The sequence below is a fragment of the Leptosomus discolor genome, chromosome 5 (genome assembly GCF_034619465.1).
Source record: "Leptosomus discolor isolate bLepDis1 chromosome 5, bLepDis1.hap2, whole genome shotgun sequence".
Lineage (NCBI taxonomy): Eukaryota > Metazoa > Chordata > Aves > Leptosomiformes > Leptosomidae > Leptosomus > Leptosomus discolor.
In genome coordinates this window covers 2,784,208-2,900,827 of record NC_141395.1, presented here as the reverse complement: position 1 = coordinate 2,900,827, position 116,620 = coordinate 2,784,208, and the positions used below count along the sequence as shown (strand labels likewise).

Below are 116,620 nucleotides of genomic sequence, written 5' to 3'. Positions count from 1 at the left end.
GACCCAGCGAGGGCCGTTGTGCTTCCCAGCACGTCCTGCCGTGGCTGCGTTACCTGGAGCCTTCTGTTCGGGGCAGCCTCTGGCTTGGCTTTAACAGGGGCCGTGCCAGAGAGACCCGCTACCCTGCTCTGGCCTACGTCGAAATAAAGCAGCCTGCAAGCTGTTTGCAGAGTGCTTGAACGCATTTAAGGGCAACATTTCTCTTCGTAGGCCAGTGGTAATGGGTGAGAGTAGCGTATGTATGAATATTTGGGTGGTTTTCTTTCCAAAGCTTTACTTAAATAGCCAGAAGGAGAACATGGAGCTGCCCTGCTGAGAGAATGCCATACCGACTTCATTTCTATTTGGCACAGTCAGCTGGCCAAGAGAAGAGCGTGAGTTCGAAGCAGGCTGCGGTTCTTACTCGTACGTTCTGTCCAGTACCGAGCTGCTGCGTCTCGTCCTGCGAGCGGGTACGGAGCCGCCTTGGAGGAGCGGCTTCAGAACGCGTTCAGAGGGCTCTGGTTCGCTGGAGGCCGTTGCATCTTGCGTCTTTGACTGCGCAGGGGAATACCAGCGTCCTGCTTGCAGCGCCTGGGAGGTTCTTGCTGGTCCCTACGTCGGCTTCGTTGGGTGCCGTCGTGCGGCAGCGACGGTCGGGACCCCGCGTGGCGTTCCCTAACGTGAGGAGAGGGGCTGTTTCGGAAGTGCCTTTCTGTTACGCAGCAGGAAAAGGGAGTTTCAAGGTCCCTGTTTTCTCAGTGACTTGCGTCTTTCTGAGTCCCCCGGTGTATCTCGAAATGCAATCTGTGTGCGCTTTGGATTTTTTTTTAATGGCATAATTTCAAAAAAATGAAGAGCACCCATGCAAGTTAATTTGCTATGAATTTAACCTCATTTAGTCACAGTCGATTTTGTCACCCAGTAACGATGGTTAAAAAAAAAAATAATAATTTGTAGCTGGAGTTGGACTAAAATCTGAAAACTAAAAGGGAATAACAGCGAAGTACCTGAGCTGCTTCCTGAACGTGGGCTGTGTCCACTCCGCAGTGCCTTTGTCTGCTCCTTTCTCTGAATATCAGCGTCCTCTTCCCATTCTTGCTCCGTGTGTAGCAGTGGCGGTGCCTGTACCAACTGCGAAAATCACATAGTGTGACCCAGCGCCCCTCGGCAGCCTGGGGGCAAGTGGGTGTGCAGGTGTGACAAGACAGGGTGGCCCAAAGTCTCCTGTGCAGAAAACCTGAGAGATGCCTTGAGCCCTGTCAGTGTGCTGGGATAGCTCTCCCCCTCTACCTGTCACACTGCCTTTTTTTTTTTTCTTTTCCAAAGTTACAGTTGTTTCTGTGACTAAGAATGGGACAACCTGTGTAGTCCAATCTGGTTTCAATCCGTTACACGCTGGTTTAACTTGAATGCCAATGTCATCACACAGGGAGGATAATGTAGAAAGATCAATTAGAGTGCAAGGGGCAAAGGAAGGAGGGAGGACGTTAATTAAGGGAGGACGTTAATTAAGGCTGTGCTACAGCAGGTAATGATCAAGTTTGTAACAGAGCAGATCTATCGGCCTAAATCCTGTTGTCTGACAGGAGGACACAACCGCTCCGTTGGGGTTGTGACGGGCACAATGAATAGACTCTGACCACGGCACCGTACCTGTCCTGTCCTGGCAAGATCTCACCTACCCAGGAATGTCTGTAAAAACAAACCAGTACTGTCCCGCTCAGCTGTTGGACTTCCCCAAGGGCAGCAGAAAAGTTAATGGAGCAGAAGATGATCAAGTTACCGAGGCCAACAGCGACACTTTCGGAACCTCAGTAGCAGTTCAGAGTGATTTTTGACGGAGATGCCGAGGCCCCGCTTCGGCCAGCGGCGAGGTAGCCCCGTGTGCCCCGGCTTCGCCCGCTGGGACGGGCTGGTGGCAGCTGGTGGGGAGCTGGTGGCAGCCTGGCGCTGCCGTTCCCACCGCCGCTGCTCGCGCTTCGCTGGCTCTTCCTGAATTACCGTTGTTTCATTGAACCCTTCCCCAGGGGATACAGCGATGCTTAAAATAACATCGTTCCCCATCTTCCCGGGGGTGAGCTGACTAGACGAGTCATCCTGGTTTTAAATCAACAGCCGCGTAACTGACACCAGAAGATGGCATCGTCTGCCCGCGATGGTGTTTAACTCTTTCTGCATCTGCATTGCCTAAAGGCGGCGGGTTTTGGGAATGGACGTGTTCTCCCTCGCGGTGAAATTCGGTGTGGAGGCTTTGTGTTCTGGGGTGGTGTATTTTTTTTAGTGGGTTCAGGCTTGTTTTCATTCGGTTGGTTGGGATTTTTAGGATTGTTTCTGGCTTCCTGTAAGGAAGATAATCCATTCCCCTTCCCCTCCCCCCCCCCCCAAGTTTCAGTCTCTTTGAGTTACTTATCAGGTAACGCAAATGAAAGGATTGTAACTTGGAAAAATATTTTGAGTATTGAATAATCAATTACAACTTTTTGCTGTTTTGTACAAAGTGGTAAAAATCGATTTATTTATTTTTAGCAAACCCATTTTTTATAGGTGGGTTAGCACGATAGATATGACTGTGCAGAATGTGAATAATTTATACGAAGTTTGAGATTTATGTGCGTACTTAACATACTTGCAGATCCTTTAAAGTCAGCATGTATCAGAGTGTTTTGCAGATCAGAAACAGCGGCTGCCCTTAAACCCCCTGCTAGCACAGCCCAGGCACTTTCTGGTGGAGTTATCTCCTGGCTGGCAGCGCTCTAGTTCCAGATCTGGCCCCTCTCTGGAAGGGTGGGAAAGGAAACCCTGTGGCCCCTGACCACCCGAGGAATCACTGCCGGTCTGACCAGAGGGGATGGTGCTCCTGGGATGACCGTCCTGGGGGACCGAGAGTGTTGATTATGCAGATCCTACATGTTTTTTCCTGTTCAATTTTTCCTTTGCCTGGACAAACGGTCTTGTAGTCCTGTCTCTCCTGAGCGATAAACCTGTCTCCTTGCCTTTGGTGACGCAGGGGAACGCAGATTAGACTGTTTCTGTGTCTCGGTTCCTCCTAGCTGCCTTCTCAGCCCTCTCTAGCCCATTTTGGTGCCTGTTCTTCAGACTTTGGCTTCCTTTATTTTGATTCCTGTGAAACACTTTTATGTTCTGGCTTTGTAAACGTTTTCCCTGATTCACTCCTGACAGTGTCTTCTGGTGTCTGTGGGACAGTAACTGCCCTTGACATTCAGAATCGCTTTTTGTCATGGGGATCCCAACCCTTTCGGTACCTCCTGCGAGAAATCCTTCGCCACCCCGTTACGCGTAGGGACGTCTCGGCACTGATGACACGAGCACATCATCAAATTTCATCTCAACGGCCGTTGCTGAGACACCAGGATCAATCTACATTAAAGCCACTTTCCCCGCTGCTAAGTTACGCCCCTGGCCAGTACCGGTGTCTGTTCACTGCACTGAACTGTTGAAGACAGCAGAAATTCAACCTGGTGGTTCTTTTTTTTCTCCTGAAGCTCCTTCCCAACTCCAACGCTCCTTGCTGGAGCCCAGAAGCAATGTTCTTTTGGCTCGGTGGATGAGAAATTGGTTTATCACTTTGGAAACACCCAGGTGTCTCTTCCCTTATTTCTGGGGGACCACCCCTCTCTCTCAGACTCCACGTTCTGCTGTTCAGAACCTCTACCGCATGCCCCCTTCTCGGTTTTCCTGAACAGCTTGGCCATGCTGGCGGCTCAGCTACAGCGAAAGGGCATCTCGTTGTTCTCTTACGGCTGTCCCCCCAGTCTTTGGGCCATCCCCCTGGTCTTTGAGGAGGAGATGTGTTGTTCCTTTTGGAGACCTCTGACCTCTGGGGCTGTTCAGTGAACTGTCCCGGCTGAGGCTGGCTCAGCTGGAGAATTTCTTCAGGAAAAACCAGAACTCTCTGTTCTGACCACACGTAATCTGCTGGGGTGATCTAAACCGCGGACTTGGTATCTGGCTGGAGAACTTGCTGGAGAAGTAGGAAAAGGAGATGACACCAAGGTCCGCTTTCTTTTACTTTTGTGGTACTGGTAGCAAGAAAATTCCCTTGCATTCTGGTGTGCTGTAGCTCAATAAACCCAAACGAATTATTGCTATAGTGGTGTTTCTTGTAAGTACACAGTCTGAAATGAAAGAAATTAATACTGATAGCTCTTAAGATAAGAGCAGCAGAGTGTGACTGCTTTTCTGTATCGTCACAGTTTATGTTTCACGTGAAGCAGTTGCCCCATAAACGGTAACTCCTACCTTCCCATCAGGCATCCAGAACAGCCTGGAAGCAGCTCACAAGCTCAAGGAGGTTCTGAAACCACTGTTCCTACTAGGCTGCTTAACCCAGTGATCTGGTAAGAAGTGGTAAAAGCAGCAGCTTTGTGACAGCACGGTATTGTCTGCGATACAGACACTGCGATATTGTCACAAAACTGCTAAGAAAAGGTGGCTCTTCGGTGCCTTCTCCCTGGCTGCAGGTTATACCTGCTCTCACGGGAAAAGAGAGGTTTGCCTGTCTTGCTCCAAAATGAGCTCTTGAGAATAGAGAAAAATAAAGATTAATTCCTCAAAACAGTTTTCTTTTATGACTAAGCCCCTGCTTGTTGTGACTAATGAATTTGCTATTCAGAAACAGAAGAGAAATGAAAGGGCTAGATAATTGGTAATCCATGGGAATAAATCATGTTATATAATACTGTCTTATCACATGCCGCACATTGCTAACTCTCCCTCCTGTAATTGCTTTTAAGAAGGGCGTGAGAGCCTTTATAATGAGCCCACCCTTCTCGTGTCCGCATCAGGTACTGAGGACAACCCCTGTGGCCAGGAGGCAGGGAAATCGCTGTAGAAAGGCTGAAGAGCTGACCGCTGTCCTCTTTACTTGTATGGCTACTTTAATGAAACTGCTACTCTGTTCCGTGGGGGAAACTGGTTTCAGAAGTTGAGTGGAGTTGCTGAAGTCCAGGGCTTGTCTGCAGAAACCATCGCCAGTTGTTGTGTTCATCCTTAAGCCGGCTCGCTCCTCACAGGGAGAAAATGATGGAGGAGGAGGAGGAGATTACACGTACCACACGTAGACTATTTCAAATAACGGATCCCGTGACGTGACCCAGCCTTGGCGGGGGGCGGGGGCAGGAGGGTAATTTTTAGCAGGTGAGGAAGAAATATTGTCAGAGGGAAGGAGGAAGAGAGCACCCTGATGTGCAGGCACAGGCTGCAGGCGCTGTTTTTCCCAGATGCTGATTCACCGACTGCATCGTGAACAAACTTCTTGTAAATTTAACAAGGTCAAAGCGTCACCCAGAGATGCTACTGCTTCTGCTTTTTTTTTTTTTTCTCACAGAAAATAGGGGCGATATAGCCAAGCGCTGGCCTGACATCCCAGGAATAAATACCCTTTAACCTGGTTAGCGATCGGGCTCGTGCCTCCAGCCCTCTCTCCGTGTTCCTGCCTTGTTTTCCCCCTCACAGAGCAGCAGCACCTGGAGGCCCGATCCGGGAGAGAGCAGCTGCCCCTAAAAACGGACAAAGCCGGGTGGTCACGAAACACCCGCTCCCTGGCGTGCGTTTTTGTTCGATGTGCCCCCGGCCTCACCTTAAGAGGGGAAACCCCCCCTCTCCCCTCCGTTAATGACTATAAATTAACAAGGGCGACGAGCTAACCCGGCCGGAGGGCGGCTGGGCGGCGGGAAAAGCCCTCCCGCCCTCACTCCCCTCCCTCCTTCCCTCCTTGGCGGCGCTGAGGGCGGCCGTTGGGGGCCGCCACCTGAGGCGCGGACTACGCCTCCCGGCAGGCCCCGGGAGCGCTGAGGGGACGAGGGTTCCCGCGCCGCCCGCCCCGCCGCCCCTCCCCGCGCAGCCGCGCCTGGGCGGGGGGCGAGCCGGGGTACGCGGCGGCTGTAGCGGCTGCCGGCGCTGAGCGCCTCCTCGCCCCGCCCCGCCCCGCCCCGCCCGGTCGGCGGCAGCCAGGGCGTCTGCGGCACCTGCCCGGCGGAGCGATCGCTCCCTGCGGCCGGCGCCCGCCAGCCCCGCCGAGATGGCGGATCCCGCCGAGTGCAGCATCAAAGTGATGTGCCGGTTCCGACCCCTCAACGAAGCGGAGATTCTGCGGGGGGACAAATTCATCCCCAAATTCAAGGGCGAGGAGACGGTGGTCATCGGGGTGAGTCTGCCGCATCCCTCCGCCGCCTGCGCCGTGCCGTGACGGGGCGGGCATCCCTTCCCCGCGGTCCCGCAGGAGCGCCCCCCCCGATGCACCCTCCCCCCCCCCCCCCCCCCCCCCCGCCCCGCCGCCGCCGGGCCCCGCGCCCATTGTTCCCGCTGCGGCGGGGCGGTGTTGTTCCCCCCGTCGTTCCCCCCCGCACCGTGGGAGAGGGGCCTGGGCTCCCCCCGGCCCGGGGAGAGGGGTGGGGGCGCGGGGGCGGCCGCGGCTGCCGGCGCTGATGTCATGCCGGTGACTGGGCATGCTCGCCGGCGCTCCGCGGGGGCGGCCGTCCGCGCCTCCGCCGCGCCCCTGCGGCAGCCGCCGGGGAGAAAGTTTGTCCCGGTGCGCGGAGGGGGCTGCGGTGGGATGGAGCCCCCTGCGCCGGGGCCGTGGGAGGACTCGGTGCCCGGCGCCGCGCAGCATCCCTCCCTCCATCCTTCCCTTCCTCCCTCCCTCCCTCCCTCCATCCTTCCCTCCCTCCCTCCCTCCATCCTTCCCTTCCTCCCTCCCTCCATCCTTCCCTCCCTCCCTCCCTCCCTCCCTCCCTCCCTCCCTCCCTCCATCCTTCCCTTCCTCCCTCCCTCCATCCTTCCCTTCCTCCCTCCCTCCATCCTTCCCTTCCTCCCTTCCTCCCTCCCTCCTTCCCTTCCTCCCTCCCTCCTTCCCTTCCTCCCTCCCTCCTTCCCTTCCTCCCTCCCTCCTTCCCTTCCTCCCTCCCTCCTTCCCTCCCTCCCTCCCTCCCTCCATCCTTCCCTCCCTCCCTCCCTCCCTCCATCCTTCCCTCCTCCCTCCCTCCCTCCATCCTTCCCTCCCTCCCTCCCTCCATCCTTCCCTCCCTCCCTCCATCCTTCCCTCCCTCCCTCCCTCCATCCTTCCCTTCCTCCCTCCCTCCATCCTTCCCTCCCTCCCTCCCTCCCTCCCTCCATCCTTCCCTCCCTCCCTCCCTCCTTTCCTTCCCTCCCTCCCTCCCTCCTTTCCTTCCTCCTCCTCCCTCCCTCCCTCCTTTCCTCCCTCCCTCCCTCCCTCCTTTCCTTCCTTCCTCCCTCCCTCCCTCCTTTCCTTCCTCCCTCCCTCCCTCCCTCCCTCCTTTCCTTCCTCCCTCCCTCCCTCCCTCCTTTCCTTCTTTCCTCCCTCCCTCCCTCCTTCCTTTCCTTCTTTCCTCCTCCCTCCCTCCCTCCTTTCCTTTCCTTCTTTCCTCCCTCCCTCCCTCCCTCCTTTCCTTTCCTTCTTTCCTCCCTCCCTCCCTCCCTCCTTTCCTTTCCCTTCTTTCCTCCCTCCCTCCCTCCCTCCTTTCCTTTCCTTCTTTCCTCCCTCCCTCCCTCCCTCCTTTCCTTTCCTTCTTTCCTCCCTCCCTCCCTCCCTCCTTTCCTTTCCTTCTTCCCTCCCTCCCTCCCTCCTTTCCTTTCCATTCCTTCTTCCCTCCCTCCCTCCCTCCCTCCCTCCCTCCCTCCTTTCCTTTCCATTCCTTCTTCCCTCCCTCCCCTCCCTCCCTCCTTTCCTTTCCATTCCTTCTTCCCTCCCTCCCTCCCTCCCTCCCTCCTTTCCTTTCCATTCCTTCTTCCCTCCCTCCCTCCCTCCCTCCCTCCTTTCCTTTCCATTCCTTCTTCCCTCCCTCCCTCCCTCCCTCCTTTCCTTTCCATTCCTTCTTCCCTCCCTCCCTCCCTCCCTCCCTCCCTCCCTCCCTCCCTCCCTCCCTCCCTCCTTTCCTTTCCATTCCTTCTTCCCTCCCTCCCTCCCTCCTTTCCTTTCCATTCCTTTTTCCCTCCCTCCCTCCCTCCCTCCCTCCATCCTTTCCATTCCTTCTTCCCTCTCTCCCTCCCTCCATCCTTTCCATTCCTTCTTCCCTTCCACCCCTTCCATCCCTCCTTCCACCCCTTCCATCCCTCCTTCCACCCCTTCCATCCCTCCTTCCACCCCTTCCATCCCTCCTTCCACCCCTTCCATCCCTCCTTCCACCCCCTCCCCTCGGGGGCCCTGGAGCCCTGTGAGGCGAGACAAAGCCAAAACGAAACGCCGGGCTGAGCCCCGGGGCGAAGGGTGGCCGCGGGCGGGCAGGCGGGCGGGTGGGTGGGTGAGCTGTGCCCGCCCCGCGGGGGTGCCGGTGCTGGCGGGTCCCTGCAGAACAGCTCGGGGACTGCAGGAGCGTCGTGGGTTAAAATGACCCACGCGCGAGGTGAAGTTTTCTTCTCGTTTACAAAAAGAAATGGTTTAACCATCAGGTCGCCACCCGCTTGCAGCGCCTCCTTGTCCAAACCCTGCGTTTACCTGGGGGGTGGGCTGGCTGCGATAGCAAAGGCTGTACAACGTGGGGGTCTCTGGGCCCTCCGTGGGGCGGGGATGTGGCTCCTTGGGCGAGCGTCGAACATGGCGCAGCGCGTTCGTCAGCCTCTTCGCTGGAGCTTTCCCCAGCGGGTGTTTCGGTTGGGGATGCCCTCAGGGGTCCGCTGGTGGGTGTGTGTAGGCAAGACCCTAGGGCGCTTGGGCTTGAGTTGGATTTTGGGGTTTCTGTCTAACCAGCCCCTGTCTTCGGTGCTTTGTTTTATATATTGTTGTGGTTAAACTGATAATATGATCCACGCTGGGCTACGATAAAGGGTTGTTAATATGAAGAAAGAGCAATTACTTGTATGATTTGTCAAGATTCTTACTAGAACTGTGAGGTTTTTTAGAAACTTTTTTTGTGAAAGTTGTAACACAGTTATGGGGGGGAAAAAAATGAGTCCATTCTGGAGAGGAATGGCTAACTTGTTTTTCTTAATTTGCTTTTGTTAAATGTTTTCTGTGTAGCCAAATTAATTTTCTTTATGTGAAGGTTAAAGCCGTAACACCCACAGCAGTCTGTTAACAATAGCATAATCAAATTGGTTATCAATCTCGGTCAGCAACGGAGGACTGTCTTTGGTCAGCAAACATTTGGAACCAAAGCGTAACTGTAGCGCAGCCATTTGGGTGTTTAAGAAGCAAATGTCAGCAAATTCCCTTCCCTCCTCTTAAATAAATAAACACTCAGACATGGTAAAAGTAGATGCAAATACATCTGCAGTAAATCCGTTAACAGTGCTATTGTTTCAAGAGATGGAGAGTTCAGAATCCTTTTTTCCCACCTAAGTGGATGTGCAGGTGTATCATCTGTCTGTAAAGGGCCTGTTTGGGAAAACAGTAGCTACGGTGCTTTGAAAAAGGTGTTTGTATCTTGTGGACAGGAGGTAACCCCGTTAGTAAAGGTGAAAAGGAAAAACAACAGGAACTGTCCGTTTCCTACCATGGAAATTTTTAAAAAAATCGTTAGAAACAAGAAAAGCGCATGTCTTTATTTCTGTAAATACATACAAATATTTCTTTTTCTGTGTATAATCAATTTGGCAGGATGATTTTTTGGGGTTCTTTGCCGTCTTGAAAATCTGGTCAGAAGCTTAGCGTACGCCTTGCCTTTCCTTTCCCTTCACAGGGCAAAATACAGGTCTTTTTTAGGTGCACATTTTGGCCCTCTTAACTAGTGCAGTATGTCCTCAAATACAGCTTCGTTTCAAAGAGAAGCCGTCGGGCTGGGGTTCCGTGGGGATATTGGTAGTTTTGTAAGTGTAAATGAACATGAAAATCTTTTCCATATCCTTTGTCCTCTTTCTTTGCAGTACCGGGCTCGTTGAGCTTTGGTGTAACTTGATCTACAGCGGATGCCGCTGCAGTGTGATAGTGGAAAGTGGTACTGGTTGTTAGGGTTTACTGGTTTAGTACTGGCCGCTTAGCTCCAACGCGTAATGCCTGGCAGGGGCAAGGAATCCCGGTTCTGTTGGAAGGCACTGCCAGAGTAACTTTCTTCCAGGAAAGTGGGATTTTAGTCTTCAAAGGCTCTAAGAAACATTATATAAAGCAAAACGAAACACTTTTTGTTTTGTTTTGTTTTACTACAGCATTTGAAAAACACTGCAATGCAGCTTTTATTTTTGTTCCATAAAATATTGGAAAGAAAGGGGTTCTGTTAAAATTTAAAAAAAACCCCACCCAAACCAAAACAACCACTCCCCATCCCCTGAGGAATTCTGTTGTCACATAAGAAAAAATAAAATATAAATGATTTAAAGGAAATGTCTGTTTTGTTTCTGACTAGCAAGTCTGAATAAATTTGCTTCTCCTTACCAACAAACAATGGTGGGGAAAATGCTTTATTTCTGAACTTCCCACTGTCCTCTCCCATTATGCTTCCCTAGGGCCCTGAGCAGATTTTCCAACAAAAATTGGAGATCGTGACTCGGTACTTGTTGAAAACGAACAGCCACGAAGGAATTTCAGCAACTTAGGGTTGAGTTTCCCTGGGATATCTTTCACGCCATGGCTAAAGCTGTATCTGCGATGCCTGTGGTGGTGTGGTTCAGAGCTCCTTGTCAGGGAAGTCCGAGGGCAATGTCCTCCTCCGTTCGAACCAGTTAAACCCCTCGGAGCTGGGATTTGACCCAGTGTCTTATATTCTGGTCTCTTCCATCCATCTCCACGCGCTTTGCACGCGCAACGCAGCGAAGTATGGAGGATTGAAATGTCTTACCTTAAATCTCCCTTTGGTTAAAGGGAGAAGACCCACTGTATCTTGATTCTACTTTAAAGCGTGAAATATAAAAGCCTTTCAGATGTATCTCATCTTTAAACACGGCAGGACAAGGCGATAGTGGTAAATCCATCGCTTGCTTTTGCGGTTAGCTACCCACCAGTCTCCACGGACTGCAGTTTCATTTTATGTTTCTGCCTCTCTGCAACCTCAAGGTGACTCCGATTGAGCGCGTTGGCTGACATACCTAAAAATGTATTTTTCGAGCTGGCTTGCTTACGGTCTTGTTGGAGAGCGTGGAGCTGTTTGCTGGGGTAAGCAACTGGGGCAGGCTTCTGGCGTGTGGTTTCTGCCCGTTTCTCCCGGTTCCTCAGAGCATCTGCAAAGGAAGGACGCAGAGAGGCTCGGCACGTGGTGGGACGCTCCCCGTGAGGTTACTTTTCTAGTTTAGGTTTATGGGAGAGAGCGCTTTCTGCCCTTTTTCCCCCCTCCCCTGCTGTAAAATATTTAGGAGTTTAGTTGTGGCGGAGGCAGTGTTTTCACCTCCTTTTTCTGATGGGTCTAGAGCGACCGCTTCCCTTTTAGTGCAAGGCTGATCTGCAGCTGATTTTTTTCAGATAAATACCTCCTCTTTAGAAAGGAGAACATCTAAAACGAACCTTTCTAGCCAGCTTGGAAATCTCATGTTAATATGAGCAGAAAGGGGATAAAAGACTCTTCATTCTGGTTGTCAGCTGCTTTTGGAGCTGCAGCGCGAGGGCATGTGTAAAGCCCAGCTTAGCAGGAGCTGCTGAGCACTGCAGTTCTCCGTGCTCGGTGTCAGGCGGGCAGCGCAGAGCCTTCCTCAGCCCCTCGCCGCCTGCGCCGGGGGGCTTTACCGTAACTCCGCCAGCTCCCTCGGCAAACTGCCCGGGAGACAACCGGCGGAGGGCTACAGGGACAGCCGGAGGGTCCCTGCAGGATTGGGCTTGACTCGCATGGGGGGAAAAGTCTGTTGTTTCATCCCTGAAATGTTCCACATAACTAACTATCCTGCCTAAAAAACAACAACAAAAAATCGTCCCCTGGTGCTCTGCTGCCGGGCCATGGTCACAGCTGTTTCGCAGTGTCATATTCCATGAAATAAAGGAAAACAAAAATTGATGGCTGATTCCTTTGCAGCGTGTGGGGTGGGACCTGAGCAGGGTTGTGGGGTTTTTTGATACTTTCTGCTCTAAGTACCATTTGGAATGTCTTGTGGGGAGATTCTCGCTTATTTCCATCCCTATAATATTTGGGGATGTTCTCCCTTTTATCTGATGGATGCCAGTGAAGTCAGCAGAGTTTGTACTGATGAGAAGACGACATGTTCTTAAGCCCCTCCTGTACAGAGACCTCTGTATGCTGTTAAGCACTTGTCACTGTGGTTAAGACAGACCTAAAAAAATCCCCTGGGATAGTAGATAAATGACTAGTTAAGAAAAAATAAAAGCTACCCTGTGCTGCATGGCTTTTTTCATGGGGTGTGGTGCATTGTGCTTCTAACAAAAGCAAAGCATCCCTCTCTACCTTAAAATGCCCAACAGTTCTGCTTGTGGGGGATTTGTTTGTGACGTTTTCTGTAAACACCTTTTAAAAAGCTCGTACCGGTTTGATGTAGGATGTGAAGTGAGACGGGACTGGTGCCTTGGTGTAAAACATGTCAGTGGATATGCAGCGTGCCGTTTTCCTAGCAGAACTCTTCATCGGGGAAGCGAATGCTTGCTTTGTCTCTCGGCATCTTTGAAGTGTTTTCCAGCTCTGCTCAACTCTTGTTTTCCAGTGAAGACTGAGCAAGTTTTGTGTGAAAGCTTTTGTGAAGGACTGTTGTGAGATGCAGGTAGCTGGCATAGTTAAGCGTGACATTTGTATGGAATCGATGGTACCTGAAGGCACCCAGAGCTGAAAAATATCTTTGTGGGAGCTGTTTCTTTCAAAAGTGTTGCTAATCCTCCTACACCCTAAGATTTTCCTGTACCCTGACATAAGCTGCCAACGTCTCTAACCTGCTGCATTTTCCTGTTTTGTGGATGAGAGGAACCACGATGTGCTCATTCCCCTGTGGCTCTGGGCTATGTTGCTTTCAGGTCAGACTATTTCCAGAGCAGCAGCAGCACAAGACTGACAGATCTGGCACTTGGGGTTTTTTTGGGGGGTGATTTCTCTCAGTAGCTTAAGCCAGTAGGTTTCTCGGGGAGAAGCAGAAGCCTGCAGATCATTGCTGTGCATTTGGGAAGGAACAAATACAAGATGGTTCCACTGGGTCTGGGTGGCTTTTCTGTGCCTTGCAGAAGAAACAGATAATTCACTGAAGAACTGGTGTGGTAGCCGTTCAGGGAGCTGCTCGTGTGCTCGATATTTAAAGAGGAGTTGTTTTCCTAAGGCACACTGCTGTGCTTCACACTTACTTTCAGGAGCTTGTGTAGAAGGTTAAAATCGTGGGACTGATGAGATGACTAGCACAGTAGGGTTTTTTTGGCTCTGTTTTTCGAGTGTGTTGGCTAAAGAATGAAACTGTTCTGGATCCAATTATCAACAGATACAATACATTTATTTCTTGACACAGCAATACTCCCATAAAGCACCGAAGCAAATGTAATCTACAGTATTACTTGCCCTCTGGTAGCGTAAGTCAGTGGGAAAAAATCTGTCTTGATAAAGGCTTGCAAAAAAGTCTCTGAGCTTCTCCAAACCCCAGACATTCTCCTCCTCCACCACCAGCCTTTGCATCTGTCCAGTCCCATAACCTGGGCTGGGTCCGTACAGGATGGGGAGGCAGTTTTCCCAAGGGAACGCTGCGGGTTTGCGTGGGGGTTTGGCTCATGCAGAGCTTTGGGACGTGGAGTGTCTCCACACGGGCAGGGTGTGCAGTAGTGCGGAGAGCGGCGAGCAGCTCGTACGAGCTCGCGTCTGCCCGGGCCCCGTGGTCGGCGATGCTCGGGGGTTCCCCCAGGCTGCACCACAGGGATCGGGATGAGCGGCAGCCTGTTCGCCTCCCGGGACTCTGTTGGCACCCAACCAGCTTTCTGAGATGCTCCTGAGACAGATACTTCCCTTCCAGTTAAGGTTCAAAGGAAAATCCTCAGCTTGTTGAATGCTGCTTGGCACGTTCTTGCTAGATTTAAGCATAGATGGGGGGGTTTCTGTTGGTTTCTTTTCTGAATCCTCTGCTGTTTCTCTTCTGGAAAGGATATTCTTTCAGGCTTGTCTGTAAGTGCTGAACTGGGGGAAAATTATTCAACACAGAGCAACGTGTGCTTCTTGGATGAAGTTGTATCTGTGTGTGCTTTTCTGTGTTCCAAAAATAGAGCGGGAAATAAGGTGTGAGAATAGCTTCTATTTATTGGTGGAGGTGTGCTAGAAAGATGGTTTACTCAAAATACAAAGCCTATTATTTTTTTCACCACAGCAGTTTCCCTTTTGTGTTTTCTCCGAGCATTGAAGGCTTTTTTTATCTTTTTCTAATCCCGTTTGGGTATCTTCCTCTAAAAATATCTTCACCCTGCATACCTATCCTGTCAGAAACACGGATTCCTACTTAAAGCGTCGAAACTTAAAATATAGATGATGTATTTCAACAAGGTAGATTATCAAACAACTGGAAAATGTAGTCTCGTGCCACTGTCAACGTTGTCTTTTTTCCCTCTGGTAGCTCCTGCAGGGTGCCTGTCGTTTAGACCTTTCAGCATCTGTACTGGCGTACCCCGTTCCAGCTCGTCGCAGTCTTTGTTTCCTTCCCCTGAGATGCAGTAGTTAGTCACTAGTGTTTGGATTCATTTTTGCAAATGGCTGTTCAGTCTGGTACAGTCAGATTTACTGGTATTTGGGGAAGTCTGGGAGTACTGTTTTTTTCTGCATCGTTGGAGATGATTTCTCTTGAAGCTTCCTGCCTTATACGAAGGCTTAACGTGCAGCGAGGAAGCTGTGAGGGAGTGGTGCGTTCGTGTAACTCCACATTCTGTTCCAGCACTTCAAACTGTGCCAGAAGAGTAAAAGCTGTTACAAAAGATAAAATGAAGGATGAGATGCCACTTGCAAGTCTTTAATATTAATATGGTTTTCTCTGTAGTAGTTTTTAGAGGATTGGGGCGGGGAGGGGATGTTTCCGTAAAAACAGATACTTAGGGGGAGAGATTATGTAATTTAGATTTTCTTGACAATTTTAAACCACGCTGCTGACACGCTTGCTATTATCTTTGGCGTCCTTCCTGTTGTCGTTAAAAGGACTCACCTTAGGATATATTTTCTTCCAGATTTTCTTGTTCTGAAATGCCTAATGTGTCTCCTGGCACTAACACGCATTTCTAACTCCAAGCAGCGTATCGGAGCAAGTTGCAGAGCAGCGGCACCCACGGATCTCACAGCTGTGTTTTCTTAGAGGTGGGCTCTTCCTTCTGCCGAGGACAGCGTTCAATACCTCGTGCCATCACGTGTCACTTCTCTTGTTTGAGGATTTCAGCGCGCATAACCTGAGCTGGGGTGTTTGTCAGCAGTGCCGCGCGTGTGGAGATTCTTGTGGACGCGCGTTGGAAAGGGGGCAGGGGCACAGAAGAAACAAGTGAATGGGGTGATCCGTTCTCTGCTTGGAAAAGAAACACAGAGAATCCAGTTTCCACCTGTTAGCTTCCACGGCCCGGGATGGTCTGGTTGCTGATGCGTTTCTTGTTCAGTTCGGGCTGGTTTCGTTGAATACGAAAGCGCATTTGGAATTTGACGTGAATGTTTTCATCAAAAGATCTCTTCTGCACAGCAGGATTTATCTGTGGTTTGTTTGTTTGTTTCTTTTTTTTTCTTAACATCGACAACAGTCCTGTGCGCAGGATGTTTTGTGTCTGTTTTTGCTGGATCCCTTTGAGCTTGACATGTTGTGTCTTAATGTAGCCCAGCAAGACCAAACACAATTACCTACCAACTACTTTCAGACCCTTTACTTTCCCTTTTTTGTTTGCCTTTGTGTTGCTGCAGCCTTTTAAAACTCAGAGGTCATGCCAAGGTAAGGCTCGTTCTGAAAAGATATTTACTACGTCACTCGGATGGCTGAAAAAATATCTGTCGGTGTGGGAACGAGTCTTGGTGCAGGGTCTGCTCTCGATGCTCTTGTTGAGAACTGGGATGCTGCAGGGCGAGGCAGCGGAGCTCTGCTTTGGGAGTGGGCTGGAAAATGAAGGGATGCCGGATCCAAGTCATCTGAGACAACAGCCTGGGTGTGCAACACGGGGTAATCTGGGCTTCAGCTGGCGCTGCTGCGGGTGTGGAGGCAGAAGAGCGATGTCGAGTTGCTCGGTGATTGTTTGACGCTTCTGACTTGGCTGCAGTGTTGCCAGTTGTTTGTGTTTCCAGCTCTGCTGGAAAGTGCACGCTGGGTGATGGTGCTTGTCCGTGTGATGGCCTTGTGCACTGGGAAAATACTCAGTTTTATTGGGTTTTTGAGTGTGAAAATATTGCGCACTTAACCAAAACCTACGCAACAGCAAAAAACCTCTTTACCTCAAAATATCCAAAATGAGATCCTTGAAAATCTTGAAGATGTGGGGTCACAGGCGTGGTATGTCTGATGGATTCCTCTTTTTATTTATCTGCTGGAAGGAGCCAAGCTGTTTCGATATATTTATGACTTCTTTGGATCTTGACTTTGTGTGGGAAGTCCTGGAAGTGCGTGTGGCTGATTGTTATCAGATTCTCATTCTAATACCGGTAATTAGTCCCGTGGCAGCTTCAGAAAATGCGTGTTTTCAGATTATAAGGGAGAGTCTAATTGAAACAAAGAATGTTGCATTTTTTTTTCCCTATGAGAAATGAGTATTCAGAGATCAGGACTTAAATATTTAATAACAGTCCTCTTGGATGTCTTTGCTAAAAGTGATTCATTTTTTCAGGGCTTCACTCTCTGCTAAAAGAAATCGTACTCTGCTACCTGGTTACGGTGATGGATGGGAGATGCTCTTGGTGTAAGAGACTGTCTTCCGGGTCAGGGAGCAGTAGGGTTCTTGAAAAACTGTGGTGGTTTTGAAGCTACTGTTAAACATTTCTGCTGTGTGAGGCAGGTGTGATACTGAAAAACACGTTTTCTCGTATGTCAGATGGCCCGAAGGCTTGCAGTAACTTTCGCTGTGCTCCTGAACAAAATATTCCTGAACTTACTTAGATATTGCTGCTGTGACACAGTCTTTTCTCTTTGATTGTCCTTGTGGCAGCCTGTGAGGTAATGAAGACTTCTTGTTTTGGGAGGCGAAAGTTGACTTTTAAAGTCACACTGGGAATCTACAGGGAAGTTGAGTCTCTGACACGCAAGTACCGTTCTGACTGCGAAATTATGCTTTCACTTAGCAAAGGATGTGCAGGAGACCGTTAATCTGAATTGGGGTAACTGGGTTAGTGAATATTTTTAGCAAAGCTGTTAACAGAAGTCGGATTTTTCTGCAGTTGTAATCTCTTTTCTTGACTGTACAGTTCTCCTGAATTGCTCGAATCTCTGTATTTAGGCCAACAGTGAGATGTGGATAATGCTGCAACTTCTCAAAGAGCTTTCAGATTTTATATTGTTCACTTAGTAATAATCTGTTCCAAAAATCTATTAAGGAAAGTCATCTGGCTTTTTTTTTTTTTTAAATGCCTTGCTCTGTAGTACAAATAACTGAGCAGCTGTTCTTGCAGCGCCAGAGCCTAGCGAGGGGAGCACCGAATGCAGCTGGGGGCTGTGTCCATCGGTGTCCACCTCTGTAGGTACGGTGGGGTGGCTCCCAACACGCCGTGATGGTTCACCAAGAGGTGCTTGTGGCTGGGTTGGCTGGAGCAGGTGCAGCAAACGTATACGTCTCGCCCTGTTCGCTGTGTACCTGACAGGATTTGCTGATGGCCCGGTCGATGCTGCGTCCCCGTTTGGAACACGATGCCTCCTCTGCCCCCGGGAAGCCCTGCTGCTCCTGGGTTTTACCGCTGATGCTCTTGGTAGCTGTTTCACTTGCGCTGCACACACGGCTGTCTGCATCCACACAGCTCGGGCTTCTCCAACTGCAGCAATCGATTCCTCTTTAACAGCCCAGCACTGATTTTGTCACCGTATAAATCATACAAAATGCCACTACTGAAGATTGACCTGTTAGTCTCAAACTGCTACTCCTGCATTGTAGCCATCCGCTACTTCTCTCCCCTTTTCTATTACCTTTTACTTTTTTCCTCTCACCTTTTATATTACCTTTTATTTTTTCCTCCCCTCATTTATATTATCTTTTTTTTCCTCTTCCCTTTAATATTGCATTTTAATTTTCCCCCTCTCCTTTTTTTTATATTACATTTTGTTTGTTTTTTCTTCTCTTAGAACCCATCTGTATGCTTTTTTATTTTCTTACCGCTTTCTGGGTCAACCATAAATACCCAGTGGAAAACTCTGCTGTCATTTGATAAACACGTTGGCTTGATTATTTTTCACTTTGTGGTATCTTTTACAATTTAACTTCAAAGCAAAGTAGTTCAATGATGCAAACAAATCTTAAAGCAAAGTTAATCTTGCTATACAGAAGCACATGTTTCTTTATACTTGAGAAAAATGTTTGCTTATGTTGGTAATGGAGGATTTATTCTGTCCATTGCTTGCTTTATGTGCAGCCCAGATTTTCTGAGTATTCTAGAATAACCTTAGCCATAAACTTCAAACAAAACTGTTGCCAGCATAAACAATTTATTTTAATCGTACCATATGTGGTTGTTGAGCTGTGTATGAAGCGCTCTGTAAGAGTTGCCTTCCCTCTTTCTGTGCAGGAGGAAGGTAGGACTCTGCTGCTGGGAGCTGAAGGAAAATGGAAGAACCTCAGGTGGCTTCATACCTGGTGTGTTGTATGAGCCAGTGCCAGAGCTGGGGAGAAGAATGAGAAATGGAAACCCCTGGTTGTCAGTCCCCGTCTCGGGAAACACCCAACTCACCCGCAGAACTGCTTCCCTTTGGGGGGAAAAAAAAAAGTGCCGGGCTGAGGCATTGCTATCTCCATCCTCTAATCAGGACGTTTGAAGGGCTGCTTGTTGGAGATGGCTACGAGTCTCTGTAAGCACAGCAAGGGCAGAACTGGCCGCCTCCCTCGGAGCGGTGAGAAGCGCTGCCTTCCGCAGCCGTCCGGGCTGGCTGTCCTTCTGGGAGGAGGACGGGAGCTGCCGCAGGGGGGACCAGCTCCGGGGGCTGCCTGCAGCGCTTTTTGGAGGCTGGCTGTGTGCAGAGCTAGTGGAGAGGCTTATGGACCTGGTTGTTTTCTAGAAGTAGACTGAACTATTGCCCTGGTTTTAAATGATTTGTTTTTTTTTTTTAAAGTCACTTCTGTCAGAATTGGTCAACAGTATATCACTTAATGTGGGACTTCTGTTTTTCTTAAAATTAAGTGAACTATCTCCATGTAATGTTTTATGAAAGGTGCATGTGCTATTTCAGCAGAGGCAGTGCTGTATGAATGTGTAATTTGGACTGAGTTGAGGACATTACTCTTCTGGCTGGATGCAACTCTTGACCTGTTAACCTTAGCAGGGCTTGCATTTGGCCTGGTTTGGGTCCAGACTTCATGCTGGAATGGAACAAACCTGGGTTTGACTTGTAAGTGACCGTAGGCTCATCAGCTCCTCGGTCCGCTGTTTATACATTGGAAAGCATAGAATGCAGTGAGTTGGAAGGGACCCCTAAAGGCCACCTAGCCCAACCCCCTACAGTAAGCAGGGACATCTCTAACCAGGTCAGGTTGCTCAGAGCCCCACCAAGCCTGACCTTGAATGTCTCCAGGGATGGGGCTTCCACTGTCTCTTCTGGGCAACCTGTTCCAGTGATCCACCACCCTCGTATTAAAGAACTTCTTCCTAATGTCCAACCTAAATCTACCCTTTTCTAGCTTAAAACCATTACCCCTCATCCAGTAGCTACAAATTCTTCTCCCCCTGCCTTCTTACAGGCCCCTTTCAGGTATGGGGAGGCCACTATAGGGTCCCTCTGGAGCCTTCTCCAGGTTGAACAACCCCAACTCTCCCAGCCTGTCTTCATAGGAGAGGTGCTCCAGCCTCTCTGATCATCTCTTATCTGTTACAAGAGGGTTTGGCGGTTTGAATTTCAGGGTTTTCTGGTTTTTGGTACTATGGTAGCTGCCAGTACACACTTCAGTTTCATTTGGGATTCTCTAAAACGCAAGAAGCCTGAAAGCTGGAGCAGCTGTGGTCTTGCCGGTGGACGTGGGAATTCAGGGCGATGATTCTGTCTTGAGGATCTGGAGTACGTTGCCGTGTGTCTGTCCTGCTTTTCTAAAGAGCCGCCGGTAACTGTATAAATGCATTTCTGCCGCCCGCAATGGCCGAACCGTGTGAACGCGGTGGTGGGTGTGCAGGGGCGAGGGCTGGAGCCCCGCTGCTGGAGCTCCTGCTGGGAGCCGTGTCGGGGCGACGGTGGCCGCGCTGTCCTGCTGGTACAGCTCTGATCCGACCCCGGGGGTTTTTTCAGGATCACCCGAGTGGAGCGTTGCTGATACAGACGCCTTGTTGCCCTGGACGCACGCAGTCGGCCGTGCTCGTTCGGTCTCTCTAGGTAAGCAGCCGCCAAGGGAAAGGGGGCAGCTCCTCTTTGCTGCCCCTGCACGCTTGGTGTTGCCTCTCCTCTTGGGGGGTACGGGGGAGAAGAGCCGGGTGGAGAGGAGACTCTGTTCATTTAGCACTTGTCTCCAAGGCTGAGCTCGTTTGTGTAACAAGAACTGCTTGCTTTTTAGTTTTGCTGCTTCTTGTTGTTAAAAATTGCCTTTTGGAGCGTCGTGGGTTTCAGAGACTTTGGGATCTAGGAAACGTAAATTGGATGAACATGAAGGATGGGGAAGGCAAGAGACCTCTGGCTTCGGGACTAAGCGTTGTTTTGTTTTGTTTTTTTTTTTTTTCTTTTGAAATAGTGCCAAATGATGAGCTTAAAGGTAAGCAGGGTGGCTGGAGGTCGAAGTCCGTCAGCAGAACAGCTTGTGACATGAAGAGCAGCTGCTTATGCCGCTGCAAAATAAAAGGTCTTAATGAGTGTTTGCACCCTCCTTATTTTCTGCTAGTTGCCAGTCCCGTGTCTTGCAGGTTTTGTTTGTTTCTGCTAGAGAGAAAGAGGACTAGGAATTGTGATTTACATACAAGACAGGTACTGTGTTTATGTGACTGCCATCTTGCTCGTGGCTCTTTCATCGTCTTCCTGGCCACAGCGGGCCGAGAAGCAGCACAAGGGCTTTCGCTCACGTGTGTAAGCGTTTAAGAGGGTCGCTTTTGGTGTCTCCTGAACGCTGGAAGGGAATGGAGTGTGGCAGGCCAGATCGTACCCTGCTTTGAAGATTTGGGAAATGCCGAAGGAACACATTAGCATTACTAAATCTGATAATAGAATTACTGTCAGATAATTCCAGCCAGCACTGCCTGTTTCTGGATAATTTAGCAGAAAGTGGGGCTGGTCTGCTGATCTCATTGCTATGCTGTAAGAAGAGTTGTGCTGTATATGTAAGCTGTAATGCATTTCTAGCTGCAGGGAGGGCACAGAAAGGGGTTATGAGCCAGAAAAATCTATTTTTGCGTTTAAAACCCTAAAAATTACCAAAGAAGGTCCAATTTCAAAAAGAAATTCTGCAGCTCTCTGTTCTTGCAAAGTTCACAGGAAGGTATTTTGTTTTGTTTGTTTTAACCAGCTCTATAACGCCGCTTTTATTCGTATTATTTGTGTAACAGTTTGGGCTGCATTTGGTGTAGTAACGCAATCAGAACCCCTTTGCCAGCTGTCCAGGAAAGCACAAATTTCTCAGTATGGGACACGTTGGCATAGACGTTCTCGCCACCAAATGCAAAGCCACTTGGAACCAGTTCCAGTTGAATTTTGAATGAGGTTTAAACAACTCTGAATGTCTTGGTCGTTGACTTAATTTATCAGTGATGGATTAGCTCATCAGAAATGCAAAAACCCAGGTTCATAAATACTCTGTTTTCCTCCTGATAACTGGCGCAAAAATGGAGGAGGCAGAAATTCTAGTTTGTAAGGTGTTGCGTTGTTTTTGTAAGGATGACTTTTTTTGTCCCTACCTGTCTTGATTACCTAATGTGATTTTTATGAGCTAGAGGTACAAATAAGAATGCCTGTAGTGGAATAGGATTGCTGAGAATTACCAAGCCAAGCACTGCAGTGTCCTGACCCTGCTCCCACATCTGTGTGGGTTTTACAACCAGCATTGGGGTCTCTGTTTAGCAGTTTCTTATTTAAGCTTTCCTGGCCCCGACTACCTCAGAGGCAGAATCCTTATTTTTTTAATATTATTAAAACTGATGATTTTTGTATAATTACCTGGCCACAAATGCTTTAGCTTGAGGAAGACTGCATGATTGGTGCTAAAATTGTGAGATTTGGACATATCAAGTAAAACTGAGTTCTGCTTTTTTTTTTCCCCTCCCCTCCAGATAATGAGATGAGCTATATAAGAAAATCGGTGCAAGAAGCCAAAAAGCAGAAGCTTGTTGGTTGTAAGGTTATGGATGGGAGTGGGCAGGTTCCCCTTCACACAGAAGGTACAGATGATGGGAACTGGTGCTCTTGCAGGCTAGAGCTGAGGCTCCAAGTGACCGGGCTTGTGCTTGGCCAGTGGTGGGTGGCTTTGTTCCTCCCAAAGGGGAGATGCCTCCTCTCTCCTCCACCCCCGCCTCTCTTAAATTGGGTGAAATGGCAGGGGGAGAAGAAACTGGGTAAATTGAGACAAGAATCAGAAGAAAAGGTAACAGAAATCAGTGGAAGGTGTTACCAGAGTGAAACGAGGTCAGCGCTTTTGCAGTGGGAATTGGACGCCGTGTGAAACGCTGCAGTTCCTGGGCGTTCCTTCCCAGAAGATCTCATCTTGCTCCGTCTTCTTATTAAATAAGCTTTTAAGACATGCCTTTCACGTGTGAAGCGCAGACCTGGCAGTCGTGGGTCTGCCCCAGGTGCTGCAGAGTCCGCGGCACCAGAACGGAGAGAAGCGGCGGGTGCGCGGAAGCTCATCAAAATGGCCGCACCTCGTGCGTGGGGTCTCTCTTCTGCGAACGCTGCTCTCCGTCCCTGTTTGAAGAGGTTTGTTGCCAGGAGCAACTTGTCTGCATTACTCGGTGACAGGGTAATTGCTCTGCCTGCCTCGACATCGGAGCTCCCGTGAAGGCTCTTCCATGCTCAGATTGTAGCTGTTACTATAGACCTTGAGATGCAGAGGCGAGTATTTCCAATAGACAACGCGAGTCAAGGCTACGGACCGTCAAGCTACGAAATAGAATGTCATGCCAGGGCAGCTGTGCACCAGATATCTCCCTAGATAAACCCAGATACAGCGCTGTTTGGCGCCCTTTCAGCTCTCCTTTCGCGTATCGCTTTTCACTGGAAGAGCTGGAGGGAAGCGCAGAAGTAGCGGGGCTGTCGTTCTCCTTCCTTGATTCTCTGGTGTGTTTTCAGTGCATGCGGTTTTAATTACATTGCGTGAAAGGAGGCTGGGGCAGGCTAGTGATAATGTTTCTGTTATATCGTAGGCTTTTAAAATCCTGCTACAACATCAGATCAGTAAACTATTCAAGCTGCCAGCGCTAGTGGCATTTAATGTCTCAGTTGGTAAATGAAGAAGCAAGTCTAAGTTGTTGTTACTGGTCACCCAGTGAACCAGGAATGCACTCAACCAGCAAGGTTTCCAAGGGGTGAGGGTTATTTCCTGATCTCTGGGAGTAGAGTTACTCCGTTAGGTTATGGACGCTGGTATCTTCCCCTCTCACCTGTCTTGGGTGCTGCTAATCTGGGTTTTGGAACACTCGAGATCTTTCAGTTCTCGAGGGCAGAGAAGAATAATCTACGTGTAGTGGTGTTGCTGTTGATCCTACAGTTTGCTATCAGTGATAGTGGGATGCGAACAATTCAACCCTGTTTGGTGCAGCACGTCCCCAGTGGAGAACCGTGTTCTCACCACGGTGTGCCTCCAGGCAGACGGCGTTTTGGCTCCGCACGGGTCGGCGCGAAGGGAGTTGGTTTGGGGAGCAGAGACCTGCCCGGACTCGCTGCGTCCGCTGGCTGTTGGGGCCTGGGCTCGCTGCTGCTGTGATTGCCAGGACAGCTTCGAGACCCTCCAGGAACTCCTCCCTCAGGAGGCGGTCACGCAATAAATGAGTGGCTCTGGATTAATCCCCGGGAGACTGAGTGAGTGTATAGCCCAGCTGCGAACGTGACAGTTGATGCTTGTGAACTGCTTTCTCTGCAGAACAAATACCGTACAATGCCGGCAGTGGGGTGCAAGCATCTCGCTCGCTTCTTTTTGCCTATATATATCCAGCCTGACAGGATGCTCCACGAGCGATGGTGTAGTTTGTTCTCTGATCCCCTTCAATCCTTGGTTTTGTGGAGCATGCTGAAAAGAAAGCTGCTCTACGGACCAGTGATGCCCTCCCATTTCGTTCTGACCTCTCCTGACCTGAGGTGGATTTGAATCTGACAGTGCTCAGTATCCCATTACTAATCTCCTGAGCCACCCAGTTGCCCCATAAATCTGTAAGTGATATGTTTAACAAAGTGGAGATTAACACAACACTGCCACGGCGGAATTAAGATGTAGTTGTGTCTTGAACCGGGGCTGGTTTGTGTTGTGCTTCTCTTCTGTAGGTGGAGCTGGAGGTCGACGTCTTACTTGGGGCTTCTACCTGACCCAAACTGCTTCGTATCACGTTTTGAGGTGTCCACCTAGCTTTTTTGTGTTTTGTTGGTACATTACAAGCAGTGACGATAAGCGAAGGTGCTGCTCCACGCATAACTTACTCCCATGAACCCCCACCCATGTGGTGGCCTTGTCTGACTCCTCTTCCATTGCTGCTCTAGGGAGCTGCCTGAGGATGGGTTTTACTACGTTATTTTCTGGCTATGAAATTCTTTTTTTTTTTTTTTTTAAATCATAGTGTTCTTTAAATAACAAAAAAATGATCATTTTGAAGTATTGCGTTTTTACAAAATAGACAATACATCGCTCTTTTTTCATTCTCAACTGCTGCTAAAATCACAAGACCTTTAGTTACAGGAATCTCAGGCTTCTCTAATTGTGGTCCTTTTCTTTCTCTTTTCTTCTACAAATAATGTTTTTTTTTGTCTTTTCTTTCTAAACAGTTAGTTTGCATGGTTTTATATACAAAAGAAATCATCAAATTGTCTTATCGTATTGATGTAAGGGCGTAGGGTGGGTTAGCTGAAATGCTGAAGCCTGGTAAAACTGGAGAAATTGTGGCTGATTTTGAGTCTGGTTTACTTTCATAGCTGGATGAGTGCTTTTTTGCTGGAAGGGTTTGGAAGGTGTCGGTTGAAGGTGGAAGTTATCAAGAGCAGGTTAAACAAGGACGCTGGGTGCTGCTTGTGGCTTGGAATATTGCATAGTAAATATCCTCACAGGATTCCTGTTGACTTAAGAACCTCTGATGTCTAGAGGAGCTTGATCTGGAATGTGAGTGACAGCGTTTTAAGGTTAATTGAATTAAGCTTGTCTGTGCTTTGCTGAAGGAAACTGAGTAGATTGTGAAGGTAGCTTCGAATGGGCCTGTAAAGATCTATTAAATTAGTTGGAGCACATTAAATTAAACCCGTAGTTATCTGTTACACATAATACAGCGGTGCCAGTTACCTGAAGGCCAGAGGGATGGTGCTGGGGATGATGTTCTGTTTCCCCATGGACTGTTGGAGTAGCCTAATTCCTCGCTCTGGTGGTTTTATACTATGATAAAGCAGAGAGGTCTGATGAACTTATAATCACCTATCTACTGAAAACTTATTTTTTTGAGAAAAGATATAAGAAACAATTTTGGGAAAGAAACCCAAGTGTGAAAAAGCTATCTTGATTTCTTAATGTGGGGTGAAAGACCCAGGAAAGGGGGAAACGATGCACATCTTAAGCTTGTGCTGCGCAGAGCACCAAATGAAATCCTGTTTCCCACGATCATTAACATCGCTTCATCTTTTCCGAGATTAAATTTAACTGCAGGAGGATAACATTGCTCTCCAAATACCCGCTTTTGTGCTGTTGCATAAGCAGTTAAGTAATCGAGACCCAAATCTGCAAGCTGCTGCGTGGCGGGCAGGGCGCTGGTGGGCTGGGAGGACGGAGCTAATCCTGGTGGCGTGAGGCTGCTCCGTGGAAGGAGTCCGAAAGGATGGGGGGGCTCGGCGCTGCCAGTACCGCAGCATCCCCACGTGGTGCTTGGTGCTGCCGGGCGTTCGGTCGCCAACCGGGCCATGCCCCCGTCTGCCCGCGAAGCGATGAGGATGCTGAGGAGCTGGAGGAGGCTGGATCCTGGGGCCTGTCCACCTCCCCGTCCCGTTCCTGAGCCACACGGTGTCGGGGAGCCCTGGAAGAGGAGGAGGAGCGCGTCGGTGGTCCTCAAGTAAGGAGAGGTCCTGTTTTCCGTGGTGCTGGTGGGTGCTCCCAGCCGGGCTGCAGCCTCCAGCAGTGATGGAGCTCCTGAGCCCCGGGTGAACCAGGGCGCTGCTTCTCCAGCTGTGCCGTGGGTTGAGGCTGGGCTGGCCACTAACACGTGACAGATGCTCTCTGTTAACCCCTCTCCCCTCCCAAAAGGGAAAAGGAGAGAGAAAAAGGGAGAGAGAGACTTTACAGTTTGGAAAAGAAAACTAAAACTGCTTTAATGGAGCAGTAACAATAAAAGAAAAGAAGCAGTAACAATAAAAGAAAAGATAAGAAGAATAAGGAAGTAATGAAATATATATGATATGTACAAATATATACAAATAGGTACAACACCAACACCGAACCCAACTCCCCCCACCCTGATGACGATAGATCTCCATCTCACTGCAGGGCTGGCACTGGGGCGGTCCCGGGCTGGACTGGGCAGCAGACAGGGACAGGATGCAGGAGCTGGGCTCAGCACTGGATTCAGGGATGCACGGGTCGGGATCGACGGCAGAAGGACAGACAGAGCCCTCCTCAGATGTCGGCCATCGAAGAAGAGAGAGACCCTTGTGATCTCTCAGCTTTACACTGAACATGACGTCAATGGGATGGAACACTCTGTGGATCAGGTTTGGGTCACCTGTCCGGTTCGTTCCTCCCTGCAGGGGCGGCCTTTTTCGTGCTTGTGACCCTTTTCACTCCTGCACCCCAACACGGGGTACAAGATTCAGCAGTGACCTTGGTCGCTGTAAGAACAAGTGAGGGCCTCTCTGCATCCCATCCCTTGGTATGAGCTATAACCATCAGGCCTTGTCACTGCTGGGAGCAGTCACTGTCTGGAAAAACATGCTGCTGTTTCAGAAAGTGCCGTTAGTTAGAGGAGACTTCACTGAAAAGTTAAAGCACTAAACCAGAATTAGTTCTGCTTTAGCCCAAACCAGGCCAAGCTGTCTGCCCCAGCCTTCCTCCTAGGTTCGAGGAGTCTGTCAGCCTGCGGTTTATCATCTGCTGGCCAAGCTGGGAGGCGGTTTGCACTGCTTTTTGGTTTTGTGACCGGCGTGGTGTACATGATGTCCCACCTGACAGGATGAGAAGTGCCAGTGAGAGCGTTTGCGGGGTCTGTGGTGGCTGGTGGCTGGAGACCTTGGGTCCATCTCATCCTCTGGACAGTGGTGACGAGCTTGCACCAGTACAAGTAAATAATAATGGAGAGCTGTGACTCTTGAGTACTGCTGTGTCAGAAGTATAAAGAAATGTTGCTGGAGAGTATTAATTAATAGTTGGCTTTGTATTGGGAGGGCTTTATACTTAAAATTCACATGAAGTTTCTTAAAGAGTATATTTTTCAGGTCGTGCATCTAAGTGGAATAAAAGCTTTAAAATAATTTCTAAGGTTTGGTTTCCTTAAATTGCAGATCTATACCAAAATAAAATAATGCTTTCTGAAAACAGGATTTGCTGCAAGGAGTTAAAGGTTCCTTCTGCCAGCAGTGAAAGCTAAAAGTGGATCACTGGCCACGAGCCAAATTCTGTCAGCTCCACAGAAATATTCATAAGGTAGATCAATAATTAAGCCAGCTATGCAAAGGTAATGTTGTGTTCGACTCAGATTGCTCTGCAGAGCCTGTTCATACATGACTGCTTGTTTTAATTTATTTTCTGACTGAGTTTTAGGAGTGTGACCAAGATTATAGCATTTCTTTTGGACAACATGGTTTGATTATGTAGTGTATGCGCGTTATTCCGAATAAATTTCCTTATTTTTTTTTAATCCCGAGTATTGTGAATTCTCATCCACTAGGTGACTTGCTACTCCCTCGATGTTTTTAAGGGGCAAGCTAATACAGAAAATGGATAGGATGGCAGTAGCATTTCCTTAGTCGGTATGACTGAATAAAGGGAAGGCATAATAACTAAATTTAACTGTTTTGCTAACTGTTGTGCATTTATTTTCTCCCTCTGTCTTTAATCGTGTGTTCGATTCTCACTACAGATAGATGGCTTCAGGAGAATGGGATAGATCCTGTTTATTTCTTGTGCATTATCAGCAAAATAGTAACAGCCTTGTAGTTGCAGAATGTCTATAACTTGTGGGGAAACGAAGTCCTTCTATCTAATGTTGTATCCAATTCCGGGGGAAATTTGCAGGGCCAGCTGTTTATCCCACTTGCAAATGGAGCAAGTTTGATGCAGCATTCAGTAAATGCGGCCTCTACATTTTCAAGGGGATTAAAGGCTTTAATTGCTACTCTTACAGGCTAGAGGGAAGAAATGTGTTTTATGCCACCTTCTAAGGGAGAAACTCGGTGCCACGTGAGGGATGTTCCTCGACTAAAAAACTGAATTGCTGCTGGTAATAGTTTGCTTTCTGCTCTTTGAAAAATTCTGTCTTCCAGGCCTGCAATTATATATCTTTTATTTATGAAACCTCTCCTACAAGAGTGCTTATGGTAGTGAAAACTAGCTGGGAAGTAATTTCCCATTAATTAAGCTCCTACGTGTCACATGATGAGTATACAGGTGACAGAATCCATTGTATATACTGGCAGCAGCATCTTGCATGGTGTGTTAAACCCACTCGTAGATCATTCATTCCAACTGCATCAATAAAACTCTTTGACTTCACTAGAGAGCCAGAATAATAACGACAGAGGTTCAGCAGAGTCATGGTTTGCCGAACGGTTCATCTGATAAGCTGAGCCGTGTGATTTGGCACTGTTTTGTTTCTGCAGGCACCAAAAGTTTTCCTGAGCTAATGGCTGATAATTGTAATGCGTGCCTTTTACAGGGGCGAAGGGGATGCCTTTATTTGACCAGGTTGTGGAGGAAAGAACATTCCTTCCTTCTGAGAGGACAGAAGACGAGGGTGAATGAGAGGTACCCCGTGTACACAATTTAGCCGCCCGGTTCAGCTGAGTGCCTAGCTATTGGCCGTTAGGACGAGCCGAATCCAGCAGCCTGGCAGAGGTGGGCCTGAGCCCCTTTCCAGACCTCCTTTCACAGGGATGCAGCTGGCAGCACGGATACACGGACCGTGTGACCTCTGGTCCCGCTTCAGTTGCTGGTGCTTAGAGCCCCGTACACATGCACGCACATAGAATGAACTCCCTCACCCAGAAACAGAGTTAGAAAGGAATTTAGTGAGAAGGTGCAAAGAAATGGCCAAGAAGGCCAACATCACCCTGGCCTGTATCAGCAGTGGCGTGGCCAGCAGGAGCAGGGAGGTGGTCGTGCCCCTGGACTCATCACTGGTGAGGCCACCCCTCGAACGCTGGGTGCAGTTTTGGGCCCCTCACTGCAAGAAGGACATGGAGGTGCTGGAGCGTGTCCAGAGAAGGGCAACGGAGCTGGTGAGGGGTCTGGAGAGCAGGTCTGGTGAGGAGCAGCTGAGGGACCTGGAGGTGTTCAGCCTGGAGAAGAGGAGGCTGAGGGGAGATCTCATCGCTCTGCAACTGCCTGAAAGGAGGTTGTGGTGAGGTGGGGGTCGGTCTCTTCTCCCAAGCAACAAGCGATAGGATGAGAGGAAATGGCCTCAAGTTGCGCCAGGGGAGGTTTAGGTTAGACATTAGGAAGAATTTCTTTGCTGAAAGGGCTGTCAAGCTCTGGCACAGACTGCCCAGGGAAGTGATGGAGTCCCCAGCCCTGGAGGTATTCAAAAGCCATGTAGAAGTGGCACTTGGGGACATGGTTTAGTGGTGGTCTTGGCGGTGCTGGGTTAACGGTTGGACTCGGTGGTCTTAAAGGTCTTTTCCAACCTAAACGGTTCTTTGATGCCGTAAGGAAGGACTGTGCTGATCGGGTGTGGGGCATGGCTGGACAAGCATAGTGACCAGCAGCCTGCTTATGTGGCTGGTGCTTTTGTCCCTTCCTCCCGTGTTTGTTCCTCCCCAAATCAGCTGCATCTCTCCCTTTCCTTGCCTTTGTCCTCCCCGTATCATCCCCTAACTCTTGCGTGATCCCAAAATGTTCTTCCCCTGCATCCCGTTACGCGTGCTGCACCCCTGAGCAGTCTGAAAGGGGATCCCGAGAGCTGTCTCGATGGCTGTCACACCTAGACCATGGGGCAGATGCCCTCCTGTCAGAGTGCCTCTTCCTGGAGTCTGCCATTTGGGTCCCTCACCTGTCTTTGAGCTTCTGCGCTCCTCGGGACGTGTGGAGAGGAGCCTTGGGTGGACGGATGGGTATTTTTCTGTCTTTTGAAAATGAATGTGTGAGTTCGTCTTGTTCAAAATTAAGTCCTCCTTGAGGATGTCCTGTCGTGGTATTTTCCAGGAGAGCGTGAATGAGCTTCACCTCCTCCGTCAGCAGAGCCCGTATGTTTGGGGTCAGAACTGCACCAGGCATGTTCACAGCTGCCAGTGGTCGTATAACTTGCTCACAGCTGTTTTCTGCTCAAGCAGAACAAACTTGCATCTGTCCTGGGATAGATCAGGATAATAGCTCTAACTCTAGGGAGAGGTTTCAGGCTATAATTCCTTGTCTGACTTCAGTGTCTCCTCACAGCCCCCCAAAAGCAAAGAAACCCAGCACTTTGTATGCCCTGTTCTTCCTTTCTACTGTAGCAATTGTATAGCTGAGCTACACGCTCGCTGTTGGAAGTTCTAAGCTGTCTCACCTTGCCCATGGTTTTTATAAGGCACTTTGGGGGCGGACTGTGGATTCTGCCTCTGAGCTGAGTTGCCTGAAAGTCAGGCGCCACCTCGCTTCGCGTCGTAACCTGCTGGTATACCGGTGGAGTCGTCCCTGAGTGTCTGCCTGAAGATCACAGGGAATTAATCATGAAATTGCATTAAGGCTCCTAATTCTTAGCAGGCAGCTCTAAGCGCTGAGCACTTCTCATTTCCTGGCGGTGTGGAATTTAGGAGAGTTGAGATTTCTTTTTCTGAACAGGAAATGTACTTGGTTATCTTTAATTGAGAGAGCATTGTCTGGTGATAGTACTGCTTGTAAACTGGTGGCTTTGGTAGCACGTGCATTTACGGCTAAGATCCTTTTTGTGCTTGTGAAATCCTCAGTTTTTTTTTTTAAATGCCAAGCCTGTAAACTTGGTAGGAAACTCTAAACTTAAAGCTGGTGAAATAATAATTGGCAGTGCATATGAATAGCATTCTTCATGCTATCGAAGGGCCAGAACAGAATCTATCTTGCTGTCAATACAACTTGAACAGGAATTGTGTGGGTGGATTGGAGCACTTAGCCTAGCCATTATGCGGCAGTGGCGTAAGTTAATGGAACAGATTGTCGGGGGGACTGTAGGAAGGAATGGCATAGGAAGGAAGATGGGATTTATGTATGAGAGATAATACACTGCATATAATGAGGAGGTTTGAAAAATAACGTATGGAGGAGGCGCACAGATAAAACTGTTAGCATCAACTCGGAAAATAACACTTGGTTTCTAGCTGCTTACTGCTTTCTTGAATAAGCTCTAATAAGGCTGAAATCTTCCTGATTTTGGTATTTAGTTCAAGCTGAGTTACGTTTGAAAAAAAAATAAAAAAATAAAAGCAGTTATGTTATTTCTGAAGATGACAATAGGGGGAAAAGTACTGCTTGGGAACATGCTAAAAAAATAAGGTGGTGTTCATGCTTGTTCACCCTCCCTCTCTGCTTTGGAGCAAAACCTTTGGATCTGCCAGCATGTTGCCTTTGTAGGATGGGTACGGCTGTTGTTCCCTTTGAGGAAAGTCTGTCAAAAACGAAGAGCTTATAACGATAACACCTCGCAAAGCAAAACCCAAACTAAAAATACCCCAAACCCAAAACCTTACGATTTGCTCCAGAGAAAAATCTTAACAGTATCTTGGCAGCTGAATTGCCACGGCTTCCCTTCAGGCTGGACATCTTCTCCCTGTCGAAGGTGGTGTGGTCCCCTCCAGCCCCTGTAAGGTGAGGGTGAGCTCCTGCGGGACACGGGCTGCCTGGCTGGGACGTGGAAGGGGTGAGGGACACCATCACAGCCTGCCACCAGGAGCCTGGAGCTGGGTGGAGATGGGGGAGAGGAGGACTCCAAGGGGAGCTGGTGGGACGGAAGGGTCAGAAAGCTGTGGGGTGACGCAGGAGGTGCCCAACGTTTTTCCAACATCAGAGACCCAAGCAAGAACTTCTGAACAGGGAGGGAGGAGGATGAGGAGCCTAGGAGGAAGGGAGTGCAGCTGGCGGTGTAGGTGGGGAGAAGAGGGTTGAGCGGCATTGAGAGGATTTAGGGTAGAGGAGAAGCGGTGGTAGTGCTAAAGAAGTATGAATTCTCAAACTGGGGATAGACAGAGGGTCTGTGCCCGCTCATCGTGCTCTCCTTTGAGGAGAGGAGCGTGAGCCTTGAGTTGTCTTTGTCTAAGTTCGATGCAGAGATGAAGCACAAAAAAACTCCCCAAAAATTCGCGAGTGCTGCTTGGATAACGGAGCGCTCTCATTGTGTGCGGTTGGTAACGTATGCTTTGTGATCCTTCACGTTCATCTGTTTTCTTCAGATATCAGTGATGAGTGTTCCAGTCTTTTAACTTCCCAGAGCAAAAATCTCGAGGAAGAGATTTGACCCGTGTAGCGTGTTAGTGAACGGCTGCCTTACATTTGCAGCTTTTCGGTTTAGCAGATAAATAACAGTTGCAGCCAGTGTCTCTTTCAGCTGCGTTGCAGCACAATTATGGTGGGATTGTTTTTTGGGGGCTTTCTGACATTATAGTTGTTGAGAGCTCAGTAGAAAAGCTGGATTGAATGCACCAGAGCAATGTTTGCCTGGAGTGCTGTGTTTGCCATGGTAGGATGATGTACTGGCATCGCTCTCTGCTGCTCTCTGCCATTGCTTAGCTAATAAGCCTCAACTCAGGCATGAAGGAAATAAATGGGATAAGTGGATGGCTGAGGTTGTGTGTTTATGTGGTTTTTTTGGCCTCTTCCATTCAGGCTTGTTGTTTAGTGCTTGGAATAAGAAAAATGGGGGTAAGTAGGTAAAAAGTCCATTTGAGAAATTGTTCCAGAGTAGTTACAGCAGGGCTGGGCATCCTGGGACTGAAGAGCTTTGTCTAGCTGAGAGCCACACCACGTGCACTGCCCGTGGAAAGCTGGGGAGAGACAGAGTTTGGGGCAGGGGCCAGGTGGGTGCCCCCAGCAGTCGCACCGGGGAGCGGGGCTGCCGTGGGTGAGGACTAGGGTCTGGGGCTGCGTTGGTGATGTCGGTCTGAGGCGCCTCTTTGGGCTTGTGTCTTACCAAGGGGGGTGCTTGGATGGCCCAGTGTTCACCCCCTGCCAGCACAAGACCGTGAGTTATTTACAGAGCGATTTATAAATTGCCTTCTTATCCTTGACGTCCAAAATTCTGGCATGAAACGTGAAGAACACACACTGCAGGCAAGCGCCTCTCTGTCTTACTTTCTGCTGTGGCTGTTAAGTACCCGAGTTTAAGGAGCAGGCAAGTGTAAGCTTACGATCTGCTTGAAGGGAAATCAAAGCGTGACAAAAATGGCTAATTGAGCGGAGCATTGGAACAGCTGGCTGCAAATGGCAGAAATGGCACGTCGACTCAACAGAACAAGACTCCCACATCGGGTATCCAGCCACCTCGCCGTTAGCTTTGAAGCCCTTGTTATGCTGTTCTCAGAGCAGGTGTCACATCTTCGAAGGGAAATATTACAGGCTTTGATGGAAGATGAGAAAGACGTTACGGGTTCGCATAGTGTAACTTTAAATAAAGGAATAGTATTTTAAATGCAAATGTCTTGCTTGTTTTTGAGTTGTAAGGAGCTGAACTGCTGTCTTAAGAATTGATATGCCTTTTAAGTGTCATGCAAACCTATTTTTAGGTTTGCTAATGTGTGTTTCTCTTGTAGCCAATTATAGTTGCTACAAGGAGGAATCAACATTTTCTGGAAGAGTATGTGCAGGTTGTGCTACACCAGATATACGCATGAATAAGTGTCAGTCGTGGTGTCACCTGGGAAGTAAGGCAGCTCAAGTGTCTGTGGCGCGATGGTGGTGGTTCACAACCTGGAAACGGCCCCGATCCTCTTCAAAATGTCATTGTGGAGCTCTTTCCACCCAACATCTTGTTATTTGTTGGTGCTAAGGGTAAAAATCGTGACAATTTCTGAATAAAACACAAGCTTAGGGCAACATAACAGTCTGACTGGGCTGCCTGGTTTGGGTCTAACCTGTGGTTTTACCGACACACGTTTGCGTGTTTAGCCTAGAAATGAAACCAGGCTGTTTCTGTGGAAGGAACCCATAGTGTGCTGGGACCACGCTTGGACTGGGCCGGGCCACCCTGGCAGCAAGCAGCTCTCGGGAGGTGCAAACTTCTGAATCTCTCGGGGCTGGTTGCTGGGTTTCTCACACCACAGCTTGCACTGGTTTGCAGTAATGAACAGCAAGTCTTTTGCAAATATTTATATGGCTGTTCCCCCTTCCCTCCTCGGGGAGGGAGAAAAGAACTTTCAATTGCTGATATTTCAGCTTATTGTTTCCTGCAACCGTAGCTGCTGACCCGAATGTGAACACACAGAAAACATATGCCACGTTTTATTTGCCAGCTATAGAAAAGACGGGTTTGGAGCACAGAGATGTCGCATCTGTTTAGTCGACAAAATAGTGTCGTCTCCATTGCACTGGATGGCTTCCTTTGTAGTAAGTGCTGCGTTTCAGGAAGCCGGTTAAATTGGGTCTATAAACTGCTTTAAATGTTCTGTATCTTACGGTGTCTCTCTTTTGTTTGCAGCAAGGGAAGCCGTATGTCTTTGATAGGGTGTTACCTCCTAACACAACCCAGGAACAAGTTTATAATGCCTGTGCCAAGCAGATCGTTAAAGGTAGGTGTCGTCTTTGTTTATTGCTGCTTGGGGGGAAGGAAGAAGAGGTCTGCCTGTCCCCTCAAGCTGTTTAAAGACAGGATAATAAATGTTTAGATGTCTGTATGGGAGTTTAGTAATCAGTAATTCCAAGGGTTTTATTTTTTAAGGGTTTGTCTGTAAAAAAACACAAACAAAACAACAAAACAAACAAACAAAAAAGCTGAAGAAGAAATTGCAGAAGTTGTTCCTCACTTTCTCCTTGTGTATGACTGTTACTCCACGCAAATATTTGCTTTTTGTGATATATGATAAGCAACAAAAACCATGTTCTTCATGCAGTTGTGAGACTGTTCAGTACGGGATGAGCGGGGAATAGCTGTGCCTTTGGAAGGAGGGATGGAGCATTGAAGGAGAACATAGAAGGCGCTGGTTTTGTAGCTGAAGGACTCGCTAGTGTTTCGGGCATGGAGCTGGATCTGCTGGAAGCTTGTGTGTCTGCCGATGGGGAGAGGTCCCTGGGGTGAGCAGCCCTGCTGCAAACCCTGGGTTCTGTTCTGGAGGAAACTGGTTGGCTCACTGGGACAGCCTCGAGCAAACCAGTGTGGATGTAGTCTAGATGATTGGGGGTGAGGACCAGAAGCTAAATTATTTGATGTTGGAGAGGGGAAGTGAGTCATAAGACTTCAGTTGCCTCTTCTCAGAGGGGAGCCTAATTACCACAATTCTGACTTCAGACAGCTAAGCCTTAATGAAAACTGGTGGGATTGGAGTTGTAGAGCTTAGAAATCATTAGTTCAGGTTGTTGACGCGCCACTCCGCTTTTGGAAGTTTGGGGAACTGTTTCGATACTACAGTGTGTGCTAACAGAAGCAGCGCATCACTGTTTGTAGACTTGCAGAGGGTGTTTATGCTCCCTGTGGAAGTTGGTGTCCTCTGAAAATAGTGAGAGGAAAAAAAAATCCTGTTTGAGAGCAATTTGGAATAACTAAATCAGTGACTAAGTCTTCTTCATTAACCAAATAGAGAGGTAAATGCTTTCCAAAGTCCTGTGTAAAAATAGAGTTCAAACATACTTTTGCATCTGTGTTAACTTGGACCTAGATAACTTGAAAGGCAAGTTTGATGGGGAGGAGGCTGTAGAAGAAAGGAAAAGGGAGAGAAATGGGGGGAAAAAAAAGAGAAGGAGAGTAATGGTGAGGGAGGGAAAGGGAGAGGGGGCAGAGAAGGAGAATGTAAGATAGGGAGGGAGTGCATAGCATTACTGGAGTGATGTTCTTGAGCTCTGGGCTTACATTTCCTTACATTTAATTTCCAGTTTAAAGCCTAATAAAGTGAAGAATGTGAAACGGACTGGGCCGTTTCTGATAGCCTGGAACAATGTAATTTACTACATGGAAATCTGAGCTGAGTGCATTACAACTTGGAGCACTATTTAAATCTTGGAGAGTTTTTAAGATAGCTTTTCAAGGTTACCATTTGTTATCAGATTTCATTATACTCCCATGAAATGGCTGATGGTGTCACTGTGATTAATGTTATTACAGAAAATGCCAGCTGGCCTAACAGTCTCTAAAACAATGGTTATAATAACTATGTTGACGATAAGAATGATCTAAATGAGGTTTTCTCACTAAAGAAGAAATGGGATTAGGTTTAAGTAAACAGCTCAATGACTAAGTCGAAGTATTTCGCATTCCATACGTGAGAAACATGAGAAACAAGGAGGTTTTTAGAGGAGGAGAAGCCGTCTGTGCGTTACAGCAATTTGCATCGAGGTGGGCGCTGGGATGGTGTTTGTTCAAGGCGCTCCCAAGGGCGGAAGGACCAGCAGTGGAAGTGTGTGGGGAGTCATCTCTGGTGCGTATAACCACGGTTTGGGAACTTGCGTTGGTGTTTTTTTTATCCCAACTAAGAATTCGTCACTCAAGCTGAAACGGAACAATAGCGTGTGATTGCCACCACTTTTGCTTTGTTTCCCATCACTCTCTATTGCCAGAAAACAGCTTTATCTTCTCAGTCCACACAGATGGATGTCTGTGTCTGGGTTTTGCATCTTTCTTACGATTACACGGAGGGGAGAATATAGAATGGCCGAAGCTATTGCTGAGCACTGGAGCTGTGAGCGCGTTGGTGCATGTGTGAACATCTGCACATTTGTGTGTCCTGTGAGGAGGAGAAAATTGCTTTAATGATTTTTTTTGGGTGGTGGGGTTGCTGTCACTGGGTAGCTTATTGACTTTCTATTCTGGTTACAAATACGGGCCTCAAATGCTGAGTTGCAGAATTAGAAAGTTGAGAGATGGAAAAGATAAGTGTAGAGCTAAAAATTCGGTCATAGAAATGAGGCTGGGAGGGCTTCCATAAAGCCCTTTGGTCTTTCTTCTTGCCATGAAGACTCCTGTACTTGTCAGTGGTCCCTTTGAAAGGTCTCCAGTCCACAGCTGCCCTTGGCCAGTTGTAGCAGAGCCCTGCTGGGCACACTGGTGCTGCTGGAAAGGCTTTCTGGGTGCCTGCCCTGGGTGAGGCTGTGTCGTAGCCCCAGCACAGGGAATAGGTTGCTACTTGTCCTACCCATCCTCTTCAGGAAAAAAGGCCATCTGGGAGCAGCTGAGTGGCTGGGTCGAGTAACTGGCTTTTGTGGGGAGGGTAAATCAAACTGAAAGTCATCGTGGAGAGAGCTGGGCCAGGAATTAAGAAAAACTCTTGGTTATAAGTTCTGTGAAAATCCCAACTGGTCTTCGTTCCGTCCCTTTGTTCATCTGGGTTTTTGTCCCTCCCGCTCTTAAGCTGCGTGCAGGCAGTGTTTATCTGGGACTGTCTTCTCTCTTCATTCAGTTGACAGATGGCATTTTCACTGTCTTAAGGTGGAAACCTCTCCTACTACTGACACCACTGACTTTTTTTAATTGCAGGCGATGCAAAGGACTATTTTTTAATAAAATAAGGTATTTTTTGCTAATTAGGAGAGGTCATTACTTAGCTATGCTTCCTCAAGCAGGATGTACGTTAGTGTACATTGATGCGAATTCTGAGCAATGTTCTTGCACAACAGTTGATCGATCAGGTTATTTTCCCCCTAGGCTGGGTACCAGTATAGAGCTGACACCGTACCTTGCATTCACCTGGAGATAAGAAGCTGCTTTTTTTTTTTAATTCAAACTTAATTTTTTTTAAAGTTAACCAAGTTTATCAAAAAGAGGAACCGAGTAGTAGTCAACTCCTAGATTCTGTTTAACTGTCCTGGGAATTTAAAGGTATTTGGATGCTAGGTGGTATTTTAGAAGCAAATAGGAGTTGCACAAGTTTGCTCAAAGATTTCTGAACCGCTGCCCCCAGGACAATTATTTATATCTTTTGGGTGCCTAAACACCTTTGAAACTCTCGTTCTGTGCACCTTCCAGACACTTCAGCTCACCTTCCCCATGGGCTGCCTTTCATCTAAAGAGGAAAGCGAACCTTCCTTCTTTCCAACTTCCCGTTAGATTTTAGTTCAGAACAAAAAAGTCCAAACACGGGTAGTTTCTTTCCTTGCTGGCTAAAAAAAGATGGAGCCTTCTATACACAACAGATACGGAGTGCTTGCAACTGGTTGTAGCCTCGAAAGTTAAATATCACTGCTTCCCTGTTGTGCTTTTATATATATATATGTGTGTGTGAGTGTGTGTGTGCCTGTGTTTAACAGGAAAAGTGTCAAGTAAGCTTTTTATTTAAAAAAAATTCAAATACATTTGCATTAAATATTGCCTTGTCTATAGGCTATTTTGAAATTTAGTATTAATTGATTAACTTTTAAAAAAAGAAATAACATTTTTGTATTAAAAAAAAGATATAACTTTTATCTCTGGTGAGCTGCTGCCACCATCCTTACGCTGCAGATCCTTGGCTGCATCTCTACATCTACTTCCTTGATCCTGAGCTTTGTATTTCTGCTGCTTCGCCCGAGTTAGAGCCATCGGTGCAAGTCCAGGGGAGCTCCCAGCGGAATTAATTTTAAAGTTTTAATCATCAGGAATTTGCTAAGCAGCTGATTTTCTCTTGTTAGTACTTTAATGTCTTCCCAAGGCAATGCTTAGTCTATCCTGAGGACTTGTTGGGAAAAATGCCATTAAAATTGCAGCCATGAAAGCTCAAGGAACGTGGTGCCGCCCTTGGGCCGGCAGCGAGGCTCGCCAGCTGTTCCTCCTGCGTCCGAGCAGCCCTTCCTTTCCCCTCGAGTTCATCCTGTGTTGAACTGAAAATCAGGGAGATGTTTCCTTCAGAAAAGAGCTGGTGAATGAACGTTTCAAAGTACCAGTAACAGGAAATTTGGGGCCTAAAGAGGAGCCTGTTGGTCACGTAATGGGTCAAAGGCATGAACTCAGGATAACACTGCCTCTATGGCTGGACATCTGCTTTTTTTATCAAAGCAATTATTAATTATAATTACTTATTTTAAACTTTGTTTCCTTAAAGCAAGAATAAGCCGGGTCTCTATTTTTATAAACAGATGAGGATCCTAAATGAATACACAATGTTAATACCAGAGTGGCAGTAATTATAGTCTCTAGTTTTGTCTGATTTCAAGATTTGAAAAATGTACCCAGCAGTACTCTGTGGAGGTCTATACAACCTCTGGCATGTCTGTCCTCTTCCGCTCTCCAAAATAGCCCCGTCACAACTTAAAAAGCTATGCTCCGTGTTTCATTAGAATATATACTTTTAAACGGCTTCCTTCCAACTTCATCCTTACTCAGTACTGCTGTATAGGAAATGGGGGTCTAGGTAGCAGTTGTCTTTGAAAAACATATCTTTCCCTTTCTTTTTGTCCATTTCTTTTCACTGAAATCACATTTCTCTGGTTTTTCTCTCAATTTTTTTCATGCTTGTTCATTCTTTTTATATTTTTCTAACGTGTCTTATTTAATTGTCCTTCCTATCTGGACCGTCTGCATACGTACATGTGGAGATACAAAGAAGGGGATTATATGTGTATGTGTGTATGTGAATGTACTGTATATGACGTTATGTGTAATATATAACACAGTTTTATGTGTACATTTACTGTAGATACACGCACACACATACTTTTTTCTCCTGGCAGCCTCTATTGGTATAGATAATGCTAACAGGGGGTGGGAAACGTAAGCAAGACTTGGGAAGCAGGCGGGCAGCTCGGACAGCAGGAGGGAGCTTCCTGCCCCGCCGGGTGGCGGCTGGGCTCTGGTGGCTCTGGTGGGTCCCCTCCGCAGGCTGCTGGAGTCCAGCGTTCCTTTGGCTTTTATTTTCCGCTGTCGGCTCCCCCCTGGCCTTGCCCCTCTGCCTCTGCCCGGTGTTTCTGCTCTGGAGGCCCGTGGCAGAGCTCTGGCACTGGGTCCGGTGCTGCTGGCTTCCCAGTCAGAGGCACTGGGCACGGTGGTGGGGGAAGGTGGGCGTCCCCAGGCAGAGCACCCTGGCGGCATCTTCTCACTGCCCTCGGGGGGTCTTTCAGAGGAGGCTGGTGGGAGCAGCGTGGGGTTATCGCCACTCGTTTGTGGGTTGAAACCTTCCTTCATTTGTTGTTAGCAACCACAAAAAGTATTCCTCTTTTTTACGTGAAAGCTGCATAAATAAGTGGCCCTACTTAAGACCTTAAATTCACTTGCCTGGAGCAAGCCCAGCCCAGGAATCCTTTCAATGAATGGACGTGGGACTGAGCCTGGGAACCAGCAGCTTTACAGCACTCCCGGATTCCTGAAAGCTACTGTAGATGGTAACCACTGTGAAGTTAAAAAGGGATATTTTTATATCCTAGTGCAATATAAAATTATTCATTCTGCCTTGAGAGAAGTGTATTTTCAAAAAAGCGAATTCCTGTTCGTCTGACTTTCCTCTTGCTTTGCTCTCCTGCTTTGCAGACCAGCTTGGAAATTAATGAGGCCATGAACTGTTGAGGGGCTTACAGTGGTAGAAATATACAGTATGAGTTCGTTTAATTCTCTCTGTGGTGCGTGGTGGTTTAAAATGCAGGCAATTAAGTTTTCTCTTTCCCATGTTACACATATATTGGATAATATCTTGTTTCTAGAGATTTTTTTTTTTTTACCTAGGAAAGTGAGAGAGACATCACTAATTCTGCAATTCTGTAATTTAGATTTTATTCTGAAATATTCTTTCGCCCTAAAGGGAGCTAGTTATGATGTATTTTTCACATCCTTTTGTGCAGAAACCATTTTCTAATGGAGCTTCAACATTGTAGAAGACCTAGGAAATGCTGATAATCCAGCTTTAAGGTGTCAATATGTGTTTTAATCTTCTTCTTGCAGATGTTCTTGAAGGCTACAACGGCACAATCTTTGCTTATGGACAGACGTCATCAGGAAAAACGCATACTATGGAGGTACAGTGGCAAAATTAAATCAGTTGGGTAGCAGCAGTAGAATGATACATACCAATTACCTGAACGAGCCAGCTATCTGGAGCACTGAGCTGTGAGTGACATAGAAAAAGAGATGTGGGTCTGTTTAGCTTCTGCTGCCTTTTCAGCTGTAGTATTTCTTTCGGTTTGGCCTTTTTTTTTTTCGGGAGATACCTTGCTAAACTAACAAATGGTGAATGAGGAATATCAATTATAGTTTCTCCGTATTTATTGTAACGGTTTAGGTGTGTGTGTATTTTAAAGGATTTGAGTGAGATTTGTTAATCCGCAAATGAAAACGCTAATAAGGGTCTGTAGAGTTCCCTTGCATGCAGGATTGTGAAAATTCATGCCTTGGTTATTGGTTTTCTCATTTGCACTCCCCCCTCTGGGAATACCGCTCTGACATGCTGCAGCACAGATGGATGAGTTTCAGAATTGTTGCTTTGGAGGAGAAGAATACCAAATTATACCAAATTCCAGTGGCTGAAGTCTTAAGTCTGTTCGTATTTCTGCTGCATGAAGTGTGACAGAATGGTGTTTTCCTGTGCATTTTGGGTTTTTTTAACTGTTCCGTTAGAAGACATATAGATAATTTAGTCTAACAAAGGGGGAACGTTCAAGCATTTAATCCTCACATAGGGTTGTTCCATCACGGCGCTGTACAAGCTGGGCGTACGTGCCTTGGAGCGTTGCAGTTCAACTGTGAACTTTAAACAGGAGGTCTACAGCCAAGTTTTGCTAAAAGAAAGGCAAAAATGAGCGTTCATTTGCTTAACAGCATCAGCTGATTTTGCTACACGATTAACACAGGTGACCTACCTGACCTGAAGGTTAAAGGAATAGTCTCTGGAGCCAACAGGCCCTGGTGAAATTGCTGTTCATTGCCACAGTTGCTCCTTTCCTGGAGGATGCAGTAACTGTTGCCTCACGTCTAATTAAGTCTGTCCTTGAGAGGATGGGGGGGAATCACTAGTTCAGCCCTTACAGATGGCACAATGGCTGAGTAATCCACCAGCTCTGAATGTAATTAAATCAAAATGTCTGCAGGGCTTGAGCTGGTGCTTCCACATGGCAAGGGGACAGATCTCTTAAAGCCAATTTATATTCAGAATTACAAGCTGTGATAAAGAAAATGACTGTAGAAAAATGGCTGGTTTACTTCTTTAATAAAGAAAAAGCTGTCATTTTAAAGTGGAATCAAGTCTATACTCAGTTTTAATCCCCCTTTTAATCTAACATCCTCTTGTAAAGTTGCTAAAGTATGTTGTGGAAGAAAAAAATAGTCTGAAGTCGAAGAAATAGCAAATCGGCTTGGTAAAGCTGCTATGGAGGATTTTCTGTGAAATGTGGAATGCTTCACAGTGTCCGTGTTAAGCTTAAACAGGACATGGTAATATAATACAGCCAGGATAGGCTTTCTGACGTGCATGGGGCTTTCTCCTGGGCTAGGTAAAACATTTGCCAACCTGTACAGCAGGAGAGATACCTTCTTAAAAATTATATGCTTTTTGCCCTTAAGATTCTATCGATGAGCCGAGGTCCCTATAGATTGTAGTTATGATGTCAACATCCCGAAATAAAACAGCACTGTCTCAAATGTTACACTTCACTAGCTACTGCCTGCCTGCTGTGTTTAAATCTGGAAATTAATGTTCTTATTAAAATGAGAGGCTTTAATGAGCAGAGAACTCTCCGTCCGGGTGCTTTGGGGGAGTTTTAACTGCAACGTCAGCGTGGCAGCAGCAGCAGCGCATTTCTCCAAACTCTTGCTGAGGTTACAGCTAAATCCGTGAGAGTGGGGTTTTTTGGGGTTGGTTTTTTTTTGACTCCAACTTTCCAGTGAATAGCCTACCTTTACCTTTCTCTTCCCTTCCAGTTTCTGGTCTCCATAAATTATAGCGGGACCTGCTTCAGTCACCTCTTTGTTTTAATAAAAATCCATTTATAATAGAGTAAAAATGAGGATTTTTCAATGCGTCACAGACTACTGGTATTACAGCGTTTTAAAGGTCTTCACCTTTTCTTCTCAAAGCATTGAATGTGATCTTGGCTCACTGAAGTTCTGCTGACTTAATAGCGAGGAGGCCCGAGCCCAAGAAGCTGTAGACGCAGTGCTTGAGTCACACGCACGCCTCATCGTGTTTTACAGATTGATTTCTCTTCTGAGCCAGAGAAGGCTCTGGAAAGGAAAACATCATTCTTGCAGGATTTGTTGGGGTTTCCAGAATGTTTAATGAAATACTTTCAGAAGTTGTCACCTCCCCACAATTAGTAGGGGATGTGTTTAGCTGGTGCAGCGATCCCAAAGCTGGTGCACCTCTGCAACAAAGCCTTGAATTCAAACCATCCTTTGGCTGAGCTAACAACCCAGCTCGATCAAAGCTGCTGTAGAAGGGGGGGGGGACAGTCACAGCTCCAGCGTTTCTGGTTCTGCAGCTGCCTTTGCTGCCTTAGGAATCGTGCGTTTTGCAGTACCTTATAGCGTGGACAGACCTTTGGCTGGAATTGTGCGCATTGAAGAAATACCAGCAAATCTCTGTTTATCCTAGTGTAGGAAAAACTTCTTCCCCCTTTTTGGGAAAACTCCTCGTGCAGTAACACAGGGTTATCAGTTGGTTTCAGTGAGGTTTTCAAGGGTTTCTTCAGGGAGAAGGGATGGATAGCGCGAAAATTGTATTGCAGTCTGTGCTAATAACAGCACTGTGTGAGGGAACAGAGTGCTGTGCTGGCAAGGTAAAGCAAAGTCTTGGGCTTTGGCTTAAGTGTGTGTTTGGGCGTACAAGTTTTCCCCTCCATCAGAGCTTTAGTTTATTTAATCACTGTGTTTTTCATTTTCATAGTCTGAAATAAAAGGGTGTATCATATGACGAGGACTTTTTAGTGTTCGAGGAGCTTAATAGGATGTTGGGTATGGTATAGCGCCTAACTTGTGTTGCAGAAGGTAATGTTATTTGTGTAATATAAATAAAATATTCACAGTTTCGATACAGCTGAGTGCTGCTTTACAGGGGAGGCAGTCAGCAATGGAACTGATTCATCTATATTCCCTCCCCCCCTTTTTTTTTTTTTCCCCCAAGATGTGATTGTAATTTGGGGGCAGAAACCTGGTAACTGTTTTACATCCAGGCTTTGAGATAGAGGGAGAGGTTGTGTCAGTTCTTCAGGTGAAATTTCCTTCGTCCTGGGGTGATGCTTAGCAGTTGACTGTCATTTCACCAGCTGTAGCATAAAGGAAGCAATGTCTAGGAAGGCTGTGTTTGAGCATACTAATACAGGCTGAGACACTTGGAAAACAGGTCAGTGGGACCCCCTAGTCATTCGCAACCACACATAATGTTGAAAAACACATGTCCATGTGTATGATTTTCCTCGTATTTTACTAAAAAAACTTTGATGTTCAATAACTTTTAGCAATTACAGACCAAATCTGTCTTTGCATGATTTGGAATTGTATGGTTACCCTCTGTATTTTAAAAAAAATTAGTAATTCCCTGCCAGTATTTGGAGTAAGATGCTTTGTTGTGCTGATAGGGGCAGTATTACTTGGGCAAAGATATATTCAAAAGGTACATTAGAGTTTCTAGACTCTGTTCTGCTAAAGCCTTACGACTACTACTTGTTATTGTGTACTTAAGCAGTTTCATAAAACGTTTGGAAATAATGATACAGCACACACTGTAGTCAGAAAAGGTTTTTATTTTGGGTCTATATTCCTCTTCGGTTTTCAAGTGGTGTTAGCTTTCCTGTACCTGTCTGGCTTTTTCAAAAAGAGCAGTGCAACTAAAAGGAGCCACGCAGACAGGGAAATTGTTGGGTTTAGTTAATACTCAGCTCTTGGAAGAATAGAGGAAGGTAGTTGTGTAAATTAACACGGAGTACAGTAGTGTTTGCAAGGCACAGTTCTTTGGCAATAGGCCCAGCAAGCTCGAATCAGAATATATTACTCTAATCCCCAAATCCCCACAACCCAGATTTCTTTTTAGCTTTCTAGCGTGGTGGTGAGAGAGAAACAAAATGCTTTAATACTGCTCGTTTCTGACATGTTTCCAAATACCTGATTGAACTGGGAGAACCAGGCTGTAGTTTCCACGTTTGTTTGTGTTTATTTGTCCGTCTTTGGTTGGAGAGTGACAGTGTCAATAGCGGCGGGACAGCACGCTGGGCAGATGGCGGGAGCTGACAAAACAAGTAGGAGCTCTGTTGGGTGAAGAGCACGGACACGGCGAGGCGTTCTGCCACCTTCTCCGTGCACTTACGCCAAGCAAGTCCCCCCCAGAGCAGCAGACACGTTCCTAGGGCCCCACTGGAAGGAGGAAGGTGCCTTTGGACAAGGCTCTCCCCTCTCTTGTGCCCGAGCGAGGCTTCCCAAGTTACATGAGGTTTTGTGTCCGCAGGGGAAGCTGCACGACCCTCAGCTCATGGGGATCATTCCGAGAATCGCACATGACATCTTTGATCACATCTATTCCATGGATGAAAACCTGGAGTTTCATATAAAGGTAAATGCGGAATGATGTGTTATGCAGTGGGTCGGGTGGCAGAAAGTGGAGCTGGATGGGAAATGGGCATTCGGGCTAGAACTCTGGGCTGCAGAATCTTCCCTTTTTCCCGCCTGTAGCTTAAAAAAACCATTACATTACTGAGGATATTTACTAGAAATCATCTAATACAGTTACTAGCCTTTGATGGAAATTGTTCTTGAGTGTGTTTTCAGCTCAGGTTGGCTAGTCTGTTGATGGCCTTGTCTCTCCCCACAGTTGGTGGGCTGGCCACCGCCGTAAGGAAACGCTGATTTCACTGCAGCTTCTCAGCCCCGCTAGCTGGGACCGTAAATACCGTTGATCTGCCTGATGTTTGTGAGAATTCTGGCATGTTGTTCCTGTCTGAAGGACATAAACAGTCCTCTGTTATACGTGGGTTTGGAATGGAGGAAAGATGGCTTTGGGCAAATTGTGGAAGGGTGCTTAGAAGTAATTTTTAGCTCAAAAGCATATGTATGGATTCCTTAAGATGGTAGTCTAAGTCGCAGTTGGAACAGCTACTGTGTTTTTCCATGTCCCTATCTTGATCCCAACCGTATGATCTCTCAAATATTTTGCGTGACCTTTAATTGCTTGTGCTCATCAGGCCTCCTGGGGAGCTTTCAGCTATGGGGGGGCATTGGTCCATCTGGCAGAGTTGGGGTCAGGCTACAGCTTGCTGCCAAGCAGTCATCAGTAAAATTACCCCGTGGATTGCAGGGAAGATGAGTCCTCCTCTGTGCCACCCCTCCCCAAAACACACCAAATATACCTGGATGGCTTCAGTAAAGTTAAGTAGCTGAGCACAGGTCGTGTGTGAAACCACTGACCCTTCCCCTGCCGTGACCCGGTGATGCTCTCTGAATGGAGCTCTCCTCCTCTGTCCCCCTTGTGCCTAGAAGTTAGAGATGAGTGACTTTTAGAGCTGCTTTCATTGAAGCCCTTGAAGCGCTTCTGGGGTTATAGATGTTTATATATATTTTAATAACCTAGCAGAGTACCTCTGAACCAGCTCTGACCTTCTGGAGGGACTAGGTCATGTCATATTGAGAACCTCCTCAGCAGTGCCTGTTTGTGGGGGTGCTCCTGAAGTACAGGCAGAAGCAGCAGCCTCACGAAGCACAAATAAACCATCTAAATATTTGGATAGACCTTAGGTTGCAAAATGCAGAGCTTCTTAAGAAGAGACGCCTCTGAATTTTCGTAGAAGTGGCTTCCATAGGAGTGACACTGATTTCTTGTCTTACCTGTGAAGCTGTCCTGGGGCTATTGCTATTCTGCCCGATAGCACTGGGATACCAAGAGGTGGGGACCCCGTTGTACAAGACATAGTAAAATCCTGTCCTGGCAGAAGGTTATCGTTTCATAGGTCATGTTCTGCCAACACCGAATTGTTCCGGTGATTTCCTCTTGTAGTTGAGGTTTATGAGTATCTTAACTGAAAAGCTGCCTAAATAGCAATGAGTGAGCGAGTGATTACACAAGGAGCTGGCACCGAGAAAAATGCGTGTTCTGTCCTTGGGAGCAAGCATTTAACCCAACTGAGCCAACACTGACAATTAATATCATTTTTTTCCTCTCCCTCTTCAATAGAGACCCGTCTAGAACAGGGAAGGGGACTTGCTGTCTCCCGTGTGAGCTGGCCCTCAGCAGTGTGTCGACAGGGTAGTGCAAAGCACGTGAGTTAAGTCTGGGTGAACCTGACTGTTGAAACAAGCTGGTCCAGAGGGTGCCTTTAGATGGGGCACAGGTGAAGTAAACGCACAGAGGCAGAATACATCCGTGTTTAGTAGCAGTCATCACATAGGAAGATCAACTAAAAAACCAGGTAGAATTTATTTTTCACATGATAGAAAATGATACTTTACTCACTAGCTAGAGTTTACTGATACCCAGAATTTAGCCATCGGTATTTTAGCTGAATAATCCCTGGATAAAGCTTATTTAGGGTACGGTTGAGCACCATGCCCCTAACACATTTCTCTCTGCTTCTGTGAGGTGAATAGCCTTTTATTAAGAAAGTCAGTCATTCATTCATTCTCCCTCTCTCTATTTTTTTTTGAGGACAATTGTTTCTTGTTACAGAAAAGCTCATTTTCTGTTTCTTCTCTGGGACTTGATTCAAGCCAGAACTTTTAAATATGCTTCATTTAAAGGTTTAATTTAATATATATTGCTTAGGGTTTTGTAACCTGTGTCTTAAACCACTGAAGGTGCCGTCTGCTTTTGTGCTGGTGAGTATCAATATGTCGCTTACAGTTGTCAGACTTGACCCTCCTTGCGATGCAGCTGTGCTGGTATGGTCGGAGCTGAATTGATTTGGTTCTGTCAATATTTTTTGTCAATTTTGCCTATGTAAAAAAAAAAAAAAGTGAAGATAAGATTTATCTGAAGTTTTTTTTGGTGCACTTTCCTGATGAATCACTGATACGTGGAGAAAGACCAATGACTTGTAAATCAATCAAAATACAAGTATGTTCATGAAATACATAATTCAGACTACGTGGGAGGTGGGTTTTATTTTTAGTTGGATGCTTTTTATTGTGACAGATATGGAAATAGAGGTGCAGAGAATTTTAAATCGCCAAAGTTTAAATCTGTAATGTTTATGATTACTTAATTAGGTTTCCTACTTTGAGATATATTTGGACAAAATAAGGGACCTACTAGATGGTAAGTTCTGCATTTCTTATGTGACTAAGTGGTTTTTGGCTCGGTATAGTGCTTTGAATCAACGCTGAAGGGGAAACAGTTACTTTCTTTGGGAGTGATTTCAATTTAAGACTGATTTGTGAAAGGGAGTTTTGCAGTTCAAGCCATCTGATCTCTGACTCTTGTGCACCTGCCTCTGCAGTGCTGCGCAGCTTGGTTGTAAATCACTGAGTACAGAGGCTTTTACAGACTTCAAGGCAGGTCTCAGCCTCATTGGCAATGTATGTTCTTAAAGTAAACTGTGATTTTAAAATGTATGTAGTGTTCTGTTGAGGTTTTTTTTTGTTAAATTTAGAATACATTCGGTTCAACTTATTCCTTGCTTTGCTTCTGCTGCGTGCAGTTTGTTGGGAGCAATCTCTCCCTTACAGTTTGTGTCTCTGTGTATGTGTGCTGTGTGGTAACGAAAGTGAATTGTGTGTGGTGAATCAGTCTGAGGTCAGCGCAAGGTGTGCTAACGGTAACACAACCAGGAACGTGTGTTGGAGCTTTTTTGAATTCCACTCAGTTCTTCTGTCTCTCTTGAAATTCTTGCTGCTTTGGCAAAATCCAACTTGGCCTGTGTTTATTTTGTTAATCCGAGCAATAAACAAAAGCTTTTGTGCCATAAAGTTAAAAGAAACAGGTACAAGAGTGAGAGAACAAGAAACAAAAGTTTTATGTAACAGAAATATTGGTAGTTCCTAAGCAGAGGGAGGCGACTGCAGCTCTCATTTACCCCTTTAATCCATTCACGACGTCTGTCATGCCTATAGCTGACACATTATTTATGACCTGTGGAATATTCCTAATGATCTTTTTTTTTTCTAGTGTCAAAGACAAACCTCGCTGTACATGAAGATAAAAACAGAGTCCCATATGTTAAGGTACAAGGAAAATTTGATGCTTGTTTTTTTCATTCTTTCTCACATATGCATTTATTTACACATATTTACATTTGTATCCCACTGCGTTTGCTAAAATGATTCAAATCATGTTCAGAGTCTTGAATGTTCAAGTAGTATTGGTCCCTGGATTTAAACTGTTTCCTGAAATATTAATGGGCTTGAATCGTGTTTGCTTTATTTTCCTGCCTTTAAACATTTACATTTTGTTAGTCTGGTGTTAAATTTTAAGTAGTCGTGTTCCCATTTCGTGTCAGATATGAAACAGAAGATCTTGAAGAATTTTGTTCTTTAATACTTTGTTGCATAGATGCTGTAATTTTGCAATATTTTAGAACAGATTCGTTAGGCTAGGAATTTGTTTTATGACTTCCTGGGCCCTTACTGAAAAGTAATCTACTTGTTATGAACCTACGTGAGCCTTAATAATACACATATGATATAGTTCTATTTATTCCTATCCTGGGGAGGGCAAAAGAAAGATAAAATAATTCTTTCAGTAGTGTTGCATTAAGGCGGAGAACAAGGACTATGCATCTTGTCTTGTCGTTTGGGAGAGAACAGCTAGTTTGTGTATGTAACCTAACCCAAATTAGGGACAGGAATACATGCCACATCATTCCATGAGTTCTAGGTATAGAAACTCTTTCCTGCTGCGTGTTTGGGTTTGACCAAGTCTTTAATCTCGTGGAAGAAAATTGTCTCTCAAGTTATCCCATGGACTTCCCCTGGAAGTCATACAAAGGCACGTTTTGGTCCGTTGCCTTCTTAATGATTGTGTTGGATGTTGATGGTTCTTCTGATTGTTTTGTTCATCAGTGCTAAATATTCTTCCTGACGGCATTTGGAGTACTAGGACACTTCCTGAACTTTCCTGTTTTCAACTTGCATATTTCTAGGGTTGTACAGAAAGATTTGTATCTAGTCCTGAAGAAGTTTTGGACGTCATTGATGAAGGGAAAGCTAACCGTCACGTAGCCGTTACAAGTGAGTGTTCTGGGGCTATAAAGCGTGGGTGGTTGTAGCTTCCTGGTGGTGTATTGGTTCCTCATGTTCACAGTTATGTGGACAACGCAATGGTGCACAAATTATAACACTGTAAAATTAATAGAGATGTGCTTTTTTTTTTTACCGCTTCACTGCATACAGAAACATTTATTGACTTGGAGCTTTGAGAACTCCTGAACTTAAGATGTAACATTACATGGTATTGTTATACAAAACATCAAAGTACATAGTGTTACGCATATTATAGATATTTTGAAATAATGTAGAACTGAAATTACGTACACATATCCTTCTTTGTGCTGCAAGTCCGGAACTCGGAGGAATTCACTGAGCAAACGACAGGCAACGACGGCAGAGCAGTTATCCGGCTCTACCTGTTGACCTCCGAGTTGTCCCAGGGCAGCAGTGCCTTGGGTTGGGTTCCCATGATGGCAGAGCAAACAAATCTTCGTGAATTAATAGTAATTGCTTCAGGCTGTGCCGGATTTGTTGACGTTCTGTTGCACGCGGCCTACTGGCATTACGGTGATAAATAGGGCAGGTATCGTTGGCCTCTTTCCCAGTTTATATTGGAAGATGTCTTTGATCCAGGCAGCGAGCTTGGCAGAACCTCAGCTTGTAACTCAAATCTTGGTGGTGGGGTGGGTTATTGGGTATGGGGGTTTGGGGGTGGTTTGGGTTTTTTTGATACTTCCATTTTACTGTTTGTGATGCACTGGGTACCTTCTTTCTTGTCCATGGCTCTGCCTTCTTGCTCTGTTAAATACTGTATTGCTTTAGCTTTCCCATGCCTTTCTCATCATACCAGTAGAAATTTATTCTCTTTTTTTCTGAGTAATGTTTCCTCCTGTTGTTTCTGCTATTCCCTTCAACAAAAAATACCCCAGTGCACCCTTTGCTGTGGGTACTACCTGTTGCAGTAGGAAAGTTCTGGCAAAAGCTGACGGAGAATCAATGTTACCAAGACTGAAATGGCAAGGAGCAAATTTGGAAGTAGTATTGGAAAAAAAAAAAAGCCAACAACTGAGTTTGGAGGTGGAGGAGAAAAAGAGAGTTCAGCTAAATATAAATATTGCTGGGAATGGGGAAAGGCGGTAGTGGGGTTTATGTTAACAGAGAAATTAGAGAAGGCAGATGAGAAAGTGGTTTATTGATTCTTAATATTTTCTTTTTGCCGCTTTATGCAACTTCAAGCGTAACACGGTTACAAGGAAACTCCCAATAAGTGGAAGCTGAAACGGTAGCTGCTTGTGTTCTACCTGTGGCCTGGGTGGAGGAGGATCTTTACCTGCATAAAAATCACTCTGAAATTTGAAATGAAACAGTGTGGTTTTCATTAAAACTTTTGCTGAATGTCGGGAGGTCTCCTCACACAATTGCACTGAGACCTGCCCAGCTTCTTTTTGTTGCAATTATTATTACTTCTCCTTAAATTCTTCTCTTGCTCAGCTCAGAAGTATTTGTCTGTCCAGGATCTGAACGTGGGTCCTCGTTGTAGTTCTGTGTCTAAATAGTCTGTTGTATCGCAGTGTTTTTTTGTGTGAGCTGCCTACACTCATGAGGAAGCACGAAGGGACAGAACCTTTGCTTCTTACTGTATCTGTAAAATCATATTTTATTATTCTTATGCTATGATTATTTTTTTGTTATTTCTTATTATTTCTGTTCAAATTTTAAGGCTTCAGGGGAATAAAAAGCTTTCAAAAAAGAAAGGAAAAAAATACACTTTTTTTTCCCCAAGGCTGTCCTTTATCGTGAATCTGGTTAATTTGGTCGTGCTGGGAGAAAGTAGGAGCTCGTTCTGTAGTCCATGAGCTTTATTTGCAGCTCTTGGTATGGCCACTGCTGTCAGGAGAGTGGTCTGGGCTCTCCAGTGAATGGCCTCGTACTTTTGCGTTTGCTAGCCACAGGCCAGCTCGCATGAAATAAAATTTCTCATCAGGTTTTAAAGTCGTTTAAACGAAACCTTTCAAATGTGATTGCAGATATGAATGAACACAGCTCCAGGAGCCACAGTATCTTCCTCATTAATATTAAACAAGAGAATGTGGAAACTGAGAAGAAACTCAGTGGAAAGCTTTACCTGGTAGACTTGGCTGGAAGCGAGAAGGTAATCTTTCCTGTTTCCTAACTGCTGAATGATCTCGTGGGATCGCTGAACTGGTCCTGGGAGTGTGTGTCAGTGCAAAACTAGGCTAGGTTTTGCAGAAGTCTTGTCTTAGGTTATCATTGGTATGGCAATCTTTTTTTTTTTTTTTTTTTTCCTTTTTTTTTTTTAATGTGGGGTGGAGAAAAGGAGCAGATCAGAACTATTTATGTGAAATGCAGACCCCCCCAAATCTGCGGTATATCTTCATTTGTAATGGAGTGGATGGAACCGGTGCACTTTTATATAGCTTCAGATTGACTAATGGGTATTTGAGGAAAGTAACGTAATTTTAATATAATTTGTCAAATTAGACAGCTATTTTAATTTGCCTGTATTCAGACATGTCCTATTTCTAGGTTTTCTGTAATTATTTCACATGTTAGATCAATGAAATAACAGCAGTTAATGCGGTTACACAGCTGAAGTCTATTTGAAGCTCCCTGAATGACTCTCTTGATTGTGGTGACTATTTCTGCTTTCTAATGTAGAAAAATACTAATCAGAAAAGAACTTGTCTGTATTTACCACAAGAGTAATGGTCTAGAACAGTACTGCGGTGGAAGAATGTCGTTGGTTCCCAGTTCTCATTCTAACATCTTCTGGAGCGTTCAAAATGGTTTAACTGTAAATGAAGTAAATAAAGGATAAACCTCGTTGTTTTGCAGCGCTACGGAATTCTTTATTTGAGGTGGAGCCTTGGTGACTGCTGTGCATGTCAAAATAATTACTCACGGAGAGGCAATGTCTCTCGTTGTGGTCATAGATTTCTATTTCTTTCTGAAAAGGAGAAGTGAAAGAAAAGATTTTGTTTGATAAGCTGGGCAGCTTTCAGAACGCTCATTGGGACACACTAGTTGATTACCCCTCGGTACAAGGCAGAAGCCATTCATCAGAGTAATTAATCATGTTAATTTCTGTTATTGCTTATAACACTAAACCTGAAATTGAAACCTATTAGTGGTGTTTAGAAAATGAGTGCCTCGTCAGGCTCTACCCTCCTCTGAAAACTACGTTTTGTAGTTCGTTGTGTTTGTTGGACGTTGTACGTAAAACCTGAAACAAGGGTTTCCTTTGTAGATTGTCTTCTTGAAAGATACAGTGTCCTTTTATGTCCTGTGGCATTTTTAGAGGAAAGTACAGATACTGTAGCTTTAATGTAGAGAAAAATACGTGGCTTTATCCTACTTTTCTGTGCCCTTCCCCACCCAACCCAACCCCCCAAAAAAGAGAGAGAAAAAAGACTTGAAGACTGTGGTGCTGTCTAAAGGAGTGCTGGTCCCAGGCTACCAAGCATCTCACCTGGGCCACCTTGGGATCCAGTTTGTGGACCAGTAAACCTGGAGTCAGGATGACTGAGATCCCGCTTTTTCTGTCCTGATATTCTTGGTGCGTGCAAGCAAAGTACAAAGCCAAGACACTCGTTTGGTGGCATGTGCCGTGCCACTGAGTGTGCCCTGAGAATATACTGGTGGGGTCCCCTAGCTGTGTGGACAGCCTGGACGTGGAAGTGGTCCCCAAGCGTCCTCAGGCGAGCACAGACTTTTTCCCTTAACCAAGTTCGCTCTTACACTGGGAGAAAGATGGGAGTGTTACAGGCTTCCACTAGCAAAAAAGTGCATCGAAAAATCTCCTCCTTCCTGCTGAGGATAAGCTTGCTTTGTTTTTCTTCCAAGAGCATCTCTAACTGTTGCACTGCCTGCATTGTAGCTGGATTTGTACAGGCGCTTGCTGACAGCTGAGCTGACTGTTGCCTGCTCTCTTTGGTAGGTCAGCAAAACTGGAGCGGAGGGCGCTGTTCTTGATGAAGCTAAAAATATCAATAAGTCTTTGTCTGCTTTAGGCAATGTGATATCTGCCTTGGCAGAAGGAACTGTAAGTAATCCTGTTTTGTGTTCTTGAAGGGTGGCTTTTGACTTATCTGTGTCTTTGCCGTGCACATAAAAAAATAAGCTAACATTTCAATTCAGAAAGGAGAAAATACTAGCTTTCCAATCACAAACCAGTGATGCTTTTGCTGTTCTACTAAAGATAAGAAACCAGTTCTCAGTGATTTCACTGGAGTGAAATCTTAGCACAATCAAAACGATTACTCTTCAGGATTGCACGCTTTGAATCCGTTAAACCAGTTATTGTTGGCTCACGTCCTCTCTCACTACAATATCATTATTTTAAAAAATTGTTCGTGTCTCTTACTTCTGTTTTGGTTAGAAAACCCACGTTCCATACCGAGACAGCAAAATGACCCGAATACTTCAGGATTCCCTTGGTGGGAACTGCAGAACCACCATCGTGATATGCTGTTCCCCTTCTGTGTTCAACGAAGCAGAAACAAAGTCGACCCTGATGTTCGGGCAGCGGTGAGTCCTGCTCGGCGTTCGGCTGGGTCACACTTAGTCGGGCTCTTCCACGTGTTCCGTGCCGAGGGGAGTGAGATGAGTAGGCATTTTAAAATCAGGAGGTTATGGAGTTGTTCAAAAATAGCACTGGAGAACTGGAGAAGACTGTCTCTTCGTTCCCTGTGGTACCAGTAAAATAAATGTTAATGTTGGCCAGCAGCTGCGCTACTTAGAAGCTCTGGTCGTTTTTTCCTGCGTAAAGCACAAAGCATTATCGTAGTTGTTTGAAATTTTGTGGGGAAGATGGTGGTGCTGGGCAGTTTTCTGTTGGCTAACTCGGTGGAAAACGTTCGGGTTTGCTTTATCTGGTACTGCTCTTGGTGCTGATAAGGTGTGTCTTCTCCTTGAATGGCAGCTCAGGGATTATTGTTAGGGTTGTAAAAAATATTTTTTAACTATTAAGAGAAAAGAAGAATGTGTACAGGGTGTAATACTGACAACTTTGATAGATTACCATGATAGCTCACAGACATTTCTATACGATTGAAGGATCTTAACAGTTTAGGAACGAGCCCTCAGAAACAAGCAAGGATAATGAGTGTGGAAGTACTCAGTAAGAAAATTTCTCTTCCCTATGTGTTCATTGGCAATAATCATATGAAATACACTTTGGAAAGTTTGCAAAAATAGGTCAGGCTCATTGTGTAATGACTGCTTTCTTGCGATTGAGGAGAACCCTGATACTTTGGAAAAATTACTCGTTTTTGGTTTATTGGTGCGATAGCAGAAGGAAAAAATACTAGCAAGTTGCGATTGTTTGTTTGAAATAGAATTTGTTTAAGAGTTTGTACAATGCGATAAATTTGTCTCTGTCTGGAAGCGGGTTGTTTTCCACCCTGCATAATTTTTGAGTGAAGCCCGTACTGTTAAGGAGCATTTTATATTGGAAAATAAAATAACGTATAAAAAATTAATCTGCCAATCTTCTATTAATTCAGTGCCCCACTTTTATCCTTTAATGTGAGCTTTCCTTAGATTTTTATGAGGGGAAGATGGTCCCTTTGGTGTGTTCACGTAGGAGTACGTAAAAGTGCAGGACAAGCAGCTGCAGTCGGGCGCAGCCTCTCTTCGTGGATGAGCGCAGCCCAGGGCTGGAGGGCAGCTCTGCAACGCCCCCTCCCTCTGGCATTGCCAGAACCAGGAGTGACTTGTCCTTGTCGTCTCCTGCTGGGATTTGTGGAAGGTGAGGAGGGACCCACGTGCCGCAAGCCAGGTAGCTGCGAACAGCATGAATTCCTCTGATCTCCGCTTCCCGCAGCGTTCCCTTCCTTCGCTGCAGAACTACACTTAAATAGCAGCCTGCGGGAAAAGCTCCCCAAAGGGAACTTCTCAGGGCGCTGCAGCGAGGTTTTGGGGAAAAGGACTAAGAATGGAGGAAGGGACCATTGCCATAAGCGCGTTAAGGGTTGCTCTGCAGTTTTCCTTCACCGTTGTATGAGGGACGTAAGTTTAAGTTATTGGAGACTTAAACTTCTACTGAAATCCCGTATGTTCTAATGTGCATCACAGAAGTTTTGAGTAAATGCAAATATTAAGATGCAGTAATTTGATAACAACGAGTTGCACCATTTTTGTTGATGGTAAAAGCTTACATGTTTTGATGGTTCACAGTTTAAACCTCCCCACGTACACTTTTCTGACCGCAGGTGATTTCAGACGAGCGTGAGCCTTGCACCTCTGTAGGAGGGAAGAGTGATCCCAAAGTTCCTGCTAATTCTTTCTGGATAAGGCTCCAGGGCAGTAACGCAGCCGCAGAGGTGTTTAATTTCATATAGATGAGTAGGTACTGTGCTAGGTTCCCGTCTGCTTGCTCTCATGCTGAACTCTCCACAGGTATGGTAAAAGGAAACGTAAGCAGTAAAAACTAATAGTTCAGATTAAAGGGATTAAAAGTTAGTGTAGCTTTCTTTTATTTTCATTAAATCTAGATTAAAAGGGGTTTGCTTTTGCTCTGTAACACGTAGCAGCGCTCCAGGATCCCTGGGAAGCTGTGTGCTTGGGTACTTGAGGAGGCGTGTGCAGGGAAGTCCGGTCTGTGTGTTATTTCAGTTTACATTTCTCTCGGTTTTGTTTCCCTTTTCAGTAATGGGTAAAGCTTGCCTTCCTGCTCGGGGCAAAACAATTTTCAAAGCCTCTCTGTGCATCTCTTGGCTTGCAGAGCTGGGGGTGGTGTGACATGACTAACACCTCTGTAGGAAGGGAAACATGTTGAAGATATTCCTGACTGAGGACCAGGATGTCAGCTGAGAGAACTGGGAAAATAGCTAATGAGAGTGCTTGGCTGGGGTTTATTGTGGGGTTTTTGTTTGTTCGCTTAAGAGCTGTAGGATCGGGCTGAAATGGGAGTTCCTCGTGAAGAACATTCACTTCTAAGAAAGGAAAGCCAAGGAGGAGGCCTGGCGATGTGCTGGACCTGCAGAGCAGCGCGCAGGCTGTACGTGCACGGTGTTGGTTGTCGGCGTTTTGGACAGGAACGTCCCTGTCCACGGGAAACGGTTTCTTTTACAGGCTCTTTGGTGGTGGTGTTTCATGTTTCTGATGTGGCCCTGAATAACGTTAATGGGAAGGTATACGAGTCATGGGTGATTACAGATTCCTCCACCTTTCCTAGCAAGAAAGAATTATATCACCATTAAAATAAGTGCTAGGAGTAAAATTCATCTTCACAGGCCCACTGACACTGATCAACACGTGCATATGCTCCTCTGTTGGTAGTGAGTCCATTTCTTCTCTTTCTGCTCCTTCTTTTCTTGTGTTTTTATATTGTTTTTAATTTTAGTTGCTAGTAAGTACTTCATCCATCATTAGGGTAGCGCAGTCGATAAACTTTATGGTGTGGCATTTTTTTCCCCCAGTCCAGTTAAATGAGTGGAAACTTGAGCCATGCTTTTGGCAGAGACTATATGTAAAATCTAAGCATTAGGCATCTGCATATTTTAAAAGTGCAGGGTTATTTTAAAATGTTTCTAAGGTAATAAAACTCCTGCTTGCCACATAGAGCAAATCACTGGAGCGCAGTTTGGAGTATGAGGCAGCAGATATGGGAGTGTTTTCTTGCTGACAAAACGACTTTCAGGATTTTTAGTGACGGGCCACATTTAAAGCATGCTTTAGAATCAGAAAGTGGAGCTGCAAAGACAGTAATTAAGATCATGTGCTCGCCCCAAAGGAGGGTTAGCCCGTGTGTCTGTAGCCCACTCCTAGGCGTAGTTTCTTGCACTGGTGTTCCAGCCAAGGCTTTACAAACTGGTAGGAGGTTTGTCTGTTGTTCCTTTGCTTAGCCTCTCCTTTATTCAGTAGCACTGGAGTCATTTTGAGGGACTCGGTGTCTGAGCAGCAAAGGGCAAAAGATCTGAAGCTTTCTTAATTAATACTGATTTGTTTGGTTTTTCTTTTTAAACGTGGATTTGTTAGAGTAGATGCTGTGCGGGTGTTTTGTGCTTGCTTTGCATTTTCTGGTGCAATTGTTCAGGTTCGGTGGGAGCTTAGCACTTTCACAAGAATAAAGTGGTGGTGGTTGTTAGAAGGGTTTAAATTTTGTGATGTTTTTGCCTAGAGAGGCAGTAACTCGTGCACCAGCCTGCAGTGGCACAGGCGCGAGTTCAGGCTGCCTTCCCACTGAGAGCCTTCCTCGGCCCAGCGGTATCCCAGTTACCTGGTGGTGACCAGCGATTCTCCTCCTTCCCTTCCTTCCATCCCCAAAAATGTGTTTGCAAGCACCGTTTGGCTTTCAAGAAGGATAAGTTTCCATACCTCTGCTTCACTGTGTCGACATCCTTCACGCTGTGACGCTTGAAATACGGCTCAGTTTGGTCGGTGGAGTTTAAGGGATGGGACAAGCCCGTGGTCAGACGCTGGGGTGGGGTACTCTGCGGTGGGTCTCAGGCCAGGAGCAGCTGTGAGGTGACAGCTCACCTAGCAAAGCAGTCATGACAGGACTTGGTTTTGTCCTTAATCCAAGAACAGCTTCCAGAGCTTCTCTTTTTGGAGGAATCTGAAGAGGCAGACCCGTATCTGCTGCAGGTCACACACTGCTGGATTTTGAATCAGAAAAATTTCTGTGGAGGCTTCCAGGTAGTAATGGCACGGAGGGTTTGAGAGAGAATGGAAGCGGGGCATTGCACCTTAGAAAATGAGTTGCAAATGTTTGCTAGTTTCCCTTTGTGTTACGGAACAATTTCTGATTCCTTGCTGTTGTATTGAGATGCAAGTTGCAGAGAACTGACACCTGGTTTTGTTGCGCAGAGCCAAGACGATTAAGAACACGGTCTCTGTGAACCTAGAGCTGACCGCAGAGGAGTGGAAGAAAAAGTATGAGAAGGAGAAAGACAAAAACAAGAGTCTAAAGAATGTTATCCAGCATCTAGAGCTGGAGCTGAACAGGTGGAGAAACGGTGCGTACCGGAAAATGGGAGTGGGTGCATGTCTTCGTGTCTTTGTATTTTTAAGTTGTGTAGTTTAAATCTTGCCTTAAATCAAAATCACAAGAGTCGTACTAATTCTAAGCTCACCATTCAGGCTTCTAGCTCACACTTCATAATAGTAACTGAAAGGTGAAGAAGCAAAAACCAGGGAAACCAGCAGCTGTTTACAGAAGGTACCATTTTAAAGGCCAAAACTAGTGTGATAGCAGAGGTAGAGAATACAGGAAGGCATCAATAATTTTTAATAATGTTAGTAGTATTAATGAAGAAGAGGTGAAATGTCATTATGTTTGGGGTTGTTTATTTTTTTAAAGAACTCTGCTCCTCAGGCATGAGAATCAGTTCCATTATGCTTTAAGATAACCAGATCTTGGGGTTTTTTTATACTTGAGTTTAACATTAGACTAATTAGTCCTTTACTACAATGATTAGGAGTGTCATCTGATTAGAAGGATCACCACTTGTCTCCTTCTGTGGCTTCTAAGTGAAGTTGCAGTTGAGAACAGCCCATTTTCTGTTTAGAAACATAGGGTATTGCTGTTCAGGGTAGGTTGTAGGGTCAAGCGTAGGATGGTAGAGGAGGAAGAATACTTCTCTGCATACATACTAATTAAAGAATTTTTATTTCATCTCGAATGGTGACAATCTTAGCAAATTATCCTCGCTTTTCATTTTCATTCCACATATTAAAACAAAAAAAGCCCAAACCAAAAAAATCCACCCCCAAACCAAACCCCCAACACCAAATAAACAAACAACTCCCCAGCCCAAACAAACCAGCCCTGCACCCCCGTTGCACCCTGAAATCCCGGCAAACCCTGAGCAGTAAAATACGGCTTCTTTGGAGTCATTTTTATTTTCCAGACTGCTTGTCATGCAGGTCCTACACGTTGATGCACCCAGCAGTTCAGTAGTGCGCCACCTGAGGTATCTCCAGTGAGAACAAATCTGTGATTTAATTATTAATCACAGTTTGTTTTGCACGGCCCAGTCTGGTTTGGAGCGTCCTGGGTGAAATGACTACTTGGGAGATAACACCTGACCTTGATGGGGGCAAAAAATCGCTTCCCCCTTCCAGCGCCCTGTGCTGTTCGCTTGCCTTTCGGATGAGGTCGTTACCTAACGGCTGCGCTCCGCGCCCTTCTCCGGAGGCTTCAGCCCGGGGAGTATTTCCCTTATCAGCGCAGCGTGATTGCTATGGAGACGGTCGCTGTGCTCTTGGTGCTGAGGAGTGCTGGGGGTTTATGATTTATAACCGGCTCGTGTGCTCCCTGTTTCACTCTGTGTTTGCTAAATCGGACGACTTTCATTTCCTTCCCCTTCTAGACATTTTTTTTTTAGAAAACCCTGGATAGATCCTTTCCATGTGCCGTGTTAAAAAAAGCCTTATAAGGTGCTGTCTCTATTGTTGTGTCTAAATAATGCACCCCTCCTCATCCCCTCCGTCTGTCCTGCTTTCCTCATTGGCATCACCCCGGAATACATTCGGTGCATTCAGAATACTATTGATTTCTTGTCCGACCTTCTGCAACACCATTGTTTGCTCTGTCAAAGGAGGCTCTTTACAAATGGAAGTGTCACAGAAATTGCGTCTCGAATATGAAATACAAGATAGAGGCATAAATATTCCATCGGGATAGCTTACTCTATAAATGTAGAAAATATTGTACAAAATAAAATTGCAGCAGAAAATGGGTGTGCGTGGTTCTCAGCGGAGCGGGATTTCGGCAGCCCTGTATCCCGGTGCACAGTTTGTCTGCGTTTTACAGGTAGGAGGTTGTTCTCACCCAGTGAATGAAAATCTGGGTTCGTTTTGGGAGGCTTCTGGTGGGTTCTCTGCAGCCTGAGGAGCGTTGCCGTGTGCGCGAGGTCCCACGGTCTGGCCGAGCCCACCTTTCCCAGTCTGCTCCAGTGAAATGCAGCCATGAAAAATCAAATCACGTTTTTCTCATTAATATATAAAATATCATCCAGCCATTAGCAATAGGGCAAAAAGTATTTGAGTGAAGTCTTTTATAGAGGGCTGTGGTGCTTGATTCCAAATCACTGTTTTTCATGCTTTAAGCTTGAAAAAATTATCTTCTCTTTAGTTGGTCGTGCTCTTTCATGCCCTGTTTTGTTTCCCTTTGGGGCCTGAATTACCCTGCCTGTTTGGTTTTTGATATATTTGTCCTGTTTCCTTGTTTCCCTGCCAGTAAGTTAAATAATGCCTATGCTGTTTTGGCAAGAGGCATGGGCTAGTAAAGCTTAATGGGACTAAAATATTGTAGGTTTTCATAGGAAAGGAAGAAAACCTGTTTGTGCAGAAGGGTTGGATGTAACCTTCCCGCCCCTCGAGCAACGCCTGCAGCATTCGGGGCCTCTCACCAGAGTGGGATGAGAGTAGATTCAATTTCTGGCATGAGCGCCTTGCCGGTCCCTCTTCACTGAACTGCGGCGGGCTCGTAATTGCAATGCGCCGATGTTAGAGAAGAAAATATTCCTCAGAGAAAGGGATTTTGAAAGAAAATGTGTAGTGAGCACGTCCTGCCTGGTGCGCACGGGCGAGATCTGAAAAAGGTGTGTGCGCTTTCGCTGTAGGTGTGACAAGGCAGGAGGTGGGCATCGTTTTAAAGGCAGCTGCCTTGTTGTCCTGCTGCTCTAGCGGTTCGTCCTGGGGAGGGAGACTTGACACGGCAGTTGGAAATCCGGAGAGCAAGAGACATTTAATTGCCAATAGGCTTTAGGCTGAAAGTTGGATTTTTTTTTTTTTTTACCTCTTTATTTACACTTCTGTTGATCCATGGAGCTAATCCCGTCTATGGAGGGCTTGAGGGAAAGGGGATCCAGGAGTTGGGCGCTTTTGATGGCAGCCATTTGGGCTGTGGCCACGTTTGGCACGTCGATGTTTCTCACCACGGAGGTCACCTTTCTAACGAGGTGGCCGTCTTTTCCACACCCACTCTTGCCGGTCGATCGTACGCGTGGCAGTCGTCTGCCTTGCACGGCTGGACAGAGCCCTTCTTGGCTTTGCTGAGTCCCTCTCAGCAACTGTGAAGGACCATCCCTAGGATGTCCGTGGTTTTGGGCAACCCTCCCTTGGATTGTAATGACCACGGGTTGTGTGCCTGCAGGAGAAGCTGTGCCTGAAGATGAACAGATCAGCGCAAAGGACCAGAAGAACCTGGAGCCTTGCGATAACACCCCGATTATTGACAACATCACACCGGTGGTTGCCAGCATCTCGACAGAGGAGAAGCAGAAGTACGATGAGGAGATTGCCAGTCTCTACAGACAGCTGGATGATAAGGTGTGAACGTTTGGTTTGACTTCATTCGCTGGGTGCAGATGGAGAACAAAGCCAAAATGGGTGGGCTTTGCTCAGTGTTGCGTGAGCAGCGTGAACTGGAAAGTGTCCCAAAGTTCAAAACACTGTCACTGCATAAAACCAGGTCTTGTCCTGTCATGTCAGCCGTCTGCCTCTGTTCCCTCAGCGCATAGTGTTTGGGGGCATTCTCCATGAAATTGGAGCCGAGTTTGGCTTTGGTGTCAAGGGCTCAGTACAGGCTTTTCAGCACGCCTTTGCTTCAGTGAGTTTTGTACAATCCCTCAGCAAACTGTCGCGGCATCTTGGAGTCACAGGAGAAGGGGAAAAAAGGGAGACTGCGTCTTAATATTTTTTTTTATATATATTTATTGTTAGAATTAGAATTTTAAGGAAGATCTGTAGCCATCCCTTAGGTCTCTGGTGCATGTTGTTCTAGTTGTGAACGCCGCCTGGAGTGCAGGTGGCTGGCTTATTTATTTATTTGCACAGCTTGAAATACATCATTGGTACTCAAAGCTATCAGCAGTCATTTACTGAGCACTTGCCATTAATAGCTTTGGCTCGTGTGAGGACAAGAAGTGGGGAAAAAAAAGGCATATCAAAACCATTGACCGTTAGGGATGGGAACAGCTGTTACTTGATGGCTGTGTTTGCGATCAGAAACCGATCTATTGGCACGCTGGTCAGTGAAACACAACATATCGATTGACTCTGACAGGGTAAAAAGCAACTGTTTGTCTTTGGTGAGTTCCCTTAGAGAAGGAGATCCCTCACAAGAACAGGGAGGGGCTTGCTCAGGGCTCCTGCGGCGTTTTGGAGGAGGGACTCGTGCGGTGGAGTCCATCAGCGTGTCTCTGCTGTACTTACCGCCCGTGAGGATGGTGTCTGAACAAGGGAGTGGAAACGCCGGTAAAATTGGATGCCTGGGTGTGCGTTACCTGGCAGGGCTTTCTCCAGGGGCTGTTATGGAGGAGGGAAGTAAATACCAATCCTGCAGTTGAGGGGGTTGTGATTTGAGCTTCCGCTCTCGTCAGCGCAGTTCAGAGCTAGCTGTAAACTGTAGTTGGTTAATAAATCTGTCCCTGATGACCTCTCTTCAGCTGAAATCTGGGGGCAGAGTGAGAGAGAGGGGCAGAGAGCTGTGTTTGTACATCTGTGGAACATGACACATGTTGGCAAAGTCTCCTGCAAGTTGTAAGGTGCAACTCCGGCCACATCAGTGTCTCTCTTACCATCAGGGACTCCTCTGCTTAGGTATCTCCTAGAGACAGCTGCGTGTGTGCGTTGCTTTTACTGCGTTGCTCTGTGTATGTCTGTTTTTCTCTCCTCTCACACCACTCAAACGTGCGCAAGGTTTGCTATGGCATGGTTCCTCCTTCCTTTCTAGAAAGGGGAAATAAATAAAACGTGACCAAACGAGAACTGTGAAACGAAACTAAAAATCTCCAACCCTGTTTCATTGCAGGATGATGAAATCAACCAGCAGAGCCAGTTGGCAGAAAAACTAAAGCAACAAATGTTGGACCAAGAGGAGGTAAAAAAAAAAAAAAACAACAAAAAACCCAAATGAAAAGCCCCTTACATTTTGCTTATGGGCCCCTTGTTTAGTGATTCTGTCACGGTTGTTCATATTAACTGGCTGAAAGTCAGTAGGTGAGAGAAGCCCGTGTGACAGCTAGGTTTAAACTCCATAATATCCTCAGAAGAGCTCTAAGCCTTGATAACTCCTTACAACGGCACACCATCCTGCTGGGAGGTGGTGCTGCAGGCACCAAGGTAGGAGCGTGACCAGTGTTTTTCACTTCAGGTGTGTTTTTCACTGTGTCTTTATCCTTTTAGGTATCCAGACACCATGAACTGCAGGTAGTTACAGATTTCCTAGTTTGAGAGCATAAAAATTACTCCTGGTAGTAAATTAGTGATGTTCGTTATTTTGGCAATTAGGGACAGTACTGAGAGAAATCGGTGAGACTGAAAAATTGATTATTGGTGCTGCCACAGGTTTGCTTTAAAATCTTGGATTGCTCACTGGAAACATTTTGTTTCATTGTTTCTGTCCATAAAATGAATCTTTGTTGTCTTTAAGATGGAGAACATGATCGCTGAACTTGGTCAAAGTGATTTCCTTATCTGTCATTTGTTTATGAGAAGTTTTGAAGATGAAAAATCTGGCAATAGCCCCAAATGACCAAGTTCCCCAAATGTTGCTGTGATATTTCTTAGAAGATGGTTTTATGCTGGTTTTCAAACTGCGGGAAACTGGAGAAGGACCATTCAGACCTGGTGTGGGAATTCACCCGTCCTTAGTGTTCCAAAATGTTGGTGTCTCTTTGCATGAAACACTGCCGTGATTCTCCGGGAGCGTGCCTCTCCCAGCTGCCCGAGCCACTCCAGTGGAGTACAGCACTACGCTGACTCCCTTTTTTTGGGTGTGAAACCTCTCTTGTGATTTAAAAATTGTTCTGTCTGTGTCTCAGTCCTTACCCAAGCCCTCAGAAAGGGTTTCCAAGGTTTCGCTCCTTAACAGGGAGAGAACAATGGATGAAGGTGTGTGTCACTCATCACTCACGACTTACCTGCCACCTTTGGGGACTTACCCTCGCTGCAGGAATTACCAGCTCTAATTTACTCCATGATTAAGCTCTTCATTCGCTTGCCACAACTTTCTTTTTGATGACTCTGTATTGCCTGCTGCCAATGCCCATGGCTACACAAACGTAACATGATTTTATGTGTTCTCAGCAGCGTTACGTGTGTTGTTTACGCCATCTCACTTCTCCCATCTTTTTTACATCGGTGTTCTCGTCTAAAGCTTATTTTTCCCTCACAGTTTTTCTTGTGTGTTATTTTCTGGGTGATGTGCATCCCTTTCTCTGTGTTAGGTATTTGGGAGCGTGCTGTACGCTGGTTTATTCCTCACCCTCTTTGTGTTCCATTATCAATATGACATCTGGAAGATGAATCAAGTTATCAGTGGCCTCTAGTCCTTGCCTTACAGACCGCCTTTCCCCTTTTTTTGCACATGTTCTAGTCTAGCTTTGCTGACTGACTGAAATCTCTGCAGCTGCTGTGGCACCGCTTGCTCGGAAGGTTTAGCTGGTTCGTCTGATAAGGTGCTTTGTCCATCTCTTACCTTTGAAAGCTCATGTGATGTTTTGGTTTTCTTCTTCAAGGGAATTGAATTGATTTTTCCAGGCTTTCTCTGCCACACGTAAGCTTCACCTGCGCTGTGGGAGCGACGTACCTGTTCTCTCTTAGAGCTGTGATTAGCTCCGTGATATATGAGCTGCAGAGCAGCTGCCTCACTCTGCTTCCCCCTAATTAACCAGAGTACTTTTTTCTGCTTGATTAAGCTAGCAGATTAATTATAAATCTAAGGCCTGCCACAGATGGCACTGTGCTGATACTGGTATCTTTTGGTACCTTTTCACCACTGGCTGTTTCTTAGGGGGTGTGTTTTGGGGGGGGACGACTCTGAATCTTCCACCCTTAGATCTCGCGTGCTGTGAGCAGATCTGCCAAGTGCTGCAGCCATCGTCCCCTTCCCTCGGTTTCCAACTGATCAGTAGAAGGTGTTATTAATAGCCCTTTAAAATCTTGGTCTATTTTTCCACGTGATATCAACAAGAATCTTCTGGGGAGCTGTGTTTATGCTGTAGGTGATATATAGCACTTCCCTTTACTGGAAGTCACGGTAATATTCAGACAGAAAATTTCTTAAGTAAATGTAAATAATAGTTCCATCTGTGTTTTAGCAGAAAGATTATTTTAAGCTATTTTGTTGTTTAAATATTTACATGCCATCTGGCTTTGGCAATTCAGCGGGTTTTCCGTAACGTGAGTGCACTTCTGAGGCTGCAGCATTACCAGTGAGATAAATTTCCCTTACATCTGAATCCTCTCTTTGCCTTTTTGGGCACGTGCCAGGGTCTGAAGCTGCCTGGTTGGTTTCCTATTTTCCATTAGCACTCCGAGCCAAAAAAAAGAATCTCTGACATTCTCCTTTTAGGTGGTCTGGTTTAGAGAGATGTTTCTGTTCTGCTTGGGGTCTCACACTCAACGACTTCATGGCCTGGGAGCCAGTGGGCAGTGGTGGGACAGGCCGGGAGGAGCCCACCCAGCCCACTTCAGCAGTGCAGATTTCGTTCTGCTCTCCAAGAAAGCTGCAGCACAGTGACGTTGTGATGTGGATACTAATCCATACGTAGGAAGGCTTGGGAAGAAGTGAGTTCTGTGACTGGCTGTCCAGACTTTGCTGTTAGGATGAGGGTGAATGCCTTCTTGTATCTCATGCAGCAGTTTTTTATGTTCTTGTCCTGTATTTTACGTTTTTATGCAATGATAACTCCTGATGTTGTTATTCTCAAAAGTACAGTAGTAGCAATAAACGTTAGGTGGCACTTTTTATTTATTTTCACGTCATTCTGCAGTATATGACTGCTGTTGAGTCTGGTTTTAGGCTAAGAAGCTGATAGCTGAATTTTTGAGACTTTAGCATCTGATTGAAGGGGGAGTGGTGCAAGGGCAAGGGAGAGGAGCGTGCAACCGGCCTCTTACAGTCGGCACTCTCACTGGAACCTCAGCATCTCTCTTAGTAGCATGCAAAGAGTAAATTTAGTGAGTTTTACAAATGGGAAACGCTCACTAGTATGTGTGAAGTCTGTATTTTCTTTAGTTAGTATTTTGCCTCGGCAAACACGAGCAGCTAATCTGTCTCCAGCATCATGCTTCAGATGATAACTAAGAATTATCAGCATAGGTTTGCTTGTCAAAGTATTTCGCTAATGCCAGACGATCCTCGAGACTGCCTCGGAGAGCCCTTCTGCTTGGTTCAGTTCAAACCTGTGAGTCTGTGTCCAAACATTTTACTTCGTGGTATTCTTTGGTTCTAGCTGCAGCATTGGATTGAGGACAGAAAATTTATTTAAATTTATTTATGACACTATTTAAAATAAATTTCTCTGCCTCAGTCCTTTGTCACAATAGGATTTGGTTAAGATTTCTTTGCATTGAAGATCAGAGCCTTTTTTGCTTCCTTCAAATACACTGATGCTGAAACTGGTGCTGTTTCTGGTAGAGTTGCAGGATTTCTCCTCTCCCGCTTTCTCTCCCGCACCCATGCCCGCGTGCTCACGCTTTCCTTCTCGCTTTGTCTGTTTTTGCCCTTTTCCCTGTTGTCTTTTGAATTGAGTTCTTGGGTGACTTAACACTTCTGTGATATCTGGTTTCCAGCTTCTGGCCTCCACTAGGAGAGATTACGAGAAGATTCAAGAGGAGCTGACCCGTCTTCAGATTGAGAACGAAGCAGCGAAGGACGAAGTGAAAGAGGTCCTTCAAGCCCTGGAAGAATTAGCTGTCAATTACGACCAGAAATCCCAAGAAGTGGAGGACAAAACAAGGGCCAACGAGCAGCTGGCTGACGAGCTGGCACAGAAGAGTGTAAGAGCGAGTGGTTCATAGCGCTGGTCCCCTCCTCGCCCCCTAACTCTGCACCTCCCCTGAAGATTTCCACAGATAACTGCTAGCCTGTGCCATTTCAGGGATCTTTCGGATACGCTGCCAAGTGTGTTATTACGTGGTATAATAGGTGGAGTGTCAGGGAAACTGTTAAAAGATCCGTATTTGCTGATGCTGCCCTCTCTCTTCTATCTTAATCGAATGATAAAATGAAGGTCATTCAGTAACTGCCCTGTGGAGGCTGATGGCAGGTTGTGGCTCTCTTGCAACCCCTGTATTTCACCCGCCATAGCAGCAACTGAGCTGAATGTGAGAACTGGCCGTTCTGTGTCTGGGTTATTTAGAAACTGTATTTGGCCAAGAAAGATGTGGAAATCTGCTTTATGCAATTGAAGCGCTTTGTGTTTCTCTGGACTCTGTGCCAGGGAGCAGGGATTTTATACAGAGTCAGGGGATCTCAAGGAAGGAGTCAGGAAAAATAGCAGCTTTTTCAGCTGCTGCGTACTGATCTGAAGGAAAAAAAAATCTGCTCTGAGAAAAGTCCAGATTGGCTTACTAGCTTAATGCATCTTTGTTCCTTAATTCATTATGCAAACTGAGGGAGCTGTTAACAGGGCTGTTTTCATGGAAGACTTTGTTATCCACTTCGGTAAAACAGATTACGATGAAATCCATTTGGAAAAAAAAAAAAAAAAACGGAATTTTATATCCTTCTATACCTGTTTCTCTGTGATTAACCTTCTTTGACATGTATTATGCAAATAAGATTCTTACCGGATTTACTACATTTAATAAATCTAAAGTAGCCTTGTTAGCAAGCGAGTTGAGAAAGTGGATTATGGCAAGGTGGAATTGTACGTGTCGGCACATGGGCACGCTCGGGAAAATCCAAGACAATACCGCGTAACCTCGATCTCCCGGAAGAACCTGATGCCCACTCTGCAGAGGGGAGGGTGACTCTCGCTTTTAAACCTTTTCAGAGCGCCCTGACCACGACCCAGAGGGAGCTGGGCCAGTTGCAGGAGCTCAGCAACCACCAGAAGAAGAGAGCTACGGAAATCTTGAACTTGCTGCTTAAGGACCTGGGAGAGATTGGAGGAATCATCGGTACTAATGATGTGAAAACAGTAAGTTGGCTGTCTTTCGTTCTTGCCCCTACCCTCCTCCTGCAACGTAAAAATACTTGTTGTGGAGTACGTGTGGTGCAGCCGTCCTCTCCCAGGACACTGCCCTTTAGGTCCCGGCTAAAGCACAGGGTGAAATACTGAAGAGCTCTTTGTCTGCAGCAGAGGTGGTCAGTGTCTGTGCACACAATTCCCACTTTTATTCCCAGCTCAGCGTTTGGGGCCAGACTGATGCAGCCCTTCTGTGCATTGGTGCATTTATTCGTGGGGGGGGACCGAGTTCCCCCCCAGAACGATACCCCCCGTAGCCCTACTCTTTTGTAGGCCCGACCCAGAATCTGAAGAATCCATATGGGTGAGATTTGGCTTCTGGGTGGCCGCCTTTTTGTTCGAAGTCTGTCCCAAAACTGTTGTGTAGCTGAAGGCAAACAGTTCTCAAAGCCAGAGGTCTGTACTGATGGCTGTCCAGGGCACCCGAAGGAAAGGATCTGCACGGAAATTGTGTTTTCTGCGTCCTGGTGTTTCTTACCTTTCAACAGCAGCTGCCTTCGTCGAAGAGCCCATGCTTTCGTGTGTGTTTCTGAACACAAGCTGCTTTAAAATTACTGATCTCCAGCACTGGTGAATTCGTGCTGGATACCACATCAATAATTACATGACAGTAAGACCAGCTGAACTTCTGTGCATTGACTAATCACCTTTATAGAGGGAAAATTTTACAGAGGATCGTTTTTCTCTGAAGTAAGAAGGTAATAAAGGGAGTGGAGGTGGTTGAAGCAGCAGAACCCTTGGTATCTGAATGTGCCTTGGTACAAATTTTGGCCAGCATTTTCTTGCTTTTCGTTCACCTCTCAGTTTTTGAGCAATCAACTTCCCTGAACGTTCAAAGCTGCAAGCGCCTGCGTGTGGCTGGAGTGCTTTGAGTTGACTCTGAGAGGTGTCGATATCCTGCTAAAGCCCCCGTAGATCAACGGATGCTCCAGCCCCGCTCTGAACTGCAGAGGACAGAGGATCCCTGTTGTCTGGTGTGGTTATGCAGATGCCAGGACCACAAGACCAGACTTTGCTAAGATGTTACAGCAACCTCTGGTGGCCGTTGTAATAGGAACTGTGAGAGGAGATCTTTGAAAATGGAGGCAAAGGCTGTTTGATACACATTTTTATAGTAACTAAGATGTCAGCGTTTTGCAGGACAGCTGTCACTGTAAATAAGGGCAGATTGAGAAGCTTTTAGAAGAATAATTTCAAATTTGTTGGCAATTAGGGTCTTCTCAAAGCGCGTCTAATTTCAGACCAGACTCAGAGTTTTGGAAGCAGCCACATTTCTTAGGCTGCTGGGAGAAGATACAGCACGTGTTGCCTTCCCCTTGGCGGTGCTGGGAAAAAGGCAAAAAGCAGCTGAAGTTGCTAGTTCAAGGAGAACCTTCACAGCTCCTCAGTGGGTTACAGGAGTTAAGTAGTCAAAGAAAAATCATGAAGAGAAAGACATACAAATAAAAGGCACCACATTCAACCAGGGAAGGAAATGATGTATAAATAGAATGATAAACTGTAGTATTTGGAGATGAGAGCAATTACTTTTCTCTTGCCAGGCGAGATTTCCAGACACATGTCTGTCTTACAGCTTCTTATTGAAAAAGCTCAGCCCTTCAAGAGGAGACTTCTTTAAGGAGTACTTTGAAAATACTCTTCAGCTTTTAGCAGTTTGAAAGAAGGAAAATGTCCCGTGCTGGTGACACGAGAAACATTTCTCCAAAATATGCTCTTGTCGTGACTTGATTATTTTAGATGTTGAACCACTAAATCGATGAAGGCACAAGCCTTTATTTTGCACTTTTGAGGCTTATCAGTGAAGATGGTAAGAAACAGAGTGGTATGACATGTTTAAAGGTGACCTGAAGGTCCGTGCGTACTCCTTGAGGGCTGCTGCTGCTGCTGTGCTTTCACAGAGGCTTCCTATCTCCAGACAAGAGTGTGACAGCAGGAAGACTCCTTTGTGTTGACTTACCTGTCAGAACCAGACCTTCAAGATTGCAATCTTCTGTGTGTTTAGTTGGCAGATGTGAACGGGGTGATTGAGGAGGAGTTCACCATGGCGCGGCTTTACATCAGCAAGATGAAGTCCGAGGTGAAGTCCCTGGTGAACCGCAGCAAGCAGCTGGAGAGCGCCCAGATAGACTCCAACAGGAAGATGAACGCCAGCGAGAGGGAGCTTGCCGCTTGCCAGCTCCTCATTTCACAAGTACGCTTCTTCCTCCCTTGTCCCTTTGCAGCAAGGTTCGATGACTTTCTCAGCCTCCCCCCTCGTGAAATGTGGGTGCTGGGAGGGAGAAATGAGACTTAAGGGAGCAGAGTGGTGTTTCTCTTGTCTGGTTTTTTTTTTTTTTGCGTTTTCTCCTCCCATCCCTCCCCCTCCGTGTGTTTCAGCACGTTCTGTGGCAAGATCGCGTCCTGCTGCAGATCTCCAAATGTGTTCTGTGGCGTAATACTGAAGGTCCCCCTCGGAGCGATTTCCTCAGTGAGAATTTGTATCTTGAACCTTCACTTTAAAAGCAGTCTGAGAAAGGGAGCAGTGGTTGTGTGGTTCACTAGGAAAACATTTGGAGAGCCCCCCCTGTACCTGTCCTGTCAGTGTGCTACCAAGATAACTAGGCAGCAATAGATATGGTAATAGGTTATGGAAAACCCTGCTCTGTAAGGTAGAAATCCAGATGGTAGGAGGGCTTCACAGTGGGTGGCCGTTAGGAGCAGCGACGCTTGCTGCAGCCTGCTGCAGGAGAGGGGGCTAGCTCGTGCTTTGAAGTGGACATGTGAAGGGGAGGGGACGACACAGTTCACTCTCTTTCATCTGCCACCGAAGAAATCTGTCTGAGAAAAGCTGGAGCAAGGGTAGCCCTGTGCCCTGCAGCAGAATGTCTTTATTACGGTACTTACAGGGAGCCTGCAGGAAAGACGGGGAGGGACTCCTAGCCATTGATGATGATGATGGTGAGCTTGGGCAGGCAGCCTTCCCTTCCTGGAGACCTCAGTGCCAGGAGGGTCTGAACCTGCTAAGTCAGTTCCTGCTAAGGGTTAGTCCTCTCCAGTCTGGTCTTTACAGTAGCACCAACCCAGAGGTCTCAAGCCCTCTCTGCCAAGGTGAACTTTAAGAACAGTGACCCACAAGTGCCTCAGTGGCCTTGCTAATAGGATGTAATAATTCCCAGCCAGTACCTTAATTTTATCACCAACTTAGAACATTTTAATTCCATTTTTGATGTTTTCACTGCATTCTTCACTATTTTCTATTTAAACATAAGCCCTTCTAGTCAAAAAGGATGATAGCAAGAAACAAACCATCGAGATGGCTGGGGAAAGTCGACCTGAGCTTCTGCAGTTGAAGCATTCAGGAAGCCACCTCAGAAGCCCGGCGTTCAGCTGGTTTTAGAAAGCTGCTGCTGTTGGTTTAACATCAAGCCACGAGCTTCCAACGGTGTTTTGGAATTACTGCCTGCACTGTTCAGTATGTGTCTTGGGCTGCTAAGTGTGACCTTTAAAAGTGCGGCCTGTTTTGATCCGTTAGCTCCTTCTCAGATGTTCTGCTGTGTTTTCTCCTGGATGTGGAGACCTTTCTGGTTTTCCTCCTTTATGTAGGACAGGACCTGCATTCCTAGGTGACAAGCTGTGGTACTCACCTCTCGTTGCTCTTGTCTTTAAAGCATGAAGCAAAGATCAAATCCCTTACGGACTACATGCAAAATATGGAGCAGAAGAGAAGGCAGCTGGAAGAGTCACAGGACTCTCTCAATGAAGAACTTGCCAAGTTACGTGCTCAAGGTACAACATTGGATCTTGTGGTCATCGTTTCTTCTATCAGCTGTGTCTTAGAGAATTCAGTCTTGGCTGAAGCATCGCGTGTACAGAAGTCCTACACCATTTTATTGACTGCTTAGTGTTTTGCAGTGAAGGCATAAAGTTGTGATTCGGGGTATTTGACACTTTGCACTTCGGATAAAACCAGAATTATCACTTTCAGCCTAGGCCATTCACAAAATTACAGAGAAACTTAATTTTTCAAAAGAATCAAAAACTTTACGACACGTTTCCCCTTGTGCTTTAACGATGGCAGAAATAAAAATAAAGAAATAAATGAAAAATTCAAAACAAAACCAAACCCCCAAATACTTTAGCCAAACAGCACCAATCAATCTTGCTAAATCTCTGTTCTGTAATGCTCTTGGACATCTGTCTAATGTCAGTTGTCCCTCGGGCAAACGCTCTGCCTCGAGAGCTGCTTCCCTTAGGGTCAAGTAAAAGGTGGGTCTTTCCTAGCTCCTCTCTAGGATCCAGCTGACTTCACTTTAAGAACTGCTGGGGTTTCCCTTTCTGATTTAACGTGGACAATGTGTATCAAAAGCAGTTCTTGTAGCATTGCTAAGCTCCCCGTTTATGTGAAATTACCATGTGACCAAGTAGCCTTAACGTTATTCTGGATTTTCGCACGAGGGATCTTCTCTGACTCTTGAGAGCAGCAGGTGGTGACAAGATATTTTTATTCGTTTTTTTTTTCTACATCTCCTGCGTTTTTAGAATAGAATTTTTCTTCCAACTTTGATCTTCCTGCCCCACTCATAAGAAATGTCCTGGTTCTGGAGGCATCATTTCCCAGCAGAAAGTGAAAAAGGACAAGGAAGGTTGTGACAAGCAGGGTTGTAAGGAGACAGGGTGGGTTGGAAAGGTGCTGGGTGGGCTGAAAACCATGTAGCCCGTTAGTAAAGGAAAAAGGGGTTTGGGCAGCATGGGCACAGCTTGGGTACTGCAAACCGTGGCTGTTTCTGCCCCTCCAAAGCTGTCCCCCCTGATCCCGCTGCAAAAAGAGGAGCTGGTTGGGTTTTCAAATGGCTGGATGTGGCGTGTCCTGGAATTGTGTGGGTAATTCTCAACTGTCTCCGACTTTAAACAGAAAAAATGCACGAAGTCAGTTTCAAGGATAAGGAGAAGGAGCATCTGACCCGGCTTCAGGACGCGGAGGAGATGAAGGTAGTACGGCGTGCTGCGGTTTTAGAGGGCGTTTCTCAGTGAGATCCTTCGTTAAGCTGACAATTAGGGGGTAATTTTGTCTTCCTCTGCACGTTGGGTGCTTCTAGAAACCACGGCCAGCCTCTGTCAGAAAACCTGACCTTACGTGGCTGAGCGAGCTTTGCAGTGTGCAGTTAGAGAACTTGCAGGTATTGAGGTGGTTGACCAGGTGATGGCAAAGAGCAAGTTACGTTCTGACTGTCTGAGGTGAGCGTGTCTCCTCAGACCAGTTTGTAAGCTGCGCCCTCTTCAAAGAGAGGAGAGGTTCAGCAGATTCTGTTTGCTGAGCGGGAGATGCCTGGGTTTCTCACATCACGCGGGCGGAGAACCGAAATACAAGACCCAGTATATTGTGTCCAGAGTTGAGAACAGTTTTGTTATATATGGCTGAAAAATGACATTGAGTCACCTCTATGTTACTCTTAATTTTTTGCCGGTGGACCTCTGCTGAAAGTCAGTTTGCTCAGTAGTGAATCAGGCTACTGGGGTTAACGTAATTGAGGTACTAAAAAATTTCATAAAAACGAGGCCGCTCTCCCAAATAATTTGGCGAGGATTCTGACTCTCTCCTAGAAATAATAGTGAAATATAACCCTGTGTTCTGGTATTTTCTTCTTCCTTTGGGATGCAAAGCAAGGTTAGGCGATAACGTGGGAGCTGTGTTTCGGATGGGGTTGCAAATCGCAGAAAAGGAAAAATACAGTTTTACAAGGATAGCGATAGAGGTTTGTCAGCTTCAGAACTTTTACCTCCATTCTAAGAAGCTGAAGTTATTAAAGCAGTTGTACAGTTACTCCTCGCAGTTGGAAGACAAAAAGCAAATCTTTTATTGGCAACGTAAAGGGAGGCATTGAGTTTTTCTTACTACTTGAGCTATCTCTAAGCCTAGAGTTTAAATAACAGTGGATAAACAATTCACAGAGAGGGAGAGGGTGTTTTGGGGTTTACTTCTGTCACAGGTATAGCTGTACACATATTTTCTTGGTGAATAAGCAGGTGAAATAATAGAGGACTGGTAAAAACAGTGTCAGTCTTGGCACTTGATATGCTAAGACCCTGGCTTTCATATGCGGTAGTTTTTGCAAGAAAACGAGTAGAAATTGGTGTGCATCTGTTGCTAAAAACCGTCTGGATTAAACGCTTGGCTGAGTAGATGCACAGTTTTGTAATCACAGAAAGATACACCAGGCAGATTCCTGAATTAACCTGGGTCGATAAGCTTCGCTCAGATCCAGAAAGACGGGTTGATGGAGCTGACAGGTAAGGAGGAAGCTTAGCGGGCTGTTCCTTGGTTTCTGCTTCATGTATGGCTCTGGTCTTTGCACTCCGCAGAAGGCACTGGAGCAGCAGATGGAGAGTCACAGGGAAGCCCACCAGAAGCAGCTGTCCAGGCTGAGGGATGAGATTGAAGAGAAGCAGAAAATAATTGATGAAATCAGGGAGTATGTTCACTCGCTTCACCACTTCCTCTGTTCCCGTCCTGCTCTGTGACACTGTAGGGATGTCTCGGGGTTGGTTTTGTTAGTTTGACTTGATGTCTATATGTTTAAGGTGTCTTACAGAAAGCAATGTCCTTACATGCAACAGCCAACCCTCTAATTATTTTGCACGGTGGATTATAGTGCGTAGTTCTTTATTGGGGAGCTTTAACGAGCCCATAAAATTACAGAGAGGAAAAAGAAATAATAACGTTACACCTGCAGGTCAGTAGGTGAGAGAAGCTTGGAGGAGAAAAGATTTTAAAAGACAAAGGTTTTGAGGGCTTCTTGTAGCAACTAGTCCTGCCACAGACTTTCTGAGAGTCTGGGTGACGCGAACGTGTCCCGTTTTCAGACCCTTAATATTTCTTCCTGACACAGCAGTGTAACTGTTGGTCAGCTACTGCAGCACGTGACAAACGGGGTTCTTTGCGCCTGCGCTCTTCTTTTTGTCAGTGTTCATAAACCCCAGGCAGTCCTGATGGAGTGTTCCTTCTTGCAGCGTATTTGTTGTGTGGCCAAAGTCTCATAATAGGGAAACGAGAAACATGAGGAAGCGGGACAGAAAGATTGCAGGGACGGTTTGTCACCTGTAAGATAAAGGAAGCAAGGAATTTAGTTCTCCATTATTTTAAAATAGTGTTCTTCAGATTCTTTGTGCTGAATTTCTTTCCAAATTTTTCAGTAGACAGTTAGGCTTTAGCTTGTCTAACCCCATCTTGCTCACGGAGATTTCCCCACCCTCGTTTATGGGGTTCAGGGTGAGCTGTGCTTTTTCTTTCACGTTCTAGTATGAATCAGAAGCTGCAACTGGAACAAGAGAAACTGAGTGCTGATTATGATAAATTGAAAATCGAGGACCAAGAAAGAGAAATGAAACTGGAAAAGCTCATGTAAGTCAACAGTGTTCTTATCGGGGGTCCTTGAATGTAGCGTCTCTTAATGTGTGCCCAGGACGTGTGCTAGTGAGAGGCGCTTGTGGTGAAACAGTCACACTGAAAATAGCACGTCAGTGACAAAGCCAGCGTGCAGTGCTAATAATGATTGCCAGCTACTCCCTGGTTTTATATCATAGGCTTTTCAATAGTGGGCTTGATGCTTGCCAAAAAAGACTTCTTTTAGAGCTCTGGTGTTATGAAATGTCGTAGCAGGTGTTAAACCCCTCATTCCTTCATGCACAGCAAAAACAAACAAGAAAGAAGTTGGGGGGGTTGGGTGGGGGTTTTTGTCTTTTTGTTTTGTTCCGTTTTGCTTTTCAAGTAATAAATCAGACATCTGAGTAAAAGCTTTTCCTGGAAATGAGAGAGAAAAATTTCATGTGTGGACACAAAACCTGGAGATGGTGGCTCAGCCATTCCGTGTGGGAAAGCTGCGTATTTGGGACAGTCAAAAGCATAATTACAGCTGCAGAGACGTACAGTTTGCTCACGCCCATCTGCAGATGTTCTACTCGAACTGAATGTTGATTGATTCTCTTCTGTTTTATGTGACTTCAACATTTTTGACTTGTCTTCAATGTTGTGATCTTTCTAGACTGCTGAATGATAAAAGGGAACAAGCAAGAGAAGATCTTAAGGGGCTGGAGGAAACAGTGGTATGTCTTAAGTACACTTCGTTGAGCTTTTTTCCCCCCCTAGGTCTTCATCTGATCTATTACCAAACACTTGTTATCTGTGCCCAAAGAAATGACCAATTTATATCATAATAGGCTAAATTCGTGCATTTTGCCAGATCATGAAATTGAATTTTAAAATTTAAGATTAAATACTATTATTGTTGCCTCCTGTGAATGAGCTATCACTGATGAGTTTACCGGTGTTTTGCTGTCCTTGTTCCTTCAAATCACTTGAAATAACCACCATACTGAGCAGTGTAGCTGCAATTGGGTGATACGTACCTGCCCCTAACCTCTCCAGTATGACAGCTTACAGAGACACACGGTGTTGTGCACGCAAGGTTAAAAATGCACTCTGTGAGGGACGACCTCGGTCGTGAAGCTGTTGCCGCACAATTGCATGGGAAGCTACATTTTCATCTGTCTGTAAAACATGCAAGCTTTCTCAGAGATCTCAGAAGCTGGTCAAAACCATAGCTGGGTTAGGAGCATCACAGAGTGATTTTTGCTAGGGTTAGCATGGTTATTAGCAGTGATTTTTGCTAGGGTTAGCATGGTTATTAGCAGTGATTTTTGCTAGAGTTAACATGGTTATTAGCAGTGATTTTTGCTGGGGTTAGCATGGTTATTAACACAAAACCAGCATTTTCTCTGCTGTGTGATGCTTTAAAAACTAAGCTTTAGTGGCCCCAGGATCAGCTGGAGTTCATTACTGAAGCTGAGCTGTTTGGGTCCTTTCAGCTTTGACGCCTGATGGCTCCCCCAGACATAACCCTTGTTAAAATAAACTCGTGTGAGGGACAGATTTAACCGGCCTTTCTGATACGATACTTGTAGAGCTTGCACGTAGACTTGATTTGCCCCGTACGCCGAATGAGTAAGGCAGCTGGCCGTCAGAGTTAGGCAGCAGAAACCCAGATGGTATGTTTTTTAATTTTTCAGTAAACATCTTTGAACTAGCTTACATTAAAAGTGTGTTCACTTTGTCAGAGTTTTAATAATTGTGGCAGCAGGAACTAAAAATCAAGCGTAGCGAATTGCAGGAAAACGTGAGCCATTGAAGGGCAAACTCTGGCTCATCCCTGCCCGCCGGTGTGGGGAGGCGTCGGGCTCCATGGGCATCGCGTGCCGTTCGGGTGATTGCTTTGAGAGGGAAGGGCTGAAGAACAGTTTGGGTGGGACCACAAGCTGCTGCTTTTCTTTGACTCCTTCTCCTTGCCAGTGCTGGGCTGGTGAGGAAGGTCCCATGGCGGGGCGAGTTACGGGGTGGTGGTCTGCGGGGGCAGCACCCCGAACGGGAGCTCTCGGGGAGGCGTGTGCTCTGCAGCTGCGTTTCAGTTGGAGCAGCACATGGTGCCCCTTCTGGGTACCACAGCCCTCGTAGAGAAGCAAGCTGTGCTTGTAAAGTGTGGTTTCTAGCAGTCCACGAAGGAAGCTTCTCTTTTTTGGCTTCTAGTCAGAGTTGGAGTGAACTGCCTGTCCACGTAGTTTCTTTTCCTGCAAACGGATCGGTGCTTCCATCCTTCTTGGCAGTAGGTGCAGGGCTCCCACTTCTTGTGTCCCACCTCCAGCCTGCAGTAAGGTGATTGTTTCGCTGAGCCTGAGAAGTTGGTGCATATTTAAAAAAAAAAAAGCTGGGAAAGCCTGGATTTTTGCCAAAACTTAAAAAGCACTTAAACATCTTCAGTGCCTGTGAGTAAGCATTTCGGAGCGGGCCAGTGCGTTCGCTAGAGAGCGAGCGCGGAGCTCTTTCCCATCGCTGCGCGTGCAACCGCGGCCCGTTGGTGAGACTCCAGCTTGCTGCTGTTGTCTTCCCGCGCCCTACGGCAGAGTCCGCGTGTTTTCAGAAGTAGCTTTGGTGTGGTGAACACCTTGGGAGGTGCCAGAGCTCCTCCGGGGGGGAACAGCGTGGGCACCGCCTGTCTGTGAGCTGCGTCTGCCTACGGGCAGGTCCATCTCGATCAGTAAATCGCAATAAAGTCCTATTATCAACACGAATCTGAGGAGAATTTTAACACCAGAGCATCTACTGTGTCTTACTGGTTTGTGCTTTTTTTTTTTTTTTTTTTTTCATTATTTTGATCCCAGGCAAGAGAACTTCAGACTCTTCACAACCTGCGCAAACTGTTTGTCCAAGATCTCACCACCCGCGTTAAAAAAGTAAGGCTCTACTATTTTAAACCAAAGTCTTCTCTTTTTTGCACTGTTCTTGGGATTTGCTGGAAGCCTTTGGTGCGTGTTGTCATTAAATGGGATATTGACTTTTTCAATAACGATGAGTAATAAGATTAAAACTGTTCTGATGTTTATTAGCTTTTATTTGCTCCCAATTTGTTAAGGACAAGTCGTGGTGGTTAAGGGAAACAAACCGATCCAATTCTGTTCAGTTACAAAATTCTCACAGATGGTGTTAATGGGTACCAGAAATTATTCAGTGTAACTTGCACTAACATACGCTACGCTGAATGCTGTGGCCCTTTCTTTCTATGGGCTTGGGACTAGTCAGCCTTTTCCTGGCAGAATTATTATTATTTGGCAGAAATTAATTTATTTTTAACAGTTTTGGGGAAGAATTGTTATACTTTTTAAAGTTTGAAAACCCATATTACATAAAAATGTCTCTCAGGAGTGGAAAAAAGAGGGGAAAAGAGGTTTTCCCCACTAAAATCTGTGATTTCCCTGTGCAAGATTCCCCCATAATTGTCCAGTAAGAATAGTTTATGTTTTATGTCGTGAGGAATGTAGCTCTTAAATATCAAATGATATTTAAGATAAAATAAATTCTCTTTCATCTGGGGCTCTGGAAGACTTTTCTGCCTTTTGGGAAGCTTAGATTCACAAAAGACCTGAGCTTCCTTTTGAGTTTCTGCCTGGCTGTGCTGAATGGTGCAACTCTCTGTGCAGAGCGTTGAACTTGACAGCGACGACGGGGGTGGAAGCGCGGCGCAGAAGCAGAAAATTTCCTTTCTTGAGAACAACCTGGAACAGCTTACAAAGGTTCACAAACAGGTAGGGGCTCCGCTTCCTTGCGTCCATCCTTCTGTCCTTCCAAGAAGAAAAAAAAAAAACATGTTTTTTGTGTTTAAAAGGATGCTTTTTGAAGGTAACCTGTACTCTCTGAGGAAACGGTGCCTGTAGTTCTCAACTAAAATTCTTGGCATTAGGAGTTGGTGTTAGAGCTGCTCTTCCCACTGCCCGTACCTCTTATGAATGTGTTAAATAATCAGTTATTTTTTCCGTGAATTATTCTGCAGTTTTGGCAAGACTAATTGTCGCTGGATTGGTGTCATGCATAAAAACCAGAATAAAGTGTGGGTTATTACCAGCCGATAGCTGGTTTCTAGATGGATTGAGTATCCCCAGGTTTGACTCCTGGCCTAAAGCTGCTTCGTGGCACGTTTGGAGGTAACTTGAGTGGAGTCAACCAGCAAAGAGTATGAAAGCAAAGAAAGATGAAGGGGTTTCTGTGCAGCTTAAGGGCTGATGCGTCCCCAGGGTGCTGAGGTTGGTCATTTCTGGGCATGTCCATCTCTATGGAGAGCCCTTCACCCTAGGTGTACCCCCTGGGCAAATGGGGGGTGGAGGGGATGTGTAGTAGGCAAGTGTTTTGGGTATCGGTCGAGGAAAGAGCCTTACCCTCTGCGTACTGGAAGTGTGTATATATCAGTGGTGTGTGGAGATAGCGAGGTGGCACCTTGTTAGATAAAACGGGGTTATTTCTGCCAATAAGTGTGCTTCCACCCTCTGCCAGGTATCAGTATTTTTGAACCGTGTCCCACTGCTCAGGTGCAGACCACGGAGCAGTAAAGATGCTTTGGATTTCCCTTTGGAATAGCGACACAACATTCTCCAGTGCGATTTTCTGAAGCTGGTGTTAGTGAGACACGGCGCGGTCCGAGATTCGCTTTATTCCCGCGGAAGCGCCAAAGCGAGCGGTGCCGGGCCGTGGCAAGTGTCCGCTAAGGTTCTGTGTTTTGAGATTCCCAGGGAACAGATGGTTTGAAGACCTAGATTCTAAATATGGAAATCAGGACATGTTAGGAGTGTTTTTCCTTTTACTGTTTTGCTGCCTTTGCGCTCAGTTCACGCATCTTCTGCGTTTTCAGATACAGATTTTTATAGCTCTCATTAGCGTATATTTACTCAAAACCACCTAGGAGTCCACATCTCGTAAGAAACTTAGAGGGAAAAATGACATTGGACTTGACCTGAATGCAATACTATCCTGCTCGTATTTCATATCATAACTATTTCGTAGAACAAGGGTTCAACACTTACAGAAAAGCACATTGTGACAATTTATTTTTTTAGCTTGTTTGTGTTTTTCTCCTGGCACTAAGCCTGGACTAGCAGGTGTAAACCACTTCGATTGTCAAACAGCGTGTGAATGTTAGTACATGCTGTTGCTTTACTGTATTATTAATGTGGTAGTTAAACCACTTTCTTCCCTGAACTCCAGAAAAGGGAGAATCGCTCCTTTGGAACAGTTTTTTGTTGATTTCTAGCAGTGGTATAATCTGTTCCCTAGGAATTGTACTGGATTTTCTAACTGCGCAACATCAGGTTTTTATTTATCAAATAATCAATCCTCTGTCTTGGCTGTCGTTGCATGTAAAGTTAGATGTTGTTCTGATAATTGATAGATGTTGCTCAGGCTTGTATTTAATTGAGGAAGGGCATGAATTCGGAGTTGCATGTAATTATCACATTTATAGCCTTGAAGTGATCTCTTAGAGATGTTTGAGGCGCTGAAGTTTCCAGTTTTCCCATATGCTTGAGCAGGGAACAAGTAGGTGAGCGTGCCATAACCACCGGAGACGCTGCATCTTTGATGCCACCCAGTGTTGTCCATAAGCCATAGTTAAGCACTGCAATTTTGAAGCAACGAGGCGATCGAGTGTTTGGTAAATCCTGGACACCTCTGCCTTCTGGAGAAACGTGGAGTTTCTGCTGCAGTTGCTCTTCAAGTCTAGAGAAGCAGGTGTGGTAGTAGAGCGTCCTGCAGCAGCAGGGTTTGTCCTGGAGCCCTCATCCTTCAGGATCAGCCCCGTGAAATTTTGTTGAATGGAAGAAACTTTCTGACGGGATATTTTGGAAACGTCTTTTCTTGCAGTTGGTACGTGATAATGCAGATCTTCGTTGTGAGCTTCCTAAGCTGGAAAAACGACTTAGAGCTACGGCAGAGAGAGTTAAGGCCCTGGAGAGTGCACTGAAGGAGGCCAAGGAGAACGCCATGCGAGACCGCAAGCGGTACCAGCAGGAGGTAGATCGCATTAAGGAGGCCGTGAGAGCCAAAAACATGGCACGGAGAGCACACTCCGCTCAAATTGGTAAGGACACGGAGCTAAAGGGTTAGTGGTTGCTCACATACTTCATGGCTGGTCTGTTTGCTCATGGTTAAATAGAGAGAGCTTTGAAAGCAGCAGTCCAGGGCGAACCACGGGGTCTGCTTCTCCTCTGCTGCACAGGAATCTTCAAAGACTTCACTTTTTAATAGAATCTGCCTCGCCTAAAGTTTAAAGCGCCTCTGCTATTTAACTCAGTAAATAAATGGCATAATGGGCCTTGTGTGCCCTTCTAGTGACCTGAAAACTTGTCTCTTTAAATTAGTCTCTCACTTTCTTCCTCCTCCCCCACATACTCTCCTTCTGCTTTCATGCTTTCCTTGCCTTTCTGGACCTCGTCCCTTCCTCTCTTTTTTTTTTTTTTTCCCTGATCGCTCCTCCTTGTGATTTAACTTGGACTGCGTAGAGTCAAAAGTCTTCCTGTATAATTCAGATGCTTGATACATCTTTGTGGCACAATCTCAATGCGTGATGCCATCGAACGGTGTTGAAGATGGGGCGATTTTTGAAATGATCTGTTGGCATTGCTGAAGTAAAAGGATCATGTTTTGGGTGGTGGTGCTAATCCTGGTGTCCCAAAACCTGAGAGGGAACCGGGCAGCACGCAGTATTTCCTGCGGCATGCTGCCTCCGGTAGAAAGCCGTGACAGCTTTGTCTTAGCACCTTCTGGAACGATATAAATAGTCAAAATGGACATCGCTGTCCACCACGTGGGTCGTGACTTCCCTCCGTGTATAGGCAGTCCGTACTCTTTGCAGAGGTGAGGGGCACACATGGGATGGTTAACAGCTCTGTCACAAAAATGGATGTATTTGTTCTTGGGCGAGGTCAGGGAATGCTGTTCCGCAGAGCTGGGTTACAGAACACTCTGCCAAGCAGGTCTCCTCGTTTGGAAACAATGGGGTTTGTACGGGAGGAGATGGTGAGGCGGAGAACCTCGTGGGAAAGCTAAATGTCTTGTTTGGTTTCCTACTTTTACTCTGCAGCCAAGCCCATCCGCCCTGGTCATTACCCAGCGTCTTCTCCAACGGCTGTCCATGCCATCCGAGGGGGAGGGATGTCAAACTCCAGCTACTATCACAACACCAAATAGACGAGAAGTAAGACCAAAGTAACTTACTCATCTCTTCTTTCACTGATCACCCAGTTTTCTTGTATTTCAGTCTCGCTTTTACAAGACCCACAGTATTTTTTTTTCCCCCTAGTTTTAGTAGGAGTCATTTGCTGATAATTTAACTGTGAAAATTAGTAATGTAAGTGAGGAGTGCCTTGTTAGAATGCTTTGCAAGCTGCTGATGGGAGTTTTTACTTTAATCACTTATCACTTAAAACTTTTTTAATAAACTAAAGCGCTCTGGTAAATCTGTACTGAAATTCACACATAGAGGTGTGAAACTCATGTAGTAAAAATAGAGTTCGAGGCTCCTTCTGCCGACACAGTTTTCTGCTTTCTGTAACACGAATATGTTTCCGTGTTGTGATATTCCAGCCTGGGACAGGGGTAGAGCAGGTGTAAGCGGCAGCGGCACAGAGCTCTCCAAATTTGAGCGCCACAATTTGGCAAACTTTACTTTTGTTTCTTTTGCTGGGCACTCTCCTTCAGCTCTCTTCAGAGAAAAAAAAAAAAAAAAGGTAAATATTGGCTTCAACTGCAAGGGCTTCAGGGTTTCTCCTATAAAAATGTCATCCTGGAAAGGTGAGCAGCATATTCCCATGAGACTGCTTCATGTACCCTACTCTCCCATTTATTTCGTTAAATGCTCGTGATTTCTGAGATGTATTTTACATCTGCTGTTAGTTTAGATGATAACTTTGTGTTGCAGGTATACTAAGAGTTGGATGGTATTGAGTGGCTGTGAAAAGCAGCCAGTGGACTGCTAAGTTGTCCCTCTGCTTTTGGCTTTTTTCCCTCCTTGAGGATTAATTCTGTTTTATGACTCTCTTCTGATAGCATGTGCTTTCCTTTAGGCACTCAGCATTCTTGGGTGTTTTTTTTTTTTTCTTTTTCTTCTTTTTTGGAGACTGCTTCGTGTCACGCATGCACGCAAACCATCCATCACGTCGCACTCAAGCCGTTCCTGTGTGGTGCGGATTTGTTTCTGTTCATTGTGTTTTCCATGAGCCCTGGAGCTGCGAGCAACATATTTTCACTGTGGATGAATTTAGGGCGAGTCTTTGCTGGGTGTTTTTGTGCATCAGTTCATGCTGAACTGCAATGGGCTTTGGCATCTCACGAGGGAGGTAGCCCCCGTCTATCTGCTCCACTGTTATTCCCCGCTCTGCAAAAGAGCAAAGGGAAGAGAGTGTAATACAGGGGCGTGTAAAATATTTACAGACCTGTATCATAACAGCTGCTCGGTGGGGAAGAAAGCTGCTACCTGCCTAAACTGGGTGGGCCTTTAATACACCATCTGCTCTGAAATTAATGATTTTAGGCTTTATAACTGTTTTTTTTTTTTAAACTCAGTCAAGTTCTAGTTTTTTTGCAGCTAGAAAAATATCTTGAAGATGTAGTAAAGTAAGGCTGGGCGGTGATCAGAGAAGGTCAGTTCTCATCATTTTTGGTTCCCCCGCTTAAGAAGGTTATTGGCAAATTGCAACCATTTGGCTGCCAAATGATTTTGGGAGTATCGGAGGAATCTGAATTCTGAGCCTGTTGGAGGAAGGCCTGAGGAAGGCCCAGGGACCTGAGCAGGAGCGTTAGTACAGGTACTACTTGTGCAGGGAAAATTTTATACAGGTTATTTCCATGGTGTCTGAGACATCTCTACGCTCTGTAGAACTACACTGTGCTTTTGAACGGCGCAGTTCTACACAGCTAGAATCAGAACAGAACTTTCTTTGCTATTCATTTACCAGCAGTGAAATAAAGGCGGGGTTTCTGTATAAATGTTTGCTGCCAAGTAACATACCCTATCTCCGGAATGAAAATTTTATCCCAGGATGAGGGGCAATTTATCTTCTGTTCATTCATCATTCTCGGTAAAGAGAATAGGCACTTACTGGTGTTAGACTGCTCAGGGGTTATGATTTATTAACCCAGCAGCCTACCCCTCGGTAACAGGCAGTATTGCTTTTGCACCGAGTTCATTGGTGAAACTTCTTCTGCAGACCTGGGCAAGCCTGTGAGGACAAAGTTCAGACTTCGCCCGGTTTGGGCCACCTTGCCTAGGTGCAGCGTGCATGATGCAAGAAGGTGATTTCTGCCCCAGAAAGCATAGCATGTGATGAACAACAGTAGCAGATAGAAGAGAAAGAAATGTGGGTGTTGAGAAAATGCGGTCCTGAAATTGCAAATTGCTTAAGCAGGAGACTCAGGAGGCCAAGGAGCGTCTGCAAATCTCCAAGGGATAATTCCTCGCTCTGTCTACGTTGCAGATGTTTTTGAAAACACGAATGCAATGAGTTTGTTACCCGGGGGCGTACCTCGGACCTAGATTTCAGAAAGGGAGTTCGCACTGGCGCCGCTGACGGGGTAATTGCCGCAGTAGGAGTCCTGTTTGGGTTGCAGCGCGCTTCTGCACGAAGGTGGCGCTGGAACTGCTGCAACCGTGCAGCTGAATTTATGCCGGGGTTTCCTGGAGACGGCCTTGGGGATTGCTGAACGTTTATTTCTGTAGCACAGGTTTGAGTCAGTTCTTACAGTTCAGTCTTTACTGTTTTAATAAAAATGGTTGAAATGTATTCTTCAGTGTAATTCTGACAAAGGTTTTGAATTTTGTGGAGAGAAGCAGTGGGACAAAACCTTAAAGAACAATACTCCCCATGTGCGAATAGCTGCCAGTCATGTCACGGGGGTGGCTGGGTGTTAGTTTCTCTGCTGATCAACTCCAGAGCTTAGTTGTACATTGTCATATTTAAAGCTCTCTACAGGAATACTTTATAAATATAAATATAAATATAAATATAAATATAAATATAAATATAAATATAAATATAAATATAAATATAAATATAAATATAAATATAAATATAACAGTGCAGGTTTCAAAGAAATTGTATTTGAAAAACTTTTAATATTTTACATGGAATTAAAAAAGCAAAAACTAGGGTATGTGTTTTGCTTTAGATAGGTACAAAAACCCCAAACCAAACCCCCAATTGTTTAGACTCTTTCTCATGCTGCCCCACAAAGTTTAGGCCAAAACCAGCACAAAATTATCAAATTCGCTATACAATCTGGTTTCATATGTTTTTTTTTCCTAAATCATTAAAGAAAACTTAAGATAACGGTAGGTTTTAGAAATGGAGATAAGCATAAAGGCGCTGTCTGCGCAAACGTGAATGTCCCGTGCAGCCTGCTGGTTAGCAACTGCCAGACTGAAGTGGGTAATGGGAAAAACGCACCGAGTGGCACAAATCTATGTTGAATTGGTTTTCGTGCTTAAAATATGCGGCCAGATCGATGTTAGTACAAATCAGCTCATTTTGAAGTTCTGCCATTAAATCCCTGAAGCGGGCCTGCTCGGAACGCCCCTACCCCCCTCCGGCAGACGCGCTCCTGTCGCTCAGGTCGCTCGCGGAGCGGTGAGCCGCGGCGGTGCCGCACTTCGGCAGCTCGTGGTTTACGAAGGGCTTTCTCCAGCCGGAGCAGGGATCATCTCTGAGGCTGCTTTCATTCCGTCTTGGACCCAAGCTGGCCCTGCCCCCGGGGAACAGAGGGGCGCCAGCTGCGCTCGGGGACGGCCACGGTGGGGCTGAGGGGCAGCAGGGATGATGCCATCCCGCCCTTGAGAGGCTCCGCTGGGGAGCGCTGCAGTATGGAAACTTCGGGGTTTGCTGTCCCTGTTTTCCCATCAGCTTTCTCGGGGACTGAGCTGCCGGCTGGAGGATGCTCTCCTGGGAGCGATAGAGCGAGGAGCAAGCTGGCTCACCAGAGGTGCTCAGGGCAACCTGGGGCAGACAGACCGGGAGCGGATGGGTCTGACGTGTGTGCTTTCGTGTGTCAAATCTGAAGGAAGCTGGTTACCGGCCTGTCCTGCCCTTCTGCTCTTTGCTCAAACTTGTCCGATGCCTCCTTGCGAAAGAGAAGGAAAGGGCTGACGTGAGGGTACGCTAGCGATGGCAGGAACGCTGGAGTTATTCAAGCAGCGCGTACGGGGATCTGTGTTTGTGACATACGCTGCGCAAACAGGCTCTCCGCTGTATGTCCCTCACCCTAAACATCTCTGGTACGTTCCCAGCACCTCCCCATCCTCGAGCAAGATGGATAACTGTATTTAATCTAGCCAGACCGTAGTTAATCAAGCCAATAAGATGCGTAAATTAATAACCATCCTGGTTTCCTTTAAGGTGTTAATAAGGGTGACAATTAGGAGCCAAGTACAATTCCCACCATTAATTTAGGGTAAATTGAAAAACACTGATGCGTCGATACTTATTTATGTCGATCACTTGATCTTGAGTGTGGACCAGCTGGGGTTTTTTAAATAGCTATACAAGAAAATGCTTAATTGAGACAGACACATCTCTCTTCGTAAGGCTGGTTTTGCATGAGCTCATTGAAAAATGCGCTAGGCACATGGAGTTACTTACCTGGTTCTTCTGTATGGCTGATGAGAAATGTGGAGGGGAAAAAAATTTGAAGCTGAGAGTTTTTAAAACTCTGCATTTCAAATGTTTTATAATAAAGTTTAAATCACCTTTGTACTTGGTAACGTGCCTTGAATTTTGCTTCTGGGTGGAAATTACTATTAAATTAGTGAGAAAGATGCTTGTATAATGTGCATATGTGTTCTATAAAATTATATAGTATATTTTTATACTACATTATCAGGATATTGTATATGAAATATTTTTCTATACTTCTGTAAACACATATTTTATGTAAATGTGTGCATATATCAGGAAAGCACCTCTCTGTCAGGAGACACACAGAACAGAAGGATTGTTTTGGGTTTGTATTTTTTCATCCCTCCGTTCTATAAGTTTCCAAACACAAGGGCAGTTACTTTCCGTACGTGTAAGATATGCACACATCTGCTCTTCAGCACATCTGCTTGCCAGCCAGTGGAAAGAAAAATCCCGTTAAAAGAACAGGAGAATAAAGGGAAAAAGAAGTTAGACCTTTAGGTAGTGATTAAGGATGTATTTAGGCAAGACGTAATGCCGCGCTGCAGGTGGCAGAGACTGAATTTCATCAAGAGAATTGCTTCATTATGACTGTGCCAGTTTGTGGGCTGGCAACTTGAAAGATAGATCCGACAAAATTCCTACTCCAAGACTTAGTAACGGAGACCCTAACGTCATGAATTGTTAAAATTGTGCTTTAGGTGACGCGTTTCGTCGCCGTTATGGGGGCTCCGTGGTGGCTCTGCCTCACGTTCCTGCGACGTGCAGGTATCTGTTGGTTTGCCGTGTTGCATGTCTGCTTTCTAGTCTCCAACACCCACTAATTCTCATTACCTTTCTTGCTCTCTTGACAGGTCAGTTCCACTTAGCATGTTAAGGACTGTCATTAAGTCACTAGTTTCTTTTTCCCCCCCTCTTCAACCCGATCCACATCCCGTTCATCCTGCGCTTCCTACAGCCATCTGCAACGCACTGGTCCCAGGTATTTTGAGCTTCGTAGGATCTCCACGTGTACAGAAGTGTCCGGCTCAACTCTTCTACAGATACTTGTACAATGTATTTAACATAACCGTCTAAGTAACGATAGGAAGTCTGCCACTCGGAATCTCTCACGGACTGCGTTTGACCCCTTGGCGCTGGTTAGGTTGGGGCTTCTACACTCAGATTGATGCTTTTCCGAAGTCCTCTGTTGCATCGGTAAATCCCGACTTCTGGCATCAAAGAATTAATTATTCAATGACCAAGTGCCATCAAAGGCAGGTGATTGTGCTCTGTCATGACTGATTTACTGTATAATATACATATTATTTTATATTTTTAGGGGATGAAAATGTGCTGCTATATGCTTTAATTTTACTGCTTACATTTTCAGAAGTAAATTTCCCCAAAGAACCATTTGTAAAATCCTGATAAAATCTTTGGACTGTATAAAATAACCTTTATTGCAGTACCTGGTAAAGATCAAACGGGATGCAGAGAAATCTGTTAGTATAGATCTAGGTTTTGAAGTTTGGTAGTTACATGAATATATCTGTGTGACCTATTTTAAATTTAAGATCCGATCTGCTTGTAGTTCTCCCTACAGTGGTGGGTTTTCCTGGAGTGTGATGGCTAGCCATGTGTTCGTAAGCATTGTTCTTTATGAAGTGTTGAAGGCTTTCAGAATGCTGTGGAAATCTTGTCTTGGAAAAGCCGACAAGCATCCCCCTCCTTTCCCCTTCCCGCATGCCTTCGGCAAGCCCCGATCTGTTCACACCGGAATTCAGGTGTGGGAGTGAACAGGCGCTACCTTAAAAAAACAAACAAAACAAAAATCCCCCCAAAACCCCAGCCCCTACCTTAAAAAAAAGGCGAGAGAGAGAGAGAGAGTCCAAAAGGAGGCGAGAGTTGTACGCTCGAGCTGCCCTTTGCAGCCCAGGTTGGGGAATACGTTTGTTAGGAGGCGAAGAGCGAATCGCCTGGGGAGAAGGATGTCTGTAAGTCACGGCAGGCGCGTCGTCCCTGGGCGCACGGAGGCCAGGATGAGCCCGCTCGCCTTTCGGGGGTCTCTCTCCCTTTCGTGCCAGCCAGAAAGTTTCCGTCTTCTCAGCAAGGGGGCACTGGAACCGCTGTGGGAAGGTTCCGCTGGCAGGAGAACCTACCGCTGCTCCTCCTGCCCACCGCTTCCGTGCCACGCACGCATCTCCTCCTCCTCCGGGTGCGCGGGGTGGGCACCCCGACGGCGTAACGAAGCGTGGATTCTAGGAAGGTGACGGCCGAGCGTAGCCCTCTAGTCTTCTTTTGCAGCTGTTTGCTCTTATTTCATTTGAGATGGATTTTTTAATTTTAATTTCTGAACGTGTTTGTTCGTAGGCGTAGGACTATTTTAGTTCGTGTAGAGCGTTTTGAAAGATTGTGAATTGACTTTCGATATTTTTTTTCTACTGAAATTATTTAGGTTGTCGCAAAGTAAGTTGGACTTAATTTAACTGTTGTGGGTTTTGGTTTTTTTTTTAATGTTGCACTATTTTGGGGAGCATTTTGCTAAAAATATTTAATGAAGTTGCAAATTTGCATGTATTTAATTTATTTTGTATTTTCCAGAGTTTTATATTTTCTTTCTTTATGTGCATGTGCACTGCCAGAACAATGAACTGTGAACTTGCCATATGCAATCTTTAATAAAATGACTCATTCAGAACTACTCTGTGCTATCTTACCAGCTCTTCAGAGCTGAACTTTCTACTATGAACTAATGATCCTCTTGTTTTGGTTCTAAAAGAGTTGTCTTGGAAAAGATACCAAACGTAATTGCTGTCAAAGATTTTGTACTGTAGTAAAACCTTTGTTCTGTCTCTCGAATTCAAAGTTGAGTATGGAAGTAGATGCAGCATTAGCTTAAAAAAAAATGTCTCGAGTTCCTCGCAGCATCACCGCTGGTTTTGGGCGGCAGTTCAGACGGCTTTCTGCAGCTTGAGTGATAAGTTAGCTTTGACATCTCTTAATCGTGCTGGAGCTGATCAGCCAGTCAGTTCATCTAGCTAAAATAATTAAGTTTCTCCAAGTTAACTTTTACGTCAAGACTGTAGGAGGGCTTTCTACAACCGAAATGCTGAAAAGCTGCCTTAGGCTAAAATTCTCAAAAAGAAATCCAGAAGGTATTTACTCGATTGGAAATCGTTAATTGTCAATTAAACTTACTCTGCTTATATATAGTTTCTTGGTTGTAAGCCTATTTTAATTAGGCACCTTACGTTTGTATCGCGTCTTGTATATTCCACTTTTGTACCATTTTTCAGTCTTACACATTTTATATGTAGCGATGAGAACCACCCATGGGCTCTGCAGAGATGAAAACCTGTCTCTTGCCTGATGCTACCTTCCTTCCTTTGCTCTTTGAGTGTGGTGTGACACTGATTCCAGGCTCGTTTGGAAGCTGGGATTTGTGTAGTGCAATTTCAGTTTCACATCTGCAATGTCACGCGTGGGACAAATTGTGGTGGAAATAGCGTTCATGGAAAACGTACTTCAGATGGAACTAAAGTGCATATTGTTCTTTTTGCTAGTATTTCCTGCTCACTTGAGCTCCTCCTAATGATATGTTCAAATATCTTGTGTTTGTCCTTGAGTTCATGTTTCATCGACTTTTTTTCTTGAAAGCAAGGAGACTTTTAAACCTGGGAAGATCTTGGCTGATGCATTTTTAAGTTTGTATTTAACTCAACAAGGGTGAGAGTGGATTATCCTGAATACGTTGAAAATGAAAAATTAAGTCTTTAAACTTTACTACAGTTATTTCTGCCTACGGAACTTTGAGTAACGTTTAAATTTCATTTTATAAAGCCTAATGGACTAAGAGGCGCATTTGCCTGAAGTTTTTATAAATAAGGCTTAGAAATATAAAAAAAAATAAAGAATTTTAAGGTGAACATTGTTTTATTTGAATAAATGGGTATTTAAATGAAACGGTGGTAAAGGTCCCAAAGGAAAAGGCTTGATCAGGTTTCCGTTATTGGAGGAGAAAGACCTTGCGTAAACGAAGTGCTTCTCAGCTGGAAAGGGAAGGAGTCCAAAAGTCAACTGTCAGGATAATCTGAACCTACCCTTGCTTTGATTTTTCGTCTTCACTGTGCCTGTACGAACTGCGAAGCGCACTGGAGAACATCCGCTGTGCAGGATGGAACACCGCTCCACCAGTTCCTCTCGCTCTCACGGTCTTGTCCATTGAACCACTTTTCGTTGTGGGAGAATCACGGGGGTTGAGGCATTCTGTAGAATTATACATGTCTAGTTTGTAAAGTGTGTAACGTGTACTGCAGATGTGTATTCTCTGGGCTCTATGTATCTTTACAGTAGTGTTCAATTTAGGAAAAAAATAAATTGTGGACACGTTTTGCTGGTAACAAGGGGAAATTTTTTTTGCCATTGCATCAAACGATGCTGAAATGTATTAAACTCTTGATAGCAGACCTGAACCCTCCTTCCCCCATCCCGTGGAGATAAGTCTTTTTATCTTCCTCCTAAAGTTCTATCGGAGATGGATGGATACGCTGGCAGACTGCATGATGTATCATTCGAAAACCGTTACAGTGGAAAATAAAATGGAACTAAACCTTGCGGTGTGCGTGGTGTGTGGCACGTTACGTACGGCATCTCTGTTACAGGGGCGCTCGGCCGTGCCCGTGACGCGCAGGAGTGACCCGTTCGATGGCCCCGCGCTTGAGAGTCTGCTGGAGCCCACCTCTGAGGCCACTGGATTTTAGCTTTTCCTCAAAACGTGTAGAAAGTCTTTAGAAGGCTTGGATGACTCGCTGGGAAACGAACACAGGGTTAGGGTTTATTTTTTGATAAGTAATTGCTTTTTCTCTGCTACCTCTCTGTGGAAAATGTTCTTTCTTCCTACTCTTTCTCAGTAGCCTGGAGGATGACAGGGAGACCCTTCCACTTACCCTCTGCATGCACTTCCATTTTTATAGGGGTGTTACACTCCCTTTATATACAGTGTATGGAGTAAAAGCTCCTGCATCCTTGCAACAGCTTATTTTCAGTAATTATTACTCTGAGCATTTCTCAATGATATCGTTACTTTTCTACTCAGCAACGCAAACTTCTGGCACTCCAGAATTTCTGTAGAAACTGCTGCTGAGTAGATTTCTAATGAGGATGACGTGGTTTTGCATCATTACTTACATACGCACGTGCTGCTTTCGCATGGGGTCTGCTAGGAACCCAGAAGCGCAGGAAGCCGCGAACAGCCGGGCTCTGTTGGTGTTCTTGCTGGTGATGGGCGACTGATGTCAGGGTGACAAGTACAGGTCTCTAAGAGCGAGGTAAATGCCTGCGGGTCGAGGCGCTGTAGCTCCATCAGGGAGGAAAAGGCTTTCCAATTGAGATGGCTCCTACTAGGGAGCCCCAGCAGTCCCCCCCAAGTCCTCCAGAGGAAGGCAAACGCTGTGTGGTACCACACCACAGAGCTTTTTCCATGAGTCAGAGAGATGCACCCTTTGAGATCTCATAGATAAAGCTTGTGCCTGGAGGATGAACTCAATTACAGAGCAGGCTCTTTGCAAGCGTATCCCTACAATTTCATTTTCGGAATGTGGGATTGCATCAGTTAATTAACTCTTGTCAAAACAACACAAATTAGTGTGTCCATTTCCAAGATTCAGCTTACACAAGAGCGCAGCGAAAAACGACAGGGATTCGCATCCCTAGAAAAAGTCGCTGCGGATTGATGAAAATAACTGAAATACTTCGAATTTACCTTCCAGCAGAGCTGAACTCAGCGGAGGCTGTATTTATCCTAAAAAGCCAACCTTCAACGGCTCTGGCTTAAGACACCCGGTGGTCGTGCTTGACCGGCTCATGCTTGACGTGCTTCTGGAGCTTGGGCCGGGCTGCTGCCTCGCCCTGCCAGCCAGCCCCGGGGCAGAGGCCTCTCAGGGCCCCCCCGGTGCCCACCCCCGGGTCCCAGCGGGGAAGGGCGGCCTGGGGAACCGCGGGAAGCCCGCGCAGTCCCTCGGGGTAACGCCGGCAGCGCATCCCACTCCCGCAGGCTCCGGGAGGGTCAAGATTTCCTCCACCTTCGCTGGAGAACAGCGCTTTGTTCTTCACGGCCCCCTCAGCGCCGGTACCCCCCGCCGCCCGAAGCCCTGTGCCGCTGGGTCGCAGCAGGGAACGCGCAGACCGAGTTTGGGAACTACCTTGCGGCCAGGCGCCCTCTAATACACCAACCACCCGCTTTAAGAGGTGCCTTAAAGGGCGAGGGGTCTCCAACGCCTCCGTTTGCCCCGCAGCCGCCGGCTCCGGCCGGGCTGACCACCCCGCCCCGCCCCGCCGCCCGCCTCTCCCCGGAGCTGGCAGGGCCGGCAGCTCCCTCAGGTGTCGGGGGCGGCCGTCGCTCCGCCAGAGCCGCCTCAACCCCTGCGACCCGCGGAGGGGGAAGCCCACCCTCCCCTGGCCGGAGCTCCGCGGCACCGCCCGGGGGGCGGGCGCGGGGGTGTCCGAGCCGCTCGCTCCCCGCCCCGGCCCCACCTCCACCGGGCAGCCAGCGCCGCCCGCCTCCCGCCGAGCCAGGGGCGCTGCTCCCTCTGTCCCGCAGCGGCCGGCGCCCTCACGACGAGCCCGCGTCGTGGCCCCCGGGGACCGCCGGCACTAGAGGGTGAGTTCCCACCGCCCCCGGGGTGGGTGGAGGGGCGAGGAGGGGACGGGGGCCCGCGGAGCACGGCTGCCGCCATCGCCTCCCCTCAGGGCGTCGCGCCCGCCGCGGGGTGAGAGGCGGGAAGGGCGGCCGGGCCGGCTCCTTGCTGAGGGTCCCGCTCGGCTCGGCTCGGCTCGGCTCGGTTCTCCCTCCCTCCCTGCCCAGGTGGGTGCCGAGCCCCGCTGCTAGCTGGGAGGGGGAAATTAAGTCTAATTCCCGTGGTTGAGGGAGGCAGAGGCGGTGGCACTGGCGGGAAGGGCTGTGAGAAGCGCTGGGCGTTCGGCGTCAAGTGCTTCAGAGCCAAAAGACAGTGTTTTATAGGTATGTTGTAAAATGGCAGTTATTACAACATTGTTCGTGATGATTATATAGCTGTAAAAAAAAAAAAAACAAACCCCAAAAAAACCCCAACAAACCAAACCACTGCGCTTCGTTTTTCACAGGTAGGTCAGCAAACTTTTTGCTCTTTAAAAGTAAGCGTGTTAGGCTTTGCTGTAGAAAATAGCAAAATACTGAAATAAGTAGATAACGAGGCAAATACAAGTAAGTAAATAATATAAGTAAGTTAAAAATATACAAGCCACCCACCGTGAAAGTGCACAAGCAGGTGCTGGGCTGGCGCTGGCGGGTTGTGGAAGTGCTGCCCTTCGCACGGCGTTTCTTCTGAGAACGGGCACGGGCTTCTTGTACCTGTTCCCTCCACACGACTGCGTATCCGTGTGTTGCATGGGGCTGCAAAGTCCTTGGAACAATAACTAGCAGAGTTTGTGTGGTACCGAGGGCTTGGTTCTGCGCAAGGCCTTTGGGTGCTCTGGTAATACGGTTTATAAAAACAGTCCCGGGGTTGATGAGCGTACGCGGCTCACGCAGATAGAACTGGTTTGCAAGACTCAGCTGGTTGATTCCTAAGGGCAATCTCAGGAAAATAGGTTCATACGATTTCCCATCTGTCAGAGGGTAATGCGGGTAGAGCCTGGAACCGCAGATGCAGAGATCAGAGCGATTGCAGAGAGCCATGTACTGCAGCCACTTTCATAAATACAGTACGGGTAATCCCAGATGCTCAGGTAATGAGTCAAGTTTCCCTCCCTCAATAAACATGTTTTCGTTTAAAATAATAAAATATTAAATGCTGAGGTCACTGTTTCTCAGGTTGGTTTTGAACTTCTAAGTTTAAAGTTTTCAAGTAACTACGAACCTCCTGGTTGCGGCACCCTGCTCTGCCTCTCCTCAGATGAGTTTTTAAGAAAAGGACAAAAAAAGGAATGTTTTACGATGACAAAGAGCGCAGTCTTCCCTTGCGTTTGAGAATACACACACCAACTCAGAGAAAGAGAATTCAAAGCTGACAGAGTACGTCCCCCTTTTGGCGCATCTGCCTCGCACCGCCAGTGCCGGCCGGTGCCCCGGCTGAGTGTGGCCAGGCCGTGAGCGGCTGTGCCGTCCTGCAGGTGAATTCCAGAGGTAATTGCAGATGGATGTTTTACAGCATGGATGAAGGGAGTTGTCCCGTTCGTTACAGCAGGCACAGCTTGGTGATTCATCAATCTTTGCACGGTAATACTTTTGCTCTTCTAGTCAATCCACAATTAACTTTGCTACCGATGTTGCCGATGAGAGTCTTGCCCTCTCCTCGTCATGCGTTACTTGCTCCAAGTCCGTCGGCGTGGTATCTGCAGCCCTCTGTTCGCAGCCAGTCACCTCCTCTCGATGACATCCCTTCCAGAGCGGCTCATCTTAGGGGCTTTTGCCTTAGCCTGGTTTTGTCAGAGCTGTATCTCCAACGCTTGACATCTGGCGTTCTGGCTGTGCGCTGTTAACTGTCAGGAGCCCGGTAAATCCTGTAATCGGCTTATATGGGACGGATCCCCTGTGCTGATCCTCGAAACCCTCCTGATGTATTCCATCCTCTGGCTGGCACCAGGTGCTGGATGCTTTATCTGGCAGAAAGAAAAGAGGGAGAGTGTAGCCAAGGTGAGGGTAGATACGGTCTCTCTGGCGGGGAGGCATGCAGTTGGCAAGTGCAAGGTGCTGCAGGGGAAAGAATCCGTGCTGCAAGACTGGGCGCCTTTTCCTGCGCCCTTGGGAACTCTAGAAGAGACACCTGTACCTTGCTGACTCGTAGGCTGATTCGTGCCACGCAGTCAGAGTACCACGATCTCTTCCTGCTGCCTTTGCCGTTTTCCCAAGCTTCCGTTGTGGGAGAAGAGATCGGGACCGTTTCCTTTTACACCATTTATACAAGCTGTGGCAGTTCTGTAGGAGAGCCCTGTCTGAAATCAGGAGTCAAGGTTACAAAACAGAAACCGCCAGGACTGTGGTGCGTGCTGTAGTACCACGCATCTCACCCCCCCTGCCAGACACCTCCAGCGCAGGCAGCGGGTAAGGAGCTCGGCAGCAGAGGTGAGAGAAAGACCATGACACCACCTTGCATATTAAGGGTGCTTCACGTTTCTCAGGGAGAGCAAGGCAGTTGAAGAGTTTTCCAGGGCTGCCTGTCATTTCTCAGTCCAAGTGGGCCCTAAGCTACACCAAAAAACCCCCCACCTCTACCTTACTAGTTTGAAGGGTTCTTCAGAACAAAAGTCCTCCATCTTAAAACAAATTATACTGCAGGAATTCTGATACTTCAGAAAATCCCCCTTCTTTTTTTTTTAAGTCTAAATTCCTCAATATTTCCTTTCCTTTCTTCATACCAGTAGCTGGATGTTGTAGATTCAAAGGAAAGGAATGCTTCAGTTATTCATGTGCGTGACTCAGAGGACTTCTGAACGAGGCGCACGTCTAACAGTTCAGAAGTGGTGAAAAGGTACGTACGGTCGTGCCACACCAATGAGCTTCAGAAGGAGTTTCAGGCTGCAGCTTTCTTCAAGGATCAAGATGTATTGGATGATGTGTGGGTTGTTGGCAGTTACTTTTCTATTAATTGCTGTGAGAATCTTTTAGTCTCAATAAGAGGCTTCATCTTCTAGGCCTTGCTTTAGCAGACATCTGATTACCCGGCTGGTTTTTCGGAGTGCCAAATGCTGAGACGAAGGCTCAGTGTCACCGTTTGCATTTGCTGTTTGTCTCGCTCAGAACCCAGGGCCCGTGAGAAGCCAGAACACAGGCACCAGCTACGATCCGTTTTCACACTGAAACGGCACCGCACTAGCTGCGCCAACAAAACGAGACGGGGATTTCTTGCCCGAAGCTCGGGGCTTTTTGATGTACCTGGTTTGAACTGCAGGCTTTGGCGAGGAACCAAATTAGGGTGAAATGGTGTTCGTTTGGTGGGTTTTGTCTAGATTTTGCTTTGATATTTAAACAAAACTAAATTGTTGTGTGAAACCTGCTTGAAATAAACTTACAAAAGCCATTGTTAGTATCACTTTACAGATCTGGAAATGGGGCAGTAAAGGATTAGAACGTGAGGGTTTTTTTGTTAAAAGATCTAGGCTTTAGCTATATTCCATGTTGCTGAACGGTTCTGGACTAGTCATTTATCTTCTTTCTACCTATTTCTTGTCTCATTAGTGAGAATAATGGTGACTTTTCTATTTCTGTGAATTGCAGTGAAAATCGGTCAGTTTGTAAAGAATTCTCAGGGCAAACAGCGCTGCAGTGATAGCATTAAGGGCGCCAGTTTCCCCCCAAGAAATTCAAGCACATTGCTCTTCCCCATGTTTCAGTCTAGCCGTGTACTGCAGTACCTGTGAGATGTGGAATCCTCTGCTAAGAAAGATGGTGATGGGTCAAGTGGTGGTGGTGGGGAAGTCTGGGGTGAAGGTTTCCACTTGAAAGTTTCTGTAAACTCCATGGCATGTCTAGAAAATGTTATTTTGTCAGGTAGCCCAGCTTTAAACTAAATTATCAGAGCATTTTTTAAAAAAAAATTTGAACTCCATTTTCTTTTCTGCTTTTTCCTCGCAGTCCATAAAATGGTTCAGTAACAATCCCATCTCTCAAAACTGTGGCAAGGAAAAATTGTCTGCTTATTTGAGATGCTGAGATTAAAGAAATTGCACTGTAGCAGTGTCATTTAGTAATCAATGAGTGATGTGAGGTCACTCTGGTGTGGACTGGGAGCTCACCAGCAGTCACAAAAGTTGTTTTGAAGTTCATACATGTGACGCGTTCACTGCTGATTGAACCCCATCCTGCCCCCAGTGCCCTTGCTGGAGAATTGCGGACTCTTGGCTCTAATGACAGGGCTGCGTCTTGTAAACGTGCCCTACGCCGACGCGCTGCGTTGGCCAAAACCTGGTGTTTAAGTGTTGAAGCTAATCCAGCTCGTTTGAACTTAGAGATCAATCAGATCATCATCTCTGAGGTGACCAGTTGGGGAAAGGAGGAGGTTGCTGCTCGTGCCAGGGCAGCCGGCCGGGGCCAGGGGGTGTTTCCACTGGCGGCCCTCAAGCCAGAGGAAGGTCCTCTCCATCCTGCAGAACGCATCTGCTGGCTAGCTGCACGGAAAGAAGTCTTTACCCTTCGGTTTTTACAACAGGAGTACGTGCTGATAAGCAAAACGGGAGGAGATGCTTGCAATAATAGGTGAAAAATCAGATGTATAAATAGGTTGAACTTACTGCTTATTGAAAATTTTGAAATATGGTTGTTTTTACGCTCTTAATTTGCTCTGCTCGCAAATTAGTGTGTCTGTGAGAACCGTTTTCTTTCCTGTGTGAGTCAAAGTAGCCTTGTTGTGTCTCTATAAAGAAATGTGTCTGCCTTCCCTGTAGCCTAAGGAGATTACACTGGTATTTCCAAATGATAGAGAAGCTAAGACTGAAATCCTTAGGCCTGTCTTGGGTTATGTAGATTCAAAACTAACAGCAGTTGTAGGAGCAATACTTGATGTCTACGTTTAGCCCATATCTGGGGCTAATCTATAACAGTCGCTCTATCACCCAACAATCCCTCACCAGCCAGGGAGGGGAATCAGGAAAAGGCGAGGAGACCCATGGGCTGAGGTGAAAACGGATTTAATGAAATAGCACTGACACCAACAAAGGTGTACAGAGTTCTGCCCGGCCAAAGGAACGTGCAGCGACCACAACTGCCAGGAGAGCAGTCCTCACGAGTAGGAGAAGCCAGAGGAGGAGCAGGAGGAACCCCACAGGAGCTCCCTCTCCTCAGCAAACCTTCCCCCTTTACAATGACCATGACATGATGGGATGGGCTGACACTCAGGTCAGCTGCCCTGGCTGACTCCAGACTGCTAACGGCCTGCCAGGCATGACAGCCAAACCAGGACAGTTGATTTGTATCTATATATTCACCCTAGGTTTAAATGCAAGCTATTGTAACTTCTGTCTGTTATTTAAATGGAAATTCAACAAAAATCCATAAAGTACTCACTTTCTTTAGTGGTCTGTATGCCCTTGCTATAACAATAATCCTTTCCAGAATTGCTCCATGAAATCATGTGGCATAGTTGTCGATTCTCTCTTATTTGTATCTGAAATACAACGTGGTATTCAAGCTCTGGGCTGCTGAGTACCTTCCAGGGTTTGAAAGAACAGGTTGCCATGCTAGACTGGCTCATAATCCTAGATCTGTGAAGCTGCCTCGGGCAGCGATGAATAACTAATGCTCCAGGGAAGACTAATATCCTCTATTATGCACCTACCCAATTGGGCAATGTCAAAACCAGAAAGATGGGCGTCAGATTATCTTTCTGACCCCTGCAGATCATGCCCCGAAGTGGGGTGATTACCCTTCTCGGAGTCTAAACATGCAGAAGTGCAGATGGTAGTAGTTACAGTCATCTAATCCTTTTTTTGAAAAATGCTGCCCCAGCTTTGTCTCGATGTGACTAAACCTGTTGTGGCAAATTGCACTAATTCAGAGCTCAACTTAATACTCAGAAACGGAGTTAAAAGCTTATGAAATAGGGAGAAATACAGGCACACGTACCTTGCATCGCTAGTGTGGTGAAAGCATGGTGTGTGTCCTCGCAGTGCTTAAACCCTTGGTTACAGGTACTGGTTTTTGCCTAAGACTTGAACTTCGTTTAAGGCCAGATGTGAAGAGTTTTGGTGCCTGCATAAGGTACTTGTGAGCTTCAAGTGTTGGTGTTCCTTCCTTCAGCTGGTCACTAAGAAAATCCGTTGGGGCTACGGTTCCTCATGGCCACGTTTTCCTTAGCTCAGAGCATCAGTGGGTGTTCAGGTCCCGGCACTGTTCTCTGGCCGGGCTCCTCGTTTTTCCCTGAAGTCCACTGCCTCCATCTGCTGTGCCTGGCTCCGGTAATGTAACATCTTCCTTAGGCTCATCACTACACTTGTTTCGGTCGTTTCCAGCTCTTGGTGGTTGCAGGACTGTGTAGGATAATCCTCTAACTGGCGTTTCATCCAAGAGTGGCAGGACAGAGGGTGTTATCAGCTGCTTGATCTCAGCTATCCAGGGTAGTATGGCTGCTCCAAAATTGCAGTCTGCTCAAAGGGCAGATCCTGTATCTGTCCTTTAAAACTAAGCCTACAAGTCAAGCATTTAAAAAAAAAAAAAAAAAAAAGGATTATGGTGGTTCTTCCCTGTTTGGGACTGTCAGGGGACAGACTGGTTTCCAGACACTAGTGCACTGGGATTGTAGAGTAAATGGTGACTTTTATTTTACATGGTACACCTGGAGGTGACCCTTTTTCAGTCTCTTTTGGGTACATGTCGATTTAATGTTCCACCATTCCAAGTTCAAGGTAATGGGATCTCATATGCCGTACGTGGTTTGTAGAGTCAAATCAGAGGATGTTTATATAAACATATAAAAATTATTTTCAAGTATATAATAAAGAGCAACAGCCCAGAATCTACAGAAGAAAGCAGTTTGTCCGAACGAGCTAGAGGTGAGAGATCCTGGCACAGCAGCTGTTCCTCTGGGACAGCAGTTACTGAAACACCATGTGGTTGTAAGGGCTGTGCAAAGCTCATTCTGGGTGATAATTTTGGCCTTGGGTTGCATTCTGCCCCTCTTAATTATTTTATTTTTTTACGATTATTCCAATACTGCTTGATATCAATCAAGTCCGATAAAATTCAAACTTCACAGCACAGAAGGGAAAGATTCTTGCAGTTTGCAGTTTCAGGAAAAGAGCCGCCTTGTGATTTTGGTTGATGTTGGTTTGGGTTTTTGGACAGTCCTTTCTCCCTTGGGTCCTTCTGCCAAGGATGCTCAACATTCTCCCCTGCTTCATAGCACCATCTCCCATGTCAGCCTGTCATCTTATTGAGAACTTGCTTCTCTTACTGAGAACTTGCTTCTCTTGTCTTTTCTAACAGGCAATAACCCATATTTAGGCTGCTGCTTGCTAATAGCTGTCTGACTAGTGATCTGCTAATAGCACCTCACTGAAGCTGCAGCGATGACTGCTTGTCACTGGGCAGCTCCATTCGGAGAATATCATTTGTTTAGGGAATGACTGTTGGATTTAATTGAGTCTGGGTTCTTAAAATTTGGTTTTGCTTTTTAATAAGGAATTTTCTCTGATCAGATGCCACGAAATTGATATCTGTGCCTTAGTAATTACGTTTCAGATCAAGTTATTTTGGTTTAACAAAATAAATCCAGGGGATTTATTGCTTTAATATGTGCGTATTATTACCAAAACACCAATCAAATGAAGTATGATGTTGTTCACTGAGGTATGTAGTGTGGTTTTACAGGAGTTATTGATAAGTAGTAGAGCAGGATTTGAAAATTCTCACTCATTCATTAGCTCAAAACCAAAAAGGATAATAGTGTTAGGCTTTAAAAGAATATCCCAGTTAGGTTGAGGAGGACTTGCTTACCTCTTTCTTGATAACATTTCAGAATTGACTATTTGGCTTCATTTGCATTAGAGGAAAAAGGTAGAAATACAGCACTGGCTGCGATCCTTGGAGGCCAGCTGACCAAAGGGAATGAGGAGCAGTAAATTCTGTCATATATACACCAAAAAAACCCCAACCAGTCCTGGTTAGAGGAAACGCTGGTTGCGTTGTTTCACTGCTGCTTCCCTTTCAGCCAGCCCACACCCAGTAACGTTACAGTTTCTGTACTTTCTTGGTACTAAACTGTTTGGTAGACGGAGTAGCCTGGCCAGACTCTGCTACCAACATCCCTGTGCCAGTGGGAGCTGTGGGAGAGAGGGTGTGGGTGCCTACCTAAAGGCATTTTGCGGTTCCCACCTCCCTCTGCTCCGTTGATTCAGTGCAGTTCTTTTGCAAGCTGGCTTGCTGAAGTGAGCCAAGTTCAAAATAATCCTGTTCAGGAACAAAACTCCCATCTTTTCTTTCCCTCCCTGTAAGGAATCCCACATTTGGATTTATGAGACTACGGCTAAAAAGAATTTACAGTGCCACGAATTATGCCTAGTGTGGAAAAACTTAAAATAGGTGTTTAAAATATTAATGAGTCCAGGAGAGCTGCAGATTTACAGCTAATCTGCACAGACTTGAAAATATCTCCTCTTCTGTGAAGCAACAAAATGAAGTTAATAATTACGGTATAATTAGACAAGAAGAAAGATGTGTCAAGTGAGGTAGGATTTCTGCTTCGCTAGTTATAGGAAATGAGAGCTTCGGTGTGCAGAACAGATTCAGACCATTTCTGACAGAGTTGTGTGTTTTTAGGGCTGAGAGTGTCCTTTGAACTGTACACTCTAATACAGGTACTGTAAGATACTTGGAGTCAGAAGGTTTGGTTTGAACAGCCTCCTAATTTAACCGAAATCTGCATGGGTTGTTGGGGTTTTTTGTTGTTTCTTTTTTGTGGGTCTTGTTTGTTTGTTTGTTTTTCCGAGGCAGAGATTAAGGGCTATCATTGCCGACCTCGAGTGCCTCCAGGCACCATGAGTTCTGCAAATTGGAATTCAGGGCATTTGGCTTCAGGCTCACAGCAGTTCTCTATGTTCCCTCCCTCGATACTGCCAATAACCAGCTTTTTGAAACTATTGGGTATTAGGACTTTGAGCTAATAACACTTCCCGAGACTACTATGCTGTCGTAATCTGTGGGTATGTAGCGTGTGTGCTCAGTGCTGCGTCACCGTGGTAAGGACTTGTCGTTGTAGGGTATCGAACATGACACGTGATGGAGTGGAGTACTTTTCATAAAAAGGGTATCTGTTTTTATATAGATATTTCATTTGTGTTATCCCAGCTATCTTCCTCCTGTCCAAGTTAACGAGTTATGATCACATTATGTATTTGGTCCTTTTTGTTTTGTCATGTTTCGGGCAATAGCTTGTTTAGTTTTAAGAAAGTGCAAGTACTTCCTAGGTTCTGAGGAACTAAGCAGGTGATATTTTCAAAATAATGAAGGTATCAGCTTATATTATTTATGGATTTGTCTTGCAGAGAATCAAAATACAATCGCTTTGTGTTAATACAGCAGCTGCCATCTTGAATGATGCCGTTCGTTAGACTTGAACGGAAACTTCTGGAGCTAAAAATACGAGCTTGAGTAAGAGAGAGCTGCTCAGAGCCACCAGCGACTTCACCTGACGTGACTTGCACCCTTGTAGCTCATGGGGTGTCACTGGGCAGCGGTGACAACGATCATGGTGCTTGGTAGGCTGGGATTGGCAAGGGGTGTGTGTATACCTGGGCGTCTGTCGAGGAGGAAAAATTCCACATCAGTCCATATTCTAGGCTAATGCGGTGTGAATTCATCATTGTATTAGCTCGTGAGATTTTGTGCTGCTCCCAGTAATAATTTTGGTTAGACTGGTGTGGAACAGTATGAATACTGAAGCTAGGTGATCGTTGTTGTTGTGTTTGTTGTTCTTCTGTTTTTATTGTGAGTCTCCTTGTATGCGTTTCACCGTGATGTGTCCTTCCTCAGTGATACTTGCCAGCTGCAGTCATTCCTGGCTGTGGCTGTAGGATTGATTGTTCTGAATAAACACTCTTGATATGGAAGATTTATACATTCCACCTACTTGCCAGGATTCAGAATCTCACTTCTCTAAGAGCAATTCCTCAGCTATTGTCCTGAGAGAATGCTAAAGCAGACTTGACTCCCTTTCCTGACCAACATTGACTTTAGCAACGCCCTAGTGATTTGACAAATAGATTGCTGTCTGATGAGAAAGAATTGTTTGCTGTAGTTCAAAGCCGGATTTCAGAGGTATAGAAAAATATTTCACTAAGAATTATCAGGAGAGGAAGAAAAGGCCTTTGCTGACATACTTTATTGCCACAGAACTTGTTTTTCCCTGTTGGAACTTAGTCGGCCCACCACCCAGTAGGGCGGGCTTTAAAAAAGGATAGTTATTAGTTGTGGATCTTTGATAGAGGTTTCTTACTTTTTATTTATGCCAAAAGATACACAGGGTGACAGAAGTCACATCAAATACTTCAGTGCATTGCATTTTTTGCCAGAATTCATCTTTCTGCATCAGAATTTGATTTTCTGCATTGACTGAGCACTGGCATGGGCTTCCCAGGGAGGTTGTGGAGTCTCCTCCTTAGAAATATTCACAAACTGTCTAGACACGGTTCTGGACAACCAGCTCTGGGTGTCCTGCATGGGCCGGGGGGAGCTGGACCAGATGACCCCTGCCAACCTCAGCCACGCTGCGGTTTGGTGACCAGGCTGTCGGTTTTGAGTTGTTGTTGCAAGGACTCGTTTCATGCTGACACTCCGACAGGAGCTTGCTGGGGCTGGGCACGAGGCTGGGAGGGCACACGACTGGGACAGCTGGCCTGAGCCGGTCAGAGGGGTTTTCCATACTATATAACGTCCCGTTCAGCGATACAAACTGGGGGGAGCCTTTTCGAGACGGCTGTTGGTCAAGTAGTGGCTGGGTGTTGGTCTGCTGTTGGGAGGGGCGAGTGAGTGCCTCTGCAGCACTTCCTAAACTACCCATATCTTGACCCACATGTTTTTCTCACGTTTCCAATTCTCTCTCCCACCCCACTGAGAGCAAGCCTCGTCTGGTGAGTGTTTAATTGCTGTCTGGGGAGAATCAACCACGGGGTTAAAGGAGGAAGGGGCAGAACTGAGAGAGAGACTAGAGAACCTAAACTTTGTGTTACTGTAGGTCCCTAATGACTCGGCAGTGTATAGATCCAAGGACTATGTTATTAGTCGTGTAAGGCAGGCAAAACCTCGTGCAAGAGCCTTGCACCATTCTACGTAGCTTTTCCAGCCTTACCCACTTTTGACTTGGCTTGCCCTTGGTGTGACCCACCTGGGAGAAGAAAAGCGAATGAAGGTAACCAGTGTTGGTGAGGCAGCGTGGCTCATCTAGAGCGTTTCATCGCTGAACCTTCAGAAATGGAGTGGCTTTTGGGGCCATTCAATTCTTTTTTGCATTTTCAATAAAGCAATTTTTAAAAGCGACTGGTGCTTCCTGGAACGTTAGACATACGGTAATAGTTGGTAACCTGAACGTCATGCATGTTTCCTATTCTAGCTGCTCTTGGATTTTCAAACCACTAGCTTCCATCCCTTCCTTGCGAAATAAGACCTTTAAAGCCTTTTGGTAATTGCAGCCGTGGGGTGGAACACTGCCTCCCAAAAAGCTGGATGGCAAAACTACCCTTGGCTTGCAACAGGCTGTATTTTCACTTCTTTTAAAAAATGCACAGGGCAAACAGCAACTCTTCTGAGGCTTTAATTGAATAGAAAATGCTTGAAGAGCTACAGTATGGGTCAGGTTTCTTGAACAGTTGTCAGCTGTTGAAGTCAGATCTTTTGACAAATCGGTACAGAAATATAATGATAGCGGGTACAGGGAATCAAGAAGTAACAGGGCCACGTTCAGTTGTTTTTAAGGGTTGTTCTGTCTTGAAAAAATGTCCTGTGGTGTCCAAACACCGGAAAATGTCATTGGACACATGAATTTATTTATGAACATTCTTTGTATCCCACTGTCATGCTAGAGTAAGTACCATTAGAGACAGATCCTGGGATTTTGAAGGCTGAGTGAATGCATTGTGTGCAATCGTGATAGTCACAGAGATGCACATAGGATAATTTTAGGCAGCACAGAAAGAGAAGGAAGTACTTCATTCCTTTCCTTTCTTTGCTTCGGGCAGCCTTGCATTGTTTCTGGGGACAGCTCTGCCTTCAGCATTCAGAAATGAGGGAGCAAAAATGGTTTTAGGGTTGACCTCAAGGCCTGGAGGTCTTGGGAAGGACTCGCTCTGGGTCCGTTTCAGCTGCTTATCAGGGAACTAGTAACATGGCCATTATAAACCATGAAACTGGGCTGTTAGTGCCTGGAGTTCAAGCTGACAGACAGCCATGAGAACGTGGTGGTTCCTCTGGCTGGTGGCCAGAGGAGACTACAAAGACTTGTTCAAAGTAAGAATCCAGGATGCTGCGGGCTTTCCCTGGCTGTGTACTCAAGAAAATAAACAGTGCTGATAGACTTCTTGTACTGGCATAGTATTTCCAAATTGCTTTTTATTAATTTTATTAGTTGTGTTAATATCCTACCTGAGTATGTTTAATTGTCGAATTCGGTGTATGCTTGAAGACTTTTGATCTTTTAAAGCATAGATTAGTTAAGCCTCTAGTTATTTCTAGGGTTTGGGGGTTTTGAAAACGTATTTCCATCTTCTTTAATACTGCCAAGAATGCAGCATTGCTTCTATGATGATGAGAAAGTCCAATTTGTATCACTTTTCTCACAGAGGGTTTCATTTATTCTGTGTGGATTAAAGAAAACATTTTTTTTTCTCTGGTAATACCCAGACAGGTAGAACGTATACATTTATTAAAGATACGCTTCTGTGTGTAGCTTTGTGAGCTGTCAGTGTAGTTTGACCACTGTAGTGAAGTATTTATGTGGTAAACTGTTTTAAAAAGAATGTGCAATTGCAAAAGAAATCTTTGCTTGGATGCTTAGTTGCCAAAAATAAAGAGAATTGAGATCTGCTCTGAATTGTCAGAATGCACTCCTCATGAGTTAAAAATCCATGTTTACAACCTTGCTGGTGGTTAACCACCCCTAGATAAGATCATGGACTGTCTTACTGGGAGTGCTGATGTGTAATGGATTGGTGATACAATTCACATTTAAATTACTTTGTGCTTTATTTTGCTGTTGTCTTTGGCTTTGAGAGGAGCTCTCTGTGCTGTGGGGAATGTTATCAGTTTATTAAGTGACTGTTTCTCAGAATAATCCATAGGAGCTGGAAAGGTACAAAGGACTGGCCTTCTGCAATGCTCCACTACCCTGCCTTCCTGCAGTGCTTCCACAGAAGAGGCTTTGGTGGCTAAGGCTGCTCTGATAATGTGCTAAATCACGTGTCTGGACATATGCAGATATGGAACTTGAAATTTGGCAGTATACACACTTAACATAGCTAAAAGCAGCCACCCTGCATCTCTCTAACTTGTTCCTGTTTCTTAGTTGTCACGGGAAAGCCAAGAGAATTTATTTCAACTACTACCTTAATCTGGGCCTTGTCTTAGCAATTAGCATAAGCCTTCTTCAATTTTCACTAAACTTTATCTGGTAAAAGTGATACTTGAGCTGGAGCATTTGGTGTGTGCCACCAGGGTCACCATCTTTTAGTGCCAGAGGAATCACAGTGTGTATGTGTGTGTGTGTGTCTAGAGATTGAAAAATTGTATAAAGTTTTTATAGAAATATAGTATAAAATCTGTTAAGAAATGCATTTATAGCATTCAGTCAGATCAGCTAGGCAGATGAGTGGGTTGGCCTCCACCAGACTGTAGCCCACTACGGAACTAACTGAAAAATAATAATCTTTGCAGCCAAGTTTCGAGGCAGTCTTTTGTGCAGTGTATTTCGGATGTATTTCCATTTGAAACTGGGCATTTAAATAAAGGGGTTTGTTACGAGCACCTTGAGCATTTGATTATTCCCCAAAGCAACGGCAGTGATGGGAATTGTGCGGATTGTGGCAAGTATCGTTCGTTTTCATCTGTCTACTTGGTTGTAGCTTTTCTGAGCTCTTCTTGTACTTCCCCGTGCCAAATACTTTGATTAGGACTGTAAGATTTGCGTTTCTTTGGTCAGCCTCAGCACTGCTGCTCCTTTGCCTGAAGTGACCAATGCTTGTTCCGCGGGGTGCCTCCTGGCTCCCTACCGACCGTCAGCAGCGGTATTGATTAGAGTGTTGATTTTAATGTCACCGTTGCGGTTGGAGTTGGGTGTGGGCATGAGTGGCAGGCGAGCTTTCGGCAGGGGAGGGAATGGTTTGGGTACAGTGGTTATGGAACAGCTGCCAGTCCAACTGTTTCTACTCTGCCTAGAAATAAAGTACTGTGTGGTATAATAGTACTGTGTGGTATAATAGTACGATTGTCTTTATCTTTAAAGATGCCCACTGGAATCTGACCCTTTGGAGGTTAGAGGCTTACACCTGCAGAGAACAGACGTGCTTATAGCTACTGCTTTGTTAGAAGGAGAACGTTTAGCTCTTCTGGCATGTAGATACAGCCTGCCTTAAGCTTTAGTTGTTTATTTATTAATATGAGATAAAGCAATCCAATCTGTATTTCAGGTGACTTAAAAAATGGCCGTTGGTGAGCCTGGATTTCCTAGAATACCATTTCCTTGGTGGCTTCTGTCTCTGTCTCTCATTCATGTTAGCTTTTGTTTCTCTCCATAACGGACTTTGTGCTGAAGAACACGTGCTGGAGAAAGTCTTTGTGACACTGTGTGGGATTTGGCATTCTGCTGTGGGGATTACTGATGGGAGATGCCTGGTTAATTCCCAGTGCATACTGTTCCCACAGACAACCTGGAAATGGGTGTGGTTGACGTGAGTAGTAGCAACAAAGGTATGAGGCTAAGATTGCCTTCTGGAATGGCAGCTCATCAAAGGGCTAGGAAAATCTATAAAAGGAGCAATAAAATTACTTTGAAAGTTTCAGGTTTACTCATTTTACTACTGCAGGAAAATGCTTGTAATGTGTATACGCGTAAAATGCATTGGTTTATATTGTGAATATAGTACATATTCTTTGAAGAAGCAGATAAGGGGAAATCCCTTTAGAACTCTTCTAATAACTCTGCTCCTATAAACAGGTTATTTTCTTCTGGGAGAATCTTAAACTGTGTTTATTCAGGTTTCTTTAACTGAATTGTTTCCTTTCTGTATAAAGGATGCAGTGGTTAATCAGCTTCTAGGCCTCCTTGGAAGAGGCTTAATTGTTAACCGCTATCACCAGTACTCAGATGTGTCTGCACTCATTTGGTGAAATTCATTTCCCCTGCAGCAGCAAGTGCTGCACATTTTCAAGTCTGCTATAACAGACGTCGATTCTACAGCTTTGACATGTGGACAGGTGGCTACAGCCGTGAGAACTCTGATACGTGTTTCGAAAATAGCCCTTAAAATGGTATTGAAGTCAGGGAAATGCTGCATGGAACCCTAACTTCAGTGTCCTGAAAGCCTTACTGCTATGAGGGAATTCAGGGCAGCTGTCGAGGGCCTGCATTCTACCTGTGGGAAGATGCCTGAAGGCATGCAGGAGAGGAAGGCTGGGGAAATACAGGCTTTTAAACAGTAACTCTTGGGAATATGCAGCTTTATTCTGGTTTACCAGAGGTGTTTATCTTCGCTAAACATTCAGCTGTTTTATATGCCAAAGTCATTGGATAAAAGAGGTGATAACTGAAACAAAGACTGGAATGCAGATCTCCTCCTGCCAGGTGATCGTCTGCTCCCTGGGTGCCTGTAGTCTTTCTGTCTGCAGGATGGACCTTTGATGTTCCCTGCAAGGTCTATCAGTTTCAACAAGAGAGATCAGGAGCTTCCCACTATAAATGAACAGATTGGCTGTTGCTTTCTTGGAGAAACGGTGGTCTGGATCCTAGCAGGAATTAACCCAGATCTCCCAGGTCTGAGGCAAACGTGCCACTTAACTGCTGTTGGATGGAGCAGCCCTGCCTCCAGTTACTTCCCCCGCCACTAGGCTCCCTCCCCACCAGGGAAGGAATCTGGTCTGAGTGCCATCTGGATCAAACCCCTCAGATGAAGCCCTCAAGAAGGGCTTGTGAATACAAGTGTGAGACTAAGCTGCAAGATAGGCTGGTAAACTGCTCGGGCCTGCCAAAATGGGGTGTGTCTGAAAGCGAAATGTTGGATGATTAGAGAATGGAAAACTTGGAGGTGCCTGGGGAATCCCAGTAGCAGCTGAGAGGGTGAATGGGAAGACTGCAGTTTCTCAGTTGTGTATCTACTGTGATTTTTTTTTTTTAAATTTTTTTCTTTTTTAAAACATAAACTCCTTTTGTGGTTTTAAACCTAGATGCTTGCAAAAATTACTGTTTAAGCTCTTCAAGAAAAATATCTCATAAGTCCAGCTCATCAAAAGCAGCTCAACTCTGTAATGTACAATCACAGCAATAATTTCTGACAGTGGATGGATGTGTATGAACGCCATGCAGTTCATGGCTAATACCAGTTCTAACACAGGGATGGTTCGACTGGAGTTTCAGTTTTTTCCAGTCTCTATGTTGGTGAAGAAAGATTTAAAATTGAAGGATTAGCAGGTGGTGCTTGGATGCGTTTTCACATGCTAAGTGTTGACAGGTCACCCAAATGTGTCTCTCTGCTGGACGACTGACCGGTCGGTGCAGTGACCAGTGGTTTAGAAAGTTGGAATTTTTATGTTCTATTTTAATAGGAAAGCCTGAGGCTGTGAATGTGTATCGTGCAATGCAATACCCAGTAGTATACCAGACACGGGGGAAGATCATTGTGCCTGTAGCTATAATAGGATGTTAAATACCAGGGTTATTAATCTTTCCTCACCTCAGAAACTTGTAGTCCGTGGATTAATGTGTTTTTGTGCGAGATTTAATTGCTCAGACTTGTAACAACTCAAAAGATCCCGTTTCCCACTGCAACTTGAGTCTTGAGAAATCGGTTCTATTCAAAAGCAGCAAATTGTTGTTTTGCTTATATTACATTTTCAATGGCATATGGAGATTCATCTACGGTTGCTCAGAAAGTTAATTTTTAAGGACGGGTGTGAGGTGGCAGAGAGCAGATACACATTGTGGTTGGACAACCCCAAGAGCCTGCTGGTCCCCACGTCTGTGTCTCATGCGATAAGGAAGTTAATAACATGGAAATGGACAGTCAATTCAGGTTCTGCATTGTTTCTCCACAGCGGTAGGTGGTAGATGCTGTCGATGGAGTTTTCTTCCTTTCTTTGAGAATACAATGAGCATTATTGTATAAGAAGAAATGACTGTTTTCTGTAAAATCTGTAGTTTATGGAGCATTTTGACATCACGCATGCAGTAATATTGGCGAGCTGACAGAGACACGCACCAGTGCAGGTCCTGGAGGCACTGTAGCAGCAGCAGCACGGCTCTTCAGCTTCCCCTTCCAGAGACAGCTCGCCTGGGACATGCTGGCTTGTGGGGCAGTGTCACGGCACACCTTCAGTCCCTGCAATTTGCCCTTGAACTCGTTCAAAAGATTTTTGGGACGTAAAATACATGAAAATAATTTCTCTGCAGGGATATCTCTGCTATAGCTCTATGAGGTCTGGAATCGCTCTGTGAACTAGATCTGGCTTATCTTGGTGTTGCTCTGATTAAGCCAAGCACCTAATTATATTCATAAATCTGTTAAAGACAATGGGAAGGCCTGTGGCAGACCGCTCTGCTGGTCTGGGACCTGAGTGAGGTTGACTAAAGAACTTACTTGGAAACTTAGACTTTAGATGAAACAATGTTTTTGATAATCAGCGTTTGCTTATATGACATACATCAGCACCAGCCCTGAAGGTAAGATGTTTTATAGGTGAGTGGAGACGAAGACTCAGACTAAGGCAATGATTCTCCAAAATTAAACGGCAGCCAGGAGTGATGCTGGGAAGGGAATTCCAGAGTTACGGCTTCCTGCACTTAACTTGAGTCATGTCAGCACCATATTCACTATCTTGAAGAAATTACCACAATAAAACACCTTAATGTTTATCTTAACATAATAAAGAAAGGTATTTCTTACGATAAAATATGATTAGACCTGTGGAAGAAATAATAGTTTCTAAATTAGCGTCGGATGAAGGCAAAGGGTGCTTTTCATTACATGGGTTTGGCTTTCACATTGCATAAGCTCCAAGTAGCAATGCTTATTTTTAAGAGTTAAAAAAGGAAAAGGTTAGAAATTTTTTTAAAAAGGTTTTGACATTCAATCTGTCATCATTGTCTTCTCAAGAATGCATGCAATGTTTGAAAAAAAAAAAAAAAGAGGCAAAAGGAGAGGGTTTTCTTGAATAACATTGATCTTCTTTGGAGTCCTTGTTTGGTTTGCTGCTCATTAAGCTCCTGAGACTTGAAAAGACTGAGAACTATGACATTAGATGCGGCTTTTAGGTATGTCATCAGGTCTAGTGATACAATATATACTGAACTTGATTTTTTAATTTTATTTTTTTTTAACAGCAAGAACCAATATTTGAAAGTCATGCTTTTCTTCTGTGCTTCTCTTCACTTTGAAGTGCAACACCCAGTATACCTTCAGCAGATTTCTAAAATAGATTACTTATAAATTTTCATCTTCATTTTTGAGAATTCATTTCAGTTCTTCTGGCCTATACCGACAACAATTTTGTGGCTCAGTGTACATTTGTTAAAAAGTGCAAAGGACAGGGATGTCTAGAAAAAGTGACTAGAAATTTGTATTTGAGAAGAAAACTGGTGGATGTAATCCCAAATTTTCATGTTGAGTGACCAGAGTGACAGAGCTCAGTACAGCAGGGGTAGATAAGAGGTAATAGAAGCAGCCGTATAGGTGATGTAAATCATACACTTTGTGTGTTTTCTCCTTTAAAAAAAGTTTAAGGGAACAACTGTATCGTTCAAATAACTCAAATTCAAATGCTGCTTGTAATAGAAAGCTAAGAAATGCATTACCAGCATCATCACTGGGTAATACGAAAAAGGGAATCTTCATTTATTTTTATCTCCTGCAGTGTCAGAACCACTGCAAGGCCCCATGTCACCAGTACAACGGAGCGGTTGATGTAGGCTAGGGCACCGGTATGGACCAGCAGCTTCTCTGTGGTGGTTTTTGGAGGTTTCTGTGCAGTATTTGGCAGAGTTTGTTGCCTCTCAGCCCCATGGCCTGTTAGTAGGCTATAGCTATTCGTTTATATGGTGCCTGCGGTGGCAAAAATGTCTGGCATACCTACAAACTGCGTAGTGGGAGGGATATGAGGGTTTTTCCTTTATTTGATGTTGTGCTGAGCTTGCCTAGAAATACTTAGAATACCTGGCTCTTGCATGACTGTCCTTTTATTTTTTTTTCCTTTAATACAGTTTTCTGGTACATAGTTATACCCATCCTGGAAGAAACCTGATGAGTGCCTCTTATATAGCCCTGCATATCTTGCTTTCTGCGGCCGAGTGCTTGGCAGTCAGCGTTCAGCCTGCTGCTGAGCTGCTGCGCTGATGAGAGCTGCCAGTTGTTACCGAGTTCCCTGTGACCTTTGCAGGTCTCTTACAGGGCGATGCTGGAAGTATTTTGCATGTTTGTTGGGAAACTATTTGTGAATCTTCTCAGTATGCCGTGCCTTAATTTGTATTATGGACATGGAACTGAATTGGGGCAAGTACAGTATTTTAAATATGTGCCTGCTTATATTTTTGTGGGAGGAAAAAAGCAAACCAAAGCACCAACCTTTTTGTTTTGAAAAGCTAGCAAATCTTTCCCACAAATTAGGTTCTGTTAGATTTTTGTTTTGTTGTAATACTATGTCTAGAACGAGACAACATGTCTGTAGTGAAACTCATTTCAGTGCGAACTAGGGACCAGGAGGTTTCGCTGGAACTTGCCAGGGGTGAATGGGCCTCAACCACCGTCCGGATGGAGACTGTGAAATTAGAAAAGACATCTGAGAATACGTGCTGAAACCCTCTTTTTAAATGACCTTGCACTGAGTGCAAGACTTCAGAAAGCATTGGAAGTACAATTGTGGCCTTTCCCAGGAGAAGCTTGAGGTAACTGCCCATACTGCCCTTGACTGGAAATCAAAATCAAATCAAAATCACGTCTCTGCTACACAGGTCTTGTTTAGCTTCGTACAAAATATGTCAAGGGGCTTGCTAAAGCCACGATGAAGCAGGTAGCATTGGTCTGAATTGTTGTTTCAATCCATGCTCAGCCTTTCAGCATTTTTGCCCTGCATTTTCTCCCACTGCGTTCAGACCGTTGCTGGGTTGAAATGCTGAAATCACTGATAGTGCTGATATTACCTAGTGTAATTAGAGTTAGAATCACCTCTGAATATAAGTGTGAAAGTAATGTTACGAGGTACTACAGGTGGGTTTTGCAAATATGGGTGAAGAAATAGCATCCTTTGTCTGCTGCGAGAGAAATAGCAAAAGGGGGCCTGGGGGATGGCAGGTTGAATGGCAGCCGGCAGGGTGGCTTTGCAGCACGGAGTGCAACCAGATCGTGGGCCGTATCGGCACGGGCGCAGCCTTGGTCGAGGGCAGGGATCCTTCCCCTCTGCCTGGCCGTTGCGAGACCACGTACTAAGTCGTGTTTGGTACACCCAGTACAAGCAGGACACTGGGGAAGTGCAGCGAGTCCAGCAGAAGCGTCCAAGGTGGACAAGGGGCTGAAGCACCTGGGTTTGTTCAGCCAGGAGCAGAGAAGGCCGTGGGGGATGTTACACCCCCTCTACCCCCAGCTGGAATATCACCAATTATTAATGTTTACGTAAAGAGAGAAAAACTGGAGGAAAACTTGGTGATCTAGGAAATACCCACAAATGACTGAGAGAAAAGGGAAGAGGAGGTGATGCCAGCTGGGTCTGGCAGGCTGTGCAGCAGGTTTTCCAAGGGTGTGAGCCCAAAGTAGGACAGGGGAGTCCCTTGGGTAGGAATCTGCCTGCAGAGTTGAGCGGCTGATACCCCCTGTGGCTTCTTAATATGTACATGCATGGGCCATGAGTAGATTCTTCTCTCCTCTGGGCAATTACGTGGAACTTGGACTTTTCCTGATCCATCAGCGCTGCAGAGTACTCCACATCCATAATCACTCTCCTGTGTTGCAAATAATATTTTTTGAATTTATGAGGCACGTATTTTATTTAATGCATTATTAATGCAAAGCAAAACAAGGAATTAATTCACTGTTCCCCACTGGCAGGCAGCTGCTTAGCCATTTCCAGGAAAGCAGGGCTCCACGGCACGTAATGGTCACTTGGGCAGACACCATAACTCCCAACGTTCCTCTTTTGTCCCTTTCCCTCCAGTTTTTATTGCTGAGCACGACACCGTGTGGCACGGGATATCCCTTTGGGCAGTTGGGGTCAGCTGTCTCGGCTGTGTCCCCTCCTTGTGCACCCCCAGCCTGCTCGCTGGTGGGGCAGAGTGAGAAACAGAAGAGGCCTCGGTGCTGCGTGAGCAGTGCTCAGCAGTAGCTGAAACGTGGGGGTGTTGTCAACACTTTTGGTCACAAATCCAAAGCACAGCACCATATGAGCTGCTAGGGAAAAAAAAAAGTAATTGTCCCAGCCAGACCCAGTACAATCCTGCTTGCGTCTGGTGATGTTTTCTTTTAGGTTTCTGTTAATCTCAACGTGTTTTACATAGTTCATACTTTCACCACTTAAAACCCCAGGCAAACGTGTAGTCCTTCTGCGAGGTAGCTGAGTGC

General features: G+C 45.8%; 1 protein-coding gene across 4 annotated transcripts; it reads left to right on the top strand.

The window, feature by feature from the left end:
• Positions 1-6,022: 6,022 nt before the first annotated feature.
• KIF5C (kinesin family member 5C) lies at positions 6,023-83,891 on the top strand. 4 transcript variants are annotated; one of them, XM_086465131.1, is made up of 25 exons: positions 6,023-6,148; positions 34,872-34,962; positions 41,226-41,299; positions 45,715-45,819; positions 48,465-48,513; positions 49,363-49,418; positions 50,336-50,423; positions 52,430-52,554; positions 54,361-54,465; positions 54,802-54,950; positions 59,235-59,383; positions 62,527-62,702; positions 64,186-64,254; positions 67,953-68,159; positions 69,158-69,304; positions 71,355-71,543; positions 73,000-73,117; positions 74,244-74,320; positions 75,692-75,801; positions 76,629-76,730; positions 77,371-77,431; positions 79,541-79,612; positions 80,357-80,461; positions 82,566-82,782; positions 83,785-83,891. In XM_086465131.1, the coding sequence occupies exons 1-25, from the start codon at positions 6,023-6,025 to the stop codon at positions 83,889-83,891; spliced, it is 2,874 nt and encodes a 957-aa protein (XP_086321257.1). The 4 variants fall into 4 exon arrangements, with proteins under 4 accessions (XP_086321257.1, XP_086321256.1, XP_086321258.1 ...); XM_086465130.1 differs by having other exon boundaries at positions 71,355-71,578; positions 72,963-73,117; XM_086465132.1 differs by having other exon boundaries at positions 69,158-69,308; positions 71,362-71,543.
• The last annotated feature ends 32,729 nt before the right edge of the window (positions 83,892-116,620 follow it).

What these genes read in the sequence shown, in the direction of transcription:
- KIF5C (XM_086465130.1), top strand. Translation starts at nt 6,023, where the DNA reads ATGGCGGATCCCGCCGAGTGCAGCATCAAAGTGATGTGCCGGTTCCGA. An exon ending in GTACTAATGATGTGAAAACA is followed by an intron (nt 69,305 to 71,354) that starts GTAAGTTGGCTG and finishes CTGTGTGTTTAG; the next exon opens with TTGGCAGATGTGAACGGGGT. An exon ending in AGGACGCGGAGGAGATGAAG is followed by an intron (nt 74,321 to 75,691) that starts GTAGTACGGCGT and finishes TGCACTCCGCAG; the next exon opens with AAGGCACTGGAGCAGCAGAT.